Genomic DNA, 144,179 nt, shown 5'->3' on the forward strand with positions numbered 1-144,179 from the left:
GTCTTTGGTCGGTGCTTGCGGCGACGACGCCTATGGGTGTCGTTTTTCTTCTTGAAGGCGTCGCTTAGGTGCATCGGCATCTCCCCTTTTTGTTTGGGTTACTGTCTCCGGGAGAAAGCCTTGGTCTTGGACCGGCGATGGCGGCGTCTTGGCATCGTTCCTCTGTTGGGAGCATCGTGTATTTGGAGACATGGCTTGGAGATTCTATGCTGCGGCTCTTCGATGTGTGCCGCTGGTCCGAGTAGAGGTTCTTGGGCACAAAGTACGCCGATGCCGGTGTGTCCAAGACGGTGGCTTTCTCAGGGCCAACCGAGTCTCGCCATCCACTTGCCACCTCCGTTCGGCAATCAAGAGTGGTTGGTGCGTCGGCAAGGGAAGTCCAATTGAAGTTACTGCTCTTCGAGGTGATCGGTGTTGGTCGAGACGCGGCCTTTTCTCTGTTGAGGGCAGGCTCCTTTGTGTTGTGTTTATAGTGTGTGTGGAGGCTTTTCCTCGGATTAGCTCGGGTGTGGTGTTCGTACTACTCTTGCTGTTCGCCGCGAGAGGTAGTCTCTTGTAAAAAATTTTCTATCTTCTATAAAAAATATGGTACGCCGTTGTCGTACTCTCGAAAAAAGAACTTTTATCGTATACTTCTCATGAATAAGTAACAATTCATCACACAATCAAACTATGAAGCAAAAACTCTATTAAAACCAACAAGCTATGTTCTTAGTCAACTTTGCGATTCATCATATTTTTAGGAAGGGTCACGTATCGGAGCCTTTAGGCAAGTCCACATACTCAACCATCACATAGTCTTTTATGATTGCTAACACTCACCGTGTACACATGAGCAAAACGTTTCAACCGGACACATAGAAAGATAGAAACTTATAGTTTCGCCTCCCAACGTATTCACCTCAAGGGTGATGTCAACAATAATAAATCATGCTATCTACATTCAACTGGTCATACGTGCCTAGATCTTTCCTCCCCACATGATGCTTGTCAAAGGAGAAAAATAAAAAGGAATAGAAGGAAAACTTTGACTCTTTGCATAAAAGTAAATACATAAAAGTAAAAGATAGTCCCTTCGCATAGGGAAGCATATGTTGCCATGCGCTTATTTATTTGTATGCTCAACCCCTTAGTGCAAAAGAACGTCACGTTACATTGCCCCTTGTGATAGCGACCTTTATTATGCAGTCTGTCGCATTTAATCTTCCCCATCAAAAGTTCGTGCAACACTCAATTTTCTCTCACACTAAATGATCTCACACTTCTAGAAGCAATTTTTATTGCCTTTTCGCACCGATGACAACTTACTTGAGGGATCTTGCTCAATCCCTAGGTAGGTATGGTGGACACTTGAAAATAAGATTTGGGTTTAAGGGTTTTTGGATGCACAAGTAGTATCTCTACTTAGTGCGGAATTTTTGGCTAGCAAAGATAGGTGGCAAGCACCACATGTTAAAGGATCTATGACAATATGACTTCTATGTGAATATAAACAAACATAAACCAGTACGTTGTCTTCCTTGTCCAACGTCAACAATTTTGGCATATAATATTTTGATGAGGGCTCACAATCACAAAAGATTTCTAGGATGGTATATTTATATGTGAATCTTCTCTTCCCTTATTAATTCTTTTATGAGTTGCATCGTTGACTAATGCTATGTTTGTCAATCTCTAATAAAATTTTCTACATACACTTTTCCTTATGTGGTGTCATCACCTACCATAGGATTAGCACATGATATTTCCTTTATTTCTTCCCTTTCTCTTATTTATTTCCTTTCTCCTTTTATTTCTTATTTCTTTTCTTTAATTTGCAACATGAAAGAAAAGAAAGCAAAAACTCAAACTAACTTTATTATATAACTTGCACATGATTACAAGGATAGATCACTAAGCAAACTCTCAAAGAAGAAAGGATCGAACTAAACTTTTATTCATCTAAAGCAAAAATATCGAACTAAAATAAGTAAAAGCAAAAAGATAGTGTGGTGATACGATACCGAGGCACCTCCCCCAAGCTTGGCGGAAGCCAAGGGGAGTGCCCATACCCAACACTCAGTTCTCTTTTGGTGGTGAAGAAGATGATGGTGGTGATGAAGGAGAGATCTTGTCCTCGGATTTCCATGGCAGTGGTGAAAGTGCTAGTGATCGACTAGAGAGGGGTGAATAGGCGATTTTTATGAAAGTCTTCAAAACATGGAAGTTTCGAAGACAAATGATAGAAATAAACCTATTACCATGCAGCGGAAGGTAGACTACACTAAGCAAGCCATAGTCAAGTATTCAATAAAGTGAAAGCACAATGACTAATAGCAACTAGGCAGTATAGATCAGGTAGGAAGATAGTGTGAAGCCAATCAGAACAAGAAGTCACTCAGTGAAGACAAAAGATAATGCAATCATACAATGACTTCACCAGGACCAACAGTAAGTAAAGGGATGGGAAGAATGAAACCAGTGACTTGTTGAAGACAATGATTTGTTGGACCAGTTCCAGTTGCTGTGACAACTGTACGTCTGGTTAGGGAGGCTGAGATTCAACTCAGAAGACCACGTCTTCACCTTATTCCCCTTGAGCTAAGGACAGCCAGTCCTCGCCCAATCACTCTGGTAAGTCTTCAAGTTAGACTTCCAAACCTTCACAGACTTTGTTCACTGGCGATCCACAATGACTCTTGGATGCTCAGAACGCGACGCCTAACCGGCTGGAGGATTCACAGTCCTCAAGTGTAGTACGTCTTCAGATCACACAGACAGGAAGAATTAAGTGATGCCTAACACTCTTTGGCTCTGGGTGTTTAGGGCTTTATCCTCGCAAGGAATTCTCTCTCAAAGGCTTCGAGGTGGGTTGCTCTCAAACGACAAAAGCCGTGTACTAACTCTGAGCAGCCAACCGTTTATGGTTGTAGGGGTGGGCTATTTATAGCCACTAGGCAACCCGACCTGATTTGTCCGAAATGACCCTGGGTCACTAAGGAACTGACACGTGTTCCAACGGTTAGATTTCAAACATACACGGCAACTTTACTTGAGCTACAAGCAAAGCTGACTTACCCAGCGCTGGATAAGATTTGCTCTCATTGTCTTCGCTCGAAGACATATGATTTTGGTTAAGCATCACTTCTGTCATTCTGACTGGTTCACTTGGACCCCACTTAACAGTACGGCGGTTCCTATGACTCAACAAAGAAGAAAAAGAACGATGAAACAACTAAGTCTTCGCGCTCCATAGTCTTCACACGTTGTCTTCTCTTGTCATAGTCTTCAATGTGAATGTCTTTACATCCCACCTTTGACTTCAATGTCTTCATACATTTTTAGGGGTCATCTCCGATAGGAAAACCGAATCAATGAGGGACTTCTACCTGTGTTATCCTGCAATTCTCACAAACACATTAGTCCCTCAACCAGGTTTGTCGTCAATACTCCAAAACCAACTAGGGGTGGCACTAGATGCACTTACAATCTCCTCCTTTTTGGTGATTGATGACAAACTAGTTGAAGTCTTTAACGGGGAATAAAATATGTGAAATTGTAAAGGATAGGGTATTGTCTTCATAAGTTGTAAGGGATCCCCCTGAAGATGTGCATATTAGTAATTTGCTTTTGGAATGCAAATGCACATGGCAGGTTATACTTGTGGAGATCCTCTTCAGCCTATGATGAAAATTCATCATGAAAGATATGATTTAACGAAGATAATGACATGCATAATGATAAATGGACGTCTGCAAAATGATCTAAGTGCGGAATTTATCATCACACATGCGGGATTTATCATCGCATCACAGAATAGCAAATAAGTAGCAGACGACCATCGAGTTTAAGTGTTACAACTCAAAGAACCAAATGTATCGAAAACGAGAGTTGTAAGCACTTGGCAAAAGTAGCAAAAAAATAAATCAACCACCCATATTGACCCACTTGAAGACTATCAACTCATATGCTTCTCCCCCTTTTGTCAGTGAGGACCAAAAAGGTTTGAAGACATAGAGCACCTACTCATTCCCATGAGGTGCAGGCGAGGCAGCAGGGTCGTCGTTGAGATCCGGTGGTGCAGAGGAACTTGGTGCAGTGTCGACACGCGCTGAAGTTGGAGGAGGTGAAGTTGCATCATCTTGGTCATCGACGACTCTGGCATTTACGGCCGCAGCTGAGGACGAGTAGTCAGAGTCTTCAAGTGAGGGAGTCCGACGCAAGTGAGCATTTCTGGGTGGAGTTGAGTCAAACTTGAACCGTTCGGTGAAGCCATCGTCTTGCAGATCAGCTTCAGCACTAAGTAGGGTCAAACTCTTCCACGACCTCCGACAGGTTTCATGAGTGACAAAGGCATTCTTGGTGGCAAGATTGTGAATGCGGTTGACATCCACCAAGAGGCTTTGCATCTGACGCTTAAGCCAGTCGTGATGTTTGTCCTGTTTCTGATGCAGCGCAACGAGAAGCTCTCAGTCATTTAGGACACGAGACCGTCTTCGAGGCCTTTGCGCAATGGTGCTACTAGTTGCGTCAGTCTGAGCGCGAGGGGCACGTGTGTTACCAGCAAGAGGATAAACACGAGAAACTGCTAGAACTCCTTCAATAGGCTGGGTGAAGCTTTGGTGATCAACATTGTGAAGATAAATGGGATCCTTAGCCGGCTCTGGGTAAATAGCTTCAACTGACAGATCAACCTCTGGCAAGAATATGAGATGATTGCGCGCAGACGGCTGATAGTTGAAGGTAGAGTGACGCTTGATAAGACGCATTTGAAGCATAGAATTTTAACCCAAAGATGTCGGAGCTAGATGCAGCCAACTGCCTGATGAAGAAGTCTTGAGCATTGAAGCTGATGCCATTGAAGATATAGAAAACCAAAGTCTTCATTGCTCCTTCAAGCTTCACTGCAGATGAATGTCCTTTGACAGGCCATAGAGTCTTCCTGATGATATGGTAAATGGTGCGAGGCAGGTACTCTAGGTCTTCAACAAAGAACTCAGATGGGTATTCAGCGTCGTGAGGCAAAGACTTCATCATGCTCAGCATTTGACTCATGTTGGGTTTTGGCTTCTGAAAGATGCTTTCTAAGGCATTTTGGTGTTGTTGACAACCTGGTTCATAGTATTCACCAGGAGTGGGCAGGCCTGTGAGCTCCTCGAATGTGGAGAGTTGCATAGAACTGTAGCAGAAGCTCTTCATTCCAGTGCTCCTTATCTGTGACAAACTGCAACAGACCAGCATCTCTGAAGCAATCTAACGCTTCTTCAAGGCAGGGCAGGCCAACTATAGCTTCAGAGTCTAGGCGCATATATGGAAATATGCGCCCTTGATTGTATAGGATGCAGGAATAGTAGCCGCGCTGATGATAGCTCCAGAACCGATCTGAGGAAATGCGAGGTCTGGTATAAGGGTTCTTGGAGCTGTTGAAGAAGGTATTATGTGCCACGAAGCCATTCACATTGAAGACCCCAGGTGAGGTGGCAGTGCCTGGGAATCGTGGAAGTCTTGGCTTGGGCTTTTGGACTTGAGGTCTGTGCTCGACATGATACTCAAATTATGGACCCACAGCAGGTGGAGGAACCAGAACGGGCCACCGGACCATAACAGGCTGACCATGATCAAATGCCAACTCAATTGTATGAGGTCTTGGAGGGGGAACAGGAGCATTGGCATTGTCTTCAGGGACTTCAGGGGCCACATTGGTTTCAGGTGCTTCAGCATTAACTTCGGGTGCTGCAGTGGCTTCAAATGCTTGGACTTCTGGCACCGCAGTAGCTTCAGGCACCGTATTAGCGTCAGCCATGACGACGTCATTGGCTTCAACGGTGATGTTGGTGGCCGCCTCAGGGTTGTTAACCTCCACTTCAGGAGCTGGAGGGTCGGACACGTTCTTCTCGAGAACAACATCTTGGTGGGACGGGGGTGTAGCAACTCTTGCAACTCTTGGTGCTTCTTCTTCATCGGCTGATGCAGCCGGAATATCTTCAGCCATTTTGGCTTCGGATTCAGACACGTGCATAGTGGGAGTGACTTGGGGCCTTGGTCCTTTGCGAAGCCTGCGTAATGCTGGCGACGCTTGTGGAGATGGAGTGTGCTGGGCCTCAAAGTCATCGTCATCTTGCACTGGTGGGTAGCTTGTGGTTGGGGAGAGCTTGGAGTGTGTTGTCGCTGTGGGTGATCAGCCCACGATGCATCCTGAGCAGTTGGCGTCAGAGGACGACCAATGCTGATGAGTTCGCTGTGCGTGAGCACAGGCGATGATACCAACTGGTTCTCGATCCAAGGAAGGACTTCATCATCTTCAACATTGCCACGAGGACCAATGTCTTCAGCTGCGATGGGGTCAACAGCTGGACTGTCTTCAGCTTTAGGAGCCTCTGTGGAAGCAGGCTCATGAACTATCAACTGGCGCTCTCGATGTTCAGACTCAGGAAGAGCCACTGAGATTGGCTCGACATTAAGGGGCTCTGTGGGAGCAGCCCGATCTCTCTTCTTGGTTTTGCATTTCTTAGTTGGAGGAGCATCATCAGTAGTGCCCTTGGTTTTGCGTTTTCTGGCTTCAGCTTCAGCAGCCCTTGTTTTCTTCAGTTCAGAAGTCACTGTGGGGACCTTAGGCTTCGAGCCTGTCATACTAGCTGGGAAGACAATTGGATGTACTTCCTGCCTTGGTGCTTCAGGTTCTGCCACAACTGGCTTCTTCTTCTTCTTGGCCGTCATTCGGGGGTCGATCCCTGGTCGCCCCAAGGCCTTGCGCTTTTCAGCCTCATTGTATCCTTGGACACATTTAGCGGCAAGATCCTTCATGCGCTCACGAGAACCCTTGGCTTCTTCGCGTTCGGTTCGGAAAGCTTCCTTAAGCTCATGCATTATGGTCTGGAAGTTCTGAATGTCTTCAATGTTGAGCTTGGCCATGTGCTTCTTGAACCGAGCCTTTTCATAATCGATCTTATGCTTCAGTTCAACAATCTTCTGAGCTAGAGCCAGCTCAGCAGCAATGGCTCCATGGAAGGCGACGCTTAGGCCAATCGGAAGCTGAAGATCATCAAAGCTGACATTTGGGCTGTCAACCCACTCATCAATGAATGTGTTGATGATTTCAACATCAAAGAGAGGAAGGTCATTGAAGATTTCTGCCTCTTGCTTGCTCTTGATCAGCTGCTCAAGAGCATCATCGCCAAGATTGTCGTCGCTGGACAGATCAATGGCGTCATTGCGCAGAATAGCAGCAGCGGTCAGTTCTTGGCTAGTGGGTTGCAAGGGCATCTTCACTTTGGAGGGCTTGGAGATGCGTGACAAATCTTCAGACTGGACACTGTGTTCAGGAGGTGCAGTGGCCAGAGGCTTCGCTCGTGAGGCCTTTGGTGCTGGGGAAGGCTTTGAAGCTTGAGGTTTCTTCAGCTTCTTTGGCTTCGGTGGTGCAGGCGCTTCGTCAGAATCAGTGTCGTCTGCAGGCTCATCCATGGCTGTCCCTTGAACCATGATATGAGTGATGAGACCTTCTAGGTTGTACAAGGGCCCAACAAGATTGGGTTCAGCTTTGCGTGTGCCATCGGTACGAGGAGCAGAGGGGCCTGGATTGAAGTCTAATCCCCGTGACTTCTTGTTTTCTTTGTCCGAATTCTTGGCAAATTGGAAGTTGCGGTTGAACAGATTATCGTCGCGGCACCACAATAATGAAGATGGGTCTGCATCTGCAGGCTGTGGTCCACGGACCATGCAAGGATAGAAGCCTTGTTCAATGGCTTCAGCTCTGGACCTGGGTTGAAGATTTCTGTATAGAATGTCTCCCCATGGTCGTTTGATGGCATTCTTCTCAGCATACTCCTGGGTCATGAACCTGTACTTGAACCACTGTTCTGCCCAATATCTTCGAATCCATTGGATTCGAGTTTTTCGCTGATTGTAGTCCTCCTCTGGATCTGTCTTGTACAACTCATAGAGGTCAGGAGGCAAATCTCTTGAGGTGTTGCCACGACGCTGTCTGCCACCCTTCCTTGCAGATTTCTCTGGTGCCATGAAGTTTAAACTGAAAGGCTTCAAAGCTGTCAAAGTCTTCCGTCTATTGGTCAGACAAGAACTGGCTTCAGGAGAATTTCTATGATGCTGTAAGAATTCTGCAAATGAATGCAGACTATGAGAACCAAGAGATTCTCCCACGGACATGTACCTGTGACAACATTAAGGTGCGAGGGAAGGGGAAGAGGTCATATGCATTCTCAGAAGATTTTGAAGATAAATCAGTTTAGAAGACATTGACCTCATATTGCGAAGACATTCACTCATAGATAGAGAGTTGGTTCCAGATTTGTACGAATCCACGAATAAGTACAAGTGAGGAATCTAACTACTTTGTGAAGCATAAGTGAACATACTAGGCATATTATGAGATGCAGTATGAAATAGATTCAACTTGTGTGAATAGAAACTGCTTGTGGTAGAAAATGATGAATCTATAGGATCAAAGGGGCCATAAAAAGGAGGTTTTATTTACCACATGAAGAACTGCTAGACGGAGTGGAAGAGGAGGCCGAGAAGTTCGAATCTTCCATGCCCTAACTTGGCGAGGAGGACACCTACGGCGACGGCGGAGAAGACGATGTCCACGGTCGGCGTGAAGACGGCATCGGTGAGGCCGCGGCAGCCAAGCGCTTCGTCGCCGGCGTCGTCGAGGGCTAGCGGTGGCGCTAGGGTTTGTGCGAGAGTGGAAGAAGGGATAATGACTGTGGTGAGGCGTGTATTTATAAGGATAGGGACGGCACAGTGTTATTACACAGGTGCCCCTGGTGATTCACATCTGAAGGACACGTGGCTATCATGCAACACATAGGAGGTTGTTCCATGTTCCCACGCACGCCTGGATTGTCGGGTGGTCGTTCCCACTTCTCCGGGTTTCAGGTGAAAGGATTTAGCATTGAAAATGGATTAATGTTTGTCTCTGTGTGTTCTGCTGAGGATGCAGAGAAGACATTTTGACAGTGTCAATAGAATGCATATGATTTGGATAGATAGACTTAGGAAAGAAGCATAGAGGGGTTAGGGTCCGATCACATTCACTTAGTTTGAAAGATTCAGCAAGAAGCCATAGCTATAAGTGAATGCTGTAGAGGACAGAAACCAAATCAGTAAGTTGAAGATAAACAGGAGAACTTTTAACCATTGAAGACAAACAAAATGCGAAGACTTTGCAAATGTAATGCCATGAGATAGACACTTCAAAGGGAAAATGTTGGTGGTGGCGTTACCCACCGTATAGGAAATATTAGACCCAGACACGGCGCACAATTATCGTGGCGCTCCGAAGTCAAATTCCACATTAATATATTCACACTCAGAATGTAAGTCTTCATTGTTTGAAGATATACTTTACTTCGTGTGTTGCACATCTAAGTCGTCAACATGCTTAAGTGTTAGGATGTGTGCCTGATCACAGGACATTTGAGGATTCCAAGATATTTAGCTCACACCATAACTTGCAAAACCTCTTCTCATCCAAGGGCTTGGTGAAGATATCTGCCAATTGCTCTTCAGTGTTGACGTGTATGATATCAATATCTTCCTTCATAACATGATCTCTGAGAAAGTGATGACGAATTTCAATGTGCTTTGTCTTCGAGTGCTGAACTGTGTTGTTGGCAATCTTGATGGCGCTTTCGTTGTCGCAGTAGAGTGGCACTTGCTTCAGATGAATGCCATAGTCTTTGAGTGTTTGCTTCATCCATAGAAGCTGAGCGCAGCAAGATCTAGCAGCAATGTATTCAGATTCAGCAGTGGAGAGAGATACACAGTTCTGCTTCTTTGAAGACCAACATACAAGTGATCGTCCCAGAAAATGACATGTGCCTGATGTAGACTTGCGATCCACCTTGTCACCAGCATAATCAGCATCCGACAATCCAACTAGATCAAACTCTGAGCCCTTTGGATACCATAATCCTAGTGTTGGGGTGTGAGCCAAATATCTAAGAATTCGCTTCACAGCTAAGTGATGCGATTCCTTTGGTGCCGCTTGGAACCGGGCACACATGCAAACACTAAGCATGATATCTGGCGTGGATGCACATAAATAAAGCAAGGAACCAATCATGGAGCGGTATACCTTTTGATCGAACTCTTTACCATTGTCGTCGGGACCCAGATGGTGTTTGGCTGGCATTGGCGTCATGTAGCCTTTGCAGTCTTGCATTCCAAATTTCTTCAGACAATCTTTGAGGTATTTCTCTTGGGATATAAATATGTCGTTGCGTTGCTGACGTATTTGAAGACCAAGGAAGAACTTCAGCTCACCCATCATGGACATCTGATATTGCTCTTGCATCATATATCCAAACTCTTCACTGTATTTCTGATTAGTGCAGCCGAAGATAATGTCATCCACATATATTTGGCACACAAACAGTTCACCATCATATGTCTTCGTGAAGAGAGTGGGATCGAGAGAACCAGGTTTGAAGCCTTTGCTCTTCAGGAAGTCTTTGAGTGTGTCATACCAAGCCCGAGGGGCTTGTTTGAGGCCATACAGTGCCTTGTTGAGCTTGTACACCATGTCAGGATGTTTTGGATCTTCAAAGCCAGGCAGTTGTGCAACATACACTTCTTCTTCAATCTTGCCATTGAGAAAAGCGCTCTTCACATCCATTTGATACAGAAGAATGTTATGATGATTTGCATAGGCCAGCAGTATGTGTATGGCTTCTAGCCTAGCCACAGGAGCAAATGTTTCATCGAAGTCAATCCCTTCAACTTGAGTGTATCCTTGAGCAACAAGACGAGCTTTGTTTCTGACAACTTTACCATGCTCATCTTGCTTGTTGCTATATATCTATTTAGTGTGTATTATATTGTGCTTACGAGGATCAGGACGCTTAACCAGTTCCCAACATTATTCAGCTCAAACTGCTGGAGCTCTTCTTGCATGGCTTGAATCCATTCAGGTTCCATGAAGGCTTCATCAACTTTCTTGGGTAAAGATATTGAGATGAATGCGAAGTGCTCACAGAAGTTAGCTAGTTGTGTTGCCCTTGAACGAGTGAGTGGACCTGGTGCATTGATGCTATCAATTATCCTTTCAATATGTACTTCATTTGCAACACGAGGATGGACAGGACGAAGATTTTGCTCTTGCTGATCATTGTCATCGTTAGAAGGATTGTCTTCACGCTGAGCATTGTCTTCAGGTTGATCAGGTGCAGAGGTGATAAGTTCCTCTTCAGCCTGTGCTTTAGATGGTATGTTTTCTCCAGTTCCCATAAGTTTGATTGATTCACTGGATGGAACTTCATCTAGCACATTTGGCAGGTGCTCTCTTTGCGAGCCGTTAGTCTCATTGAACCGCACATCCACAGTTTCAACCACTTTATAGTGAAAGAGGTTGAAGACTCTGTAGGAGTGCGAATCCTTTCCATATCCAAGCATAAAACTTTCATGTGCTTTCAATGCAAATTTTGAAGTGTGATGTGGATCCTTGATCCAGCACCTGGCGCCAAATACTCTGAAGTAACTGACATTTGGCTTCTTGCCAGTAAGGAGCTCATAGGATGTCTTGTTCAGAAGCTTGTGAAGATAAACACGGTTGATGATATGGCATGCAGTATCAATGGCTTCAGGCCAGAACTTTCTTGGAGTCTTGTATTCATCAAGCATCGTCCGAGCCATCTCAATAAGTGTTCTGTTCTTGCGTTCCACGACGCCATTCTGCTGCGGCGTGTATGGAGCTGAGAATTCATGTGTGATGCCCAAAGTATCAAGATAAGTATCTAGGCCAGTGTTCTTGAATTCAGTGCCATTGTCACTTCTGATGTTCTTGATCTTGACGCCATAGTTGTTCATGGCTCGATTGGCGAAGCGTCTGAAGACATCCTGCACTTCAGTCTTGTAGAGGATTATATGCACCCAAGTATATCTTGAATAATCATAAACAATGACAAAGCCATAGAGACAAGCAGTAGTAGTAAGAGTTGAGTAATGAGTGGGACCGAAAAGGTCCATGTGGAGCAGTTCGAAGGGTTGAGTCGTTGTCATGATTGTCTTCGAGGGATGCTTGGCCCTCGTCATCTTTCCTGCTTCACAGGCACCACATAAGTGATCATTCTTGAACTTGACGCCCTCGATGCCTATGACATGCTTCTTCTTTGCAAGGGTGTGCAGGTTCCTCATGCCAGCATGCCCTAGCCTCCGATGCCAGAGCCAGCATTCAGAAGCTTTTGCTAGAAGACATACGGCAAGTTGTGGTCCTGCTGAGAAATCTACCACGTACAAATCATCTTTCCGATACCCTTCAAAGACTAGAGACTTGTTGGATTCCATTAGAACAAGGCAACATTATTTTCCAAACATCACAATCATGTTCAAATCGCAAAGCATAGAGACAGACATTAAGTTGAAACCAAGGGATACAACAAGCATGACTTTATCCATGTGTTGATCCCTTGAGATTGCAACTCTACCTAGACCCAATACCTTGCTTTTACCAGTGTCAGCAAATGTGATGTGACTTTTGTCAGATGGACGTATGGTTGAGTCCATGAGAAGACTTCGCTTGCCAGTCATGTGATTAGTACACCCACTATCAATAATCCACTCTGAAGCAGCTGGTGTCGTACCCTACAGTGCAGTTAGGGGGATAGGCTTCACGAAGAGAATTGTGAAGCATAAACATTTGACGAGCAAGTGGATTATGAAAGCTTAGATCGAGGTTAGGATTGATAGGGAAAGTAGCAAGCAACTCAAGAACAAAATACATAATAAGACCATTTGGGCATTTGATCTTGCGCCCTACAAGATGTTTAAGGTCCCCAGCAATAGCTTCAGACGAATTTGATTGTCGGCTGGAGACATTTCCCTGCAAAAGAGAGTTAAGCTTTCTTAGCCACCCACATCTTCAAGGGTGGCTTTGAAGCAATGAGTCTAAGTGCAACATCTGAGAATTTTGGCTTTGGAGCCCTAGCAAAAAGTCTTGCAGGTGGACAATAGTACTCATAAGAATAAGCAGAGTAGTTCTTGGTCTTATGAACATGGCGGTTTGATGAAACGCGCTCATATTTATAGGCCTGAGTATGGCTTCCCTGCAAAACATTTGCATTAGTGCGACTCAGGTGAGTCCTTTGTCTGTATGAAGCCTTTGGACCATATGAAGCCTGTGGTCTGGGGTTTGTCTTCTTCACTTGTGGTGTCATGATGACATTCACAGGAAGATTCTTCAGCAACCTTTTTGGCACCCAGATTTTCTTCACAGGTGGCCCATTCCTGCAGTTAGTACCAATATACCTGGCAAATACTTCACCATTCTGATTCTTAAACAGTTTATAGTTTGCATCAAAGGATTCATCAATAACAATGGGATTAGCACAATTGAAGCCTGACAGGGTGGATGGATCCACTGAGGGTTCCTTTGCAGCAACCCATGTGGTTTTGGGGTACTGCTCAGGTTTCCAGTAAGAGCCATCAGCATTCATTTTCCTTTCGGACCCAAGACCCTCTTTTCTAGGGTTTCGGTTCAGGATCTACCTTTTAAGGACATCACATAGTGTTTGATGCCCTTTGAGACTTTTGTACATCCCTGTTTCAAGCAATGTCTTCAACCTAGCATTTTCATCAGCAATTGCAGTGGTATCCTCAGCAGAGGGGTTAGTTACCACATCAACAGTTGAAGATATTGCAATAGTAGCAGTAGTAGAGCATCTAGCAACAGAAGTAGCGTTGTCATGCTCAATGCATTTAAGACATGGTGGTTCAAATCCTTCCTGAGTGGGACTGATCTGTTTGGCGCGAAGTGACTCGTTTTCCTTTTGAAGATCTTCATGAGCCGCTCTCAATTTCTCAAGATCTTGCTTCCTTTGAAGATAATCATAGGAAAGCTTTTCATGAGTTGTTGAGAGCGTTTCATGACGACTTTCAAGTTCCTCATACTTAACATGAAGATTTTTTATGTCTTCAATTAAGGACTGAGATCGAGTCATTTCAGCGTCTAGCAGGTCATCACTTTTGTCTAATAGTTTTTGAATATGTTCCATAGCTTTCTGTTGTTCAGTTGCAATTTTAGCAAGTGTTTTTTAGCTGGGTTTGGAACCACAATCAGAGTCATCTTCACTGGATGTTTGATAGTGAGTAGTGCATGTGTTTACCTTGGCACCGCGTGCCATGAAGCAGTAGGTGGGAGCAGAGTAGTCCTTGTCATTTGCATCGATGTCGGTGATGAAGTCATTGTCTTCAGTGTTGAAGATGGACTTGGCAACGTATGCTGTAGCCAGACTCGCAATGCCAGAATCGGACTCCTCCTCAGACTCCACCTCCGCCTCCTCAGAAGCGGACTCCTCCTCTGAATCCATTTCCTTGCCAACAAATGCACGAGCCTTGCCAGATGAGCTCTTCTTGTGTGATGAAGACTTCGAGGAAGACTTGGAAGAAGACTTTGAGTATTTCTTCTTCTTCTTGTCGTCAGAATCATATTCCTTGCTCTTCTTTTTCTCGTTGTTCTCATTGTCCCACTGCGGACACTCAGAGATGTAGTGGCCAGGTTTCTTGCACTTGTGGCATGTTCTCTTCTTGTAGTCATGAGCAGAAGCTTCATCATTCCTTGAGCTTGATCGTGAAGACTTTCTGAAGCCTTTCTTCTTGGTGAATTTTTGGAACTCCTTCACAAGCATAGCAAGCTCCTTTCCAATGTCTTCAGGATCATCAGAACTGCTGTCAGATTCTTCTTCAGATGAGGAGACAGCTTTTGCCTTCAAGGCACGAGTTTGCCCATAGTTGGGACCGTAGATGTCTATTTTCTCAGAAAGCTGAAACTCATGTGTGTTGAGCCTCTCAAGTATGTCAGACGGATCGAGTGTCTTGAAGTCAGGACGTTCTTGAATCATCAGGGCTAGGGTGTCAAATGAGCTGTCAAGTGATCTCAGGAGTGTCTTGAGGACTTCATGCTTGGTGATCTCAGTAGCGCCGAGGGCTTGAAGCTCATTTGTGATGTCAGTGAGTCGATCAAACGTGAGCTGGACATTCTCATTGTCATTTCTCTTGAAGCGGTTGAAGAGGTTGCGAAGGACACTGATTCCCTGATCTCTCTGGGTTGAGACGCCTTCGTTGACCTTGGAGAGCCAGTCCCAGACTAGCTTAGATGTTTCCAAAGCACTCACACGGCCATACTGTCCTTTGGTCAGATGACCACAGATGATGTTCTTGGCAGTGGAGTCCAGTTGAACGAACTTCTTGACATCAGCAGCGGTGACACCTTCACCAGCCTTGGGAACGCCATTCTTGACGACATACCATAGGTCGACATCAATGGCTTCAAGATGCATGCACATCTTATTCTTCCAGTAGGGATATTCAGTTCCATCGAAGACTGGGCACGCAGCGGAGACTTTGATTATCCCTGCAGTTGACATAGCTAAAACTCCAGGTGGTTAAACCGAATCACACAGAATAAGGGAGTACCTTGCTCTGATACCAATTGAAAGTGCTAGTGATCGACTAGAGGGGGGGGGTGAATAGGCGATTTTTATGAAAGTCTTCAAAACATGGAAGTTTCGAAGACAAACGATAGAAATAAACCTATTACCATGCAGCGGAAGGTAGACTACACTAAGCAAGCCATAGTCAAGTATTCAATGAAGTGAAAGCACAATGACTAATAGCAACTAGGCAGTATAGATCAGGTAGGAAGATAGTGTGCAGCCAATCAGAACAAGCAGTCACTCAGTGAAGACAAAATATAATGCAATCATACAATGACTTCACCAGGACCAACAGTAAGTAAAGGGATGGGAAGGATGAAACTAGTGACTTGTTGAAGACAATGATTTGTTGGACCAGTTCCAGTTGCTATGACAACTGTACGTCTGGTTAGGGAGGCTGAGATTCAACTCAGAAGACCACATCTTCACCTTATTCCCCTTGAGCTAAGGACACCCAGTCCTCGCCCAATCACTCTGGTAAGTCTTCAAGGTAGACTTCCAAACCTTCACACACTTCGTTCACCGGCGATCCACAATGACTCTTGGATGCTTAGAACACGACGCCTAACCAGCTGGAGGATTCACAGTCCTCAAGTGTAATAAGTCTTCAGATCACACAGACAGGAATACTTAAGTGATGCCTAATACTCTTTGGCTTTGGGTGTTTAGGGCTTTATCCTCGCAAGGAATTCTCTCTCAAAGGCTTCGAGGTGGGTTGCTCTCAAACGACAAAAGCCGTGCACTAACTCTGAGCAGCCAACCGTTTATGGTTGTAGGGGGTGGGCTATTTATAGCCACTAGGCAACCCGACCTGATTTGTCCGAAATGACCCTGGGTCACTAAGGAACTGACACGTGTTCCAACGGTCAGATTTCAAACACACACGACAACTTTACTTGAGCTACAAGCAAAGCTGGCTTACCCAGCTCTGGATAAGATTTGCTCTCATTGTCTTCGCTCGAAGACATAGGATTTTGGTTAAGCATCACTTCTGTCATTGTGACTGGTTCACTTGGACCCCACTTAACAGTACGGTGGTTCCTATGACTCAACAAAGAAGAAAAAGAACGACGAAACAACTAAGTCTTTGCGCTCCATAGTCTTCACACGTTGTCTTCTCTTGTCATAGTCTTCAATGTGAATGTCTTAACATCCCACCTTTGACTTCAATGTCTTCATACATTTTTAGGGGTCATCTCTGGTAGGAAAACCGAATCAATGAGGGACTTCTACCTGTGTTATCCTGCAATTCTCACAAACACATTAGTCCCTCAACCAGGTTTGTCGTCAATACTCCAAAACCAACTAGGGGTGGCACTAGATGCACTTACAAGTGGTCCACAATCATAAGAGGAGGATTGAGTCTCACAGGTCCTGCAACTAGCAGCCAAACTCATACCTTTAAACCTTGGCTCATATTCAAAGACTTGGTTTTGGAGATCATAGATCTGGCTTTGGTGGAAGTTGATTTGCTCGTTGAGGGTGAAGATGATGTCCTTCATGGGCTTGCCATCCACCTTGAGATCACGGGAGAGGTCCATGATCATAAGGTGATTGGCGTTGAGTCCACGCTCCACCATCCCCTTGCACCGGAAGCCATCTTGCTCCACAGCTTCGAGCCTGTCCTCCACGGTTCCTGTCCCCTTGGGACATGGCACATCGTGGAGGTGAAGCACCCCCTCATGCATTTTCATAAGCTTGGGTTCTCCATTCATCTAAAGAGCTAATATCAAATAACCTCTTTTCACCAGCAAGATTGAAATCATAATTGAGTTCTTTGATTGCCCAATATGTTTTATGTTCTAACTCAAGAGGCAAATGACAAGCTTTTCTATAAACCGTTTTATATGGAGACATACCCATAGGGTTTTTATACGATGTTCTATAAGCCCAAAGTGCATCATCTAATTTCTTAGACCAATTCTTCCTGGACCTATTAACAATCTTTTGCAAAATTAATTTTATTTCTCAATTGCTAAGTTCAATTTGACCACTAGACTGAGGATGATAGGGTGATGCAATTATATGGTTAACATCATACTTGGCAAGCATTTTACGGAAAGCACCATGAATAAAGTGTGAACCACCATCAGTCATTAAATATCTAGGGACTCCAAACCTTGGGAAAATAACTTCCTTAAGCATTTTGATAGAGGTGTTGTGATCAGCACTACTGGTTGGAATAGCTTCTACCCATTTAGTAACATAATCAACAGCAACCAAAATATGTGTATACCCATTAGAGGAAGGAAAAGGTCCCATATAATCAAATCCCCAAACATCAAATGGTTCAACAACAAGTGAGTAATCATAGGCATTTCTTGACGCTTACCGATATTACCTGTCCTTTGACATTCATCATAGGAAAAGACGAACTTACGGGCATCCTTGAAGAGAGTAGGCCAATAAAATCCAGATTGCAATACCTTGTGAGCAGTTCTATCTCTAGCATGATGTCCTCCATAAGCTTCGGAGTGACATTTCCGTAGGATTTGTCCCTGTTCATGCTCAGGTACACAACGTCTAATAATACCATTTACTCCTTCTTTATAAAAATGTGGGTCATCCCAAAAGAAATGTCTTAAATCATAGAAGAATTTTTTTTCTTTTGTTGGTATGAAAAGGTAGGTGGTAAATATTTAGCAACAATGTAATTAGCATAATCAGCATACCAAGGAGTATTATGAGCAATATTTATTGCAGCTAACTTCTCATTAGGAAAACTATCATCAATAGGTAGTGGGTCATCAGGCAAATTTTCAAGCCTAGACAAATTATCAGCTACTGGGTTCTCAGCTCCTTTTCTACCAATGATATGTAAATCAAAATTTTGTAATAAGAGAACCCATCGAATGAGTCTAGGTTTAGCATCTTTCTTTTGCATAAGATATTTAATAGCAGCATGGTCTGTGTGAACACTTACTTTGGAATCAACAATATAAGGTCTAAATTTATCACAAGCAAACACAACTGCTAAGAATTATTTTTTAGTAGTAGCATAATTTCTTTGAGCACTGTTTAGAGTTTTACTAGCATAATGAATAACATTCAGTTTCTTATCAACTCTTTGTCCTAGAACAACACCAACAGCATAATCACTAGCATCACACATAATTTCAAAAGGCAAGTTCCAATCAGGTGGTTGAACAATAGGTGCAGAAATCAAGGCTTTCATGAGTGTTTCAAAGGCTTCTGAACAATCGTCATCAAAAACAAAAGGGATATCCTTTTGCAAAAGATTCGTAAGAAGCCCAAATTTTTTAGAGAAGACTTTGATAAATCTCCTATAGAAACCAGCATGACCTAAGAAACCACGAATACCTTTTATATCTTTAGGATATGGCATTTTCTCAATTGCATCAACCTTAGCTTGGTCCACTTCAATACCTCTTTCAAAAAAATTATGACCCAAGACAATGCCTTCATTAACCATAAAGTGGCACTTCTCCCAATTCAAGACAAGATTTGTGTGCTCACATCTCTGCAAATCTCGATCAAGATTGCTTAAACAATCATCAAAATACTTCCCATACATAGAAATCATCCATGAAAACCTCAACAAACTTTTCATAAAAGTCAGAGAATATAGCAGTCATACATCTTTAAAAGGTAGCAGGTGCATTACATAAACCGAGAGGCATACGTCTATAAGCATAGGTTCCAAAGGGACAAGTAAAAGTGGTTTTTTCTTGATCAGGTTGAGAAATGGGTGTTTTTGAAAAACCAGAATATCCATCAAGGAAGCAAACGTGTGTGTGCTTAGATAATCTTTCAAGCATTTGATCAATAAAAGGCAGAGGGTAATGATCTTTTCTAGTTGCTTTGTTTAATTTTCTAAAATCAGTTATCATTCTATAGAATGTAACAATTCTTTGTGGAATAAGTTCATTATTATCATTAGTAACAATAGTTATACCTCCTTTCTTAGGGATACAATGAACAGGACTTACCCATCTACTATCAGCTATAGGATAGATTATACCTGCTTCTAGATGCTTTAAGATTTCCGTTCTTACCACTTCCTTCATCTTCGGATTTAACCAACGTTGGTGATCAACAACGGGTTTAGCATCAGGTTCCATATCAATTTTGTTGCTGACGTAGAGTGGGACTAATGCCCTTTTAATCATCAAGAGTATATCAAATAGCAGCTCGGTGCTTCCTTAGAACTTTCAATAATCTGTCTTCTTCATGTTCTGAAAGGTTAGCACTAATAATAACATGATATATCTTCTTTTCATCGAGATAAGCATATTTCAAAGTGTCTGGCAATTGTTTTAATTCAAACACAAGATCACCTTTAGGTGGAGGAGGACCTCCTAGAGTTCCAATAGGCAAGTTGTGTTTAAACAGAGGACGTTGTTCAAAGAAAATCTTATCTATTTCATTTCTTTCATGCATATGAAAATCATGTTCATGGTCTAGCAAGTATTGTTCTAAAGGATCAGTAGGTGGTACAACAATACAAGCAAGACCAATTAATTCATCCTTACTAGGCAATTCTTTTTCATGAAGGTTTCTACTAAACTTGGAAAAATTAAACTCATGATACTCATCACCAGTCTATTCTAGCACTAACGATGTTCAAGAAAAGGTCTACCAAAGATAATGGGACAAAATTCATCTTGTGGGGAACCAAGAACAAGAAAATCAGTAGGGCATTTTATTTTCCCACACAAGACTTCAACATCTCTAACAATCCCAATTGGTGATATAGTGTCTCTATTAGCAAGTTTAATAGTAACATCTATGTCTTCTATCTCTACGAGTGATATGTATTCCATAATTTCTTGATATAAGGTGTAAGGAATAGCACTCACACTAGCACCTATGTGCTACCTCTTGAGCATGTGTTGGTTTTTCCTTGAAGAGGAAAGGGTGATGCAGCAAAGTAGCATAAGTATTTCCCACAGTTTTTGAGAACCAAGGTATCAATCCAGTAGGAGATAACACGCAAGTCACCCAGTACGTGCACAAACAATCAAGAACCTCGCAACCAACGCGATAAAGGGGTTGTCAATCCCTTCACGATCACTTGCGAAAGTGAGATCTGATAAAGATAGTAAGATAAATATTTTTGGTATTTTTGTTGTATAGATTGGAAAGTAAAGATTGAAAAATAGTAGACGAGATGCGATAATAAAAAGAGATGCAATATAATAAGAAAGAGACCCGAAGGCCATAGGTTTCACTAGTGGCTTCTCTCATGATAGCATGTATTACGGTGGGTGAACAAATTACTGCCGAGCAATTGATAGAAGAGCGCATAGTTATGAGAATATCTAGGCAATGATTATGAATATAGGCATCACCTCCGTGTTAAGTAGACCGCACCGATTCTGCATCTACTACTATTACTCCACACATCGACCGCTATCCAGCATGCATCTAGAGTATTAAGTTCATAAGAACAGAGTAATGCATTAAGCAAGATGACATGATGTAGAGGGATAAACTCAAGCAATATGATATAAACCCCATCCTTTTATCCACGATGGCAACAATACAATACGTGCCTTGCTGCCTCTACTGTCACTGGGAAAGGACACCGCAAGATTGAACCCAAAGCTAAGCACTTCTCCCATTGCAAGAAAGATCAATCTAGTAGGCCAAACTAAACTGATAATTCGAAGAGACTTGCAAAGATATCAAATCATGCATATAAGAATTCAGAGAAGAACCAAATATTATTCATAGATAAACTTGATCATAAATCCACAATTCATCGGATCTCGGCAAACACACCGCAAAAAGGTATTACATCAAATAGATCTCCAAGAAAATCGAGGAGAACTTTGTATTGAGAACCAAAGAGAGAGAAGAAGCCATCTAGCTAATAACTATGGACCCAAAGGTCTGTGGTAAACTACTCACACATCATCGAAGAAGCTATGTTGTTGATGTAGAAGCCCTCCGTGATCAAATCCCCCTCTGGCAGATCGCCGGAAAAGGCCCCAGATGGGTGATACGTCCATTTTGCATCATGCTTTTATATCGATATTTATTGCATTATGGACTGTTATTTCACTTTATGTCACAATACTTATGGCTATTCTCTCTTATTTTACAAGGTTTACATAAGGAGGGAGAATGCCGGCAGCTGGAATTCTAGGCTGGAAAAGGAGCAAATATTAGAGACCTATTCTGCACAACTCTAAAAGTCCTAAAACTCCACGAAACATCTTAAAATAAATAAAGAAAAATCCTCGCAAAAGATGAAGGCCAGGGGGCCCACACCCTGCTCATGAGGGTGGGGGGCGCGCCCCCCTACCTCGTGGGCCCCCTGGTGGGTCTCCGACGTCCATCTTCTGCTATATGAAGTCTTTCGATGAGAAAACAATCAGAAGGAACCTTTCGGGACGAGACTCCGCCGCCACGAGGCGGAACCTTGGCGGAACCAATCTAGAGCTCCGACAGAGCTGTTCTGCCGGGGATACTTCCCTCCGGGAGGGGGAAATCATCACCATCGTCATCACCAACGCTCCTCTCACCGGGAGAGGGCAATCTCCATCAACATCTTCACCAGCACCATCTCATCTCCAAACCCTAGTTCATCTCTTGTATCCAATTCTTGTCTCAAAGTCCGGGATTGGTACTAGTAGGTTGCTAGTAGTGTTGATTACTCCTTGTAGTTGATGCTAGTTGGTTTATTTGGTGGAAGATCATATGTTCAGATCGTATATGCATATTATTACCCCTCTGATTATGAACATGAATATGCTTTGTGAGTAATTACGTTTGTTCCTGTGGACAAGGGAGAAGTCTTGCTATTAGTAGTCATGTGAATTTGGTATTCGTTTGATATTTTGATAAGATGTATGTTGTCTAGCCTCTAGTGGTGTTATGTGAACGTCGACTACATAACACTTCACCATTATTTGGGCCTAGAGGAAGGCATTGGGAAGTAATAAGTAGATGATGGGTTGCTAGAGTGACAGAAGCTTAAACCCTAGTTTATGCGTTGCTTCGTAAGGGGCTGATTTGGATCCACATGTTTCATGCTATGGTTAGGTTTACCTTAATACTTTTGTTGTAGTTGCGGATGCTTGCAATAGAGGTAAATCATAAGTGGGACGCTTGTTCAAGTAAGAACAGCACCCAAGCACCGGTCCACCCACATATCAAATTATCAAAGTATCGAACGCGAATCATATGAACGTGATGAAAACTAGCTTGACGATATTCCCATGTGTCCTCGGGAGCACTTTTCCTATTATAAGAGTTTGTTCTGGCTTGTCCTTTTCTATAAAAAGGATTGGGCCACCTTGCTGCACTTTATTTACTTTTGTTACTTGTTGCTCGTTACAATTTATCTTATCACAAAACTATCTGTTACCACTTATTTCAGTACTTGCAGAGAATACCTTGTTGAAAACCGCTTATCATTTCCTTCTGCTCCTCGTTGGGTTCGGCACTCTTACTTATCGAAAGGACTACGATAGATCCCCTATACTCGTGGGTCATCAAGACTCTTTTCTGGCGCCGTTGCCAGGGAGTGTAGCGCCTTTGGTAGGTGGAATTTGATAAGGAAAAATTTATATAGTGTGCTGAAATTTACTGTCACTTGCTACTATGGAAAGTAATTCTCCGAGGGGCTTGTTCGGGGTATCTTCACCCCGTCCAGTAGAGAAAAGAGTTGCTCCTCAACCTACTGAACCTATTGAAAATGAAACTCCTTTTGAATTTCCTTCGGGTATGATGGAAAAACTGCTAGCTAATCCTTTTACAGGAGATGGAACAAAGCATCCTGATGAGCACTTAATATATGTGGATGAAGTTTGTGGATTATTTAAGCTTGCAGGTATACCCGATGATGTTGCTAAGAATAAGGTCTTCCCTTTATCTTTGAAGGGAGACGCATTGATATGGTATAGGCTATGTGATGATATGAGATCATGGAACTATAAAAGATTGAAATTGGAATTTCATCAAAAGTATTACCCTATGCATCTTGTTCATCGTGATCGCAATTATATATATAATTTATGGCCTCGCGAAGGAGAAAGCATCGCTCAAGCTTGGGGGAGGCTTAAATCAATGTTATATTCATGCCCCAATCATGAGCTCTCGAGAGAAATAATTATGCAAAGTTTTTATGCTCGGCTTTCTCATAATAATCAAACCATGCTCGATACTTCTTGTGATGGCTCTTTTATGATGAAGACTATTGAATTCAGATGGAATTTATTGGATAGAATTAAACACAACTTTGAAGATTGGGACCTCGACGAAGGTAAGGAGTCAGGTATGACACCTAAGTTTGATTGTGTTAAATCTTTTATGGACACCGATATTTTCCATAAGTTTATCACTAAATATGGACTTGACTCTGAGATAGTAGCTTCTTTCTGTGAATCTTTTGCTACTTATGTTGATCTCCCTAAGGAGAAGTGGTTTAAATATCATCCTCCCATAGAAGTAAAAGTAGCCGCACCTATTAAAGTTGAAGAAAAGACTGTCATTTATAATGATCCTATTGTTCCTACTTCTTATGTTGAGAAACCACCTTTCCTTGTTAGAGTAAAGGATCATGCTAAAGCTTCAACTGTTGTTCGTAAAAGCAATATTAGAACTTATACACCTCCTGGGCAAGTTAAAGTAGAACCTAATATTGCTATTGTTAAAGATCTCTTGTCTGATAATATTGATGGGCATGTTATTCAGTTCGAAGGTGAAACTGCTAGAATTGCTAAACCTTGTGCTAAAGATAAACATAGACCTGTGGTAGGCGTGCCTGTTATTTCTTTTAAAATAGGAGATCATTGTTATCATGGCTGATGTGATATGGGTGCGAGTGCTAGTGTTATACCGCATACTTTATACGAAGAAATTAAGAATGAATTTGCACCTGCTGAGTTAGAAGGTATTGATGTCACAATTAAACTTGCCAATAGAGATACTATTTCACCAATTGGAATTGTTAGAGATGTTGAAGTCTTGTGTGGGAAAACTAAATATCCTACTGATTTTCTTGTTCTTACTTCTCCGCAAGATAGCTTTTGTCCCATTATATTTGGTAGACCCTTCTTGAACATTGTTAATGCTAGGATAGATTGCGAAAAGAATGTTGTTACTATTGGCTTGGATGACATGGTTCATGAGTTTAATTTCTCTAAATTTAGTAAACAAAATCGCGAGGAAGAATTACCTAGTAAGGATGAAATTGTTGGTCTTGCTTCTATTGCCGTACCTCCTAGTGATCCTTTAGAACACTATTTGCTAGACCATGAAAATGATATGTTCATGAATGAAAGAAGGGAAATAGATGAAGTATTCTTTAAATAGGAACCTATTCTGCAACACAATTTGCCTGTTGAAATTTTAGGGGATCCTCCTCCACCTAAGGGTGATCCCGTGTTTGAGCTTAAACCGCTGCCTGATAATCTTAAATATGCTTATCTTGATGAGAAGAAGATATATCCTGTTATTATTAGTGCTAACCTTTCAGAGCATGAAGAAGAAAGATTATTGAAAACTCTGAAGAAGCATCGTGCTACTATTGGATATACTCTTGATGATCTTTAGGGCATTAGTCCCACTCTATGTCAACATAAAATAAATTTGGAAGCAGATGCCAAACTAGTTCGTGATCCTCAACGACGTCTCAATCCTAAAATGAAAGAAGTGGTAAGAAAGGAAATACTCAAGCTTCTGGAGGCAGGTATAATTTATCCCGTTGCTGATAGTCGGTGGGTAAGTCCTGTCCATTGTGTCCCTAAGAAGGGAGGTATTACTGTTGTTCCTAATGATAAAGATGAATTGATCCCACAAAGAATTATTACATGTTATAGGATGGTAATTGACTTTCGTAAATTAAATAAGGCTACTAAGAAAGATAATTACCCCTTACCTTTTATTGATCAAATGCTAGAAAGATTATGCAAACATACACATTACTGCTTTCTAGATGGTTATTCTGGTTTCTCTCAAATACCTGTGTCGGCTAGAGATCAATCAAAGACTACTTTTACATGCCCTTTTGGTACTTTTGCTTATAGACGTATGCCTTTTGGTCAATGTAATGCACCTGCTACCTTTCAAAGATGCATGATGGCTATATTCTCTGACTTTTGTGAAAAGATTTGTGAGGTTTTCATGGACGATTTTTCCGTCTATGGTTCCTGTTTTGATGATTGCTTGAGAAATCTTCATCGAGTTTTGCAGAGATGTGAAGAAACTAATCTTGTCTTGAATTGGGAAAAGTGCCTCTTTATGGTTAATGAAGGTCTTGTCTTGGGGCAGAAAGTTTCTGAAAGAGGTATTGAAGTTGATAAAGCCAAGGTCGATTCTATTGAAAAGATGCCATGTCCCAAGGACATCAAAGGTATAAAAAGTTTCCTTGGTCACGCCGGATTTTATAGGAGGTTCATTAAGGACTTCTCAAAAATTTCTCGGCCTCTGACTAATTTATTGCAAAAAGATATACCATTTGTCTTTGATGATGATTGTGTAGAAGCATTTGAAATAGTTAAGAAAGCATTAGTCTCTGCACCTGTTGTTCAGCCACCTGATTGGAATTTACCCTTTGAAATTATGTGTGATGCTAGTGATTATGCTGTAGGTGCTGTTCTAGGGCAAAGAGTTGATAAGAAATTAAATGTTATTTATTATGCTAGTAAGACTCTAGACAATGCTCAAAGAAATTATGCTACTACTGAAAAAGAGCTTTTAGCAGTTGTATTTGCTTGCGATAAGTTCAGACCTTATATTGTTGATTCTAAAGCAACTATTCACACTGATCATGCTGCTATTAAATACCTTATGGAAAAGAAAGATGCTAAACCTAGACTTATTAGATGGGTTCTCTTGCTACAAGAATTTGATTTGCATATTGTTGATAGAAAGGGAGCTGAGAACCCTGTTGCAGACAACTTGTCTAGGTTAGAGAATGTTCTTGATGACCCACTACCTATTAATGATAGCTTTCCTGATGAACAATTAAATGTTATAAGTACTTCTCGTAGTACTCCATGGTATGCTGATTATGCTAATTATATTGTTGCTAAGTTTATACCACCTAGCTTCACATACCAGCAAAAGAAAAAGTTTTTCTATGACTTGAGACATTACTTTTGGGATGACCCACATCTTTATAAAGAAGGAGTAGATGGTGTTATTAGACGCTGTGTACCTGAGCATGAGCATGAACAGGAACAGATCCTACGCAAGTGTCATTCCCAGGCTTATGGAGGACACCACGCTGGAGATAGAACTGCAGATAAGGTATTGCAATCTGGTTTTTATTGGCCTACTCTCTTCAAGGATGCCCATAAGTTTGTCTTGTCTTGTGATGAATGACAAAGAATTGGTAATATTAGTAGACGTCAAGAAATGCCTATGAATTATTCTCTTGTTATTGAACCGTTTGATGTTTGGGGCTTTGATTATATGGGACCTTTTCCTGCCTCTAATGGATACACACATATTCTAGTGGCTGTTGATTACGTTACTAAGTGGGTAGAAGCTATTCCAACTAGTAGTGCTGATCATAACACTTCTATTAAAATGCTTAAAGAAGTTATTTTCCGAGGTTTGGAGTCCCTAGATATTTAATGACTGATGGTGGTTCACACTTTATTCATGGTGCTTTCCGTAAAATGCTTGCTAAATATGATGTTAATCATAGAATTGCATCTCCTTATCACCCACAGTCTAGTGGTCAAGTAGAATTGAGCAATACAAAGCTAAAATTAATTTTGCAAAAGACTGTTAATAGGTCTAGAAAGAATTGGTCCAAGAAACTTGATGATGCATTATGGGCTTATAGAACTGCATACAAAAATCCTATGGGTATGTCTCCGTATAAAATGGTTTATGGAAAAGCATGTCACTTACCTCTCGAACTAGAACATAAGGCATATTGGGCTATTAAAGAGCTCAACTATGATTTTAAACTTGCCGGTGAAAAGAGGTTAATTGATATTAGCTCACTTGATGAATGGAGAACCCAAGCTTATGAAAATGCCAAGTTGTTTAAAGAAAAAGTTAAAAGATGGCATGATAAAAGGATACAAAAGCGCGAGTTTAATGTAGGTGATTATGTATTGCTATACAACTCTCATTTAAGATTTTTTGCAGGAAAACTTCTCTCTAAATGGGAAGGCCCCTACGTTATCGAGGAGGTCTATCGTTCTGGTGCCATAAAAATCAACAACTTTGAAGGCACAAATCCGAAGGTGGTAAACGGTCAAAGAATAAAACATTATATCTCAAGTAATCCCATAAATGTTGAAACCAATATTATTGAAACCGTAACCCCGGAGGAATACATAAGGGACACTTTTCGGAATGTTTCAGACTCCGAAAAGGAATAGGTATGTGGTACGGTAAGTAAACTGACTCCAAAACAATTTTTAAGGCAATATTTCTCCCTTTTGGAATATTTAGAAAAATAGAAAAATAAGTAGCAGTCCGGGAAGGACACGAGGGCCCCACGAGGGTGGTGGCGCGCCCTACCCCTCTGGGCGCGCCCCCTACCTCGTGAGCACCTCGTGTGCCTTCCAGACTCCGTTTTCTTACACAATACGTATTTTGGTCGGTAAAAATTCATTATATAACCTCCCGAAGGTTTTGACTCCCGTATCACGCAAATATCCTCTGTTTTCGTTTCGAGCTGTCCCGTTGCAGATTAAATCAACATGTCTTCCCAGGATTCGGAAGGAGAAAGCTATGTGGATGATTACTTAGCAAATCCCAAGGTCTATGGAGATGTGGAACACGATCGATGGACCACGGAGGAAGAAGAGGACTATGAACCCAAGGGGAAGGAGGAAACGAGCTCAGATGAAGATGAAGCACCATTACCTCAACCTGGGGTCATGCACGTGGAGTTCAAAAAGTCAAGTCTCCCTGATAGGGTAAAGAAACCCAAGTTCGAGTTTATCCCTTTTCGTCTCTTGCAGGAAAATAAGCAGGACCTATGCAAAAAGATATTAACCCTGGAGTGGGATATTGATGATCTGAGGGATCAAAATGCCATCCTCAAGCGCAAATTAAGGGAGAAGCCTAAGCCATCAACTAAGCCAGCATCACCACCACCTTCTTCACCGACAAAGGAGATATAATCCATGGGTATGGGCACTCCCCTTGGCAACTGCCAAGCTTGGGGGAGGTGCCCCGGTATCGTATCACAATCACAACTCCTATCTTTACCATTTTTTCTTAGTTCGATCCTATTAGTAGTATCTTGATCTAGTAGAATAAAGTTTATGGAATGATCTAGTTTTTGAGTTTGCTTTATGATCTCTCTTTGTAATTGAGTCCGTGAGCTATATATAATAAAGATTAGCGTTGAGTCAAGGGATTGATTATTTTGCCATGATCTTGGGCGAATAAAAGAAAAGAGAAAAAGAATAAAAAGAAACAAAGAGTTCATATTGATCTTATTGAGAGTAATGACTTCACATAGAAAGAGTATGATGATTAAAAGTTGTTGGGAGTTGGCAGACATAGCTTTGGTCATCATTGCAATTAATAGGAAGTAATAAGGAAAGAGAGGTTTCACATATAGATATATTATCATTGACATCTTTTATGATTGGGAGCACTCATTAAAATATGACATGCTAAAGAGTTGATGTTGGACAAGGAAGACAACGTAATGAGTTATGTCTTTCTTATATCTGAGATAAAGTATGTTGTCATGGATCCTCTAACTTGTTGAGCTTGCCTTTCCCCCTCATGCTAGCCAAATTCTTAGCACCAAGTAGAAATACTACTTGTGCTTCCAAATACCCTTAAACCAGTTTTGCCATGAGAGTCCACCATATCTACCTATGGATTGAGTAAGATCCTTCAAGTAAGTTGTCATCGGTGCAAAGCAATAAAAAATGCTCTAAATATGTATGATTGATTGGTGTGGGAGAAATAAGCTTTATATGATCTTGTGATGTGGAAGTAATAAAAGCGATGGACTGCATAATAAAGGTTCATATCACAAGGGGCAATATAAAGTGACGTTCTTTCGCATTGAGATTTTGTGCATCCAACCATAAAAGCGCATGGCAACCTCTGCTTCCCTCTATGAAGGGCCTATCCTTTATTATTATCTTCTACCTTATGCAAGAGTCATGGTGATCTTCACCTTTTCTTTTTCATTTTATCCTTTGGCAAGCTCAGCATGTTGGAAAGAACATGATATATATATCTAATTGGATGTAGGGGAGCATGAACCATTATTGTTGACATTACCCATGAGGTAAAAGGTTGTGGGGCAAAACTATAAGCACCTATCTTTCTCTGTGTCCGATTAAAACTCCGTAACCACAAGTATTGCGTGAGTGTTAGCAATTATGGAGGACTAAATGATAGTTGAGTATGTGGACTTGCTTTTTAGCTCTGACATATACTCTTTCCGATGTTATGATAAATTGCAATTGCTTCAATGACTGAGATTATAGTTTGTCGGAGCCCAATAAGGTTTATGATTTATACTTTTGCATTGTGAATAGATCATCACTTGAACATAAGTAATCATATGACAAAATCTATATATGTTGCTGTTATGAGAATAATCATGATGCCTTCATGTCCGTATTTTATTTTTATTGATGCATCTACCTCTAAACATGAGGACATATTTATTGTTATCGGCTTTTCGCTTGAGGACAAGCAAGGTCTAAGCTTGGGGGAGTTGATACGTCCATTTTGCATCATGCTTTTATATTGATATTTATTGCATTATGGACTGTTATTTCACTTTATGTCACAATACTTATGACTATTCTCTCTTATTTTACAAGGTTTACATAAGGAGGGAGAATGCCGACAGCTGGAATTCTGGGCTAGAAAAGGAGCAAATATTAGAGATTTATTCTGCGCAACTCTAAAAGTCCTGAAACTCCACGGAACATCTTAAAAAAAATAAAGAAAAATCCTCGCCAAAGATGAAGGCCAGGGGGCCCACACCCTGCTCACGAGGGTGGGGGGCGCGCCCCCCTACCTCGTGGGCCCCCTGGTGGGTCTCCGACGTCCATCTTCTGCTATATGTAGTCTTTTGATGAGAAAACAATCAGAAGGAACCTTTCGGGACGAGACTCCGCCGCCACGAGGCGGAACCTTGGCGGAACCAATCTAGAACTCCGGCAGAGCTGTTCTGCTGGGGATACTTCCCTCCGGGAGGGGGAAATCATCACCATCGTCATCACCAACACTCCTCTCATTGGGAGAGGGCAATCTCCATCAACATCTTCACCAGCACCATCTCATCTCCAAACCCTAGTTCATCTCTTGTGTCCAATTCTTGTCTCAAAGTCCAGGATTGGTACTAGTAGGTTGCTAGTAGTGTTGATTACTCCTTGTAGTTGATGCTAGTTGGTTTATTTGGTGGAAGATCATATGTTCAGATCCTATATGCATATTATTACCCCTCTGATTATGAACATCAATATGCTTTGTGAGTAATTATGTTTGTTCCTGTGGACAAGGGAGAAGTCTTGCTATTAGTAGTCATGTGAATTTGGTATTCGTTTGATATTTTGATAAGATGTATGTTGTCTAGCCTCTAGTGGTGTTATGTGAACGTCGACTACATAACACTTCACCATTATTTGGTCCTAGAGGAAGGCATTGGGAAGTAATAAGTAGATGATGGGTTGGTAGAGTGACAGAAGCTTAAACCCTAGTTTATGCGTTGCTTCATAAGGGGCTGATTTGGATCCACATGTTTCATGCTATGGTTAGGTTTACCTTAATACTTTTGTTGTAGTTGCGGATGCTTGAAATAGAGGTTAATCATAAGTGGGACACTTGTTCAAGTAAGAACAGCACCCAAGCACCGGTCCACCCACATATCAAATTATCAAAGTATCGAACACGAATCATATGAACGTGATGAAAACTAGCCTGACGATATTCCCATGTGTCCTCGGGAGCGCTTTTCCTATTATAAGAGTTTGTTCCGGCTTGTCCTTTGCTATAAAAAGGATTGGGCCACCTTGCCGCACTTTATTTACTTTTGTTACTTGTTGCTCATTACAATTTATCTTATCACAAAACTATCTGTTACCACTTATTTCAGTACTTGCAGAGAATACCTTGCTGAAAACCGCTTATCATTTCCTTCTGCTCCTCGTTGGGTTCGACGCTCCTACTTATCGAAAGGACTACGATAGATCCCCTATACTTGTGGGTCATCAATGGGATCTCACGGGTACCGAAGGTTGCGGCGGTGGAAAATTGGTTTCATGCCCCCCCTGTTGTTTTTAGCGTATACGAGTATATATAGGCGAAAGAAGTACGTCGGTGGAGCTCCATGGGGCCCACGAGGGTGGGGAGCGCACCATGCTATCTCATGGCCACCTGTAACATCCCAAATTTTCAATTTGGAATGTTATACACTAGATCATCATGCATATCATATTTTCTTGCATTTTGGTCGATCCTAGAAATTTCACGCAACTCAAGGATCTTCGGAGAGAGTTGGAGATTTCGTTATTTTCATATTTGAGAGTTTTCTCGAATTTGAAAAGAGGATCATTTGATTTATTTATTTCATCTTCAATTATTTTTCCGGTGTCAAAATATATGAGAGAGGGAATAATATGAATTTCCCAAAATTGAGGAAAAATAAAGATTTAATAAATAGATCAAGTTTTGGTTTTTCCGGAGTTGTTTGCTTTTTATTTGGATAGGGAAAAATGCGTGTTTTCGAAAATTGCATTTTAGGTCCGGAGTAAAGTTCATTTTGTTCGACTCATTTTTAGGAGTCGGGGAAAATTTACTTTAGGTTTTTCGGAGTTCGTTTAGTTTCTTTTTCTTTTGTTTTCTGCGCGCGAAAACCAGTTAAAAAAAAACTCCCCGCAGGCCAGCCGGGCCAAGGCCCAGCCAGCCGGCCACCGCCCCAGCCCCCAGCCGCGCGTGTGCCAGCGCCAGCGCCAGGCGAGGCAGCCGCCGCCTCTTGCCTCTTAGCCGAGTCCTAGAAGGACTCTAGGCTAGCCCCTTTTCCTTTGTTTCGTTTTCCTTTTCCTACTCTATTTCTTGTCCCCTACCCCAAGTCTCCTCTCCCCTCCCCAATATAAATATCCCAACACCCCCCTCTAAACCCATCAAATCAAACCCCAAGCCCCAAGCCCTCCACCGCACCCCACCCCGCGCCCTACACCGCCGCCGCACCTTGCCCACGCCACCGCCGCACCTTGTCCACGCCGCCGCCGCCCTACGCCACGCCGCCGGAGCCCCTCGCCGGAGACCTCACTGGAGGTTGGCCCGCGTCTCTTTTCCTTGGATCGTTTTCTTCTAATCGTTCCGATTCTTTTCTTCTCTTCTGATTCGTTTTCCTAGATCGGTTTTTCGTTTCGATTTTCTTCTCCGAAACCCTAGATCGGATTCGTTTTCTTTTCCGATTTAGTTGCCTTTGGACCGTTCGCCGGACCGTTCGTCCTAATGAACGTGATCACCGGATTCTTCTAGGTTAACGAACGTCCGTTCGTTTAACCGTTCTTCTTTTTCTTTTCGTCGGATTTATTCCGCGATCGCGATCTCAGATCCGATCTTCGTTCTAGTTTATCTTCTCGCTCGTTTATCGGAATCAGGTGATTCAAGCGCCTGGAGTTTCGTTTCGAAACCGCCGTTCCGTCTAATAAACTTAAACAAGTTTTTGCCCCGGTAAAATTTGACCTATTTTCAACTTGCTAGAACCGAGTTGTTTTCTTCCGCCGTTTGTTTTCCGTTTCTTTGTTCGATTCGTTTTTTCTTTGCAACCAGAGTTCTTAAGTTGAACTTTCTGGTTCGATCTCTTGTTCAAGTTTTACCTGTGCATTAGATGAGTACTTATTGTGTGCTTGTTGTTTGTCTGCGATAGATTACCCGGATTGCGCCGCCTGTTACTTCGAAACCCTAGGACTCACGGATCATCAGCAAGGCAAGTAACACTTTGATCATACCTTTCTACAACCCATGTTTTATTGCATTAGATCGATCCTCACACATTGCATGATTAGGATCTAATTAAATTGTGGGATGGGAAGTAGATGAGGTAGTACCTATCACCTGTATTGTTATGAAACCTTTGGGAGTTACTTCTACGTTTGCTTATTATGCCATGCTATGCTAGTAGACGTGGATTGGGTGAGTGATATCCATGACAGATGTGAGTTGATAATTTTAATGGTTTATCTAAGGTGGCAACTTAAACACACATCTGGGTGGATTGAGGCACCTGATGTCTATCAGGACTTGCCTGTTTTTTTTGGACCGCCACCCAGGCTCAAAGGGATCATAAGATCTTTCATGCTAGAAACTTCCGTGTGCAGCCACAAGCCATTATGGGCTCTGGCATAGTTGACTAAGTTGTCCGAACTCTTACGGGGTGGACTAGCAGATGTAGGGGTTGTAGGTGGTACGGTCTACCCCACATGTAAGGTGCTAGCGCTTCTGAAAGACCGTGTCTCGGTCATCCGTTTCTCAAACACCATGTAGTGCGAGAAAACAAACAGAGGCGATCGAGTCTTGTGGGGAAAAGTGCGCAAACCTTTGCAGAGTGTACAAACTAATCATGATTAGCCGTGTCCCTGGTTATGGACAACTTGAGTATCTAGTACTTGAATATCATGTGAATCTCAACATGTTACTTCTAATTAATGTTGTTGGGTTTTAATTATTTTTAATTGGGATTGAGAATGCTGTCAACCATTCTCAATGTTTAACAACCACCATGATAGCTAAATAAACTTATTCCTTTGCAGTAGGGAAAAACTGGCTTTACGCAAAACTGTAACCATAGAGCTTTCCACCAGCCATATATGCATATAGTATAGCTATTTCATTCCATTACTCTCTATGTGTTACATTGCCAGCATATTCCATGTGCTGACCCGTTTTCGGGCTGCAACTTCTCATGTTGCAGACTTTTCAGACGACGATTGAGGTGTTTTAGGTCGTGGTCCTATACTCAGTGATGCCGTTGGAGTTGATGGACCCATTTATCTTCCGAGTCTTCCGCTGTTATGGTTACTAGATGGCCTTAAGCCATGTTTATTGTAATAAGTTCTCTTTTGAGACAACGATGTAATAAGTGTGTGATTGCCACTCTGCTATAAATCCTTCGATGTACTGTGTGGTGTCAGCATTACTGATCCAGGGATGACACCTGAGCACAGAGCGCTTGATCCATTCGGGTCGGGTCGCGACAGAGAATGGTATCAGAGCACACGCTGACTGTAGGACACGACCACTAAGTTAAAGCCATAGACCACCATTCTCTTCTCATTTTCTAACTCCTCATCTTTTCTACTATATTAGGATGACGCACGCGAAGATTAAGTATGCTCAACCGGATGAAGGCACACCATTTGGATTTCACCTGAAGGAAGTCACCAAGTACCTGAACATTGGATTACCAAGCTTCACGGGAACCTTCAACGCCACTCTGCCTGAAGAGGAGCGCTGGAAGATTCAAGCTCACGTTCCGGGAAGAACATTCGCGCCAATCACGAAGCCTATAGATAGTGTTTTCAATGCACCAACCTGGAGTCTGGGAAGGAGCATGGCAGCTCATATCACCATAGGACGCATTGGAGAAGTTTATCAAGAAGACCTCAAGGACACTATCTACCAGATTTGCGGACGCCGAGATGAACAATGGGAGTTAGTCAGCACCAAGAAGGATAGATCCATTGCATCTTTCATCCAGGAGTTAAACCAGCACATTCGACACCACAAGAACCAGATGTGCAATGATATGATAGAGTTGAAGAATGCAAAGGCAAGGATCATCGAGCTAGAAGGAGAACTAAAATCTACACGCAAGGACTACATGGACGAGATCGTAGCTCTAGCAAGACACAATGGCGATCTTAAGCAGGAGATTGAAGAACTCAAGAGGAAGTTAGCATCCAAGGAAGAAGACGAGTACGTCGCATGTCCGGACAACTACATCATCATCAACGACACCGATTCGGATCCAAGTGAACCCGACTTTGAAGACGAAGCTGGAGCAGATATCATGGAGTCTTCCACCGGTTCAAATTTCTAGATGACCACCAGATAGTAGTAGTATTCCCCCATGTAAACATTATAGTCGAGCACTTTTGCGATAGCTTTAGACCGTTTGTAAGCCCTTGTTTGATTGATTGAAGTGATTTTGTGTGCATTTGCTCATGTGCATTGGGGTAGTGTTTTCCCTTTAGACCTCACTCTATTCTCAATTCTCGTCTTTTCTAAACCCTCAGATGCCTCCGAGACGTGACAATGGATTTCCACCAGAGCTCACTCAGTTGATCCAGCAACAGAATCAATTGATGCAGATGTTAGTCCAGAACCAGCAGAACAACAACAAAAACCCACCACCACCACCACCTGTTGACCACTTAGCCCGTTTCCTTAGGCTGAATCCGCCGGTGTTTTCTAGTAGCACCGAGCCAATAGTAGCAGACGATTGGCTCCGCAAGATAGGAAGGGAGTTGACCACTGCAGGATGCACGGATGGTGAGAAAGTGAAGTTTGCCGCACATCAGCTTGACGGACCCGCGGCAGCATGGTGGGAGAATTTCACAGCCACTTACCCAGTTGACACTGTCACATGGGATCAGTTTCAGCAAGCTTTCCGCACTGCCCATGTTTCAGCAGGAGCTATGGCCATAAAGAAGCGTGAGTTTCGCAACTTACGCCAAGGAGGAAGGACAGTTGGCCAGTACGTTGACGATTTTAGCAAGTTAGCACGTTATGCCCCAGATGACGTTGCTACGGATGCAGCTAAGCAGGAGAAGTTTCTGGAAGGACTGAATGATGAACTAAGCATGCAGTTGATGGTAGCAAGTTTCAACAACTACCAGGATTTGGTAGATCGCGCCATCATGATTGAAGGGAAGCAACGGCAGGTTGAGAACCGTAAGAGGAAGTATGGACAGGGGAAGTATAACTCTAGAGCCCAGCAGAAGCCCCGGGATTTCAGTTTCAGCATACCCATGGAGGAGGTTGCTCGCACAACCATAATGGCCACAAGAATGGTAATGGGAATGGAGGAAGCAATGGACAGAACCGCAGCACCCCATCCACCCCAGCCAAAAAGGACTTGAGCCACGTCACTTGCTATAAGTGTTCGAAGCCAGGGCATTATGCAAATGAATGTCCCGAAGGCCAGAATGGAAATGGCAATGGAAGCTCTGGGAATAAGCCGAACCCTTTTAGCAGGGGACAGGTGAACCACATTAATGTGGAGGAGGTTGAAGATCAGCCCGATGCAGTAATAGGTAAGTTTTTGGTTAAGTCATTTACTGCACTCGTTCTTTTTGATACTGGTGCATCGCATTCATACATATCAAGGGGATTTGTGTAAAAGTATAGCCTGCCCACTAGGATTCTTAAAACCCCTATGCTAGTAAGCTCACCAGGAGCAGAGTACATGGCCAGACAAGGATGTTTTCAAGTGCCATTAAGTATAGGAAGGCATGTTTTCCCAACAGATTTAATTATTCTGGAATCCCAAGGTATGGATGTGATTCTTGGTATGGATTGGCTGTCGATGTATGGAGGAAACATCGATTGCGCCAGTAAGACAATTTTGCTTACCACACCAGAAGGAAGAAGGATCAAGTATGTATCCCGGCATATGCCAAACAGGACACAAGTAAACTGCCTAACAGGAGTTGTGCAAGAAGAAGTACCAGTGGTAAAGGATTTTCCTGATGTATTTCCTGAGGAATTACCAGGTATGCCACCGGATAGAGACATTGAGTATTTGATTGAGTTATTGCCAGGTACATGCCCAATATCAAAGCGACCGTACCGGATGCCAGCAAAGGATTTGGTGGAAATTAAGAATCAGATTAAGGAATTATTGGATAAAGGTTACATTCGCCCAAGTTCTTTGCCTTGGGGATCACCCGTACTTCTAGTGGAAAAGAAGGATGGATCACTAAGGATGGTTGTAGATTATTGGGGATTGAATGAAGTAACCATCAAGAACAAGTACCCACTGCCAATGATCAACGATCTGTTTGATCGGTTGCAAGGAGCTAAAGTGTTTTCCAAGATCGATTTGCGATCAGGGTACCATCAGTTGAAGATTCGAGAGCAGGATATACCTAAGACAGCATTCACCACGAGATATGGACTGTATGAGTATACCGTTATGTCATTTGGATTGACTAACGCACCTGCCTATTTTATGAACCTGATGAACAAAGTGTTTATGGAGTTTTTGGATAAGTTCATCGTGGTGTTCATTGATGACATTCTGGTTTATTCAAAGAATGAAGAGGAGCATAAGGAACATTTGCGTTTGGTTTTGGAGAAACTAAGGGAACATCAATTATACGCCAAATTCAGCAAATGTGAGTTTTGGTTGAAGGAAGTTGGATTCCTCGGACATGTTATATCCGGAGAAGGTATAGCAGTTGACCCCACAAAGGTTGAGACCGTAACCGAATGGGAAGCACCAACAACAGTTGGAGAGATCCGGAGTTTTCTTGGACTCGCAGGATACTACCGGAGATTCATTGAGAACTTTTCAAAGATTGCAAAGCCTATGACTGAATTGTTAAAGAAGGATACTAAGTTCAAATGGACTGAGGAGTGTGAGGCTAGTTTCCAGGAGTTGAAGAAACGTTTGGTTACCTCACCAGTATTGATTTTGCCAGATCAGACCAAGGATTATGAGGTGTACTGCGACGCTTCACGTCGAGGACTTGGAGCAGTGCTTATGCAGGAAGGGAGAGTTGTTTCGTATGCTTCACGGGAACTGAAGCCTCATGAGTTGAATTATGCCACGCATGATTTGGAGTTAGCAGCCGTAGTGCATGCATTGAAAACGTGGAGACATTTCCTCATCGAAAATCATTTTGAGGTGTACACGGACCACAAGAGTTCGAAGTACATTTTCACGCAGAAGGAGTTGAACCTCAGACAAAGGAGATGGTTGGAGCTCATCAAGGATTATGACATGAGATTGCATTACCATCCTGGAAAAGCTAATGTAGTAGCTGACGCATTGAGCCGTAAGAGCCATGTCAATACCCTAATGACGGGGAAAATACCCAAGGAGTTAGCAGAAAACCTTCGTGATCTATGTTTGGAAATAGTTCTGAGAGGCTATGTAGCAGCATTGGAGATTCAGTCAACATTGATGGATAAGATCAGAGAAGCTCAGAAATCTGACAAGGAGATTGCCGCTATAAAGGAGAAACTTAGCAAAGGAAAAGCTAAGGGATTTCATGAGGATGAGCACGATACCTTATGGTTTGAGGACTGTGTTTATGTGCCCAATGACCCAGAGATTAGGAAGTTGATTTTGCAAGAGGCACATGATTCACCGTATTCGATTCACCCAGGGAATACCAAGATGTATTTGGATTTGAAGGAAACATTCTGGTGGACCGGAATGAAGAAGGATATTGCAGCATATGTAGCAGTTTGTGACGTATGTCACAGAGTAAAGGCAGAGCATTAGAAGCGAGCTGGATTGTTACAACCATTGCCGATACCCGAGTGGAAGTGGGATAAGATAGGCATGGATTTTATCACAGGACTACCCAGGACGAAAGCAGGCTATGACTCGATATGGGTAGTAGTTGATCGTTTGACGAAGGTAGCACATTTCATTCCAGTTAAGACCACTTACACCAGTGCGAAGTTGGCAAAGATATACATGACTAGGATCATTTGTTTGCATGGAGTTCCGAGGAGTATCGTATCAGATAGAGGAACCCATTTTACCTCAAAGTTTTGGAATCAGTTGCATGAAACTTTAGGAACCAGACTAGAGTTCAGCACAGCTTTTCATCCGCACACAGATGGACAGACCGAGAGAGTCAATCAGATTTTGGAAGATATGCTGAGAGCTTGTGCACTAGATTATGGATCTAGTTGGGACGATAACTTGCCGTATGCGGAGTTTTCTTATAACAACAGTTACCAAACCAGTTTGAAGATGGCACCTTTCGAAGCTTTATACGGAAGGAGGTGCAGGACACCGTTGTCATGGGACGAAGTTGGAGACCGTCAATTCTTTGGACCAGATTTGATTAAGGAGTCTGAACGGAAAGTTAAGTTGATTCACGATAGGCTCAAGGTAGCCCAGTCCAGGCAGAAGAGCTACGCAAATTCTAAACGCAAGGAGACAGTTTACGAAACCCGAGACAGAGTTTACCTTCGAGTATCCCCACTTCGAGGAGTTAAGCGCTTTGGAGTTAAGGGAAAGTTAGCACCGCGTTTCGTTGGACCGTACAAGATTTTGCGACGTATGGGAGAAGTCGCTTATAAGTTGGAATTACCAGAGGGACTGTTAGGAGTTCACGTGTATTCCATGTTTCTCAGCTGAAGAGATGTCATGCCGAGATGGCAGAGATACCGCTAAGAGATACCGTGCCACTCGAAGCGATTCAGTTGAAGGATGACTTAACGTATGAGGAGAAGCCAGTCAAGATTCTCGAGTTTGCCAGTAGAGTTACTCGCAGCAAAGTTATCAAATTTTGCAAAGTTCAGTGGAACCACCACTCAGAGGATGAAGCCACCTGGGAGAGAGAAGAGATTTGCTCAAGGACCACCCTCACCTATTTTCTAGCCAACCCGAATCTCGAGGGCGAGATTCATCTTAAGGGGGGTAGGTTTGTAACATCCCAAATTTTCAATTTGGAATGTTATACACTAGATCATCATGCATATCATATTTTCTTACATTTTGGTCGATCCTAGAAATTTCACGCAACTCAAGGATCTTCGGAGAGAGTTGGAGATTTCGTTATTTTCATATTTGAGAGTTTTCTCGAATTTGAAAAGAGGATCATTTGATTTATTTATTTCATCTTCAATTATTTTTCCGGTGTCAAAATATATGAGAGAGGGAATAATATGACTTTCCCAAAATTGAGGAAAAATAAAGATTTAATAAATAGATCAAGTTTTGGTTTTTCCGGAGTTGTTTGCTTTTTATTTGGATAGGGAAAAATGCGTGTTTTCGAAAATTGCATTTTAGGTCCGGAGTAAAGTTCATTTTGTTCGACTCATTTTTAGGAGTCGGGGAAAATTTACTTTAGGTTTTTCGGAGTTCGTTTAGTTTCTTTTTCTTTTGTTTTCTGCGCGCGAAAACCAGTTAAAAAAAAACTCCCCGCAGGCCAGCCGGGCCAAGGCCCAGCCAGCCGGCACCGCCCCAGCCCCCAGCCGCGCGTGCGCCAGCGCCAGCGCCAGGCGAGGCAGCCGCCGCCTCTTGCCTCTTAGCCGAGTCCTAGAAGGACTCTAGGCTAGCCCCTTTTCCTTTGTTTCGTTTTCCTTTTCCTACTCTATTTCTTGTCCCCTACCCCAAGTCTCCTCTCCCCTCCCCAATATAAATACCCCAACACCCCCCTCTAAACCCATCAAATCAAACCCCAAGCCCCAAGCCCTCCACCGCACCCCACCCCGCGCCCTACACCGCCGCCGCACCTTGCCCACGCCACCGCCGCACCTTGTCCACGCCGCCGCCGCCCTACGCCACGCCGCCGGAGCCCCTCGCCGGAGACCTCGCCGGAGGTTGCCCCGCGTCTCTTTTCCTCAGATCATTTTCTTCTAATCGTTCTGATTCTTTTCTTCTCTTCTGATTCGTTTTCCTAGATCGGTTTTTCGTTTCGGTTTTCTGCTCCGAAACCCTAGATCGGATTCGTTTTCTTTTCCGATTTAGTTTCCTTTGGACCGTTCGCCGGACCGTTCGTCCTAACGAACGTGATCACCGGATTCTTCTAGGTTAACGAACGTCCGTTCGTTTAACCGTTCTTCTTTTTCTTTTCATCGGATTTATTCCGCGATCGCGATCTCAGATCCGATCTTCGTTCTAGTTTATCCTCTCGCTCGTTTATCGGAATCAGGTGATTCAAGCGCCTGGAGTTTCGTTTCGAAACCGCCGTTCCGTCTAATCAACTTAAACAAGTTTTTGCCCTGGTAAAATTTGACCTAGTTTGAACTTGCTAGAACCGAGTTGTTTTCTTCCGCCGTTTGTTTTCCGTTTCTTTGTTCGGTTCGTTTTTTTCTTTGCAACCGGAGTTCTTAAGTTGAACTTTCTGGTTTGATCTCTTGTTCGAGTTTTACCTGTGCATTAGATGAGTACTTATTGTGTGCTTGTTGTTTGTCTGCGATAGATTACCCGGATTGCGCCGCCTATTACTTCGAAACCCTAGGACTCGCGGATCATCAGCAAGGCAAGTAACACTTTGATCATACCTTTCTACAACCCATGTTTTATTGCATTAGATCGATCCTCACACATTGCATGATTAGGATCTAATTAAATTGTGGGATGGGAAGTAGATGAGGTAGTACCTATCACCTGTATTATTATGAAACCTTTGGGAGTTACTTCTACGTTTGCTTATTATGCCATGCTATGCTAGTAGACGTGGATTGGGTGAGTGATATCCATGACAGATGTGAGTTGATAATTTTAATGGTTTATCTAAGGTGGCAACTTAAACACACATCTGGGTGGATTGAGGCACCTGATGTCTATCAGGACTTGCCTGTTTTTTTTGGACCGCCACCCAGGCTCAAAGGGATCATAAGATCTTTCATGCTAGAAACTTCCGTGTGCAGCCACAAGCCATTATGGGCTCTGGCATAGTTGACTAAGTTGTGCGAACTCTTACAGGGTGGACTAGCAGATGTAGGGGTTGTAGGTGGTACGGTCTACCCCACATGTAAGGTGCTAGCGCTTCTGAAAGACCGTGTCTCGGTCATCCGTTTCTCAAACACCATGTAGTGCGAGAAAACAAACGGAGGCGATCGAGTCTTGTGGGGAAAAGTGCGCAAACCTCTGCAGAGTGTACAAACTAATCATGATTAGCCGTGTCCCCGGTTATGGACAAATTGAGTATCTAGTACTTGAATATCATGTGAATCTCAACACGTTACTTCTAATTAATGTTGTTGGGTTTTAATTATTTTTAATTGGGATTGAGAATGCTGTCAACCATTCTCAATGTTTAACAACCACCATGATAGCTAAATAAACTTATTCCTTTGCAGTAGGGAAAAACTGGCTTTACGCAAAACTGTAACCATAGAGCTTTCCACCAGCCATATATGCATATAGTATAGCTATTTCATTCCATTACTCTCTATGTGTTACATTGCCAGCATATTCCATGTGCTGACCCGTTTTCGGGCTGCAACTTCTCATGTTGCAGACTTTTCAGACGACGATTGAGGTGTTTTAGGTCGTGGTCCTATACTCAGTGATGCCATTGGAGTTGATGGACCCATTTATCTTCCGAGTCTTCCGCTGTTATCGTTACTAGATGGCCTTAAGCCATGTTTATTGTAATAAGTTCTCTTTTGAGACAACGATGTAATAAGTGTGTGATTGCCACTCTGCTATAAATCCTTCGATGTATTGTGTGGTGTCAGCATTACTGATCCAGGGATGACACCTGAGCACAGAGCACTTGATCCATTCGGGTCGGGTCGCGACACCGCCTTGCGGACTTCCAGACTTCCACTCCAAGTCTCCTGGTTTGCGTTTGTTCTAAGAAAGATCCTCGCGAAGGTTTTGTTCCATTTGGATTCCGTTTGATATTCCTTTTCTACACAACACTAAAATAGGTAAAAACAGAAATTGGCACTCGGCCTCCGGTTCATTGGTTAGTCCCAAAAATAATAGAAAAGAGCATATTAAAGCCCATTAAACACCCAAAGCAGATAATATAATAGCATGGAACAATCAAAAATTATAGATACATTGGAGACGTATCAAGCACCCCCAAGCTTAATTCCTGCTCGTCCTTGAGTAGGTAAATGATAAAAACAGAATTTTTTGATGTGGAATGCTTCCTAACATGATTTTCAATGTAATTTTCTTTATTGTGGCATGAATGTTCAGATCCGAAAGATTCAAGACAAAAGTTTAATATTGACATAAAGATAATAATACTTCAAGCATACTAACCAAGCAATTATGCCTTCTCAAAATAACATAGCCAAAGAAAGCTCATCCCTACAAAATCATATAGTTTGGCCATGCTTCATTTTCGTCACACAAAATGCTCCCATCATGCACAACCCCGATGACAAGCCAAGCAATTGTTTCATACTTTAGCATTCTCAAACCTTTTGAACTTTCATGCAATATATGAGCGCGAGCCATGGACATAGCACTATAGGTGGAATAGAATGGTGGTTGTGGAGAAGACAAAAAGGGGGAAGATAGTCTCACATCAACTAGGCGTATCAATGGGCTATGGAGATGCCCATCAATAGATATCAATGTGAGTGAGTAGGGATTGCCATGCAACGGATGCACTAGAGCTATAAGTGTATGAAAGCTCAACAAAAGAAACTAAGTGGGTGTGCATCCAACTTGCTTGCTCACGAAGACCTAGGGAAATTTGAGGAAGCCCATCATTGGAATATACAAGCCAAGTTCTATAATGAAAAATTCCCACTAGTATATGAAAGTGACAACATAAGAGACTCTCTATAATGAAGATCATGGTGCTACTTTGAAGCACAAGTGTGGAAAAAGGATAGTAACATTGTCCCTTCTCTCTTTTTCTTTCTTTTTTTTGTTTGGGCCTTATCTTTTTTATGGCCTCTCTTTTTCGTCTAGAGTCTCATCCCGATTTGTGGGGGAATCATAGTCTCCATCATCCTTTTCTCACACGGGACAATGCTCTAATAATGAAGATCATCACACTTTTATTTACTTACAACTCAAGAATTACAACTCGATACTTAGAACAAAATATGACTCTATGTGAATGCCTCCGGCGGTGTACCGGGATGTGCAATGAATCAAGAGTGACATGTATGAAAAATTATGAATGGTGGCCATGCCACAAACACGATGTCAACTACATGATCATGCAAAGCAATATGACTATGATGAAGCGTGTCACAATAAACGGAACAGTGGAAAGTTGCATGGCAATATATCTCAGAATGGCTATGGAAATGCCATAATAGGTAGGTATGGTGGCAGTTTTGAGGAAGGTAAATGATGGGTTTATGGCACCGGCGAAAGTTGCGCGGCACAAGAGAGGCTAGCAATGGTGGAAGGGTGAGAGTGCGTAGAATCCATGGACTCAACATTAGTCATAAAGAACTCACATACTTATTGCAAAAATCTACAAGTCATCAAAACCAAGCACTATGCGCATGCTCCTAGGAGGATAGGTTGGTAGGAAAAGACCATCGCTCGCCCCCGACCGCCACTCATAAGGAAGGCTATCAAAGAAACACCTCATGCTTCAAATTTGTCACACAACGGTTACCATACGTGCATGCTACGGGACTTGCAAACCTCAACACAAGTATTTCTCAATTTCACAATTACTCAACTAGCACGACTCTAATATCACCATCTTTATATCTCAAAACAATTATCAAGTATCAAACATCTCATAGTTTTTAATGCACGCTATATGAAAGTTTTTATTATACCCAACTTGGATGTCCATCATATTAGGAATAATTTTATAACCAAAGCAAATTACCATGCTGTTCTAAAAGACTCTCAAAATAATATAAGTGAAACATGAGAGATAAATATTTTTTATAAAATAAAACCACCACCATGCTCTAAAAATATAAAGTGAAGCACTAGAGCAAAATTATCTAGCTGAAAAGATATAAGTGAAGCACATAGAGTATTCTAATAAATTCCGATTCATGCGTGTCTCTCCCAAAAGGTGTGTACAGCAAGGATGATTGTGGTAAACTGAAAATCAAAGACTCAAATCATACAAGACGCTTCAAGCAAAACACATATCATGTGGTGAATAAAAATATAGCCTCAAGTAAAGTTACTGATAGACGAAGACGAAAGAGGGGATGCTTTCCGGGGCATCCCCAAGCTTAGGCTTTTGGTTGTCCTTGAATTTTACCTTGGGGTGCCTTGGGCATCCCTAAGTTTAGGCTCTTGCCACTCCTTGTTCCAAAATCTATCAATTCTTTACCCAAAAACTTGAAAACTTCACAACACAAAACTCAACACAAAATCTCATGAGCTCTGTTACTATAAGAAAGCAAACCACCACTTTAATGTACTGTAATTAACTCATTCTTTATTTATATTGGTGTTAAACCTACTGTATTCCAACTTCTTTATGGTTCATACCCCCCGATACTACCCATAGACTCAACAAAATCAGCAAACAACACACGAAAAACAGAATCTGTCAAAACAGAACAGTCTGTAGCAATCTGGAGGTTTCGAATACTTCTGTAACTCCAAACATTATAAAAAATTAGGACGACCAGGACAATTTGTATGATGATCTATTTCAGTTGGAATTGGTATTTTATCGCTCTCTGGTAAAAAATGAAAATTATTCTCGTGAGCGTTGATACGTTTCCAACGTATCTATAATTTTTGATTGCTCCATGCTATATTATCTACTGTTTTGGACATTATTGGGCTTTATTTTCCACTTTTATATTATTTTCAGGACTAACCTATTAACCGGAGGCCCAGCCCAGAATTGCTGTTTTTTGCCTGTTTTAGGGTTTCGAAGAAAAGGAATATCAAACGGAGTCCAAACGGAATGAAACCTTCAGGAACGTGATTTTCTCACCGAACATGATCCAGGAGACTTGGACCCCACGCCAAGACACAAAAGAGGAGGCCACGAGGTAGGGGGCGCGCCTACCCCCGCAGGCGCGCCCTCCATCCTCATGGGCCCCCTGTTGCTCCACCATGTACTCCTTCCTCTTATATATACCTACGTACCCCCAAACGATCAGATATGGAGCCAAAAACCTAATTCCACTGCCGCAACTTTATGTATCCATGAGATCCCATCTTGGGGCCTGTTCCGGAGCTCCGCCGGAGGGGGCATCGATCACGGAGGGCTTCTACATCAACACCATAGCCCCTCCGATGAAGTGTGAGTAGTTTACCTCAGACCTATGGGTCCATAGTTATTAGCTAGATGGCTTCTTCTCTCTTTTTGGATCTCAATACAACGTTCTCCCCCTCTCTTGTGGAGAACTATTCGATGTAATCTTCTTTTTGCGGTGTGTTTGTTGAGACCGATGAATTGTGGGTTTATGATCAAGTCTATCTATGAACAATATTTGAATCTTCTCTGAATTCTTTTATGTATGATTGGTTATCTTTGCAAGTCTCTTCGAATTATCAGTTTGGTTTGGCCTACTAGATTGATCTTTCTTGCAATGGGAGAAGTGCTTAGCTTTGGGTTCAATCTTGCGGTGTCCTTTCCCCGTGACAGTAGTTGCCATCGAGGATAACAAGATGGGGTTTTCATCATATTGCATGAGTTTATCCCTCTACATCATGTCATCTTGCTTAATGCGTTACTCTGTTTTTAACTTAATACTCTAGATGCATGCTGGATAGCGGTCGATGAGTGGAGTAATAGTAGATGCAGGCGGGAGTTGGTCTACTTGTCCCGGACGTGATGCCTATATACATGATCATACCTAGATATTCTCATAACTATGCTCAATTATGTCAATTTCTCAACAATAATTTGTTCACCCACCATAGAATACCTGTGCTCTCGAGAGAAGCCACTAGTGAAACCTATGGCCCCGGGTCTATCTTTATCATATTAATCTCCTACTACTTAGTTATTTCCTTTGCTCTTTACTTTGCCTTTATTTTACTTTGCACATTTATGACAAAAATACCAAAAATATTATCTTATCATATCTATCAGATCTCACTCTCGTAAGTGGCCGTGTAGGGATTGACAACCCTTATTCGCGTTGGTTGCGAGGATTTATTTGTTTTGTGCAGGTACGAGGGACTCATGCGTAGCCTCCTACTGGATTGATACCTTGGTTCTCAAAAACTGAGGGAAATACTTACACTACTTTGCTGTATCATCCCTTCCTCTTCGGGGAAAACCAACGCAGTGCTCAAGAGGTAGCAAGAAGGATTTCTGGCGCCGTTGCCGGGCAGGTCTATGCAAATGTCAACATACCAAGTACCCATCACATACCCTTATCTCCCGCATTACATTATTTTCCATTTGCCTCTCGTTTTCCTCTCCCCCACTTCACCCTTGCCGTTTTATTCGCCCTCTCTCTCAATCCTCCATCTCTTTCTCTATTTGCCTCTTTTTGCCCGCTTGCTTTTTGTTTGCTTGTGTGTTAGTTCGTTTGCTTGTCACGATGGCTCAAGATAATACTAAATTGTGTGCCTTCACCAATACCAACAACAATGATTTTATTAGCACTCCGATTGCTCCTCTTACCGATGCTGAATATTGTGAAATTAATACTGCTTTGCTGAATCTTGTCATGAAAGATCCGTTTTCCGGCCTTCCTAGTGAAGATGTCGCTACCCATCTAAATAGCTTCATTGATTTGTGTGATATGCAAAAGAAGAAAGATGTGGATAATGATATTGTTAAATTGAAGCTATTTCCTTTTTCACTTAGAGATCGTGCTAAAGCTTGGTTTTCATCTTTGCCTAAAAATAGTATTGATTCATGGAATAAGTGCAAAGATGCTTTTATCTCTAAGTATTTTCCTCCCACTAAAATCATCTCTCTTAGAAACGATATCATGAATTTAAAGCAACTTGATGATGAACATGTTGCACAAGCTTGGGAGAGAATGAAACTAATGATACGTAATTGCCCTACTCATGGTTTACATTTGTGGATGATTAGACAAAAATTTTATGCCGGATTGAATTTTGCTTCTAGAAATCTTTTAGATTCGGCCGCGGGAGGCACTTTTAGGGAAATCACTTTAGGAGAAGCTACTAAACTCCTAGATAATATTATGGTTAATTATTCTCAATGGCATACTGAAAGATCTACTAATAAAAAGGTGCATGCGATAGAAGAAATTAATGTTTTGAGTGGAAAGATGGATGAACTTATGAAATTATTTGCTAATAAGAGTGTTTCTTCTGATCCTAATGATATGCCCTTGTCTACTTTGATTGAGAATAATAATGAATCTATGGATGTGAATTTTGTTGGTAGGAACAATTTTGGTAACAACGCGTATAGAGGAAATTTTAATCATAGGCCTTATCCTAGTAATCCCTCTAATAATTATGGTAATTCCTACAACAATTCTTATGGAAATTATAATAAGAAGCCCTGTGATTTTGAATCTAATATTAAATAATTTAGTACTTCGCAAAAGAATTTTAATGCTTTGATTGAAGAAAAATTGCTTAAGATTGATGAGTTGGCTAGGAACGTTGATAGAATTTCTCTTGATGTTGATTCTTTGAAACTTAGATCTATTCCACCTAAGCATGATATCAATGAGTCTCTCAAAGCCATGAGAATTTCCATTGATGAGTGCAAAGAAAGAACCGCTAGGATGCGTGCTAAGAAAGATGCCTTTATAAGAGCGTGTTCTTCTAGTTGCTATGAAAATAAAGATGAAGATCTGAAAGTTATTGATGTGTCCCCTATTAAATCTTTGTTTTGCAATATGAATCTTGATAATGATGGGACTGAATATGATCCACCTTTACCTAGAAGTTGTTCCAAGAATTCATAATTTTTTGATCTTGATGCTAAAATTGATAAAAGTGGGATTGAAGAAATTAAAACCCTAGATGTTGCTAAACCCACTATTATGGATTTCAAGGAACTTAACTATGAAAATTTCTCTTTGATTGATTGTATTTCCTTGTTACAATCCGTGCTAAATTCTCCTCATGCTTATAGTCAAAATAAAGCGTTCACTAAACATATCGTTGATGCCTTGATGCAATCTTATGGAGAAAAACTTGAATTGGAAGTTTCTATCCCTAGAAAGCTTTATGATGAGTGGGAACCAACTATTAAAATTAATATTAAAGATCATGAATGCTATGCTTTATGTGATTTGGGTGCTAGTGTTTCCACGATTCCAAAGACTTTGTGTGATTAGTTAGGTTTCTGTGATTTTGATGATTGCTCTTTAAACTTGCACCTTGCGGATTCCACTATTAAGAAACCTATGGGAAGAATAAATGATGTTATTATTGTTTCAAATAGGAATTATGTGCCCGTAGATTTTATTGTTCTTGACATAGATTGCAATCCTTCATGTCCTATTATTCTTGGTAGACCTTTCCTTAGAACGATTGGTGCAATTATTGATATGAAGGAAGAGACATTAAATTCCAATTTCCATTAAGGAAAGGCATGGAACACTTACCTAGAAAGAAAATTAAATTACCATATGAATCTATTATGAGAGCCTCTTATGGATTGCCTACCAAAGATGGCAATACCTAGATCTATCTTTGCTTTTATGCCTAGCTAGGGGCGTTAAACGATAGCGCTTGTTGGGAGGCAACCCAATTTAATTTTTATTCCTCGCTTTTTTCTCCTGTTTAGTAATAAATAATTTATCTATCCTCTGTTTTGGTTGTGTTTTTTTGTTTAATTAGTGTTTGTGCCAAGTAGAACCGTTGGGAAGACTTGGGGAAAGTCTTGTTACACTTGCTGTAAAAAAACAGAAACTTTAGCGCTCACGAGAACTGCTGCAATTTTTATTTGGAAAGTGCTATTTAGTTAATTATTTTTGAAGATGATTAATAGACAAATTCCTCACTTCCAGAAATTTATTGTAGAATTTTTGGGGTTCCAGATCTTGCGCTACCTACAGATTACTACAGACTGTTCTGTTTTTGACAGATTCTGTTTTTCGTGTGTTGTTTGCTTATTTTGATGAATCTATGGCTAGTAAAATAGTTTATAAACCATAGAGAAGTTGGAATTAAGTAGGTATAACACCAATATAAATAAAGAATGAGTTAATTACAGTACCTTGAAGTGGTCTTTTGTTTTCTTTCGCTAACGGAGCTCACGAGATTTTCTACTTTAAGTTTTGTGTTGTGAAGTTTTCAAGTTTTGGGTAAAGATTTGATGGATTATGGAAAAATGAGTGGCAAGAGCCTAAGCATGGGGATGCCCATGGCACCCCCAAGATAATCTAAGGACACCTAAAATCCATAGCTTGGGGATGCCCCGGAAGGCATCCCCTCTTTCGTCTACTTCTATCGGTAACTTTACTTGGAGCTATATTTTTATTCGCCACATGATATGTGTTTTGCTTGGAGCGTATTGTATGATTTGAGTCTTTACTTTTTACTTTACCACAATCATACTTGCTGTACACACCTTTTAAGAGAGCCATACATGATTTGGAATTTGTTAGAATACTCTATGTGCTTCGCTTATATCTTTTGAGTTATGTAGTTTTGCTCTAGTACTTCACTTATATCTTTTAGATCACGGTGGTGGATTCGTTTTATAGAAATTATTGATCTCTCATGCTTCATTTAGATTATTTTGAGAGTCTTAAATAGCATGGTAATTTGCTTAAAATCCTAATAGGCTTGGTATACAAGATTAATAATAAAACTCTCTTATGAGTGTGTTGAATACTATGAGAAGTTCGATGCTTGATAATTGTTTTGAGATATGAAGATGGTGATATTAAAGTTGTGCTAGTAGAGTAGTTGTGAATTTGAATAATACTTGTGTTAAAGTTTGTGATTCCCGTAGCATGCATGTATGGTGAACCGTTATGTGATGAAGTCGGAGCATGATTTATTTTTTGATTGTCTTCCTTATGAGTTGCGGTCGGGGATGAGCGATGGTCTTTTCCTACCAATCTACTCCCGTAGGAGCATGCGCGTAATACTTTGCTTTGATAACTTGTAGATTATTGCAATAAGTATATGAGTTCTTTATGACTAATGTTGAGTCCATGGATTATACGCACTTTTCTCACCCTTCCATCATTGCTAGCCTCTCTAATATCGCGCACCTTTCACCGGTATCATACACCCACCATATACCTTCCTCAAAACAGCCACCATACCTACCTATTATGGCATTTCCATAGCCATTCTGAGATATATTGTCATGCAACTTTCCACCGTTCCGTTTATTATGACACACTCCATCATTGTCATATTGCTTAGCATGATCATCTAGTCGACATCGTATTTGTGGCAAAGCCACCGTTCATAATTCTTTCATGCATGTCACTCATGAGTCATTGCATATCCCGGTACACCGCCAGAGGCATTCATATAGATTCATATTTTGTTCTAAGTATCGAGTCGTAATTGTTGAGTTGTAAGAAAAATAAAAGTGTGATGATCATCATAATTAGAGCATTGTCCCAGTGAGGAAAGGATGATGGAGACTATGATCCCCCCACAAGTCGGGATGAGACTCCGGACTAAAAAAAGAGGCCATAAAAAAGAGAGAGAAAAGGCCCAAATAAAAAAATGAGAGAAAAAGAGAGAAGGGACAATGCTACTATCCTTTTGCCACACTTGTGATTCAAAGTAGCACCATGATATTCATAGTAGAGAGTCTCTCATTTCGTCACTTTCATATACAAGTGGGAATTTTTCATTATAGAACTTGGCATGTATATTCAAATGATGGGCTTCCTCAAATTTCCCTAGGTCTTCATGAGCAAGCAAGTTGGATGCACACCCACTTAGTTTCTCTTTGAGCTTTCATATACCTATAGCTCTAGTGCATGCATTGCATGGCAATCCCTACTCACTCACATTGATATCTATTGATGGGCATCTCCATAGCCCGTTGATACGCCTAGTTGATGTGAGACTATCTTCTCCCTTTTTGTCTTCTCCACAACCACCATTCTATTCCACCTACCAATGCTATGTACATGGCTCACGCTCATGTATTGCGTAAAGATTGTAAAAAGTTAGAGAACACCAAAAGTATGAAACAATTGCTTGGCTTGTCATCGGGGTTGTGCATGATTTAAATATTTTGTGTGGTGAAGATGGAGCATAGCCAGACTATATGATTTTGTAGGGATACTTTCTTTAGCCGTGTTATTTTGAGAAGACATAATTGCTTTGTTAGTATGCTTGAAGTATTATTATTTTTATGTCAATATTAAACTTTAGTCTTGAATCTTTCGGATCTGAATATTCATACCACAATTAAGAAGAATTACATTAAAATTATGCCAAGTAGCACTCCGCATCAAAAATTCTGTTTTTATCATTTACCTACTCGAGGACGAGCAGGAATTAAGCTTGGGGATGCTTGATACGTCTCCAACGTATCTATAATTTTTGATTGCTCCATGCTATATTATCTACTGTTTTGGACATTATTGCGCTTTATTTTCCACTTTTATATTATTTTTGGGACTAACCTATTAACCGGAGGCCCAGCCTAGAATTGCTGTTTTTTGCCTGTTTTGGGGTTTCAAAGAAAAGGAATATCAAACGGAGTCCAAACGGAATGAAACCTTTGGGAACGTGATTTTCTCAAAAACAAGACCCAGGAGACTTGGACCCTACGTCAAGACACAAAAGAGGAGCCCACGAGGTAGGGGGCGCGCCTACCCCCCCAGGCGCGCCCTCCACCCTTGTGGGCCCCCTGTTGCTCCACCAACGTACTCCTTCCTCCTATATATACCTACGTACCCCCAAACGATCAGATACAGAGCCAAAAACCTAATTCCACCGCTGCAACTTTCTGTATCCACGAGATCCCATCTTGGGGCCTGTTCCGGAGCTCCGCCGGAGGGGGCATCGATCACGGAGGGCTTCTACATCAACACCATAGCCCCTCCGATGAAGTGTGAGTAGTTTACCTCAGACCTACGTGTGACACCCAGATAATTAAGCTACAGCAAACCTCTGCTAAAGATGCCACGTCACTTCGATTACTGTTGCTAATCTCGCGTTAGTTCAAAACCGATCCGAATTCAAATTGGAAATCAAGCAAGCAATAAAACTTTTCAAATATTAAAACTAAAATGTTCGGAGTGAACTAATTAATTCATAGGAAATTATGGTGGAGAAAACACACTTTTATAAAGTAGTTAAATGCACAATAATAAATAAGAAAAGGTAAAACTTTTATTTGCATACTTTTAAATTAATAGACAAAAACAAACTAATTTTATTTAATGTGCCATGAATATCATAGCAGTAGTATAATTAAATATACAAGTTCAGGTACAAAGTGACAAGAGTTTTTATAAAATTAAATCTAAGGGAAAAACACAAAAGAAATAAAGTAAAAGAAAGAGAAAAGAAACCCCCCCCCCCAAATAAAATAAAAGGAGCCCCCCACTGGCCAATCGGCCCAGCTGGCCACTGGGCTAGCCAGGCCGGCCCAGCCGGCCCAGCCGGCTCACCCCACTCCCCCATATCCCCCCTCTCGGTGGAGACCTAGATCGAACCCCCACTCACCCACTCCCTCCCCACGATTTCCTCCCTCTCCCCCCGATCCAAATCAGACCGGTCCGACCTCATCGTCGTCCCTGTCGCCCGTCTCCAACCACCGCCGCCTGAGGCCCCGACGTCGGCGCCGCTCTCCCCGTCGCCCCGCCTCGCTAGACGCCACCGCCGCCTCGACGCCGCGCCCCTGCCTCGGGTCGTCGTCCACCCGTCGCCCCGACCCAGGCACCCCCGACGCCCACCTCGTCGGAGCCCCTCGCGGCCTCGCCGACATCGTCACTGAACGCTGCCGCCTCGCCTCTCCTCCTCGCCGGCGACGCGTCCTCGTCCTCCTCCTCGACCCCCACTACCTAGACCCCACGACCACCGGTGAGGCCCTGGCCTCTCCTCCCCCTGCCACATCTGCTCCTCATGCCGTCGTGCACGCGCGCGCCCGCACGGCCACAGACGCGCCCCCTCACCTATCCCGCATCACCACCGCGTCACTTGCCGCTCCGGCCGCTCGTCCTACGCGCGCGCCCGCACCCCGCGCCTCCCTCTCTCCCCTATCCACGCGCGCCTGTCGACCGCGCTCGCGCGCCCGCGCTCGCTCACGGCCTCGCCTATGATCTGCGTGCCGCTCCACTGCCGTGGCTCTGCTCCGCCAGCGCCGACCTGCTGCAGCCGCGCCCGCGCGTCGCTCTGGTCGCGCGGTGCCTCCCGCTGCCGCTAGCTGCTTCTGCCGCTGCTGACAGGTGCTGCCGGCCGGCCTCGCCCGCGTTTACGCCGCTCGCCCGCCGACGCCCGCAGCTCCAGGCGCCGTTGCTGCCGCCCCGCCTCTGCTCCCTACGCCGCCGCCAGCCTCGCCGTGGCCACGGCCGCCACTACACCCGCGTCATGGCCGCACCGGCGCCGCCCTGACCTCTGGCCTCGCCCCGCCGCTCCCTGCGGGCGAGCGCTCGCACAGGCGCCCGTAGCGCCCGCTAACCCGCAACGGCCCCCAGGGCCAATGACACATGGGGCCCAGCCCCAGAACGTTTAATAAAAATAAAGAGATTAAAAAAACTAAATAAAAATAAAAATATTAATTCATCAATTAACTTAATTAACTTAATTAATCCTAATTAGATTAGCCTAATTAACTAGTTCACCTAATTGACTGTGATTAATTAACTAACAGTGAATGACATGCGGGACCCACACGTCAGTTGACCCAGTTAACGCCCTGTTGACTACTGGCGTCATGCTGACGTCATCATGACATCAGCATGCACTATTCTGGATAATGTTGCTTTAAAATAATTAAATAAATTCTAAAAATAATTAAAACTTTAGAAAATTAATATAAAATAAACCGTAGCTCGGATGGAAAACTTTGTACATGAAAGTTGCTCAGAACGACGAGACGAATCCGGATACGCAGCCTGTTCATCCGCCACACATCCCTAGCATAGCAAACACGCAACTTTCCCCCTCCGGTTCCTCTGTCTGAAAACGCAAAACACCGGGAATACATTCCCGGATGTTTTCCCCCTTCACCGGTACCACCTCTTACCGCGTTAGGGCACCCCTAGCACCGATACTTGTCATGTCATGCATCACTATGCATCTGTTTGCTTAAATATTTATTGTTTCTTCCCCCTCTTCTCTCGCTAGACACCGAGACCGACGCCGCTGCTACCCAGTACGACTACGGTGTTGACGACCACTCTCTCTTGCCAGAGCAACCAGGCAAGCCCCCCCTTGATCACCAGATATCGCCTACTCTCCTCTATACTGCTTGCATTAGAGTAGTGTAGCATGTTACTGCTTTCCGTTAATCCTATGCTGATGCATAGCCTGTCATTGTTGCTACAACTGTTGATACCTTACCTGCAATCCTAAATGCTTAGTATAGGATGCTAGTTTATCATCAGTGGCCATACATTCTTGTCTGTCTGCCATGCTATACTATCGGGCCGTGATCACTCGGGAGTTGATCACGGGTATATACCTATACTTTATACATGATACATGTGATGACTAAAGTCGGGTTGGCTCGAGGAGTACCCGCGAGTGATTCACGGATTGGGGGCTGAAAGGACCTTTGTCCCGATGGCCCTCTGGGTGGATCTTTGTGGCGGAGCGACAGGGTAGGTTGAGACCACCTAGGAGAGAGGTGGGCCTGGCCCTGGTCGGCATTCGCGGTGTCTTCAAGATAACACGTTTAACAAGATCTTGGTATTTGATCTGAGTCTGGCTACTGGCCTATACGCACTATACATCTATGCGGGGACAGTTATGGGCACTCAACGTCGTGGTATCAGCTGAAGCCTTCGTGACATCAGCGACTGAGCGGCGCGCGCCGGATTGGAACGTAAGCCTACTCTTGTATTAAGGCGGCTAGTTCTGCTTCCGGCCGCCCTCGCAACGTGCATGTGTGCAATGGGCGATGGGCCCAGACCCCTGCGGCATAGGATTTAGACCGGCGTGCTGACCTCTCTGTTGTGCCTAGGTAGGGCTGCGACGTGTTGATCTTCCGAGGCTGGGCATGACCCAGGAAAGTGTGTCCGACCAAATGGGATTGAGCGTGTTGGGTTATGTGGTGCACCCCTGCAGGGAAGTTAATCTATTCGAATAGCCGTGATCTTCGATAACAGGACGACTTGGAGTTGTACCTTAACCTTATGACAACTAGAACCGGATACTTAATAAAACACACCCTTCCAAGTGCCAGATACAACCGGTGGTCGCTCTCTAACAGGGCGATGAGGGGAGGATCATCGGTTAGGATTATGCTATGCGATGATACTTGGAGGACTTCAGTCTATTCTTTTCTACATGCTGCAAGACGGAGGCTGCCAGAAGCGTAGTCTTCGACAGGATTAGCTATCCCCCTCTTATTCCGGCTTTCTGCAGTTCAGTCCACATATGATACCCTTATTCCATTTGATACCAATGCATACATATGTAGTGTAGCTCCTTGCTTGCGAGTACTTTGGATGAGTACTCACGGTTGCTTTTCTCCCCCTTTTCCCCTTTCCTATATCCGATTGCTGCAACCAGACGTTGGAGTCCAGGAGTCAGACGCCACCATTGATGACGACTACTACTACTCGGGAGGTGCCTACTACTACGTGCAGCCCGCTGATGACAACCAGGAGTAGTTTAGGAGGATCCCAGGCAGGAGGCCCGCGCCTCTTTCGTTCTGTATCCCAGTTTGTGCTAGGCTTCTTAAGGCAAACTTGTTTAACTTATGTCTGGACTCAGATATTGTTGCTTCCGCTGACTCATCTATGATCGAGCTCTTGTATCCGAGCCTTCGAGGCCCCTGGCTTGTAATATGATGCTTGTATGACTTATTTTATTTGTAGAGTTGTGTTGTTATATCTTCCCGTGAGTCCCTGATCTTGATCGTACACGTTTGCGTGTATGATTAGTGTACGATTAAATCGGGGGCGTCACACTACGGGTCCATAGTTATTAGCTAGATGGCTCCTCCTCTCTTTTTGGATCTCAATACAACGTTCTCCCCCTTTCTTGTGGAGAACTATTCGATGTAATCTTCTTTTTGCGGTGTGTTTGTTGAGACCGATGAATTGTGGGTTTATGATCAAGTCTATCTATGAACAATATTTGAATCTTCTCTGAATTCTTTTATGTATGATTGGTTATGTTTGCAAGTCTCTTCGAATTATCAGTTTGGTTTGGCCTACTAGATTGATCTTTCTTGCAATGGGAGAAGTGCTTAGCTTTGGGTTCAATCTTGCGGTATCCTTTCCCCGTGACAGTAGGGGTAGCAAGGCACGTATTGTATTGTTGTCATCGAGGATAACAAGCTGGGGTTTTCATCATATTGCATGAGTTTATCCCTCTACATCATGTCATCTTTCTTAAGGCGTTACTCTGTTTTTAACTTAATACTCTAGATGCATGCTGGATAGCGGTCGATGAGTGGAGCAATAGTAGTAGATGCAGGCAGGAGTCGGTCTACTTGTCTCGAACGTGATGCCTATATACATGATCGTACCAAGATATTGTCATAACTATGCTCAATTATGTCAATTGCTCAACAGTAATTTGTTCACCCACCGTAGAATACCTATCCTCTCGAGAGAAGCCACTAGTGAAACCTATGGCCCCCGGGTCTATCTTTATCATATTAATCTCCTACTACTTAGTTATTTCCTTTGCTCTTTACTTTGCCTTTATTTTACTTTGCATATTTATCACAAAAATACGAAAAATATTATCTTATCATATCTATCAGATCTCACTCTCGTAAGTGGTCGTGTAGGGATTGACAACCCCTATTTGCGTTGGTTGCGAGGATTTATTTGTTTTGTGCAGGTATGAGGGACTCACGCGTAGCCTCCTACTGGATTGATACCTTGGTTCTCAAAAACTGAGGGAAATACTTACGCTACTTTGCTGCATCATCCCTTCCTCTTCGGGGAAAACCAACGCAGTGCTCAAGAGGTAGCAAGCGTATATTTTCTGTTTTTTTTTCCAGCAAGATCAAACAACAATCACCCAAGAAGAACATAAAGGCTTTGCTTGGCACAAACACTAATTAAAACAAAAAACACAATCATAATAGAGGCTAGATAAATTATTTATTACTAAACAGGAACAAAAAGTAAAGAACAAAAATAAAATTGGGTTGCCCCCCAACAAGCGCTATCGTTTAACACCCCTAGCTAGGCATTGAGATTTCGATGATGCTCACATGAAAGACAATAATTTTAGCGCAAAGAGAGCATCATGAAACACGTGACAAACACATCTAAGTCTAACATACTTCCTATGCATAGGCATCTTATAGGCAAACAAATTATCATAGCAAGGAAAAACTAGCATATGCAAGGAAGTGGAAAGAAACAATAGCAATCTCAACATAACGTGGGGTAATTTTGTAACATGAAAATTTCTACAACCATATTTTCCTCTCTCATAATATTATATGTGGGATCATAAGAAAATTCAAAAAAATAGCTATCACATAAAATATTTTCAACATGATCCACATGCATGCGAAGTTGACACTCTTCCAAAATAGTGGGATTAAGATTAACTAAAGTCATGACCTCTCCAAACCCACTTTTCTCAAAAATTTCATAAGATTGAACATTCTACAAATATGTGGGATCTAAAGTTGACACTCTTGCAAACCCACTTTCAATAATATTGCAAACACTATTATCAATCTCGTATTGATCATGGGGTGCTTAAATAAATTTTCAAGATCATAAGAAGAGTCACCCCAATCATGATCATTGCAACAAATAGTAGTCATATCAAAACTAGCATCCCCAAGCTTAGGGTTTTGCATATTATTAGCACAATTTACATCAATATAATTTATAATAAAATTATTGCAATCATGCTTTATATTCAAAGATATATCGTGAATCACTGCATAAAGTAATTCACCACATTTTTCGGATTCATGAATTTCAAGCAAAACCTCATAAAGATAATCTAGTGCACTCAACTCACTAGCAATAGGTTCATCATAATTGGATCTCGTAAAGAGATTATCAAGTGGATGGGGATCCATAAACTTTTAGCAAGCGAAGATGCAAGCAAAAAGAAGGAGCATGGTAACACAAGCAAACAAAAGGTTGAATGGAAGAAGGGCGAAAAAACGGCAAAGGTGAAGTGGGGGAGAGGACAACGAGAGGCAAATGGAAAATAATGTAATGCGAGGGAGAAGAGTTTATGATCGGTACTTGGTATGTCTTGACTTGAGCGTAGATCTCCCCAGCAACGGCGCCAGAAATCCTTCTTGCTACCTCTTGAGCATGCGTTGGTTTTCCCTTGAAGAGGAAAGGGTGATGCAGCAAAATAGCGTAAGTATTTCCCTTAGTTTTTGAGAACCAAGGTATCAATCCAGTAGGAGATAACACGCAAGTCACCTAGTACCTGCACAAACAATCAAGAACCTCGCAACCAACACGATAAAGGGGTTGTCAATCCCTTCACGGTCACTTGCGAAAGTGAGATCTGATAAAGATAGTAAGATAAATATTTTTGGTATTTTTGTTGTATAGATTGGAAAGTAAAGATTGCAAAATAGTAAACGAGATGCGATAATAAAAAGAGATGCAATACAATAAGAAAGAGACCCCCGGGGCATAGATTTCACTAGTGCTTCTCTCATGATAGCACGTATTATGGTGGGTGAACAAATTACTGCCGAGCAATTGATAGACGAGCGCATAGTTATGAGAATATCTAAGCAATTATTATGAATATAGGCATCACCTCCGTGTTACGTAGACCAAAACGATTCTGCATCTATTACTATTAATCCACACATCGACCGCTATCCATCATGCATCTAGAGTATTAAGTTCATAAGAACAGAGTAATGCATTAAGCAAGATGACATGTTGTAGAGGGATAAACTCAAGCAATATGATACAAACCCCATCTTTTTTATCCTCGATGGCAACAATACAATACATGCCTTTCTGCCGCTACTGTCACTGGGAAAGTACACCGCAAGATTGAACCCAAAGCTAAGCACTTCTCCCATTGCAAGAAAGATCAATCTAGTAGGCCAAACTAAACTGATAATTCGAAGAGACTTGCAAAGATATCTAATCATGCATATAAGAATTAAGAGAAGAACCAAATATTATTCATAGATAAACTTGATCATAAATCCACAATTCATCGGATCTCAGCAAACACACCGCAAAAAGGTATTACATCGAATAGATCTCCAAGAACATCAAGGAGAACTTTGTATTGAGAACCAAAGAGAGAGAAGAAGCCATCTAGCTAATAACTATGGTCCCGAAGGTCTGTGGTAAACTACTCACACATCATCGTAGAGGCTATGGTGTTTATGTAGAAGCCCTCCGTGATCGAAGCCCCCTCCGGGAGATCGCCGGAAAAGGCCCCAGATGGGATCTCACGGGTACAGAAGGTTGCGGCAGTGGAAAGTGGTTTCGTGGCTGATAACCCACAAGTATAGGGGATCGCAACAGTTTTCGAGGGTAAAGTATTCAACCCAAATTTATTGATTCGACACAAGGGGAGCCAAATAATACTCTCAAGTATTAGCAGCTGAGTTGTCAATTCAACCACACCTGGAAACTTAGTATCTGCAGCAAAGTATTTAGTAGCAAAGTAATATGATAGTAGTGGTAACAGTAACAAAAGGTAACGGTAGTAAAAGTAATGTTTTTGGTATTTTGTAGTGATGATAGCAATAGCAACGGGAAAGTAAATAAGCAAAGAACAATATGTGGAAAAGCTCGTAGGCAATGGATCGGTGATGGAGAATTATGCCGGATGCGGTTCATCATGTAATAGTCATAACCTAGGGTGACACAGAACTAGCTCCAGTTCATTGATATAATGTAGGCATGTATTCCGAATATAGTCATACGTGCTTATGGAAAAGAACTTGCATCACATCTTTTGTCCTACCCTCCCGTGGCAGCGGGGTCCTTACGGAAACTAAGGGATATTAAGGCCTCCTTTTAATAGAGTACTGGAACAAAGCATTAACACATAGTGAATACATGAACTCCTCAAACTACGGTCATCACCGGTAAGTATCCCGATTATTGTCACTTCGGGGTTAACGGATCATAACACATAATAGGTGACTATAGACTTGCAAGATAGGATCAAGAACACTCATATATTGATGAAAACATAATAGGTTCAGATCTGAAATCATGGCACTCGGGTCCTCGTGACAAGCATTAAGCATAGCAAAGTCATAGCAACATCAATCTCAAAACATAGTGGATACTAGGGATCAAACCCTAACAAAACTAACTCGATTACATGATAGATCTCATCCAACCCATCACCGTCCAGCAAGCCTACGATGGAATTACTCACGCACGGCGGTGAGCATCATGAAATTGGTGATGGAGGATGGTTGATGATGACGATGGCGACGGATTGCCCTCTCCGGAGCCCCGAACGGACTCCAGATCAGCCCTCCCGAGAGGTTTTAGGGCTTGGCGGTGGCTCCGTATCGTAAAACGCGATGAGTTCTTCTCTCTGTTTTTTCTCTCCCCGAAACACAATATATAGAGTTGGAGTAGGAGGCGGAGAGGCACCAGGGGGCCCATGAGGTAGGGGGCGCGCCCTAGGGGGCAGGCGCGCCCTCCACCCTCGTGGAGAGGTGGTGGGCCCCCTGGCCTTCATCTTTTGCAGGTATTTTTTATATTTTCCAAAAAGTTGCTTCGTGAAGTTTCAGGTCATTCCGAGAACGTTTGTTTCTGCACATAAATAACACCATGGTAATTCTGCTGAAAATAGCGTCAGTCCGGGTTAGTTCCATTCAAATCATGCAAGTTAGAGTCCAAAACAAGGGCAATAGTGTTTGGAAAAGTAGGTACGACGGAGACGTATCAACTCCCCCAAGCTTAAACCTTTGCTTGTCCTCAAGCAATTCAGTTGACAAACTGAAAGTGATAAAGAAAAACTTTTACAAACTCTGTTTGCTCTTGTTGTTGTAAATATGTAAAGCCAACATTCAAGTTTTCAGCAAAGATTATAACTAACCACATTCGCAATAACGCTTAGGTCCCAAGTTTACTCATATCAATAGCATAATCAACTAGCGAGCAATAATAATAAATCTCGGACTACAACACTTTCTCAAAACAATCATAATATGATATAACAAGGTGGTATCTCGCTAGCCCTTTCCGGGACCGCAAAACATAAATGCAGAGCACCTTTAAAGACCAAGGACTGACTAGACATTGTAATTCATGGTAAAAGAGATCCAGTCAAGTCATACTCAATGTGAACTAACAATAATGAATGCAAATGACAGCGGTGCTCTCCAACTGGTGCTTTTTAATAAGAGGATGATGACTCAGCATAAAAGTAAATAGATAGGTCCTTCGCAGAGGGAAGCGGGGGTTTGTAGAGGTGCTAGAGCTCGGTTTTGAAACAAAGGTGAATAATATTTTGAGCGGTATACTTTCATTGTCAACATAACAACCAAGAGATGGCGATATCTTCCATGCTACACACATTATAGGCGGTTCCCAAACAGAATGGTAAAGTTTATACTCCCCTTCCACCAACAAGCATCAATCCATGGCTTGCTCGAAACAACGAGTGCCTCCAACTAACAAGAGTCCCAGGGGGAGTTTTGTTTGCAATTATTTTGATTTAGTTTGCATAAAGCATGGGACTGGGCATCCCGGTGACCAGCCATTTATCTCGTGAGTGAGGAGCGGAGTCCACTCCTCTTGAGAATAACCCGCCTAACATGGAAGATACAGACATCCCTAGTTGATACATGAGCTATTCGAGCATACAAAACATGATATTTATTTGAATGTTTAGAGTTTAGCACATACAAATTTACTTGGAACGACAGGTAGATACCATATATAGGTAGGTATAGTGGACTCATGTGGAATAACTTTGGGGTTTAAGGGATTGGATGCACAAGCAGTATTCCTGCTTAGTACAGGTGAAGGCTAGCAAAAGACTGGGAAGCGACCAGCTAGAGAGCGACAACAGTCATGAACATGCATTAAAATTAATCAACACCGAATGCAAGCATGAGTAGGATATAATCCACCACAAACATAAATATCGTGAAGGTTATGTTGATTTTGTTTCAACTACATGCGTGAACATGCACCAAGTCAAGTCACTTAAATCATTCAGAGGAGGATACCACCCTATCATACCACATCACAACCATTTTAATAGCATGTTGGCACGCAAGGTAAACCATTATAAGCTCCTAGCTAATCAAGCATGGCACAAGAACTATGATCTCTAGTTGTCATTGCAAACATGTTTATTCACAATAGGCTGAATCAGGAACGATGGACTAATCATATTTACAAAAACAAGAGAGGTCGAGTTCATACCAGCTTTTCTCATCTCAATAAGTTCGTCATATAATCATCATTATTGCCTTTCACTTGCACGACCGAACGATGTGGATAATAATAGTAGTGCACGTGCATTGGACTAAGCTGGAATCTGCAAGCATTCAATAAACAGGAGAAGACAAGGCAATATGGGCTCTTTTGTCAGATCAACAATAATGCATATAAGAGCTACTTCAACAATTTAATTATGGTCTTCTCCTATCGACCCCCAATGAAAAGAAAAGAAATAAAACTATTTACACGGGAGAGCTCCCAACAAGTAAAAGAAGAACATGAAATCTTTTTGGGTTTTCTTTTTTTTTGGTTTTTTCTTAAGGTTTATCAAACACACAAGAAGAAAGCATAAAAAGGAAATAAACTAACATGGATGATACAAATGAAAAAGTATGAGCACCGACATCTAGCAATGAGTGTGTGAACATAAATGTAATGTCGGTGGGAAATACGTACTCCCCCAAGCTTAGGCTTTTGGCCTAAGTTGGTCTATGTCCATGGCTGGCCTGGCGGATATCCATAATAATAGCTGGGGTCGTACTGCGATGCAGCGACTATCGCCTGCTGAGCTGCAGCATGGCGACGAGCGGCCTCCACTCGCCTCTCGTACTCATCTGCCTCCTCTTTGGTAATAGTATATCTCCCTTTCGCCTGATGATCAAAGAAGGTAGGAGCAGGGAGAGTAATATGGACAGCACGGCGTCTGTCAAAGATTAGTCGATATTGGAGAGGTGATTCATTCCTCTCGACAAACTGGTGGTGAACCATAGCATTAAAGTCTAGGTAACCAGGAGGTAATTCAATATCATCTTCGTGTATGGCTATACCAAGAAAATTAGCTATGCGGGTTGCATAAATTCCTCCAAAGAAATCTCCATTAAATCTATTAAGATGCGACCTACGTGCAACAATGGCTCCCTAATTATAAGATTTGTCTCCTAACACAGCACTCCTAAGAATACTGAGGTCAGGAACACACATATGACATGCTTCATCTTTACCATTTATGCATCTACCATTGAAGAGAGCAAAATAATGTATAGCAGGAAAGTGAATGCTCCCTATGGTGGTTTGTGTTATATCTCTAGATTCTCCCACAGTTATGCTAGCAAGAAAATCTCTAAATTCAGATTTGCGAGGATCCCTTATACTACCCCATTGTGGAAGTTTGCAAGCAGTGGTAAAATCCTCTAAGTCCATAGTATAAGAATTTTCATAAAGATCAAACAGGACAGTTGGAGAATTGCGTGAAGATGAAAATTCAAACCTCCTCACAAAGGTACTAGTGAGATTGCGATACTGACTGCACTTCTCTTCCTCGAAGCTCACAAGATCAGCGTTACACAAATATGCGTTAAATTCTTCCTTAATTCCCGCTCGATCCATAAAGTTCTCAGAAGGCCATTCACAAGGACGCACTGGAGCGTCTCTTGGTGGCTCATCATCAGCATCACGCATTGCAAGCCTGGGTCCTTGCTTCCTTGAAGAACCACCTTGGAACATTTTCCTAAGCATTTTTCTTTCTCTGAAAAATTCTGAAATTTTTTAGTAACTTCAAAATAAAAGTAAACCAAACTCAATAATATTGATAGCAACTACTCCTACAAGTGCCTAGGGCCTATACCATGCATCAAAACTACTTTTGACCATATAAATTTGACATGCAAGCTCAAGAACAGGGTCACCTAAGCAACAAAAATTTGCAATGAATAAAGCACTAGAACAAAAACTAATTGGAGCAATGGAGGAGTCACATACCAAGGAACAATCTCCCCAAGCAGTTTTGTGAGAGGTGCTTTGAGCAAGGAGATCGAAAATGGCAGGAAAATGAGCTTGGACTCGAGTTTGAGCTAGATATTCGTGTTTGGGGGAGGAAGAAGGAGTGTGTGGGTGAAAGGATAAGTGGAGGAGGGCCACCGTGGGCCCACGAGGCAGGGGGCGTGCCTAGGGGGTAGGGCGCGCCCTCCACCCTCGTGGGCAGGTGGTTGACCCCCCTGTTGTGTTCTCAGTGCCAAATATTCTCAAATATTCTAGAAAAAAATCATATTTAAATTTCAGGGCATTTGGAGAACTTTTATTTTCGGGGAATTTTTATATTGCACGGATAATCAGATAACAGACAGAAAAATATTTATTTTTATTTTATTTAAGATAAATAACATAAAGTAAAAGTGGGATACAGAAGGTTGTGCCTTCTAGTTTCATCCATCTCATGCTCATTAAAAGGAATCCACTAACAAGGTTGATCAAGTCTTGTTAACGAACTCATTCCGAATAGCATGGAACCGGAGAAATTTCGAATAACACTATGTTACCTCAACGGGGATCTGCACATCCCCAATAATAAGAATATCATATTTCTTCTTGACAGTAGGAAGAGGAAATTCAAAACCTCCAAATCTAATCGATGGAATTTTTCCAATAGAGTTGATACTATGAACTTGAGGTTGTTTCCTCGGAAAGTGTATCGTGTGCTCATTATTATTAACATGAAAAGTGACATTGCCTTTAGTGCAATCAATGACAGCCCCTGCAGTATTCAAAAAGGGTCTTCCAAGAATAATAGACATACTATCGTCCTCGGGGATATCAAGAATAACAAAGTCCGTTAAAATAGTAACGTTTGCAACTACAACAGGCACATCCTCACAAATACCGACAGGTATAGTAGTTGATTTATCAGCCATTTGCAAAGATATTTCAGTAGGTGTTAACTTATTCAAATCAAGTCTACGATATAAAGAGAGAGGCATAACACTAACACCGGCTCCAAGATCACATAAAGCAGTTTTAACATAGTTTCTTTTAATATAGCATGGTATAGTGGGTACACCGGGATCTCCAAGTTTCTTAGGTATTCCACCCTTAAAAGTATAATTAGCAAGCATGGTGGAAATTTCAGCTTCCGGTATCTTTCTTTTATTTGTAACAATTTCTTTCATATACTTGGCATAAGGATTCATTTTAAGCATATCAGTTAATCGCATAAGCAAAAATATAGGTCTAATCATTTCAGCAAAGCGCTCAAAATCCTCATCATCCTTTTTCTTGGATGGTTTGGGAGGAAAAGGCATGGGTTTCTGAACCCATGGTTCTCTTTCTTTACCATGTTTCTGAACAACAAAGTCTTTCTTATCATAACGTTGATTCTTTGATTGTGGGTTATCAAGATCAACAGCAGGTTCAATTTCTATATCCTTATCATTACTAGGTTGAGCATCATCATGAACATTATCAGTAAAATTATTACTAGTTTCAGGTTCATTACCAGATTGAGTTTCAGCATTAGAAATAGAAATATCATTTGGATTCTCGGGTGTTTCAGTAATAGGTTCACTAGAAGCATGCAAAGTCCTATCATTTTTCTTTTTCTTCCTTTTAGAAGGACTAGGTGCATCTATATTATTTCTCTGAGAATCTTGCTCAATTCTCTTAGGGTGGCCTTCAGGATACAAAGGTTCCTGATTCATTCTACCAGTTCTAGTAGCCACTCTAATAACATTATCATTATCTTTACTATTAAATTCATTGAGCAAATTATTTTGAGCTTTAAGTACTTGTTCTACTTGAGTGGTAACCATAGAAGCATGTTTACTAATGAGTTTAAGTTCACCTTTAACATTAGCCATATAATCACCCAAGTGTTCAAGCATATTTGAATTGTATTTCAATTGTCTACCAAAATAAGCATTAAAGTCTTCTTGCTTAGCCATAAATTTATCAAACTCATCTAAGCATGGGCTAGCAAACTTAGTAAATGGGATTTCAGCTTTATCATATCTATAGAGAGAATTTACCTTTACTACATGTGTCGGGTTATCAAGACCACGATTTTCTTCAATAGGTGATGGATCAAGATCATATGTTTCTTCAACAGGCGGTAAATTAAGACCGTGTATTTCTTCAATAGGAGGTAAATTCTTAACATCTTCAGCTTTAATACCTTTTTCTTTCATAGATTTCTTTGCCTCTTGCATATCTTCCGGACTGAGAAATAGAATACCCCTCTTCTTCGGAGTTGGTTTAGGAATAGGCTCAGGAATTGGCTCCAGAGGTGTCCAATTATTTTCATTTGTCAACATATTATTCAATAGAATTTCAGCTTCATCCGGTGTTCTTTCCCTGAAAACAGAACCAGCACAACTATCCAGGTAATCTCTGGAAGCATCGGTTAGTCCATTATAAAAGATATCAAGTATTTCATTTTTCTTAAGAGGATGATTAGGCAAAGCATTAAGTAATTGGAGAAGCCTCCCCCAAGCTTGTGGGAGACTCTCTTCTTCAATTTGCACAAAATTATATATATATCCCTTAAAGCAGCTTGTTTCTTATGAGCAGGGAAATATTTAGCAGAAAAGTAATAAATCATATCCTGGGGACTACGCACACAACCAGGATCAAGAGAATTAAACCATATCTTAGCATCACCCTTTAATGAGAATGGAAATATTTTAAGTATATAAAAGTAGCGAGTTCTCTCATCTTTAGTAAACAGGGTAGCTATATCATTTAATTTAGTAAGATGTGCCACAACAGTTTCAGATTCATAGCCATGAAAAGGATCAGATTCAACTAAAGTAATTATATCAGGATCAATAGAGAATTCATAATCCTTATCGGTAACACAGATAAGTGAAGTAGCAAAAGCAGGGTCAGGTTTCATTCTAGCATTTAGAGATTGCTTATTCCATTTAGCTAATAACCTCTTAAGTTTGTATCTATCTTTGCAAGCTAAAATAGCTAAAGAGGCTTCTTGATCAAAAACATAACCCTCAGGAATAAGAAGTGATTCTTCATCATCACTTTCATCAGTATTATCAGATTCAATATTTTCAATCTCTCTAGCTCTAGCAAGTTGTTCATCGAGGAATTCACCTAGTGGCACAGTAGTATCAAGCATAGAAGTAGTTTCATCATAAGTATCATGTATAGCAGAAGTAGCATCATCAATAACATGCGACATATCAGAATGAATAGCAGAAGCAGTTTTAGGTGTCGCAAGCTTACTCAAAACAGAAGGTGAATCAAGTGCAGAGCTAGATGGCAGTTCCTTACCCCCCCCCCTCATAGTTGAGGGATAAATCTTAGTTCTTGGATCTTTCAAGTTCTTCATAATGATAAGTAGATATAAATCCCAAGTGACTCAAAGAATAGAGCTATGCTCCCCGGCAACGGCGCCAGAAAATAGTCTTGATAACCCACAAGTATAGGGGATCGCAACAGTTTTCGAGGGTAAACTATTCAACCCAAATTTATTGATTCGACACAAGGGGAGCCAAAGAATACTCTCAAGTATTAGTAGCTGAGTTGTCAATTCAACCACACCTGGAAACTTAGTATCTATAGCAAATTATTTAGTAGCAAAGTAATATGATAGTAGTAGTAACGGTAACAAAAGGTAATGGTAGTAAAAGTAATGTTTTTGGTATTTTGTAGTGATGATAGCAATAGAACCAGGAAAGTAAATCAGCGAAGAACAATATGTGGAAAAGCTCGTAGGCAATGGATCAGTGATGGAGAATTATGCCGGATGCGGTTCATCATGTAACAGTCATAACCTAGGGTGACACAGAACTAGCTCCAGTTCATTGATATAATGTAGGCATGTATTCCGAATATAGTCATACATGCTTATGGAAAAGAACTTGCATGACATCTTTTGTCCTGCCCTCCCGTGGCAGCGGGGTCCTTACGGAAACTAAGGGATATTAAGGCCTCCTTTTAATGGAGTACCGGAACAAAGCATTAACACATAGTGAATACATGAACTCCTCAAACTACGGTCATCACCGGTAAGTAACCCGATTATTGTCACTTCGAGGTTAACGGATCATAACACGTAATAGGTGACTATAGACTTGCAAGGTAGGATCAAGAACACTCATATATTGATGAAAACATAATAGGTTCAGATCTGAAATCATGGCACTCGGGCCCTGGTGACAAGCATTAAGCATAGCAAAGTCATAGCAACATCAATCTCAGAACATAGTGGATACTAGGGATCAAACCCTAACAAAACTAACTCGATTACATGATAAATCTCATCCAACCCATCACCGTCTAGCAAGGCTACGTTGGAATTACTCACGCACGGCAGTGAGCATCATGAAATTGGTGATGGAGGATGGTTGATGATGACGATGGCGAGGATTCCCCTCTCCGAAGCCCCGAACGGACTCCAGATCAGCCCTCCCGAGAGGTTTTAGGGCTTGGCGGTGGCTCCGTATCGTAAAACGCGATGAATTCTTCTCTCTGATTTTTTTCTCCCTGAAACACAATATATAGAGTTGGAGTTGGAGTCGGAGAGGCACCAGGGGGCCCACGAGGTAGGGGGGCACGCCCTGCACCCTCGTGGAGAGGTGGTGGGCCCCCTGTCCTTCATCTTTTGCAGGTATTTTTATATTTTCCGAAAAGTTGCTCCGTGAAGTTTCAGGTCATTCTGAGAACGTTTGTTTCTGCACATAAATAACACCATGGTAATTCTGCTGAAAACAACGTTAGTCCGGGTTAGTTCCATTCAAATCATGCAAGTTAGAGTCCAAAAGAGGGCAAAAGTGTTTGGAAAAGTAGATACGACGGAGACGTATCAGTGGCCCCCCTGATGTTTTCAGGGTATAAGAGTATATATAGGTGAAAGAAGTACGTCGGTGGAGCTCCGTGGGGCCCACGAGGGTGGGGGCGCGCCTACCACCCCTGGGTGCGCCCCTGCTACCTCTTGAGCACTGCGTTGGTTTTCCCTTGAAGAGGAAAGGGTGATGCAGTAAAGTAGTGTAAGTATTTCCCCTAGTTTTTTAAGAACCAAGGTATCAATCCTGTAGGAGATCATGCTCAAGTCCCACGCACCTACACAAACAAATAAGAACCTCGCAACCACGCGAAAAAGGGGTTGTCAATCCCTTCACGGTCACTTACGAGAGTGAGATCTGATAGATATGATAAGATAATATTTTTGGTATTTTTATGATAAAGATAAATAAAAGATGCAAAGTAAAATAAATAGCAATAGAAATAACTAAGTATTGGAAGATTAATATGATAGAAGATAGACCCCGGGGCCATAGGTTTTACTAGTGGCTTCTCTCAAGAGCATAAGTATTACGATGGGTAAACGAATTACTGTCGAGCAATTGATAGAATTGAGCATAGTTATGAGAATATCTAGGTATGATCATGTATATAGGCATCACCTCTGAGACAAGTAGACCGAAACGATTCTGCATCTACTACTATTACTCCACACATCGACCGCTATCCAGCATGCATCTAGAGTATTAAGTTCAAGAGAACAGAGTAATGCTTTAAGGAAGATGACATGATGTAGAGGGATAAATTCATGCAATATGATATAAACCCCATCTTTTTATCCTTGATGGCAACAATAAAATACGTATCGGTTCCCTTTCTGTCACTGGGATCGAACACCGCAAGATTGAACCCAAAGCTAAGCACTTCTCCCATTGCAAGAAAGATCAATCTAGTAGGCCAGACCAAACTGATAATTCGAAGAGACTTGCAAATATAAACCAATCATACATAAAAGAATTCAGAGGAGAATGAAATATTGTTCATAGATAATCTGGATCATAAACCCACAATTCATCGGATCTCGACAAACACACCGCAAAAGAAGATTACATCAAACAGATCTCCAAGAAAATTGAGGAGAACTTTGTATTGAGATCCAAAGAGAGAGAGCAAGCCATCTAGCTAATAACTATGGACCCAAAGGTCTGAAGTAAACTACTCACACATCACCGGAGAGGCCATGGAGTTGATGTAGAGGCCCTCCGTGATCAATGCCCCCTCCGGTGGAGCTCCAGTAAAGGCCCCGGGATGGGATCTCTCGAGAGCAGAAGGTTGCGGCGGTGGAATTAGGTTTTCGTGGTGCGCCTGGATGTTTGGGGGGTACGTGGATATATATAGGAGGAAGAAGTACGTCGGTGGAGCAACGGAGGGCCCACGAGGGTGGAGGGCGCGCCTAGGGGTGTAGGCGCGACTCCTGTCTCGTGCCTTCCTCCCTTGTTTCTTGACGGCCACTCCAAGTCTCCTGGATCACGCTTGTTTAGAAAATCACGTTCTCGATGGTTTCATTCCATTTGGACTCCGTTTGATATTCCTTTTCTTCGAAACCCTAAATAGGCAAAAAAACAACAATTTGGGCTGGGCCTCCGGTTAGTAGGTTAGTCCCAAAAGTGATATAAAAGTGTAAAATAAAGCCCATTAACATCCAAAATAGATAATATAATAGCATGGAGCAATCAAAAATTATAAATACGTTGGAGACATATCAGCATCCCAAGCTTAATTCCTGCTCGTCCTCGAGTAGGTAAATGATAAAAAAGAATAATTTTTGGTGTGGAATGCTTTCTAACATGTTTCTCACTGTATTTTTTATTTATTTTGGCATGAATGTTCAGATCCATATGATTCAAGATAAAAGTTTAATATTGACATAAAAAGAATAATACTTCAAGCATACTAACTAAGCAATTATGTCTTCTCAAAATAACATGGCCAAAGAAAGTTATCCCTACAAAATCATATAGTCTGGCTATGCTCTATCTTCACCACACAAAATATTTAAATCGTGCACAACCCCGATGACAAGCCAAGAAATTGTTTCATACTTTTGATGTTCTCAAACTTTTTCAATCTTCACGCAATACATGAGCGTGTGCCATGGATATATCACTATGGTGGAATAGAATGGTGGTTGTGGAGAAGACAAAAAGGGAGAAGATAGTCTCAACTAGGCGTATCAACGGGCTATGGAGATGCCCATTAATATATATCAATGTGAGTGAGTACGGATTGCCATGCAATGGATGCACCAGAGCTATAAGTGTATGAAAGCTCAACAAAAGAAACTAAGTGGGTGTGCATCCAACTTGCTTGCTCACGAATACCTAGGGCATTTTGAGGAAGCCCATCATTGGAATATGCAAGCCATGTTCTATAATGAAAATTTCCCACTAGTATATGAAAGTGATATCATAGGAGACTCCCTATCATGAAGATCATGGTGCTACTTTGAATTACAAGTGTGGTAAAAGGATAGTATCATTGTCCCTTCTCTCTTTTTCTCTCATTTTTTATTTGGGCCTTCTTTCTTTTTTTGGCCTCTTTTCTCTTTTTTTTCATCCCGAGTCTCATCCCGACTTGTGGGGGAATCATAGTCTCCATCATCCTTTCCTCACTTGGGACAATGCTCTAATAATGATGATCATCACACTTTATTTACTTACAACTCAAAAATTGCAACTCAATACTTAGAACAAGATATGACTCTATGTGAATGCCTCCGGCGGTGTACCGAGATGTGCAATGATGCATGAGTGACATGTATGAAAGAATTATGAATGATGGCTTTGCACAAATACGATGTCAACTATGACAATGGTGAAGCGTGTCACAATAACAGAACAATGAAAAGTTGCATGGCAATATATCTCGGAAGCTATGGAAATGCCATAATAGGTAGGTATGGTGCCTGTTTTGAGGAAGGTATATGGTGGGTGTATGATACCGGCAAAAAGTGCGCGGTATTAGAGAGGCTAGCAATGGTAGAAGGGTGAGAGTGCGTATAATCCATGGACTCAACATTAGTCATAAAGAACTCATATACTTGTTGCAAAAATCTACAAGTTATCGAAACAAAGTATTACACGCATGGTCCTAGGGGGATAGATTGGTAGGAAAAGACCATCGCTCGTCCCCGACCGCTACTCATAAGGAAGACAATAAATAAATAAGTCATGCTCCGACTTCATCACATAACGGTTCACCATACGTGCATGCTACGGGAATCACAAACTTTAACACAAGTATTTCTCAAATTCACAACTACTCAACTAGCATGACTCTAATATCACCATCTCCATATCTCAAAACAATTATCAAGTATCAAACTTCTCATAGTATTGAATGCACTTGTATGAAAGTTTTTATTATTGCCATGTTGTTCTAAGGGACTCTCAAAATAATATAAGTGAATCATGAGAGAACAATAGTTTCTATAAAACAAAACCACTACCATGCTCTAAAATATATAAGTGAAGCACTAGAGCAAAAACTATATAGCTCAAAAGATATAAGTGAAGCACATAGAGTATTCTAATGAATTTCCAATCGTGTGAGTCTCTCTCAAAAGGTGTGTACAGCAAGGATGATTGTGCTAAAATAAAAAGAAAAAACTCAAATCATACAAGACGCTCCAAGAAAAACACATATCATGTGGTGAATAAAAATATAGCTCCAAGTAAAGTTACCGATAGACGAAGTCGAAAGAGGGGATGCCTTCTGGGGCATCCCAAAGCTTAGGCTTTTTGGTGTCCCTGAATTTTACCTTGGGGTGCCATGGTCATCCCCAAGCTTAGGCTCTTGCCACACCTTGTTCCATAATCCATCAAATCTTTACCCAAAACTTGAAAACTTCACAACACAAAACTCAAAATAGAAAATCTCGTGAGCTCCGTTAGCGAAAGAAAACAAAACACCACTTCAAGGTACTGTAATGAACTCATTCTTGATTTATATTGGTTTTAAACCTACTGTATTCCAACTTCTCTATGGTTTAGAAACTCTTTTACTAGCCATAGATTCATCAAAATAAGCAAACAACACAAGGAAAACAGAATCTGTCAAGAACAGAATAGTGTGTAGTAATCTGTAGCTAACGTAAGTTATGTAACCCCAAAAATTCTAAAATAAATTTCTGGACGTGAGTAATTTATCTATTAATCATATGCAAAAATAATTAACTAAATAGCACCTTTCAAATAAAAATGGCATAAATTCTCATGAGCGCTAATGTTTTTGTTTTTTACAGCAAGATCAAAAAGACTTTCCCCAAGTCTTCCCAACGGTTCTACTTGGCACAAACACTAATTAAACACAAAAAAACACAACTAAAATAGAGGCTATATAAATTATTTATTACTAAACAGGAGCAAAAAGCAAGGAATAAAAATAGAATTGGGTTGCCTCCCAACAAGCGCTATCGTTTAACGCCCCTAGCTAGGCATAAAAGCAAAGATAGATCTAGGTATTGCCATCTTTGGTAGGCAATCCATAAGAGGCTCTCATAATAGATTCATATGGTAATTTAATTTTCTTTCTAGGGAAGTGTTCCATGCCTTTCCTTAATGGAAATTGGAATTTAATGTCTCTTCCTTCATATCAATAATTGCACCAATCGTTCTAAGGAAAGGTCTACCAAGAATAATAGGACATGAAGGATTGCAATCTATGTCAAGAACAATGAAATCTACGGGCACATAGTTCCTATTTGCAACAATAAGAACATCATTAATTCTTCCCACAGGTTTCTTAATAGTGGAATCCGCAAGGTGCGAGTTTAAAGAACAATCATCAAAATCACGGAAACCAAGCAAATCACGCAAAGTTTTCGGAATCATGGAAACACTAGCACCCAAATCACACAAAGCATAACACTCATGATCTTTAATATTAATTTTTATTGTAGGTTCCCACTAATCATAAAGTTTTCTAGGGATAGAAACTTCCAACTCAAGTTTTTCTTCATAAGATTGCATCAAAGCATCAACAATATGTTTAGTAAAAGCTTTATTTTGACTATAAGCATGATGAGAATTTAACACGGATTGCAACAAGGAAATACATTTTATCAAAGAGCAATTATCATAATTAAATTCCTCGAAATCCAAGATAGTGGGTTCATTGCTATTTAAAGTTTTAATCTCTTGAATCCCACTTTTAACAATTTTTGCATCAAGATCTAAAGACTCCGAATTTTTGGAACGCCTTCTAGGTAAAGGTGGCTCATATTCAGTCCCATCATTATCAAGATTCATATTGCAAAACAAAGATTTAATAGGGGACATATCAATAACTTTTAGATCTTCATCCTTATTATCATGAAAACTAGAAGAACACGCTTTCACAAAGCAATCTTTCTTAGCATGCATCCTAGTGGTTCTTTATTTGCACTCACCAATGGAAATTCTCATGGCTTTGAGAGACTCATTGATATCATGCTTAGGAGGAATAGATCTAAGCTTTAAAGAATCAACCTCAAGAGAAATTCTATCAATGTTCCTAGCCAAATCATCAACTTTAAGCAATTTCTCTTCAAGCAAAGCATTGAAATTCTTTTGCGAATTCATAAACTCTTTAACACTACTCTCAAATTCAGAGGGCATCTTATTAAAATTTCCATAAGAGTTTTAATTTCTTCGACCCCACTTTCATCAATTTTAGCATCAAGATCTAAAAACTCTGAATTCTTGGAACGCCTTCTAGGTAAAGGTGGATCATATTCAGTCCCATCATTATTAAGATTCATATTGCAAAAAAAAAAAGATTTAATAGGGGACACATCAATAACTTTTAGATCTTCATCTTTATTTTCATAGGAACTAGAAGAACACACTCTTATAAAGGCATCTTTCTTAGCACGCATCCTTGCGGTTCTTTCTTTGCACTCATCAATGGGAATTCTCATGGCTTTGAGAGACTCATTGATATCATGCTTAGGTGGAATAGATCTAAGTTTCAAAGAATCAACATCAAGAGAAATTCTATCCATGTTCCTAGCCAACTCATCAATCTTAAGCAATTTTTCTTCAATCAAAGCATTGAAACTCTTTTGCGAAGTAATAAATTCTTTAATATTAGATTCAAAATCAGTGGGCATCTTATTATGATTTCCATAAGAATTGTTGAAGGAATTACCATAATTATTAGAGGAATTACTAGGAAACGGTCTAGAATTAAAATTACCTCTATACGCGTTATTACCAAAATTATTCCTACCAACAAAATTCACATCCATAGATTCATTATTATTCTCAATCAAGGAAGACAACGACATATCATTAGGATCAGTAGGAGCACTCTTATTAGCAAACAATTTCATAAGTTCATCCATCTTTCCACTCAAAACATTAATCTCTTCAATTGCATGCACTTTTTTACTAGTAGATCTTTCAGTGTGCCATTGAGAATAATTAACCATAATATTATCTAGGAGTTTGGTAGCTTCTCCTAAAGTGATTACCATAAAAGTGCCTCCCGCGGCCGAATCTAAAAGATTTCGAGAAGCAAAATTCAATCCGGCATAGAAATTCTGTATAATCATCCATAAATCCAAACCTTGTGTAGGGCAATTACGTATCATTAATTTCGCCCTCTCCCAAGATTGTGCAACATGTTCATGATCAAGTTGCTTAAAATTCATAACATCGTTTCTAAGAGAGATGATCTTAGCGGGAGGAAAATACTTAGAGATAAAAGCATCTTTGCACTTATTCCATGAATCAATACTATTTTTAGGCAAACACGAAAACCAAGCTTTAGCACGATCTCTAAGCGAAAACGGAAATAGCTTCAATTTAACAATATCATTATCCACATCTTTATTCTTTTGCATATCACACAAATCAACAAAGTTGTTTAGATGGGTAGTGGCATCTTCACTAGGAAGGCCAAAAAACGGATCTTTCATGACAAGATTCAGCAAAGCAGTATTAATTTCACAAGATTCAGCATCGGTAAGAGGAGCAATCGGAGTGCTACTAAAATCATTATTGTTGGTATTGGCAAACTCACACAATTTAGTATTATCTTGAGCCATCATGACAAGAAGGCAATCCAACACGCAAGCAAACAAGAAACGAGAAAAAAGGCAAATAGAAAAAGAGAAGGGGAACAAAGATAGAGAGGGAAAGAGGAAAAGAGGGCGAATAAATCGGCAAGGGTGAAGTGGGGGAGAGAAAAACGAGAGGCAAATGGCAAATAATGTAATGCGAGGGATAAGAGTTTGTGATGGGTACTTGGTATGTCTTGACTTGACGTAAATCTCCCCAGCAACGGCGCCAGAAGTCCTTCTTGCTACCTCTTGAGCACTGCGTTGGTTTTCCCTTGAAGAGGAAAGGGTGATGCAATAAAGTAGCGTAAGTATTTCCCTCAGTTTTTGAGAACCAAGGTATCAATCCAGTAGGATATCACGCTCAAGTCCCACGCACCTACACAAACAAATAAGAACCTCACAACCAACGCGAAAAAGGGGTTGTCAATCCCTTCACGGTCACTTACGAGAGTGAGATCTGATAGATATGATAAGATAATATTTTTGGTATTTTTATGATAAAGATAAATAAAAGATGAAAAGTAAAATAAATAGCAATAGAAATAACTAAGTATTGGAAGATTAATATGATCGAAGATAGACCCGGGGGCCATAGGTTTCACTAGTGGATTCTCTCAAGAGCAGTATTACGGTGGGTAAACGAATTACTGTCAAGCAATTGATAGAATTGAGCATAGTTATGAGAATATCTGTGTATGATCATGTATATAGGCATCACGTCCGAGACAAGTAGACCGAAACGATTCTGCATCTACTACTATTACTCCACACATCGACCGCTATCCAACATGCATCTAGAGTATTAAGTTCAAGAGAACAGAGTAATGCTTTAAGGAAGAGGACATGATGTAGCGGGATAAATTCATGCAATGTCATATAAACCCCATCTTTTCATCCTCGATGGAAACAATACAATACGTATCAGTTCCCTTTCTGTCACTGGGATCGAACCCCGCAAGATTGAACCCAAAGCTAAGCATTTCTCCCATTGCAAGAAAGATCAATCTAGTAGGCCAAACCAAACTGATAATTAGAAGAGACTTGCAAAGATGGACCAATTATACATAAAAGAATTCATAGGATAATCAAATATTGTTCATAGATAATCTAGATCATAAACCCACAATTCATCGAATCTCGACAAACACACCGCAAAAGAAGATTACATCTCATAGATCTCCAAGAAAATCGAGGAGAACTTTGTATTGAGATCCAAAGAGAGAGAAGAAGCCATCTAGCTAATAACTATGGACCCGAAGGTCTGAAGTAAACTACTCACACATCATCGGAGAGGCCATGGAGTTGATGTAGAGGCCCTCTGTGATCAATGCCCCCTCCGGTGGAGCTCCGGAAAAGGCCCTGAGATGGGATCTCTCGAGTACAGAAGGTTGCGGCGATGGAATTAGGTTTCGTGGTGCTCCTGGATGTTTGAGGGTACGTGGATATATATATATATATAGGAGGAAGAAGTACGTCGGTGGAGCAACGGAGGGCCCACGAGGGTGGAGGGCGCGCCCCCTGTCTCGTGCCTTCCTCCCTTGTTTGTTGATGGCCACTCCAAGTCTCCTGGATCAAGTTTGTTGAGAAAATTAAGTTCCTGAAGGTTTCATTCCGTTTGGACTGCGTTTGATATTCCTTTTCTTCGAAACCCTAAAATAGGCAAAACCAACAATTTGGGCCCGGCCTCTGGTTCGTAGGTTAGTCCCAAAAGTGATATAAAAGTGTAAAATAAATTCCATCAGCATCCAAAATAGATAATATAATAGCATGGAGCAATCAAAAATTATAGATAGGTTGGAGACGTATCAGCCCTCCTATCTCGTGGCTGCCTCGCGGACTTCCAGACTTCCACTCCAAGTCTCCTGGTTTCGTTTGTTTCAAGAAAGATCCTCGCGAAGGTTTCGTTCCATTTGGATTCCTTTGATATTCCGTTTCTACGAAACACTGAAATAGGTAAAAAAACAGAAACTGGCACTGGGCCTCCGTTAATAGGTTAGTCCCAAAAATAATATAAAATAGCATATTAAAGCCCATTAAAGATCAAAAACAGATAATAGAATAGCATGGAACAATAAAAAATTATAGATACATTGGAGACGTATCACTATGTCACATAAACCATGATAAAAGTGATCTCCATTTTAATTGAGATGACGGGCATGCCAACAACAGGTCTATGTTTATGCTTTTTATCAGGTTTGGCAATTCTAGCAGCTTCTTCACAGAAGTAAATAACATGCCCATCCATATCTTCTTCCAAGAGATCTTTAACCATAGAAATACTAGGTTCAACTTTAATTTGTTCACCAGGTTTAGGTGTTCTAATATAGCTATTGGTAACCATAGTTGAAACTTTAGCATGTTCATTTATCCTAACAGGGAAAGGTGGTTTCTCTATATAAGCATAAGGAACAACTTGATCAACATTATAAAGTATAGTCTCTGCTTTAACTGGTACCGGTTCTTTGATTTCTTCTTTAATAGGTGGGTGATATTTAAACCACTTCTCTTTAGGGAGTTCAAAATGAGTAGCAAATGATTCACAAAAGGAGGCTACTATCTCAGAGTCAAGTCCATATTTAGTGATACACTTTTGAAAAGCATTGGTATCCATAAAAGATTTAACACTATCATATTTAAGTTTAATACCTGACTCTTTACCTTCGTCGAGTTCCCAATCTTCAGAGTTGCGTTTAATTCTTTCCAAAACATCCCACCAGAATTCAATAGCCTTCTTTATAAAAGAACTAGCACAAGAAGTATCAAGCATGGTTTGATCATTACGAGAAAGCCGAGCATAAAAATTCTGGATAATAATTTCTCTTGAGAGCTCATGATTGGGGCATGAATATAACATTGACTTAAGCCTCCCCCAAGCTAGAGCGATACTTTCTCCTTCACAAGGCCAAAAATTATATATAGAATTCCGATCACGATGAACTAGATGAATAAGATAATTTTTTTGGTGGAACTCCAATTTCAGTCGATTCCAATTCCAATATCCAATATCATCGCATAGCCTATTGATGACCCACATGTATAGGGGATCTATCGTAGCCCTTTCAATAAGTAAGAGTGTCGAACCCAACGAGGAGCAGAAGGAAATGACAAGCAGTTTTTAGTAAGGTATTCTCTGGAAGCACTGAAATTATCGGTAACAGATAGTTTTGTGATAAAGTAATTTGTAACGGGTAACGAGTAACAAAAGTAAACAAGGTGCAGCAAGGTGGCCCAATCCTTTTTGTAGCAAAGGACAAGACTGGACAAACTCTTATATAAAGGAAAACACTCCCGAGGACACATGGGAATTATCATTGATAAACCACAAGTATAGGGGATCACAACAGTTTTCGAGGGTAGAGTATTCAACCCAAATTTATTGATTCGACACAAGGGGAGCCAAAGAATATTCTCAAGTATTAGCAGCTCAGTTTTCAATTCAACCACACCTGGAAACTTAATATCTGTAGCAAAGTATTTAGTAGCAAAGTAATATGATAGTAGTGGTAACGGTAGCAAAAGTAACGATAGCAGTTTTGGTTTTATAGTGATTGTAACAGTAGCAACGGAAAAGTAAATAAGCGAAGAACAATATATGGAAAGCTCGTAGGCATTGGATCGGTGATGGAGAATTATGTTGGGTGCGATCGATCATGCAACAGTTATAACCTAGGGTGACACGGAACTAGCTCCAGTTCATCAATGTAATGTAGCCATGTATTCTGAATATAGTCATACGTGCTTGTGGAAAAGAACTTGCATGACATCTTTTGTCCTACCCTCCCGTGGCAGCGGGGTCCTATTGGAAACTAAGGGATATTAAGGCCTCCTTTTAATAGAGTACCAGACCAAAGCATTAACACATAGTGAATACATGAACTCCTCAAACTACGGTCATCATCGGTAAGTATCCCGATTATTGTCACTTCGGGGTTAACGGATCGTAAAACATAATAGGTGACTATATACTTGCAAGATAGGATCAAGAACTCACATATATTCATGAAAACATAATAGGTTCAGATCTGAAATCATGGCACTCGGGCCCTAGTGACAAGCATTAAGCATAGCAAAGTCATAGCAACATCAATCTCAGAACATAGTGGATACTAGGGATCAAACCCTAACAAAACTAACTCGATTACATGATAAATCTCATCCAACCCATCACCGTCCAGCAAGCCTACGATGGAATTACTCACGCACGGCGGTGAGCATCATGAAATTGGTGATGGAGGAAGGTTGATGATGATGATGGCGACGAATTCCCCTCTCCGGAGTACCGAACTGACTCCAGACCAGCCCTCCCGAGAGAGTTTAGGGCTTGGCGGCGGCTCCGTATCGTAAAACGTGATGAATACTTCTCTCTGTTTTTTCTCCCTGAACATGAATATATGGAGTTGAAGTTGAGATCGGTGGAGCGTCAGGGGGCCCACGAGGCAGGGGGCGCGCCCAGGGGGTAGGCCCCCTGACGTGGATTCTTCTTCCAGTATTTTTAATATATTCGAAAAGTAATCTCTGTTGATTTTCAGGTCATTCCGAGAACTTTTATTTCTGCACAAAAATAACACCATGGCAATTCTGCTTAAAACAACGTTAGTCTGGGTTAGTTCCATTCAAATCATGCAAGTTAGAGCCCAAAACAAGGGCAAAAGTGTTTGGAAAAGTAGATACGACGAAGACGTATCAACTCCCCCAAGTTTAAACCTTTGGTTGTCCTCAAACAGTTCAGTTGATAAACAAATAGTGATAAATCAAAACTTTTACAAACTCAGTTTGCTCTTGTTATTGTAAATATGTAAAGCCAGCATTCAAGTTTTCAGCAAAGATTATGAACTAACCATATTCACAATAACATTTAGGTCTCATGTTTACCATATCAATGGCATAATCAACTAGCGAGCAATAATAATAAATCTTGGATGACAACACTTTCTCAAGACAATCATAATATGATATAACAAGATGGTATCTCGTTAGCCCTTTTTGAGACCGCAAAACATAAATGAAGAGCACCTTTAAGGATCAAGGACTGACTAGACAATGTAATTCATGGTAAAAGAGATCCAGTCAAGTCATACTCAATGTAAACTAATAGTAATGGATGCAAATGATATCGGTGCTCTCCAACTGGTGTTTTTTAATGAGAGGATGATGACTCAACATAAAAGTAAATACATAGGACCTTCGCAGAGGGAAGCAGGGATTTGTAGAGGTGCCAGAGCTCGGTTTTGAAATAGATATGAATAATATTTTGGGTGGTATACTTTCATTGTCAACATAACAACCTAGAGATCTCGATATCTTCCATGCTACACACATTATATGCGGTTCCCAAGCAGAATGGTAAATTTATACTCCCCCACCACCAACAAGCATCAATCCATGGCTTGCCCGAAACAACGGGTGCCTCCAACTAACAACAATCCTTGGGGAGTTTTGTTTGCAATTATTTTGATTTGATTTGAGCATGGGATTGGGCATCCCGGTGACCAGCCATTTTCTCGTGAGTGAGGAGCAAAGTCCACTCCTCTTGAGAATAACCCGCCTAGCATGGAAGATACAGACAGCCCTAGTTGATACATTGTTGGGGAACGCATTAATTTCAAAAAATTCCTACGCAAACGCAAAATCATGGTGATGCATAGCAACGAGAGGGGATAGTATCGTCTATGTTCCCTCGTAGACCGTAAGTGGAAGCGTTACGAGAACGCGGTTGATGTAGTCGTACATCTTCACGACCCGATCGATCTAAGTACCGAACGTACGGCACCTCTGAGTTCAGCACACGTTTAGCTTGATGATGTCCCATGAACTCCGATCCAGCAGAGCTTCGAGGGAGAGTTCCATCAGCACGACGGCGTGATGACGGTGATGATGATGCTACCGACGCAGGGCTTCGCCTAAGCACCGCTACGATATGACTGAGGTGGATTATGGTGGAGGGGGGCACCGCACACGGCTAAAATATCAATTGATAAACTTGTGTGTCCATGGGGTGCCCCCTCCCCCGTATATAAAGGAGTGGAGGAGGGGGAGGGCCGGCCCTCTACTATGGCGCGCCCTGGGGAGTCCTACTCCCCACGGGAGTAGGATCCCCCCTTCCATGTAGTAGGAGTAGGAGAGAAGGAAAGGGAAAAGAGAAGAGAAGGAAGGAGGGGCCACGCAGCCTCCACTCTCTCTTTCCCCTAAAGCCCAATAAGGCCCATATACTCCCCGGCGAATTCCCGTAACTCTTAGGTACTCCGAAAAATACCCGAATCACTCGGAACCTTTCCGATGTCCGAATATAGTCCTCCAATATATCGATCTTTACCTCTCGACCATTTCGAGACTCCTCGTAATGTCCCTGATCTCATCCGAGACTCCAAACTACCTTTGGTACATCAAAACACATAAACTCATATTACCGATCGTCACCGAACATTAAGCATGCGGACCCTACGGGTTCGAGAACTATGTAGACATGAACGAGACATGTCTCCGGTCAATAACCAATAGTGGAACCTGGATGCTCATATTGGCTCCTACATATTCTACGAAGATCTTCATCGGTCAAACGGCATAACAACATATGTTGTTCCCTTTGTCATCGGTATGTTACTTGCCCAAGATTCGATCGTCGGTATCTCAATACCTAGTTCAATCTCGTTGCCGGTAAGTCTCTTTACTCGTTCCGTATTGCATCATCCCGTAACTAACTCATTAGTTACATTGCTTGCAAGGCTTATAGTGATGTGCATTACCGAGAGGGCCCAGAGTACCTCTCCGACAATCGGAGTGACAAATCCTAATCTTGATCTATGCCAACTCAACAAGTACCATCGGAGACACCTGTAGAGCACCTTTATAATCACCCAGTTACGTTGTGACGTTTGGTAGCACACAAAGTGTTCCTCCGGTATTCGAGAGTTGCATAATCTCATAGTCATAGGAACATGTATATAAGTCATGAAGAAAGCAATAGCAACAAACTAAACGATCATCGTGCTAAGCTAACGGATGGGTCAAGTCAATCACATCGTTCTCTAATGATGTGATCCCATTAATCAAATGACAAATCATGTCTATGGCTAGGAAACTTAACAATCTTTGATTCAACGAGCTAGTCAAGTAAAGGCATACTAGTGACCCTCTGTTTGTCTATGTATTCACACATGTACTAAGTTTTCGGTTAATACAATTATAGCATGAATAATAAACATTTATCATGATATAAGGAAATATAAATAACAACTTTATTATTGCCTCTTGGGCATATTTCCTTCAGTCTCCCACTTGCACTAGAGTCAATAATCTAGTTCACATCGTCATCTGATTTAACACCAATAGTTCACATCTTTATGTGATTAGTTCACATCTCCATGTGACTAACAACCAAAGGGTTTACTAGAGTCGATAATCTAGTTCACATTTCTACGTGATTAAAACCTAAAGAGTGATCATGTTTTGCTTGTGAGAGAAATTTAGTCAATGGGTCTGCCACATTCAGAGCCGTATGTATTTTGCAAATTTTCTATGTCTACAATGCTTTGCACAGAGCTACTCTAGCTAATTGCTCCCACTTTCAATATGTATCGAGATCGAGACATAGAGTCATCCAGATTGGTATCAAAGCTTGCATCGACATAACTCTTTACGACGAACTCTTTGTCACCTCCATAACTGAGAAACATTTCCTTATTCCACTAAGGATATTTTTGACCGTTGTGCAGTGATCCACTCCTGGATCACTATTGTACCCTCTTGCCAAACTTATGGTGGGGTACACAATAGGTCTGGTACATAGCATGGCATACTTTATAGAACCTATGACTGAGGCATATGGAATGATTTTTCATTCTCTTTCTATTTTCTACCATGGTCGGGTTTTTGAGTCGTTACTCAACTTCACACCTTGCAACACATGCAAGAACTCCTTCTTCGACCGTTCCATTTTGAAATACTTCAAAATCTTGTGAAGGTATGTACTCATTGAAAATATATCAAGCGTCTTGATCTATCTCTATAGATCTTGATGCTCAATATGTAAGTAGCTTCACCGAGGTCTTTATTTGAAAAACTCCTTTCAAACACTCCTTTATGCTTTTTAGAAAATTCTACATTATTTCCGATCAACAATATGTCATTCACATATACTTATCAGAAATGTCGTAGTGCTCCCACTCACTTTCTTGTAAATACAGGCTTCACCGCCAGTCTGTATAGAACCATATGCTTTGATCACTTTATCCAAGCATATATTCCAACTCCGAGATGCTTGCACCAGTCCATAGATGGTTCGCTGGAGCTTGCTCACTTTGTTAGCACCTTTAGGATCGAAAAAACCTTCTGGTTGCATCATATACAACTCTTCTTTCAGAAATCCATTAAAGAATGCAGTTTTGACATCCATTTGCCAGATTTCATAAAATGTGGCAACTGCTAACATGATTCAAATAGACTTTTAAGCATCGACACGAGTGAGAAAATCTCATCGTAGTCAACACCTTGAACTTATCGAAAACATTTTGTGACAATTCGAGCTTTGTAGATAGTAACACTACTATCAGCGTCCGTCTTCCTCTTGAAGATCCATTTATTCTCTATGGTTTGCCGATCAATGGGCAAGTCAACCAAAGTCTACACTTTGTTCTCATACATGGATCCTATCTCAGATTTCATGGCCTCAAGCCATTTCGCGGAATCTGGGCTCATCATCGCTTCCTCATAGTTCGTAGGTTCCTCATGGTCAAGTAACATGACCTCCAGAACAGGATTACCGTACCACTCTGGTGCGGACCTTACTCTGGCTGACCTACGAGGTTCGGTAGTAACTTGATCTGAAGTTTTATGATCATCATCATTAGCTTCCTCACTAATTGGTGTAGGAATCACTGGAACTGATTTCTGTGATGAACTACTTTCCAATTCGGGAGCAGGTACAATTACCTCATCAAGTTCTACTTTCCTCCCACTCACTTCTTTCGAGAGAATCTCCTTCGCCAGAAAGGATCCATTCTTAGCAACGAATATTTTGCCTTCGGATCTGTGATAGAAGGTGTACCCAACAGTTTCTTTTGGGTATCCTATGAAGACGCACTACTCCGATTTGGGGTCGAGCTTATTAGTTTGAAACTTTTTCACATAAGCATCACAACTCCAAACTTTAAGAAATGACAGCTTTGGTTTCTTGCCAAACCATAGTTCATATGGTGTCATCTCAACGGATTTAGATGATGCCCTATTTAACGTGAATGCAACTGTCTCTAATGCATAACCCCAAAATGATAGCGGTAAACCAGTAAGAGATATCATAGATCGCACCATATCTAGTAAAGTGCGATTACGACGTTCTGCATTGTTTCAAATGAAGACCAAACTCGTAATTCAAATATTCTCCTCCACGATCAGATCGTAGAAACTTTATTTTCTTGTTACGATGATTTTCCACTTCACTCTAAAATTCTTTGAACTTTTCAAATGTTTCAGACTTATGTTTCATCAAGTAGATATACCCATATCTGCTCAAATCATCTGTGAAGTCAGAAAATAATGATACCTGCCGTGAGCCTCAACACTCGTCGGACCGCGTACATCAGTATGTACTATTTCCAATAAGTCAGTTGCCCGCTCCATTGTTCCGGAGAACGGAGTCTTAGTCATCTTGCCCATGAGGCATGGTTCGCAAGCATCAACTGACTCCAAAAGCCCATCAGCATGGAGTTTCTTCATGCGCTTTACACCAATATGACCTAAACGGCAGTGCCACAAATAAGTTGCACTATCATTATTAACTTTGCATCTTTTGGCTTCAATATTATAAATATGTGTATCACTACGATCGAGATTCAATAAACAATTCACCTTGGGTGTATGACCACCGAAGGTTTTATTCATGTAAACATAATAACAATGATTCTTTCACTTAAATGAATAACTGTATTGCAATAAACATGATCCAATCATATTATGCTCAACGCAAACACCAAATAACATTTATTTAGGTTTAACACTAATCCCGAAGGTAAAGGGAGTGCGCGATCGTGATCTTATCAACCTTGGAATTACTTCCAACACACATCGTCACCTCGTCCTCAACTAGTCTTTGTTTATTTTGCAACTGCCGTTTTGAGTTACTACTTTTAGCAACTGAACCAGTATCAAATACCGAGGGGTTTGCTATAAACACTAGAAAAATACACATCAATAACATGTATATCAAATATACCTTTGTTCACTTTGCCATCCTTCTTATCCACCAAGTATCTAGGGCAATTCCACTTCAAGTGACCATTTACTTTGCAGTAGAAGCACTCAGTTTCAGGCTTGGGTCTAGCTTTGGGCTTCTTCATGGGAGTGGCAACTTGCTTGCCATTATTCTTGAAGTTCCCTTTCTTACCCTTTGCCCTTTTATTTCAAACTAGTGGTCTTGTCAATCATCAACACTTGATGCTTTCCTTGATTTCTACCTTCGTCGATTTCAGCATCACGAAGAGCTTGGGAATCATTTCCATTATCCATTGCATATTATAGTTCATCACGAAGTTCTAGTAACTTGGTGATAGTGACTAGAGAACTTCGTCAATCACTATCTTATCTGGAAGATTAACTCCCACTTGATTCAAGTGATTTCAGTACTCAGACAATCTGAGCACATGCTCTCTGGTTGAGCTATTCTCCTCCATCTTGTAGGCAAAGTACTTTTCATAGGTTGATACGTCTCCAACGTATCTATAATTTTTGATTGCTCCATGCTATATTATCTACTGTTTTGGACATTATTGGGCTTTATTATCCACTTTTATATTATTTTTGGGACTAACCTATTAACTGGAGGCCCAACCCAGAATTGATGTTTTTTGCCTGTTTTAGGGTTTCGAAGAAAAGGAATATCAAACGGAGTCCAAACGGAATAAACCTTCGGGAACGTGATTTTCTCACCGAATACAACTCAGGAGACTTGGACCCTACGTCAAGCCAATTAACAGGAGGCCACGAGGTAGGGGGGCGCGCCTACCCCCCCCCCCCCCCCCCCCACAGGCGCGCCCTCCACCCTCGTGGGCACCCTGTTGCTCCACCGACGTACTTCTTCCTCCTATATATACCCACGTACCCCCAAACGATTAGATACGGAGCCAAAAACCTAATTCCACCGCCGCAACTTTATGTATCCATGAGATCCCATCTTGGGGCCAGTTCCGGAGCTCCGCCGGAGGGGGCATCAATCACGGAGGGCTTCTACATCATCATCCAAGCCCCTCCGATGAAGTGTGAGTAGTTTACTTCAGACCTACGGGTCCATAGTTAGTAGCTAGATGGCTTATTCTCTCTTTTTCGATCTCAATACAATGTTCTCCCCCTCTCTCGTGGAGATCTATTCGATATAATCTTCTTTTTGCGGTGTGTTTGTTGATACCGATGAATTGTGGGTTTATGATCCAGTCTATCTATGAATAATATTTGAATCTTCTCTGAATTCTTTTATGTATCATTGGTTATCTTTGCAAGTCTCTTCGAATTATCAGTTTGGTTTGGCCTACTGGATTGGTTTTTCTTGCCATGGGAGAAGTGCTTAGCTTTGGGTTCGATCTTGCAGTGTCCTTTCCCAGTGACATAAGGGGCAGCAAGGCACGTATTGTATTGTTGCCATCAAGGATAACAAGATGGGGTTTTTATCATATTGCATGAAACTATCCCTCTACATCATGTCATCTTGCTTAAGGTGTTACTCTATTTTTAACTTAATACTCTAGATGCATGCTGGATAGCGGTCGATGAGTGGAGTAATAGTAGTAGATGCAGGCAGGAGTCGGTCTACTTGTCTCGGACGTGATGCCTATATACATGATCATACCTATATATTCTCATAACTATGCTCAATTCTGTCAATTGCTCAACAGTAATTTGTTCACCCTTCGTAGAATACTTATGCTCTTGAGAGAAGCCACTAGTGAAACCTATGGCCCACGGGTCTCTTTCTCATCATATCAATCTCCATCACTTTATTATTGCTTTGCTTTTTTACTTTGCCTTTTACTTTTCACTTTGCATCTCTATACCAAAAATACCAAAAATATTATTTATCATCTCTATCAAATCTCACTTTCGTAAGTGACCGTGAAGGGATTGACAACCCCTAAGCGCATTGGTTGCATTGAGCTATTGTTTTTGTGTAGGTACGAGGGACTCAAGCGTAGCCTCCTACTAGATTGATACCTTGGTTCTCAAAAATTGAGGGAAATACTTACGCTACTTTGGTACATCATCCTCTCCTCTTCGAGGAAATCCAACACAGTGCTCAAGAGGTAGAAAGAAGAATTTCTAGCGCCGTTGCCGGGGAGGCTCACGCGAAGTCAAGTTAAAATTTTATCTCCCATCAACGAGCCATTTCTGGCGCCGTTGCCGGGGAGTCTGCGGAAAAGTCAACATACCAAGTACCCATCACAATCCCTATCTCCCGCATTACATTATTTGCTATTTGCCTCTCGTTTTCCTCTCCCCCACTTCACCCTTGCCATTTTATTCGCCCTCTCTCTCTATCCTCCCTCTCTTTCTCTACTTGCCTCTTTTTGCCCGTTTGCCTTTTTTTTGCTCGTTTGTTAGTTTGCTTGTTTGTCGCGATGGCTCTTCCTAGATTCGGTGATCTTCACCTTAAAAGGTTAGAGGAGATCGAAAACAACGTCAGGAAGTTTATGGTTTTGCAATTTGAGCATAATAATTTCTTTATAAATGAGCTTAAGGAACAAAAAGGTTTTATGAGTTATATGAATAAAGAGCTCCATGATATGTCTAAAGAATTTGATGGTATAAGATCCCAAATTGCTCATCTTGAAAAATTAACTGCTGAAATTTTGGATATGCAAGCTACCTTAGTCAATAAGATGGCCGCTAAACCGGATTCCTATGAAAATCAAGATGAAGATCTAAAAGTTATTGATGTGTCCCCTATTAAATCTTTGTTTTTCAATATTAATCTTGATAATGATGGAACTGAATATGATCCACCTTTACCTAGAAGGCGTTCTAAAAATTCGGAGTATTTAGATCTTGATGGTGAAATTGATAAAAGTGGGATTAAAAGAAATAAAACCCTAGATGATGCTAAACCAACTATATTGGATTTCAAGGAATTTAATTATGAAAATTTCTCTTTGATTTATTGTATTTCGTTGTTGCAATCCGTGCTAAATTCTCCTCATGCTTATAGTCCAAATAAAGCCTTTACTGAACATATCATTGATGCCTTGATGCAATCTTATGAAGAAAAACTTGAGTTGAAAGTTTCTATCTCTAGAAAACTTTATAATGAGTGGGAACCTACTATTAAAATTAAAATTATAGATTATGAGTTTTATGCTTTTTGTGATTTGGGTGCTAGTGTCTCTACTATTCCCAAAACTTTGTGTGATTTGCCAGATTTCTGTGATTTTGATGATTGCTCTCTAAACTTGCATCTTGCGGATTCCACAATTAAGAAACCTATGGGAAGAATTAATGATGTTCTTATTGTTGCAAATAGGAATTATGTGCCCGTAGATTTTATCGTTCTTGATATAGATTGCAATCCTTCTTGCCCTATTATTCTCGGTAGACCTTTCCTTAGAACGGTTGGTGCAATTATTGATATGAAGGAAGGGAATATTAGATTTCAATTTCCATTAAAAAATGGCATGGAACACTTCCCTAGAAATAAAATAAAATTACCTTATGAATCTATTATGAGAGCCACTTATGGATTGCATACCAAAGAAGGCAATACCTAGATCTATTCTTGCTTGTTATGCCTAGCTAGGGGCGTTAAATGATAGCGCTTGTTGGGAGGCAACCCAATTTTATTTTTATTCCTTGATTTTTGATCCTGCTTAGTAATAAATAAATTATTTATCCTCTGTTTTGGTTGTGTTTATTGTGTTTAATTAGTGTTTGTGCCAAGTAAAACCGTTGGGAAGACTTGGGGAAAGTCTTGTTGAACTTGCTGTAAAAAACAGAAACTTTAGCGCTCACGAGAATTGCTGTCATTTTTATTTGGAGAGTGATATTTAGTTAATTATTTTTTCAGATTATTAATATATAAATTCCTCACATCCAGAAATTTATTTTAGAAATTTTGGGGTTCCAGATCTTGCGCTAGCTACAGATTACTACAGACTGTTCTGTTTTTGACAGATTCTGTTTTTCGTGTGTTGTTTGCTTATTTTGATGAATCTATGGCTAGTAAAATAGTTTATGAACCATAGAGAAGTTGGAATACAGTAGGTATAACATCCATATAAATAAATAATGAGTTCATTACAGTACCTTGAAGTGGTCTTTTGTTCTCTTTCGCTAACGGAGCTCACGAGATTTTCTACTTTAAGTTTTGTGTTGTGAAGTTTTCAAGTTTTGGGTAAAGATTTGATGGATTATGGAACAAGGAGTGGCAAGAGCCTAAGCTTGGGGATGCCCATAGCACCCCCAAGATAATCTAAGGACACCTAAAAGCCGAAGCTTGGGGATGCCCCGGAAGGCATCCCCTCTTTCGTCTACTTCTATCGGTAACTTTACTTGGAGCTATATTTTTATTCACCACATGATATGTGTTTTGCTTGGAGCGTCTTTTATGATTTGAGTATTTGCTTGTTAATCTACCACAACCATTCCTGCTGTACACATCTTTTTGATAGAGCCATACATAATTTGGAATTTGATAGAATACTCTATGTGCTTCACTTATATGTTTTGAGCTCTATAGTTTTACTCTAGTGCTTCACTTATATCTTTTGAGTTTTATAATTTTGCTCTAGTGCTTCACTTATATCTTTTAGATCACGGTGGTGGATTTGTTTTATAGAAACTATTGATCTATCATGCTTCACTTAGATTATTTTGAGAGTCTTAATAGCATGGTAATTTGCTTAAAATCCTAATATGCTTGGTATGCAAGATTAATAATAAAACTTTCTTATGAGTGTGTTGAATACTAAAAGAAGTTTGATGCTTGATGATTGTTTTGAGACATGGAGGTAATAATATTAAAGTTGTGCTAGTTGAGTAGTTGTGAAATTGAGAAATACTTGTGTTGAGGTTTGCAAGTCCCGTAGCATGCACGTATGGTAAACGTTATGCAACAAATTTGAAACATGAGGTGTTATTTGATTGTCTTCCTTATGAGTGGCGGTCGGGGATGAGCGATGGTCTTTTCCTACCAATCTATCCCCCTAGGAGCATGCGCGTAGTACCGAGGTTTTTGATGACTTGTAGATTTTTGCAATAAGTATGTGAGTTCTTTATGACTAATGTTGAGTCCATGGATTATACGTACTCTCACCCTTCCATCCTTGCTAGCCTCTTCGATGCCGTGCATTGCCCTTTCTCGCATTGAGAGTTGGCGCAAACTTCGCCGGTGCATCCAAACCCCGTGATATGATACACTCTTTCACACATAAACCTCCTTATATCTTCCTCAAAACAGCCACCATACCTACCTATTATGGCATTTCCATAGCCATTCCGAGATATATTGCCATGAAACTTTCCATCATTCCGTTCATCATGACACATTCATCATTGTCATATTGCTTAGCATGATCATGTAGTTGACATAGTAATTGTGGCAAAGCCACTGTTCATAATTCTTTCATACATGCCACTCTTGGTTCATTGCATATCCCGGTACACCGTCGGAGGCATTCATATAGAGTCATCTTTGTTCTAGTATTGAGTTGTAATCATTGAGTTGTAAATAAATAGAAGTGTGATGATCATCATTTTCTAGAGCATTTTCCCAAGTGAGGAATATAAAAAAAGGAAAGGCCATAAAAAAGGAGAAGGCCCAAAAAAAGAGAAAGGCCATAAAAAGAGAAAAGGCCCAAAAAATGAGAGAGAAAGAGAGAAGGGACAATGTTACTATCCTTTGCCACACTTGTGCTTCAAAGTAGCACCATGGTCTTCATAGTAGAGAGTCTCTCATGTTATCACTTTCATATACTAGTGGGAATTTTTCATTATAGAACTTGGCTTGTATATTCCAACAATGGGCCTACTCAAGCGCCCTAGGTCTTCATGAACAAGCAAGTTGGATGCACACCCACTAGTTTCTTTTGTTGAGCTTTCATACATTTATAGCTCTAGTGCATCTGTTGCATGGCAATCCCTACTCCTTGCATTAACATCAATCGGTGGGCATCTCCATAGCCCATTGATTAGCCTTGTTGATGTGAGACTTCCTCGTTTTTTGTCTTCTCCACATAATCCCCTCAATATATTCTATTCCACCTATAGTGCTATGTCCATGGCTCGCGCTCATAGTAGAGAGTCTCTCATGTTATCACTTTCATATACTAGTGGGAATTTTTCATTATAGAACTTGGCTTGTATATTCCAACAATGGGCCTACTCAAGCGCCCTAGGTCTTCATGAACAAGCAAGTTGGATGCACACCCACTAGTTTCTTTTGTTGAGCTTTCATACATTTATAGCTCTAGTGCATCTGTTGCATGGCAATCCCTACTCCTTGCATTAACATCAATCGGTGGGCATCTCCATAGCCCATTGATTAGCCTTGTTGATGTGAGACTTCCTCGTTTTTTGTCTTCTCCACATAATCCCCTCAATATATTCTATTCCACCTATAGTGCTATGTCCATGGCTCACGCTCATATATTGCGTGAAAGTTTATAGGTTTGATATTACTAAAGTATGAAACAATTGCTTGGCTTGTCATCGGGGTTGTGCATGATGATAGCATTCTTGTGTGACGAAAATGAAACATGACTAAATGTAAGGACATATTTATCCCTAAGTGTTTTGGTGATTGATGACAACGCATTTGCGGACTAATCGTGTGCCATGAGTATTCCAGACACTTCTTTGCTAGGCACAAGACGATTGGGTGCCCCTCGAAGACTGACGAAGACGGCGTCTTTTCTATGTTTCTTTTTGGTGGATTTGATTCGTAGGAAAGCCGTACTATTAAGAGGGGGTCCGCATTGGAAAGGTTTGGGTGGAATCATCACGTACACGTTTCCTTCTTATCCCCTCCTTCTTCCTTGGAGCTTCCTCCGTTTTCCTGCCTCCTTTGACTGGCTGCTGTTGTTGGTTGCGGTAGTACTGCTCCTGGGTCAACGGTAGTACCGTAGGCATCCGCGGTAGTACCACGTAGTGGCGCGGTAGTACCGCTGGTGCCCACGGTAGTACCGCTCCCCTGGAGCCGCATTACCGCTGCCCACCAGGCTAGTGCCGCCCCTTTGCAGTAGTAGGAGCGGATGTAATTTTTTACATCCGCACCTACCGCGGTAGTACCGCTTTCGCCGTGCGGTAGTACCGCGCTATGCGGTCAGGCAGTAGTACCGCCCCTCGGCAGTACTACTATGTCGGGTTTTTGCTAGTTCCGTTTCTTTGCGGAAGTAGGCACGGAAGTTTCCCTTCTCCCTTGGATGGGACTTTTGCCTCACGGTAGTACCGCATGGGGGGCGCGGTAGTACCGCGCGTGCGGAAGTTCCGCCCCCAACTTCTGTTCATCGGTTCTGTGCTGGGGTCGCGGCAGTACCGTGGGTCGGTACGGTAGTACCGCACAATCGTGTGGTAGTACCGCTTGGTTGCAAGCAGTAGTACTGCGCGGCCTTGCGGTAGTACCGCTGGGCAGGCGCGGTAGTACCGCTGGCCGTGGGCTGGTTGGTGGGTAACGGTTGGATCTTTTCCACACACTATATAAGGGGTCCCCTTCTTCCCCGTTGACTCACCTCTCCCACCATTAAAGCTCCATTATTGCTCCAAGCTCCATTTTCGCCCGATCTCACTCCCTAGCCAACCAAACTCGTTGATTTGCTCGAGAGTGGTTGAGAAGGCCCCGATCTACACTTCCACCAAGAGATATTTGATTCCCCCCCACTAATCCCTTGCGGATCTTGTTACTCTTGGGTGTTTGAGCATCCTAGACGGTTGAGGTCACCGCGAAGCCATAGTCCATTGTGGTGAAGCTTCATGGTGTCGTTGGGAGCCTCCAATTGAGTTGTGGAGATTGCCCCAACCTCATTTGTAAAGGTTTGGTCGCCGCCTCCAAGGGCACCAATAGTGGAATCACGGCATCTCGCATTGTGTGAGGGCGTGAGGAGATTACGGTGGCCCTAGTGGCTTCTTGGGGAGCATTGTGCCTCCACACCGCTCCAACGGAGACGTACTTCCTCTCAAAGGGAAGGAACTTCGGCAACACATCCTCGTCTCCACCGTCTCCACTCTTGGTTATCTCGTGCCTTTACTTGTGGAAGCTTATTTGTTTCATATATCTTGCTTGCTTGTGTTCCTATTCGTGTTGCATCATATAGGTTGCTCACCTAGTTGCATATCTAGACAACCTACTTTGATGCAAAGTTTAAATTGCTAAAGAAAAGCTAAAAATTGTTAGTTGCCTATTCACTCCCCCCTCTAGTGAACCATATCGATCCTTTCAATTGGTATCAAAGCCTCGTCTCTTTATTGAGGACTTTATCGTCCAAAGAGTATGGTTGATACCGTAGACGGTGTGGAGGAACACTCCGGTGTGAATCCTATCTCGTCTACGGGCGATGGGGAAACTTCGTTCTCTCGTGAGGAGTTCAATGTGGCCTTGGAGACATTGAAAACCTCCATGACGACCGAAGTTGAGAGCATGTTTACTAAATTTCTTGAGGGGCTTAAACTATCCACCGCACCGTTGAAAGTGGGTGATCCCGCCAACAAGGTGACGGACGCTATCCCCGACAAGGGGGAAGCTAGTAGTGAAAAGGCTCCTTGTTCTAGTGGTAAAAATGGCACCGGCATCTTTGCCCATGTGGAACCACCACTTGTTTATGGTGGACCGATTCCTTCCACTCATTTGAATCATGCCGGTCCTCCTCCTAAGATTGTGAAAAATGAGGACTTTGATTCTTGGGTTTACCACTTTAAATGTCATTTAAATCATGTGAACACTAACCTTTGGAGAATCATTGAAGAAGGTTTTTATCCGCATGATCCAAGCAACTTCACTCCTCGAGAAGCCGCGGATAATCAATTCAATGAGAATGCTCTCTTCATCGTTCAAGATGCAATTCCACCAGAAGACCTACCTCATCTTCGTCCCTTCGCCTTGGCCAAAGATGCATGGCATTGTGTTGTCTCTCTCTACCGGGGAAGCGCAAGCATTCAACGCTCCAACTATGAAGTGGTATAAGATGAGGCTGATGAGTTTGCAATGAAAGAAGATGAAGAACCTCGTGAGCTTTATCGGAGAGTAACCAAACTCACGGTCTCAGTACGAGATCACGGGAGCAAGGACACGGATGACAATTGGATCAAGCGCAAATTCCTCAAGGCAATGATGCCCTATCACAAGGACATGTCCTTTGTCATTCATAAAAGACCGGACTTCCACACTTTGGCCTCAAGCGAAGTGTTGTATGAGTTTGTGGCCATGAACATTTTGGACAAGACCGCCGACAATGCGGTGCTCCGTTCTCAACGGGCAAAGAAGCCTAACCTTGCATTGAAGGCCAAGCTCACCGTGGAAGAAGAAGAAGAGGAAGAAGAGGAGAGCAACCCCGAAGATACGAAGTATGCATATCATGAACACATGGCACTTGCTTCAAGGCAATTTTGGAGCAAGAAAAACTCGAGGCCAAACTTTAGCAAAAGCAACTCGAGTGGCACAAGGGGCAAGCAACGTGTAAGGACTTGCTACAATTGCAGCAATGTGAGTCATTTCGTTGCGGAATGCCCGTATGAGAAGAGGGAAGACAATGGTGGCAAGCTCATCCGAAAGGACAAGGCCAAGTCGTTCCCCAACAAGAACAACTTCACCAAGAAGACTCCTCCCAAGGCTTTGGTTGTTCAAGAAGAGTACAATGAGGATGATGACGGTGATGAAGATGGTGAGTCGGTTGCCATGGCCTCCGTTGCCATTGCAACAACGTCACGGGTGTCTCTCTTCGACTCACCCAATGAGAGCATCACCGCCAAGTGCCTCATGGCTAAAGCCACCAACAAGGTAACCTCCAACATCAAAACTACCATCATTAATCATCCTTCCCCGACGGATAGCATTAATGAACTTGGGGGAGCTAATGTGGAGGCTAACGAGTTTGAGGCCTTTATGGGCAAACTCAAGGGAAAATCCAAGAAGCACTTTGTTGCTCTCTTGGAACAACTTGGTGAAGCCAATGACATGATCGAGGCTCACGAAGACACCATATCTAAGATGGAAGGGCATAGTCGTGACTATGCCGATGAGATTTAGGATCTTTCCAATGCTCTTGAGGAAGAGCTTGGTCTTCGTTTGGCTCTTGAGGAGTCACACAACATTGATCATGCTAAGTTAAAGAAAGATTATGATCATGTCCTCATTGTTTCTCGTGTGCTAAATTCCGAGAAGGCCAAACTCGGGGTTGATCTTGCTAGACTCAAAGAGGAGTTTGATATACTTGACAAGGCCCACAAGGCCTTGAAGGGTATTCACGCTAGTATCAAGGAGTCTCATGATCAACTCCAAGTGAAGCTAACTAAGGAGAAAGCAACTTTTCCTCATATGGTTTTAATTAATAATGCAAATGCTACTAACCCGTGTTGTGAGCATATACATCTTGTTGAGGAAAATGCAAAGTTGAAGGAGCAACTTGAGAGAGGTCTTGCAACTTGCATACAAGGCAAGAAGAACCTCAACGATCTCTTGATCAACCAAAAGGGAGGTGTGGCCAAGGAAGGGGTTGGGTACGTGCCCGACTCCAAGAACAAGAAGAAGAATGACAAGACCAAACGACCTCCTCCCCTCATGCAAACCTTTGTGAGGGAGGGAGAGAGTGCCCCCAAGGAGAAGAAGTAGAACAATGTCAAGAAGGGCAATGTCACCCCTCTCAAGAAAGCCGCGATTTTAACCCTTCTTATGTGTTATGCCATGCTAGTGATGGGCATGTTTATGCCAAATTTGTTGGTTCTCTTCATGAATACATTGAATGGTCTATTTGGGTTCCAAAAACCCTTGTTACTAACATCAAAGGACCCATTACAAAATGGGTACCTAAAACCAAGCATTGATCTCTTGTAGGTGTTTTCTTCCGGTGGGGGATCATGGTTGCTCGATAGCGGAGCTACAAATCATACGACCGGAAGCAAGGACTTGGTGGTGGACGTGCACAAGGTTCCATCTATGCCCACCAATGTCGAGTGGGGTGACGCCTCATCTTCTAAGGTATTGGGACTTGGCAAGGTGGTCATCTCTCATGATCTCACGATCGAGAAGGTCATGCTTGTTGAGTCCCTTGCATACAATTTACTTTCCTTTCGTCAACTTGCTATCATGGGCTTTGCCACTTTCTTTGATATCGATACCGTGGCCCTCTTGTGGAGCAAGACTCTTAAAGTAGCTTTTGTTGGGCATGTCGAGAACAGTCTATATGTGATTAACTTTTCGGAGCGACCCACTAAGACCGCGACATGCCTAATGGCTAAAGTTGATGTGGGATGGCTTTGGCATCGCCGTTTAGCCCATGTCAATATGAGATCTTTGCAAAGTCTCCTCAAGGGGGACCATGTCCGTGGACTAACGAATGTTAGTTTTGCTAAAGATCGTGCTTGCAGTGCCTGTATTGAAGGAAAGCTACATGAGAAGGCTCACCCTCCCATGACTATCATTTATTCAAAGAGGCCTTTGGAGCTCCTTCACATGGATCTCTTTGGGCCTCCATCCTTCGATAGTCTTGGACGTAGGAAGTATTGCTTGGTGATTGTGGATGACTACTCAAGGTACACGTGGGTGTATTTCTTCAAGAGGAAGAGCAAGACCCAACAAACCGTCATTGACTTTGCAAATGAAGCACAACATCAACACAATGCAAAGATCTTGACAATAAGAAGTGACAACAGCACCGAGTTCAAGAACTACACCTTGGATGAGTTTCTTAGTGACAAGGGAATCAAGCATCAATATTCCGCACCCTACACCCCTCAACAAAACGGTGTTGCGGAGAGGAAGAACCGGACGTTGATGGATGCGGCAAGGACCATGATGGCGGAGTTCAAATCTCCGTACAACTTTTGGGCCGAAGCCATCAACACCGCATGTCATGCATCAAATCGGCTCTATCTCCGCAAGGGCTTGAACAAGACTGCATATGAGATACTCACCGGTAACAAGCCCAACCTCAAGTACTTCCGGGTATTCGGGTGTAAGTGTTTCATTCTCAAGAAAGGTGTTCGGTTGTCTAAATTTGAGGCTAGAGCTTATGAGGGCATATTTGTTGGTTATGCTACAAACTCTCATGCTTACCGTGTCCTCAATAAATCCACGGGACTTATTGAGGAGACGTGTAACGTGGAGTTTGATGAGAATAACGGCTCCCAAGTGGAGCAAAGTGGCACTTGTGATGTAGGTGATGAAATTCCTCCTCAAGCCATAAGAAGAATGGGTGTTGGTTTTATCCTACCCATTGAGGAACCCCTTGTGGCCGAAGGAGAAGGACAATGCTCCACTCAAGTGGAGCCATCACCAACCCAAGGCCCACACGCTTCCGAAGAACAAAGTGAAGGCCCTCAACCTCATGAACAAGACCAAGGGCAAGATCATACTCAAGACGGTGTGGACACACCAAGTGATGCCCAAGGTCAAGTTCTCTCCCCTGAGCAAGTTCAAGATCAAGAACAAGTTCATGACGACGCTCAAGATGATCAAGTAACCGCTCCTCAACTCACCACCGAGGAGGAATTAGAGCGTCGTGCCGCCAAGGTTGCTTCCAAGCTCTCCACCAAGGATCATCTCATGACGAATGTGCTTGGAAGCTTAAGAAAGGGGGTAAGCACTCGTAGACAATTAGCAAATTATTGTCAGCATCACACGTTTGTCTCTTGTGTGGAACCCCACAAGGTCTATGAGGCGCTAGAAGATCCGGATTGGCTAAATGCCATGAATGAAGAACTCAACAACTTCGAGCGCAACAAAGTGTGGAGATTGGTGCCAAGACCGACCGGGAATCACAATGTCATAGGAACCAAGTGGATATTTAAGAACAAGCAAGGTGCCCATGGGATCATCATTCGCAACAAGGCTCGTTTGGTAGCACAAGGCTACTCCCAAGTCGAGGGTATCGACTACGGTGAAACCTTTGCTCCCGTTGCTCGTCTTGAATCCATTCGCATGTTGATTGCATATGCTTCTCATCATAACTTTAAGTTACAACAAATGGATGTGAAGAGTGCTTTTCTTAATGGTCCCATTAATGAATTGGTTTACGTCAAGCAACCCCCCGGGTTCGAGGATCCCCACTTTCCCGATCATGTGTATCAACTCGATAAGGCACTCTATGGCCTTAAACAAGCCCCACGTGCGTGGTATGACCACCTTACCGAGTTGTTACAAGATCGTGGTTTTGAAGTTGGGCTAATCGACACCACTCTTTTTACTAAGAAGGTCAAAGGGGAGTTGTTTGTGTACCAATTATATGTTGATGATATTATCTTTGGTTCTCCTAACAAAGCTTTCAATGAGGAATTTGCCGCTCTCATGACCTCAAAGTTCGAGATGTCCTCCATGGGAGAGTTGAAGTTCTTTCTAGGGTTCGAAGTGAAGCAAAGAAGAGAAGGAACCTTCATCAATCAATCCAAATACACTCAAGACATGCTCAAGAGATTCAAGCTAAGTGACGTCAAGCCGGCTTCCACTCCAATGCCCACCAAGTGCCAACTTGACTTAGATCCCAATGGTAAAGTGGTGGATCAAAAGGTATATCGTTCCATGATTGGATCCTTGCTTTACCTTTGTGCATCTAGACCGGACATCATGTTGAGTGTGGGAATTTGTGCACGGTTTCAAGCCGCACCTAAGGAAAGTCACTATGTGGTGGTCAAACGAATCTTTCGATATTTGGCTCATACCCCAAACTTTGGCTTATGGTACCCAAGAGGATCAAACTTCAAGCTTGTAGGGTACTCGGATTCCGATTGGGCGGGAGACAAAGTGGATAGTAAGTCCACTTCCGGAGGGTGCCAATTCCTTGGTTGCTCTTTGGTAAGTTGGTCTTCCAAAAAGCAAAGTTGTGTGTCTCCCTCATCCACCGAAGCGGAGTATGTGGCGGCCGGTAGTTGTTGTGCACAACTCTTATGGATGAGGCAAACTTTAAAGGATTACGGTGTCACTTGTGACAAAGTGCCTCTTTGGTGTGACAATGAAAGTGCCATCAAGATCTCTCTCAACCCGGTGCAACACTTCAAGACGAAGCATATTGAGATCCGGTATCACTTCATCCGGGATCACATTAGACGAGGAGATATCGACTCAACTACGTCAACACTCATGATAACCTTGCAGATATCTTCACGAAGCCCTTGGATGAAGCAAGATTTCGCGAGTTAAGGCATGAGCTAAATATCATCGATTCGAGCAATGTTGCTTGAACCCTTGCACACCCCACCATACTCAATGTGTTGTCCTATTTAGATGTAGGCATGGACATAGGGGGAGTGATGTTCTCTCAATGAACTCTCCCTCCCCCCATAATGCATAAATCAACCAAGTCTTTCACATTAGCCATGTTTGATGGTACTTGTGCTTCAAAGACGAGTTTTGGTCATGGACCCAAGGATAATTCTTCGCGGTCCATACCATTTGACTCAAACATAGGTGGCTACGGCCACCGCCTCTCTTTTGTAGAGGTGGTGTCTCGTGGTTGGTTCGTTTGTCGTGTGCCTTTCTGGTTTTGTGTGTTGCGTGATCTTGTGGTGTCGTGTTGGCTCGGAGTGTTTTGTGCAAAGATCCAGTTTCGTGCGCTCGAAATGTGCATCTTCTTGAGCCCACAGTACTACCACGTCTGGGCGCGGTACTACCACTTTGGGAGGCACGGTACTAGCGCGCCACAGCACGGCACTACCGCTCTGGTGCGGTACTTTGGAAGTACCGCGCCGGGCGGTACTACCGTGTCTGGGCACGGTACTACCGCGCCGTCAAGGGCGCGTGGGGGTTATGACTCAGGCAGGGGAGTTCCAACTCCCCATACCCATTCATTGTCTCTCTCTCCATGTCTCTCCCTCTCAAGAACGGCGCCGGAGGCCCTCGCCGGGTCTCCGTCTCTGGCCACTCTCCTTGGATTCCGACCGGTGGGATCGTTCCCCACCACTTCCTCTTGCCATGGACCAAGGTTTTTCCCCAAATCCCTCTTTTTCTTGGTTGTTCTCTTGCTTCTAGGTTTTTGGGGAGAAACTTGTCATTCTTGAGATTTTAGGCCAAATCTATGCAAGAGTAGGATGTAGGAGAGTCGTGATGCGTAGGAAACATACTTAATATGCTGTCTTGTGGTAGCTTTGTCCCACCGTAGTACCGCCGTGGTTTCGCGGGCTTTTTCAGATTTGAACCTGTTCAGATCTGACGTGGTGCGGTACTACCGTGCCCGATGTGCGGTACTACCGCTCGTGCGGTACTACCGCCTGTCAGGTGCGGTACTACCGTACCGTGCGGTACTACCGCTCTACAGACGCGGTACTACCGCGCCGGCCATGGCGCTAAGGTCGTACTACCGCTCCTACACCCGGTACTACCGTGATCTTGCACGGTACTACCGCGTCTAAGAGCCTTACTACTATCTTAGCTCCGCAGCACTTGGCAGTACTACCGTATGGATCAAATCTCTCTCTAGGCATTTATCATGTGTGCTTTCTGCTTGTTTCACTTGCTTTGTTGTGGTCTTTGCATTAATCTCTCTTGGCTGTTGTGGGTGTTTTTGCGTTCTGTGTCTCAGGTGGTGGCTCTCGCCATTCCAATCCCAGTCATGACACTGGCTCCAAGCGTCTGCGCAACCCCCAAGATGAAGCCCAGAGGGCTCCAATGCCCCCAAGCGCAATGTCAAGACCACTGCCAGCAAGCAAAAGGAACCTACTAAGGGCATGGACGAGATTTCAATCACTGAGTATGTCGAGCGCCGGAAGATCAATCCCTATGTGAATCCTCGGGCTATCCTCAGAAGCACCAAGTTGTTCTGGACCAAGCAACAGGCTCTCATCTATCTGGATGTGATCAAGAACAAGCAGAATACCTACGTGGATGTCAAGTGGATAGACATGCATCACCTGCGGAAGGAAAAGTTTCGTGACTATTTTGGAGAGGCTCTGGACTTGGTGGAGCAGTTTGCTATTGAGCCGGTGATCTCTTTTCACCTTGAATATGACCCTGAGCTCATCTGTCAGTTCTTTGCCTCAGTGTTCTTTCATCCCAGGGAGGAGCGGAGGATGACTTGGATGACCAATGGCCGTCAGCTGTCTGCTACATGGAAAGAGTTCATGGATCTGCTGCACATTCCTGATGACGGGCTTCACACCCCCGTTGGCGTTCGCCCCCATGCCAACTCTGAGTCTGCCACCAAGAACCTGCTTCAGCCCTTCCTTGTTGACAAGGTACTCCCCAATGGCAAGTCATCTTGGGTGTTAAACTCCTTTCTGGATATCATGCATCGCATCTTCCGCAACACTCTGTTCCCACGCATTGGCGACAAGGACAAGGTACATGCATATCTAGTGGACATGTTGCTCTTGTGTGCAGAGGCACGTTCTTCTCAGACTCAGCCACTTGATGTCTCACACATCATGTGGTGTGAGCTTCGGTTTGCGGTGTTCACTCGCAAGGTACCTATCTATGGACCGTACATGTTTCTGCTGCTCTCCACCACTTGGGGGAGAAGATGTACCCAGGTGATGAGTTCCTTGCTCTAGACTGGATTCGCCATGAGTCCATCAGCCTCCGCGTCAAGCCCAACTAGGCCAACACCACTACCCATGCTGAGGCCTCTTCTGCTAGGAGGGCTGCTAGTGAGGGGGAGGCTGCTGTTGTTGAGAATGTTGCTGAGGACCGTGCTGCTAGGTCCACCACTTCTTCCTCTGAGCCGTCATGGGCCAAGAAGCTAAAGGACAAGATGAAGACTCTCTTCTGCATGTAGGCGAAGGGACAGTACAGGGCTCACGTGGCTGACAAGGAGAGTCGCCACCGTGACAAGAAGGTTATGAGGCTCTTTGGAGCGGATGTGTCTGGCGGATCTGAGGACGTCATCACACCTGAGGCTGCCTGGATGTCAAAGCAGGGATACAAGTGGACCAGTTCAGAGGATGACCTCGAGGAGACTATCCCCGCCGCTGAGTCTGACGAGGAGCACGAGGAGCAGTGCGACGACTTCTCTGCCTGAACCACCCCGTGTGTCTAGGTGTCCTCTCTGCCTTTTTGGCGTCTCAATGCCAAAGGGGGAGAGAGTGTAGGGATTTGCATTGTGTCGTGCTTGGCGTGTTTGTTTGCTTTGTTGTTTGGACCTCGTTTGCCTCATTTGCTTTTGTTTGGTTTGTGCCTTCGAGACCTATCCTTCATATGGTGTAAGACATATGCACTCGATCTATCTTAGTTCTCTTATGTTTGTACTATCTTGTCTAGTGATAGATATGCCTTGTCTCTATAATACAGGGGGAGCTCTGTTCCTAGTATTCGTGTGCCATACAGTCCATAGCACTCATCTAGGTGGCACACATTTAGGGGGAGCCCGTCTATATTATAGAGAGGAGGGGTTTGCATTTACTTAATAGTATTTTCTTCGTGAAAATCCCGTTTTGTCATCAATCCACCAAAAAGGGGTAGATTGTAAGGACATATTTATCCCTAAGTGTTTTGGTGATTGATGACAACGCATTTGCGGACTAATCGTGTGCCATGAGTATTCCAGACACTTCTTTGCTAGGCACAAGACGATTGGGTGCCCCTCGAAGACTGACGAAGACGGCGTCTTTTCTACGTTTCTTTTTGGTGGATTTGAGTCGTAGGAAAGCCGTACTATTAAGAGGGGGTCCGCGTTGGAAAGGTTTGGGTGGAATCATCACGTACACGTCTCCTTCTTATCCCCTCCTTCCTTGGAGCTTCCTCTGTTTTCCTGCCTCCTTTGACTGGCTGCTGTTGTTGGTTGCGGTAGTACTGCTCCTGGGTCAACGGTAGTACCGTAGGCATCCGCGGTAGTACCGCGCAGTGGCGCGGTAGTACCGCTGGTGCCCACGGTAGTACCGCTCCCCTGGAGCTGCACTACCGCTGCCCACCAAGCTAGTGCCGCCCCTTTGCGGTAGTAGGAGCGGACGTAATTTTTTACATCCGCACCTACCGCGGTACTACCGCTTTCGCCGTGCCGTAGTACCGCGCTATGCGGTCAGGCAGTAGTACCGCCCCTCGGCAGTACTACTATGTCGGGTTTTTGCTACTTCCGTTTCTTTGCGGAAGTAGGCACGGAAGTTTCCCTTCTCCCTTGGATGGGACTTTTGCCTCGCGGTAGTACCGCATGGGGGGCGCGGTAGTACCGCGCGTGCGGAAGTTCCGCCCCCAGCTTCTGTTCATCGGCTCTGTGCTGGGGTCGCGGCAGTACCGTGGGTCGGTACGGTAGTACCGCACAGCCGTGCGGTAGTACCACTTGGTCGCAAGCAGTAGTACCGCGCGGCCTTGCGGTAGTACCGCTGGCCAGGCGCGGCAGTACCGCTGGCCGTGGGCTGGTTGGTGGGTAACGGTTGGATCTTTTCCACACACTATATAAGGGGTCCCCTTCTTCCCCATTGACTCACCTCTCCCACCATTAAAGCTCCATTATTGCTCCAAGCTCCATTTTCGCCCGATCTCACTCCCTAGCCAACCAAACTTGTTGATTTGCTCGGGAGTGGTTGAGAAGGCCCCGATCTACACTTCCACCAAGAGATATTTGATTCCCCCCACTATTCCCTTGCGGATCTTTTTACTCTTGGGTGTTTGAGCATCCTAGACGGTTGAGGTCACCGCGAAGCCATAGTCCATTGTGGTGAAGCTTCGTGGTGTCGTTGGGAGCCTCCAATTGAGTTGTGGAGATTGCCCCAACCTCGTTTGTAAAGGTTCGGTCGCCGCCTCCAAGGGCACCAATAGTGGAATCACGGCATCTCGCATTGTGTGAGGGCGTGAGGAGATTACGGTGGCCCTAGTGGCTTCTTGGGGAGCATTGTGCCTCCACACCGCTCCAACGGAGACGTACTTCCTCTCAAAGGGAAGGAACTTCGGCAACACATCCTCGTCTCCACCGTCTCCACTCTTGGTTATCTCGTGCCTTTACTTGTGGAAGCTTATTTGTTTCATATATCTTGCTTGCTTGTGTTCCTATTCGTGTTGCATCATATAGGTTGCTCACCTAGTTGCATATCTAGACAACCTACTTTGATGCAAAGTTTAAATTGCTAAAGAAAAGCTAAAAATTGTTAGTTGCCTATCCCCCCCCTCTAGTCAACCATATCGATCCTTTCACTAAACCATATGATTTGTAGGGATGAACCTTCTTTGGCCATGTTATTTTGAGAAGACATAATTGCTTAGTTAGTATGCTTGAAGTATTATCATTTTTATGTCAATATGAACTTTTGTCTTGAATCTTTCGGATCTGAATATTCATACCACAATTAAGAAGAATTACATTAAAATTATGCCAAGTAGCACTCCGCATCACAAATTCTGTTTTTATCATTTACCTACTCGAGGACAAGCAGGAATTAAGCTTGGGGATGCTTGATACGTCTCCAACGTATCTATAATTTTTGATTGCTCCATGCTATATTATCTACTGTTTTGGACATTATTGGGCTTTATTATCCACTTTTATATTATTTTTGGGAATAACCTATTAACCGGAGCCCCAGCCCAGAATTGTTGTTTTTTGCCTGTTTTAGGGTTTCGAAGAAAAGGAATATCAAACAGAGTCCAAACGGAATGAAACCTTCGAGAATGTGATTTTCTCACTGAATACAACTCAGGAGACTTGGACCCTACGTCAAGCCAATTAACAGGAGGCCACGAGGTAGGGGGCGCGCCTGCCCCCCCCCCAAGGCGCGCCCTCCACCCTCGTGGGCCCCCTGTTGCTCCATCGATGTACTTCTTCCTCCTATATATACCCACGTACCCCCAAATGATCAGATACGGAGCCAAAAACCTAATTCCACCGCCGCAACTTTCTGTATCCACGAGATCCCATCTTGGGGCCTGTTCCGGAGCTCCGGCGGAGGGGGCATCGATCATGGAGGGCTTCTACATCATCATCCAAGCCCCTCCGATGAAGTGTGAGTAGTTTACTTCAGACTACGGGTCCATAGTTAGTAGCTAGATGCCTTCTTCTCTCTTTTTGGATCTCAATACAATGTTCTCCCCCTCTCTCGTGGAGATCTATTCGATGTAATCTTCTTTTTGCGGTGTGTTTGTTGAGACCGATGAATTGTGGGTTTATGATCCAGTCTATCTATGAATAATATTTGAATCTTCTCTGAATTCTTTTATGTATGATTGGTTATCTTTGCAAGTCTCTTCGAATTATCAGTTTGGTTTTGCCTACTAGATTGGTTTTTCTTGCCATGGGAGAAGTGCTTAGCTTTGGGTTCGATCTTGCGGTGTCCTTTCCCAGTGACAGAAGGGGCAGCAAGGCACGTATTGTATTGTTGCCATCGAGGATAACAAGATGGTTTTTTATCATATTGCATGAAACTATCCCTCTACATCATGTCATCTTGCTTAAGGCGTTACTCTGTTTTTAACTTAATACTCTAGATGCATGCTGGATAGCAGTCGATGAGTGGAGTAATAGTAGTAGATGCAGGCAGGAGTCGGTCTACTTGTCTCGAACGTGATGCCTATATACATGATCATACCTAGATATTCTCATAACTATGCTCAATTCTGTCAATTGCTCAACAGTAATTTGTTCACCCTCCGTAGAATACTTATGCTCTTGAGAGAAGCCACTAGTGAAACCTATGGCCCCCGGGTCTCTTTCTCATCATATCAATCTCCATCACTTTATTATTGCTTTGCTTTTTACTCGCCTTTTACTTTTCACTTTGCATCTCTATACCAAAAATACCAAAAATATTATTTATCATCTCTATCAGATCTCACTTTCGTAAGTGACCGTGAAGGGATTGACAACCCCTAAGCGCATTGGTTGCATTGAGCTATTGTTTTTGTGTAGGTATGAGGAACTCGCGTGTAGCCTCCTACTGGATTGATACCTTGGTTCTCAAAAACTGAGGGAAATACTTACGCTACTTCGCTGCATCATCCTCTCCTCTTCAGGAAAATCCAATGCAGTGCTCAAGAGGTAGCAGAGGTCTCATACCTATCGACTCGGGCATGAGTCTGAAATACCAATTTCAGCTCTTGGAACATCTTACATGCTCCGTGGCGTTCAAAAATATTTTTGACGTCCCGGTTCTAAGCCGTAAAGCATGGTGCACTAAACTATCAAGTAGTCATCATACCGAGCTTTGTTAAACATTCATAACATCTGTATCTGCTCCTGCAATAGGTCTGTCACCTAGCGGTGCATCAAGGACATAATACTTTTGTGCAGCAATGAGGATAACCCTCAGATCACGGAGCTAGTCCGCATCATTTCTACTAACATATTTCAACTTATTTTTCTCTAGGAACATATCAAAAATAAACGGGGAGCTAGATCGCAAGGTATTGATCTACAGCATAGATATGCAAATACTATCAGGACTAAGTTCATGATAAATTAAAGTTTAGTTAATCATATTACTTAAGAAATCCCACTTAGATAGACATCCCTCTTGTCATCTAAATGATCACGTGATCCACATCAACTAAACCATGTCCGATCATCACATGAGATGGAGTAGTTTTCAATGGTGAACATCACTATGTTGATCATATCTACTATATGATTCACGCTCGACCTTTCGGTCTCCAGTGTTCCGAGGCCATATCTGCATATGCTATACTCGTCAAGTTTAACCCAAGTATTCCGCATGTGCAAAACTGGCTTGCACCCGTTGTATGTGAACGTAGAGCTTATCACACCCGATCATCATGTGGTGTCTCGGCACGAACAACTGTCGCAATGGTGCATACTCAGGGAGAACAATTATACCTTGAAATTTAGTGAGAGATCATCTTATAATGCTACCGCCGAACTAAGCAAAATAAGATGCATAAAGGATAAACATCACATGCAATCAAAATATGTGACTTGATATGACCATCATCATCTTGTGCCTTTGATCTCCATCTCCAAAACACCATCATGATCTCCATTGTCACCGGCATGAAACCATGATCTCCATCATCTTGATCGCTATCAACGTGTCGTCATATGGTCGTCTCACCAACTATTGCTTTTGCAACTATTGCTATCGCCTTGCGATAAAGTAAAGCAATTATATGGTGCTTGCATCTTATGCAATAAAGAGACAACCATAAGGCTTCTGCCAGTTGCCGATAACTTTAACAAAACATGATCATCTCATACAACAATTTATATCTCATCACGTCTTGACCATATCACATCACAACATGCCCTGCAAAAACAAGTTAGATGTCCTCTACTTTGTTGTTGCAAGTTTTACGTGGCTGCTACGGGCTGAGCAAGAACTGTTCTTACCTACGCATCAAAACGCACAACGCGGTATAGTGATTGCTTTTTGATCTTCAAAAAGAACCCTATTCATTGAATCCGATTCAACTAAAGTTGGAGAAACAAACACCCACTAGCCACCTATGTGCGAAGCATGTCAGTAGAACCAGTCTCGCGTAAGTGTACGCGTAATGTCGGTCTGAGCCGCTTCATCCAACAATGCCGATGAATCAAGAATCAACTAGTGACGGCAAGCAATATGTATATACCCACGCCACAACTCCTTTGTGTTCTACTCGTGCATATAACAGCTACGCATAAATCTGGCTCTGATACCACTGTTTGGGGAACGCAGTAATTTCAAAAATTTCCTACGCACTCGCAAGATCATGGTGATGCGCATAGCAACGAGAGGGGAGAGTATCGTCTACGTACCCTCATAGACCATAAGCGGAAGCATTATGAGAATGCGGTTGATGTATTCGTACGTCTTCACGATCCGACCGATCCAAGTACCGAACGTACGGCACCTCCGAGTTCAGCACACGTTCAACTTGGTGATGTCCCACGAACTCCGATCCAGCGGAGCTTCGAGAGAGAGTTCCGTCAGCACGACGGCGTGATGACGGTGATGATGATGCTACCAACGCAGGGCTTTGCCTAAGCACCGCTACGATATGACCGAGGTGGATTATGATGGAGGGGGGCACCGCACACGGCTAAAAGATCAACTGATCAACTTGTGTGTCCATGGGGTGCCCCCTCCCCCGTATATAAAGGAGTGGAGGGGGGAGGGTCGGCCCTCTACTATGGCGCGCCCTGGGGAGTCCTACTCCCCCCGGGAGTAGGATTCCCCCCCCCTTTCCATGTAGTAGGAGTATGAAAGAATGAAAGGGAAAAGAGGATAGAAGGAAGGAGGGGGCGCAGCCCCTCCCCCTAGTCCAATTCGGACTAAGACTTGGGGGGCGCGCAGCCTCCCCTCTCTCTTTCCCCTAAAGCCCAATAAGGCCCATATACTCCCCGGCGAATTCCCGTAACTCTCCGGTACTCTGAAAATTACCTGAATCACTCAGAACCTTTCCGATGTCCGAATATAGTCATCCAATATATCGATATTTACGTCTCGACCATTTCGAGACTTCTCGTCATGTCCCTGATCTCATGCGGGACTCCGATCTACCTTGAGTACATCAAAACACATAAACTCATATTACCGATCGTCACCTAACGTTAAGCGTGCGGACCCTACGGGTTCGAGAACTATGTAGACATGACTGAGACAAGTCTCCGGTCAATAACCAATAGTGGAACCTGGATACTCATATTGGCTCCTACATATTCTACGAAGATCTTTATCGGTCAAACCGCGTAACAACATATGTTGTTCCCTTTGTCATTGGTATGTTACTTGCCTGAGATTCGATCGTCGTTATCTCAATACCTAGCTCAATCTCGTTACCGGTAAGTCTCTTTACTTGTTCTGTAATGCATCATCCCATAACTAACTCATTAGTTACATTGCTTGCAAGGCTTATAGTGATGTGCATTGCCGAGAGGGCCCGGAGATACCTCTCCGACAATCGGAGTGACAAATCCTAATCTTGATCTATGACAACTCAACAAGTACCATCGGAGACACCTGTAGAGCACCTTTATAATCACCCAGTTACGTTGTCACGTTTGGTAGCACACAAAGTGTTCCTCCTGTATTCGGGAGTTGCATAATCTCATAGTCATAGGAACATGTATAAGTAGGAAACTTAACCATCTTTGATTCAACAAGCTAGTCAAGTAGAGGCATACTAGTGACACTTTGTTTGTCTATGTATTCACACATGTTCTAAGTTTCCGGTTAATACAATTCTAGCATGAATAATAAACATTTATCATGACATAAGGAAATATAAATAACAACTTTATTATTGCCTCTAGGGCATATTTCCTTCAGTCTCCCACTTGCACTAGAGTCAATAATCTAGTGCACATCATCATGTGATTTAACACCAATAGTTCGCATCTTTATGTGATTAGTTCACATCTCCATGTGACTAACACCCAAAGGGTTTACTAGAGTCGATAATCTAGTTCACATCGCTATGTGATTAACACCCAAAGAGTGATCATGTTTTGCTTGTGAGAGAAATTTAGTCAATGGGTCTGCCACATTCAGAGCCGTATGTATTTTGCAAATTTTCTATGTCTACAATGCTTTGCATAGAGCTACTCTAGCTAATTGCTCCCACTTTCAATATGTATCTAGATCGAGACATAGAGTCATCCAGATTTGTATCACAGCTTGCATCGACATAACTCTTTACGACGAACTCCTTGTCACCTCCATAACCGAGAAACATTTCCTTTTTCCACTAAGGATATTTTTGACCGTTGTCCAGTGATCCACTCCTGGATCAGTATTGTACCCTCTTGCCAAACTTATGGTGGGGTACACAATAGGTCTGGTACACAGCATGGCATACTTTATAGAACCTATGACAGAGGCATAGGGAATGATTTTTCATTCTATTTCTATTTTCTACCATGGTCGGGTTTTTGAGTCGTTACTCAACTTCACACTGATGGAGTCCTGGATTAGGGGGTGTTCGGGTAGCCAGACTATACCTTCAGCCGAACTCCAGGACTATGAAGATACAAGATTGAAGACTCCGTCTCGTGTCCGAATGGGACTTTCCTTGGCGTGGAAGGCAAGCTTGGCGATGCAGATATTCAAGATCTCCTACCATTGTAACCGACTTTGTGTAACCCTAACCCACTCCGGTGTCTATATAAACCGGAGGGTTTTAGTCCGTAGGACAACTTCATCATACAACAATCATACCATAGGCTAGCTTCTAGGGTTTAGCCTCCTTAATCTCGTGGTAGATCTACTCTTGTACTACCCATATCATCAATATTAATCAAGCAGGACGTAGGGTTTTACCTCCATCAAGAGGGCCCGAACCTGGGTAAAACATTGTGTCCCTTGTCTCCTGTTACCATCTGGCCTAGACGCACAGTTCGGGACCCCCTACCCGAGATCCACCGGTTTTGACACCGACATTGGTGCTTTCATTGAGAGTTCCTCTGTGTCGTCGCTTTTAGGCCCGATGGCTCCTTCGATCATCAACCACGATGCAGTCCAGGGTGAGGCTTTCCTCCCCGGACAGATCTTCGTCTTTGGCGGCTTTGCACTGCGGGCCAACTCGCTTGGTCACCTTGAGCAGATCGAAAATTACGCCCCTGGCCATCAGGTCAGGTTTGGAAGCCTAAACTACACGGCTGACATCCGCGGGAACTTGATCTTCGATGGATTCGAGCCACAGCCAAGCGTGCCGCACTATCTCGATGGGCATGATATAGCTCTACCGCTGAACAGCGCCTTGGAGGCCGCACACGCATCGGTTCCGACCATTGATTCGGAGCCCACTACGCCCATCGATGATCAGCGGTTGGACGCTGCCTCAGGGGCTGCGATCTCAGAGGCGATCGAGCCGAACTCCAGCCCCGCACTCCGCATGGCCTGTGACTCCGAGGAGCCGGATTCCTCTCCGAACTCCGAGCCCCCCGCGCCCCCGCCGATCGAATCCGATTGGGCGCTGATAATGGAGTTCACCGCCGCGGACATCTTTCAGCACTCGCCCTTCAGCGACATTCTGAATTCTCTAAAGTCTCTCTCTTTATCAGGAGAGCCCTGGCCGGACTACGGTCAGCAAGGTTGGGATACGGACGATGAAGAAATTCAAAACCCACCCACCACCCACTTCGTAGCCACTGTCGACGACTTAACCGACATGCTTGACTTCGACTCCGAAGACATCGACGGCATGGACGACGATGTAGGAGACGAACAATAACCAGCACCTGTAGGGCATTGGAAGGCCACCTCGTCATATGACATATATATGGTGGACACTCCAAAGGATGGAGATGGTGATGGAACAGCGGTGGACGATACCTCTAAGAAACAGCCCAAGTGCCGGCGTCAGCGGCACCGCTCTAAATCCCGCCAAAGCAAAAATGGTGATTCCGGCACGGGAGATAATACTACTCCGGATAGCGCCGAAGAACACCCCCTCCAGCAAAATTCGGCACAGGAGGATAGAGAAGCCAGCCCTCACGAGAGGGCGTCGGACCAAGAGGTTAAGGACGATAATTATACGCCTCCCTCCGAAGACGAGGCAAGCCTCGACGACGACGAGTTCGTCGTGCCAGAGGATCTTGCCGAACAAGAGCGTTTTAAACGCAGGCTCATGGCCACGGCAAGCAGCCTCAAGAAAAAGCGGCAACAGCTTAGAGCTGATCAGGATTTGCTAGCTGACAGATGGACTGAAGTCCTTGCGGCCGAAGAGTATGAACTCGAACGCCCCTCCAAGAGTTACCCAAAGCACAGGCTGCTACCCCGACTAGAGGAGGAAGCACCTACATCACCAGGGCATGACATGGCCGACCGACCACCTCGTGGCCGCGACAGAGAGGCCTCTTGGCCCTCCACTCAAGCCATGCCCCGGCACCGCGTCAAGCATACTAAGGCGCGGGAAAATGCGCCCGACCTGCGCGACATCCTGGAGGACAAGGCAAGGCAAACAAGATCGATCTACGGATCGCGCAGGCGCCCCACGGCACGTGACGGTGATCATCACTCCGGACGCAATGAATCCGGCCGGGCCAAACTCAATAGACAAAGCTCCTTCGAGTTGCGTCGTGATATAGCCCAATACAGAGGCGCCGCACACCCACTATGCTTCACAAATGAAGTAATGGATCATAAAATCCCTGAGGGCTTCAAACCCGTAAACATCGAATCGTACGATGGCACAACAGATCCTGCGGTATGGATCGAGGATTATCTCCTTCATATCCACATGGCCCACAGCGATGATCTACACGCCATCAAATACCTCCCACTCAAACTTAAGGGACCGGCCCGGCATTGGCTTAACAGCTTGCCAGCAAACTCAATCGGTTCTTGGGAGGACCTGGAAACCGCATTCCTTGACAACTTCCAGGGAACTTATGTGCGACCACCGGACGCCGATGACCTAAGCCACATAATTCAGCAGCCAGAAGAATCGGCCAGGCAATTCTGGACACGGTTCCTAACAAAGAAAAACCAGATAGTCGACTGTCCGGACGCAGAGGCCTTAGCGGCCTTCAAGCATAATATCTGTGACGAGTGGCTGGCCCGGCAGCTGGGACAGGAAAAGCCGAAATCTATGGCAGCCCTCACGACACTCATGACCCGCTTTTGCGCGGGAGAAGACAGCTGGCTAGCTCGCAGTAACAACTTAACCAAGAACACTGGTAATTCGAATACCAATGACAAAAGTGACAGGTCGCGTCGAAACAAACAAAAGCGCCGCGTTAACAGCGACAGCAATGAGGATACGACAGTTAATGCCGGATTCCGAGGCTACAAATCCGGTCAACGGAAACAGCCATTCAAAAGAAAAACTCAGGGCCCGTCCAGTTTGGACCAAATACTCGACCGCTTGTGCCAGATACATGGCACCCCCGAAAAGCCAGCCAATCACACCAACAGGGATTGTTGGGTGTTCAAGCAGGCAGGCAAGTTAAGAGCCGAAAACAAAGACAAGGGGCTGCATAAGCGACGACGAGGAGGAGCCCAGGCCGCCGAACAACAGTGGACAGAAGGGATTTCCCCCGCAAGTGCGGACGGTGAACATGATATATGCAACCCACATCCCCAAGAAGGAGCGGAAACATGCGTTACGGTACGTATATGCGATGGAGCCGGTCGCCCCAAAGTTCAACCCATGGATACAGTGCGAAAGATGGGCATAGATCCCTCGAGGATCAAGCCCACCAAAACGACCTTTAAAGGCGTCATACCAGGTGTAGAAGCCAACTATACAGGCTCAGTTACACTGGAAGTGGTCTTCGGATCTCCGGATAACTTCCGAAGCGAGGAGTTAATCTTCGACATAGTCCCGTTCCGTAGTGGCTATCACGCACTGCTCGGGCGAACCGCATTCGCAAAATTCAATGCGGTACCGCACTATGCATACCTCAAGCTCAAGATGCCAGGCCCTAGAGGAGTAATCACGGTCAATGGGAACACTGAATGCTCCCTCCGAACGGAGGAGCACACGGCAGCGCTCGCAACAGAAGTACAAAGCAGCCTCTCTAGGCAGTTCTCCAGTTTGGCCTTCAAAAAGCCGAACACTGTCAAGCGCGCCCGGAGTACCCTACAACAAGACCGCCTGGCACGTTCCGAGCTAGCGTAGCAATGTGGCCCCAACCCTAGCCCTCGCGATATAGCGAAACCAGTGCTTCACGTACATAACTACGCTCTTGAAATACCATGGGCACAGGGGAAGGGGCACTATCATGGCACGCCCGAAATACGGCTTAAACCACACCAGGGGCTGCCGGATTCCTTCTTTTTTTCTCTTACTCTCAGGACTCCATACTTCGGACGACCTGTTCGGCAATTCAACTACCGCACAACCGATGCAAGATCCAAGGAAGCAGACAAGCCACGCCGCATTATGGAACTCCCAGGTGGTCTCTATTGCGAGCAGTATACCTGTTTTTTAATACAATTCCGCGGCCTGCCCCTGGCCAGGACATGTTAAATAGTCCAATTTATTTTTCTTATCGCACTATTTGTATCGTTCCGCTTTCATAGCAGCCTTTCTATAAACAATGCATAGCTTTTTGTCTATTTTTTGCATTACCCTCTTTTCATATATATGTTTATTAATAACATGCTGCATCCGTACACTGTGGTACGGCAAAATACGCCAGGGGCTTCAGTACCCATCAATATGGCGTGAGAAGTCCGTCCACTTTCACAAGTGCGACACCCCGAACTTATAGCACTATATGCATCGGCTCCGAATCATGATTTGGGTCAATAGTTGGGTTTTCCCGGCTCCTATGTTTTGGTGCCTTACGTTCCACTATATCGGCTAAGGTAGCACTAGGAGAACCACTGCGATTGTGCCCCAGTTGAGCTGGGCCGAGCACCTCAGTGGAGAAAGCTAAAACTGACTGTCATGATGAGGCGAGAGACTGGTCGTTGTTCGAGAGGTTTTTCGAGTCCTTAAAGGCTTATGCCGCTTCGAGCGAGGAACCGGCTTTGTCCGGCCAAGGCGTGGATAGCGCCCCGAACTCGGTCTTCCGAATACTAGGGGCTTCGCCGAAATTTAAAATTATAGAGTTCTATGGCTAAGTGAGAGTGTTCAAGCATTATAGTCCGATTGCCTTGTTCGTTGTGCTGACCGCCTCCCTCGACGGACCCAGTCATGGGAAAAAGAGCGCTTAGATTTATCCCGAACACCCCAGCACTAGTGGCATGGGGGCAGAAGCCGACAACTGGCCATCTCTCAATTTTTTGATAAAACGGCCGCACAGAAAGTAATATTTTAAATTCAAGCATTGCTTAGCGCATATGAACAAGTTTTCAGCGCACAGGATAACACGAGCGAGTTCATTCAAAAATTACATCCTTAGTACATTCATCCGCCACAAGGCGGGCACCAGCAAGAACATCCTTGTAATAGTTCTCGGGCTTGCGATGCTCCTTCCCCGGCGGCGGCCCGTCCTTCACAAGCTTCTCACCGTCCAGCTTACCCCAGTGCACCTTTGCACGGGCAAGGGCCCTACGGGCACCTTTGATGCAGACGGAGCACTTGATGACCTCGAGCCTTGGACAAGCCTCCACCAGCCGCCGCACCAGTCTGAAGTAGCTCCCAGGCAGGGCCTCTCCAGGCCACAGCCGAACTATGAAGCCCTTCAGGGCCTGTTCGGCCGCCTTGTGGTGCTCGACCAACTGCTTCAGCTGGTCGCTCAAGGGCACAGGGTGTCTGGCCCCAGCGTACTGAGACCAGAACACCTTCTCCGTCGAGCTGCCTTCCTCGGCTCGTGCGAATGCCCCTGGAGAGCTCCGGATTCGGGTAAGTAACAAGTAGTTTACTTTTATATGTCTGATTTGCATATAGAATGCCTTACCCGTCGCTATCTTCTTCACCGCATCCAATTCCTGGAGGGCCTTCTGGGCTTCGGCCTTGGCAGATTTGGCGGTTTTAAGGGCCACAGCAAGCTCGGACGCTCGCGTCTTCGAGTCAAGCTCCAAACTCTCATGTTTTTGCATGAGAACCTGAAGCTCTTGCCGCACCTCGCCGACCTGCGCCTCAAATTTCTCCCGCTCGGCGTGCTCCGTGGCCGCTTTCTTCTCGGCCTCGGACAGTGCCTGCTTGAGGGTCGCCACCTCAGTTGTGGCCCCTACAATAAGCAGTATACTCCTGTCGTATATTGACTCCTTTTTAGTTAGACTCCTGCGATATTTAATAGATCCTCTATTCGTCTTTTCTTTCCGAACGCCAAACAGAGCATCAGGGGCTACTGTCTATACGGTAATATTTTTACATATTTTTACTTACCTCGAAGCCTGTTAGAAGGCTAGCACAAGCTTCAGTCAGTCCGCTTTTGGCGGACCGAACCTTCTGGGCCACCGTACTCATGATGGCACGGTGCTCCTCATCGATGGAGGCGCCCTTAAGCTCCTCCAGCAGATTGTCCGGCGCCTCTGGTTGGACGGAGGACGCTGGCTCAGTGGGCTTGCTCCTCCTGGCAGGAGTTCGCCTACCGCGGTCCGGAACCGTTGATGATTCCGGCGCAGTGTCCGGCTTAAAGCCGGACTTGGAGCCCAGGGGGGTCTTGTCCCCTTCACTCCTGGAGTCCGGGAGGTCGCCTCGCGGCTCCTCCCGGACCACCTCCTCTCGCCCCGGAGCTTGTCACGACGCCACTTCAGTGTCATCCGCAGCACAGGGGGAAGCAGCGGCCGGAACTGAATTCACGTCCGATGAATCCAGGGAGCCGCTCGACGACTCGTCGAGCCCGTCCTTGGGCGGACTGCATGATTATATCCGACATTAGGGAAAGCTGTGCAACAAAAGGAATATCACGAGTTACTCTGGTATCCGAACACTTATGATCTCGCCGGACGCTCGGCCCTATCCGGCCACTCCTCTTCGTCCTCGTCGGCGTCGGGGACGTAGTCCGGCGGAGGGGTCTTCCTCTTCTTGGACCCCTCGGCCTCCCCTACTGGGGTGGCCTCCCCCTTCTTTCCTCCCCCCGCTGGAGTGGGAGAGGTTTCTTCTTCCTCCTCCTCGCCTTCACGGGAGGAGTGCGTCTCGGACTCGTCGGACGATGAGTCCGACACCACCATATGCCGGGAACTCTTTCGAGTCCCCGTGGCCTTCTTCTTCTTGGCCTTCTTCTCCGGCACCACATAAGGTGCCGGAACCAGCAGCTTCTCTAGGAGAGCAGGGGCTGGGTCTTCGGGCAAGGGAGCCGGACAGTTAATATGTCCGGACTTCTCCCGCCAATCCTGTCAAAGGTGAGGGAGTTTAGATCCCGCATAGAGTCAAACTATGAAAAAACTTAACATCCTGTAAAAGATGGAAATATCTTACCTCGCCAGCAGGACGCTGCGAGCTGAATCCGCGGTCTTCGGAGGCGGATGTGGGAGCCTCGGCCCCTTTGGTTAGCCCCCTCCAGACATCTTCGTACATCGTGTCGAAGAGCCTGCTTAGAGTTCGGTGCTGCGCTGGGTTGAACTCCCACAAATTGAAGTCCCGTTCTTGACACGGAAGGATCCGGTGGACGAGCATGACCTGGATTACGTTGACAAGCTTGAGCTGCTTGTTCACCAGGGACTGGATGCATTTTTGTAGTCCGGTCAACTCTTCTTCGTCGCCCCATGACAAGCTCATCTCCTTCCAGGACGTGAGCCGCGTAGGGGGTCCGGATCGGAATTCAGGGGCTACGATCCACTTCGGATCGCGTGGATCGGTGATGTAAAACCACCCTGACTGCCACCCCTTCAAGGTCTCCACAAAGGAGCCCCCGAGCCATAGGACGTTGGCAATTTTGCCCGCCATGGCACCTCCGCACTCCGCCTGGTTGCCGCGCACCACCTTTGGCTTGACGTTGAAGGTCTTGAGCCAGAGGCCGAAATGGGGGCGAATGCAGAGGAAAGCCTCGCACACGACGATAAACGCCGAGATATTGAGGATGAAGTTCGGGGCCAGATCATGGAAATCTAGGCCATAGTAGAACATGAGCCCGCGGACAAATGGGTGGAGAGGAAAACCCAGTCCGCAGAGGAAGTGGGGAAGAAATACTACCCTCTCATGGGGCCTTGGGGTGGGGAGAAGCTGCCCCTCCTCAGGAAGCCGGTGCGCGATGTCTTTGGACAAGTATCCTGCCTTCCTTAACCTTTTGACATGGCCCTCCGTGACGGAGGAGACCATCCACTTGCCTCCCGCTCTGGACATTGTTGGAGAGGGTGGAGGTAGGAAGTGCGGGCTTGGGCGCTGGAGCTCGGGTGCGCAGAAGATGGGTAGGCAAAGGAGGAAGAAGGCGTAGGTAAAAAGGTGGATCCTTATCCCCTTATATGGGCGGATGCGACTATGCGTCCCCACCAGCCTAGTAAAACTCGCTTGCCTCCCAAGCGCCGTGATAAGTGGCGCGGTTGGGTTACCCACGTCCGTATTAACGAGAATCCCGTAAACAAAGGGGACACGATCTCTGCTTTGACAAGACGTGCCAAGGAAACCGCCTCGCAAAACACGCTGAGGTGGAGAAGTGAAAACGATTCGAATAAAGGCTTGGCCGTAGTGTGATGTCACACTGCGGAATACGTCAGCAGATTAGATTTGTGTTAATATTATTCTCTCTATGGCAATACGTGGAAGCTTATTTTGGAGAGCCGGACACTACTCTTGGTGTTTACAAACTTTTATGAAGAATTTGGAGGAGGAACCCGCCTTGCAATGCCGAAGACAATCTGCGCGCCGGACTCGTCGTCATTGAAGCCTGGTTCAGGGGCTACTGAGGGAGTCCTGGATTAGGGGGTGTTCGGGTAGCCGGACTATACCTTCAGCCGAACTCCAGGACTATGAAGATACAAGATTGAAGACTCCATCCCATGTCCGGATGGGACTTTCCTTGGCGTGGAAGGCAAGCTTGGCAATGCGGATATTCAAGATCTCCTACCATTGTAACCGACTTTGTGTAACCCTAAACCACTCCGGTGTCTATATAAACCGGAGGGTTTTAGTCCGTAGGACAACTTCATCATACAACAATCATACCATAGGCTAGCTTCTAGGGTTTAGCCTCCTTGATCTCGTGGTAGATCTACTCTTGTACTACCCATATCATCAATATTAATCAAGCAGGACGTAGGGTTTTACCTCCATCAAGAGGGCCTGAACCTGGGTAAAACATTGTGTCCCTTCTCTCCTGTTACCATCTGGACTAGACGCACAGTTCGGGACCCCCTACCCGAGATCCGCCGGTTTTGACACCGACACACACCTTGCAACACAGGCAAGAACTCCTTCTTTGACCGTTCCATTTTGAAATACTTCAAAATCTTGTCAAGGTATGTACTCATTGAAAATATATCAAGCGTCTTGATCTATCTCTATAGATCTTGATGCTCAATATGTAAGTAGCTTCACTGAGGTCTTTCTTTGAAAAACTCCTTTCAAACACTCCTTTATGCTTTTCAGAAAATTCTACATTATTTCTGATCAACAATATGTCATTCACATATACTTATCAGAAATTTTGTAGTGCTCCCACTCACTTTCTTGTAAATACAGGCTTCACCACAAGTCTGTATAAAGCCATATGCTTTGATCACTTTATCAAAGCATATATTCCAACTCCGAGATGCTTGCACCAGACCATAGATGGTTCGCTGGAGCTTGCTCACTTTGTTACCACCTTTAGGATCGAAAAAACCTTCCGGTTGCATCATATACAACCCTTCTTTGAGAAATCCATTAAGGAATGCAGTTTTGACATCCATTTGCCAGATTTCATAAAATGTGGCAACTACTAACATGATTCGGACAGACTTTTAAGCATCGATACAAGTGAGAAAATCTCATCATAGTCAACTCCTTGAACTTGTCAAAAACATTTTGCGACAATTCGAGCTTTGTAGATAGTAACACTACTATCAGCGTCCGTCTTCCTCTTGAAGATCCATTTATTCTCAATGGTTTGCCGATCAACGGGCAAGTCAACCAAAGTCTACACTTTGTTCTCATACATGGATCCTATCTCAGATTTCATGGCCTCAAGCCATTTCGTGGAATCTGGGCTCATCATCGCTTCCTCGTAGTTTGTAGGTTCGTCATGGTCAAGTAACATGACCTCCAGAACAGGATTACCGTACCACTCTGGTGCGGACCTTACTCTGGCTGACCTACGAGGTTCGGTAGTAACTTGATCTGAAGTTTTATGATCATCATCATTAGCTTCCTCACTAATTGGTGTAGGAATCACTGGAACTGATTTCTATGATGAACTACTTTCCAATTCGGGAGCAGGTACAATTACCTCATCAAGTTCTACTTTCCTCCCACTCACTTCTTTCGAGAGAATCTCCTTCGCCAGAAAGGATCCATTCTTAGCAACGAATATTTTGCCTTCGGATCTGTGATAGAAGGTGTACCCAACAGTTTCTTTTGGGTATCCTATGAAGACGCACTACTCCGATTTGGGTTCGAGCTTATTAGTTTGAAACTTTTTCACATAAGCATCGCAACTCCAAACTTTAAGAAATGACAGCTTTGGTTTCTTGCCAAACCATAGTTCATATGGTGTCATCTCAATGGATTTAGATGATGCCCTATTTAACGTGAATGCAACTGTCTCTAATGCATAACCCCAAAATGATAGCGGTAAACCAGTAAGAGATATCATAGATCGCACCATATCTAGTAAAGTGCGATTACGACGTTCGGACACACCATTACGTTGTGGTGTTCCAGGTGGCGTGAGTTGCGAAACTATTCTGCATTGTTTCAAATGAAGACCAAACTCGTAACTCAAATATTCTCCTCCATGATCACATCATAGAAACTTTGTTTTCTTGTTATGATGATTTTCCACTTCACTCTAAAATTCTTTGAACTTTTCAAATGTTTCAGACTTATGTTTCGTCAAGTAGATATACCCATATCTGCTCAAATCATCTGTGAAGGTCAGAAAATAATGATACCTGCCGCGAGCCTCAACACTCATCGGACCGCATACATCAGTATGTATTATTTCCAATAAGTTAGTTGCTCGCTCCATTGTTCCAGAGAACAGAGTCTTAGTCATCCTGCCCATGAGGCATGGTTCGCAAGCATCAAGTGATTCCAAAAGCCCATCAGCATGGAGTTTCTTCATGCGCTTTACACCAATATGACCTAAACGGCGGTGCCACAAATAAGTTGCACTATCATTATTAAATCTGCATCTTTTGGCTTCAATATTATAAATATGTGTATCACTATGATCGAGATTCAATAAACCATTCACCTTGGGTGTATGACGACATAAGGTTTCATTCATGTAAACAGAATAACAATTATTCTTTGACTTAAATGAATAACCGTATTGCAATAAACATGATCCAATCATATTATGCTCAATGCAAACACCAAATAACATTTATTTTAGGTTTAACACTAATCCCGAAGGTAAAGGGAGTGTGAGATGGTGATCTTATCAACCTTGGAATTACTTCCAACACACATCGTCATCTCGTCCTCAACTAGTCTTTGTTTATTTTGCAACTCCCGTTTCGAGTTACTACTTTTAGCAACTGAACCAGTATCAAATACCGAGGGGTTTGCTATAAACATTAGAAAAATACACATCAATAACATGTATATCAAATATACCTTTGTTCACTTTGCATCCTTCTTATCCGCCAACTAATTTTTTTGGTTTTTCTTAAGGTTTATGAAACACACAAGAAGAAAGCTTAAAAAGAAAATAAACTAGTCATGGATGATACAATGAAAAAGTATGAGCACCGACAATTGGCATGAGTGTGTGAACATGAATGTAATGTCGGTGAGAGATAGTACTCCCCCAAGCTTAGGCTTTTGGCCTAAGTTGGACTATGCCCATGGATGGCCTTGTGGATATCCGAAGTTGAAGCTGGGGTTGTACTGAGATGCGTCAGCTACTGCCCGAAGGGCTGCAGCTTGGAGGCAGGCTGCCTCCGTCCTCCTCTCGTACTCGTTCGCCTCCTCCCTGGTTATAACATATCTCCCTTTTTCCTGAAAGTCAAAGAAAGTAGGAGTGGGGAGAACGACGTGATAGGTGCGTCGTCTGTCAAAGATTAGTTTGTACTGGAGGAACTGATCGTTCCTCTCAACAAACTGATGAAGAACCATAGCATCGTAATCTAAATAAGCAGGAGGAAACTCAATATCATATCCATGTATGGGTGCCTCAAGAAAATTAGCTAAACGGGTTGCGTAAATTCCACCGAACAAATCTCCATTAATACTGTTATTATGCAACCTACGTGCAACAATGGCCCCCAAGTTATATTGTCTATCTCCTAATACAGCACTCTTGAGAACACTAAGATCAGGAACACACATGTGACATGCCTCATCCTTACCATTAATGCATCTACCTATGAAGAGAGCAAAATAATGTATAGTAGGAAAATGAATGCTCCCCTATGGTAGCTTGCCTTAATTTCCCTAGATTCCCCCACAGTGATACTAGCAAGAAAATCCTTATATTCGGATTTACGAGGTTCACTAACATTACCCCACTGCAGGAGTTTACAAGCAGTATTAAAATCTTCTAAGTCCATGGTATACGATTTATCATAAAGATCAAACAGGACAGTTTGAGAATTGCGTGATGATGTAAATTCAAACCTTCTCACAAAGGAATCAGTGAGGTAGTAGTACTGACAACACTTATATCCCTCAAAGCTCTCAAGATCAGCGTTACACACATATGCGTCAAATTCCTCCTTGATTCCTGCTTGAACCATGAAGTCCTCTGACGGCCATTCACAAGGCCGCACTTGAGCCTCCCTTGGTAGTTCATTGTCCGGCTCACGTATTGCGGGCCTTGGGCCTTGCTTCCTTGAGGAACCACCTTGGTACATTTTCCTAAACATATTTCTTCCTATGAAATATTTCTGAAATTTTTAGTAACTTAAAATAAAAGTGAACCAAACTCAACAAGATTGATAGCAACTACTCGTACAAGTGCCTAGAGGCTATAGCATGCATTAAAACTACTTTTGACCAGATAAATTTGACATGCAAGCTCAAGAACAGGGTCACCGAAGAAGCAAAAATTTGCCATAAACAAAGCACTAGAACAAAAACTAATTGGGCCATTGGAGGAGTCACATACCAAAGAACAATCCCCAAGGCAGTTTTGTGAATGGAGCTTTGAGCAAGGAGATCGAAAATGGTAGCAAGATGAGCTAGAACTCGTGCTTGAGCTGGTTGATGATTTTTTGGGAGGAAGAAGGAGTGTGTGGTGGCCGGAATAAGTGGAGGGGTCCACCAGGAGCCCACTATGCATGGATAATTCAAAAACAAACAGAAAATACTATTTTTGCTTTATTTAATATAAATAACAGAAAGTAAAAAGAGGGTATAGAGAGTTGTGTTTTCTAAATTCATCCATCTCATTCTCATCAAAAGGAATCCACTAACAAGGTTGATCAAGTCTTGTTAACAAACTCTTTTCGAATAGTATGAAACCGGAGAATTTTCGAATAGCACTAGGTTACCTCAACGGGGATATGCATGTCCCCAACAATAAGGATATCATATTTCTTCTTGACAGTAGGAAGAGGAAATTCAAAACCTCCAATAGTAGTAGTTGGGATTTTCCCAATAGAATTGATATTGTGGACTTGAGGTTGTTTCCTCGGAAAGTGTACCGTATGCTCATTACCATTAACATGAAAAGTGACATTGCCTTTGTTGCAATCAATAACAACCCCTGCAGTATTCAAAAAGGGTCTTCCAAGAATAATAGACATACTATCGACCTCGGGAATATCAAGAATAACAAAGTCTGTTAAAATAGTAACATTTGCAACCACAACAGGCACATCCTCACAAATACCGACAGGTATAGTAGTTGATTTATCAGCCATTTGCAAAGATATTTCAGTAGGTGCCAACTTATTCAAATCAAGTCTACGATATAAAGAGGGAGGCATAACACTAACACTGGCTCCAAGATCACATAAAGCAGTTTTAACATAGTTTCTTTTAATGGAGCATGGTATAGTTGGTACTCCTGGATCTCCAAGTTTCTTTGGTATTCCACCCTTAAAAGTATAATTAGCAAGCATGGTGGAAATTTCAGCTTCTGGTATATTTCTCTTATTAGTAACAATATCCTTCATGTATTTAGCATAAGGATTCATTTTAAGCATATCAGTCAAACGCATACGCAAAAAGATAGGTCTAATCATTTTAGCAAAGCGCTCAAAATCCTCATCATCCTTTTTCTTGGATGGTTTAGGAGGAAAGGGCATGGGTTTCTGAACCCATGGTTCTCTTTCTTTACCGTGCTTCCTAGCAACAAAGTCTCTCTTATCATAGCGTTGATTATTTGATTGCGGGTTATCAAGATCAACAGTAGGTTCAATTTCTACATCATTATCATTGCTAGGTTGAGCATCAACATGAACATCATTAGCATTATCACTAGGTTCATGTTCATTACCAGATTGTGTTTCAGCATCAGAAATAGAAATATCATTGGGATTCTCAAATGTGTCAACAACAGGTTCACTAGAAGCATGCAAAGCCCTATCATTTTTCTTTTTCTTCCTCTTAGAAGGACTAGGTGCATCAACATTAGTTCTCTGAGAATCTTGCTCAATTCTCTTAGGGTGGGCTCAGGATATAAAGGTTCCTGAGTCATTTTACCCCCTCTAGTCATAACTCTAACAACATTATCATTTCTCTTATTATTTAATTCATTGAGCAAATCATTCTGAGCCTTAAGTACTTGTTCTACTTGAGTGGTAACCATAGAAGCATGTTTACTAATAAGTTTAAGTTCACCCTTAACACTAGCCATATAATCACTCAAGTGTTCAATCATATAAGCATTATGTTTCAATTGTCTCCCAACATAAGCATTGAAATCTTCTTGTTTAACCATAAAATTATCAAACTCATCTAATCATTGGCTAGCAAACTTAACATGCGGGATTTCAGCTTTATCATATCTATAGAGAGAATTTACCTTCACTACCTGTGTCGGGTTATCAAGACCATGTATTTCTTCAATAGGTGGTAAATTCTTAACATCTTCGGCTTTAATACCTTTTTCTTTCATATATTTCTTTGCCTCTTGCATATCTTCAGGACTGAGAAATAGAATACCCCTTTTCTTTGGAGTTGGATTAGGAGTTGGTTCAGGAAGTGTCCAATTATTTTCATTAGTTAGCATATTATTCAATAGCAATTCAGCTTGATCAACAGTTCTTTCCCTGAAAACACAACCAGCACAACTATCCAGGTAGTCTCTGCAAGCATCGGTTAGTCCATTATAAAAGATATCAAGTATTTCATTTTTCTTGAGAGTATGATCAGGCAAAGCATTAAGTAATCGGAGAAGCCTCCCCCAAGCTTGTGGGAGATTCTCTTCTTCAATTTGAAAAAAATATATATTTCGCTTAAAGCAGCTTGTTTCTTATGAGCGGGGAAATATTTAGCAGAGAAGTAATAAATCATATCCTGGGGACTACGCACACAACCAGGATCAAGAGAATTAAACCATGTTTTAGCATCACCCTTTAATGAGAACGGAAATACCTTAAGGATATAATAATAGCGAGTTTTCTCATCATTAATAAACATGGTGGCTATATCATTTAATTTAGTGAGATGTGCCACAACAGTTTCAGATTCATAGCCATAAAAAGGATCAGATTCAACGAAAGTAATTATCTCAGGGTCGACAGAGAAATCATAATCCTTATCAGTAATAAAGATAGGTGAAGTAGCAAAAGCAGGGTCATATTTCATTCTAGCATTCAAAGACTTTTCTTTAAGCTTAGCTAATAATTTCTTAAGATCAGATCCATCATTGCAAGCTAAGAAGTCTCTAGCAGTTTCTTCATCCATAACATAACCCTCAGGCACAACAGGCAATTCATATCTAGGGGGAGAATCTTCATCATCACTTTCATCAATATTATCAGTTTGAATAATTCCATTCTCTCTAGCCCTAGCAAGTTGTTCATCAAGAAATTCACCTAGTGGCACAGTATTATCAAGCATAGAAGTAGTTTCATCATAAGTATCAAGCAAAACAGAAGTTGGATCATCAATAACATGCGACCTATCAGAATCAATAGCATGTGTAGGTGTCGCAAGTTTACTCAAGAAAGAAGGTGATTCAAGTGTAGAGCTAGATGGCAGTTCCTTACCTCCCCTCATAGTTGAGGGAAAAATCTTGGTTCTTTGATCTTTCAAGTTCTTCATAGTGATCAGCAGATATAAATCCCAAGTGACTCAAAGAATAGAGCTATGCTCCCCGGCAACGGCGCCAGAAAATAGTCTTGATAACCCACAAGTATAGGGGATCGCAACAGTTTCCGAGGGTAGAGTATTCAACCAAATTTATTGATTCGACACAAGGGGAGCCAAAGAATATTCTCAAGTATTAGCAGCTGAGTTGTCAATTCAACCACACCTGGAAACTTAATATTTGCATCAAAGTATTTAGTAGCAAAGTAATATGATAGTAGTGGTAATGGTAGCAAAAGTAACGATAGCAGTTTCGGTTTTATGGTGATTGTAACAGTAGCAACGGAAAAGTAAATAAGCGAAGAACAATATATGGAAAGCTCGTAGGCATTGGATTAGTGATGGAGAATTATGTCGGGTGCGATCGATCATGCAAAAGTTATAACCTAGGGTGACACAGAACTAACTCCAGTTCATCAATGTAATGTAGGCATGTATTCCGAATATAGTCATACGTGCTTATGGAAAAGAACTTGCATGACATCTTTTGTCCTACCTGGGGTCCTATTGGAAACTAAGGGATATTAAAGCCTCCTTTTAATAGAGTACCGAACCAAAGCATTAACACATAGTGAATACATGAACTCCTCAAACTACGGTCATCACCGGTAAGTATCCCTATTATTGTCACTTCGGGGTTAATAGATCATAACCCATAATAGGTGACTATAGACTTGCAAGATAGGATCAAGAACTCACATATATTCATGAAAACATAATAGGTTCAGATCTGAAATCATGGCACTCGAGCCCTAGTGACAAGCATTAAGCATAGCAAAGTCATAGCAACATCAATCTCATAACATAGTGGATACTAGGGATCAAACCCTAACAAAACTAACTCGATTACATGATAAATCTCATCCAACCAATCACCGTCCAACAAGCCTATGATGGAATTAATCACACACGGTGGTGAGCATCATGAAATTGGTGATCGAGGAAGGTTAATAACGACGATGGTGATGGGTTCCCCTCTCCGGAGCCCCGAACGGACTCCAGATCAGCCCTCCCGAGAGAGTTTAGGGCTTGGCGGTGGCTCCGTATCGTAAAACGCAATGAATCCTTCTCTCTGATTTTCCTCCCCGAACACGAATATATGGAGTTGGAGTTGAGGTCGGTGGAGCGTCAGGTGGCCCACGAGGCAGGGGGGCGTGCCCCCACCCTTGTGGACAGGGTGTGGGTCCCCTGACGTGGATTCTTCTTCCAGTATTTTTAATATATTCCAAAAATAATCTCCGTTGATTTTTAGGTCATTCTAAGAACTTTTATTTCCGCACAAAAATAACACCATGGCAATTCTGCTGAAAACAGCGTCAGTCCGGGTTAGTTCCATTCAAATCATGGAAATTAGAGTCCAAAACAAGGGCAAAAGTGTTTGGAAAAGTAGATACGACGGAGACTTCTCAATCATCAAGCTAGTTTTCATCATGCTCATATGATTCGCGTTCATTACTTTGATAATTTGATATGTGGGTGGACCGGTGCTTGGGTACTGCCCTTCCTTGGACAAGCATCCTACTTATGATTAACCCCTCTCGCAAGCATCCGCAACTACGAAAGAAGAATTCAGGTAAACCTAACCATAGCATGAAACATATGGATCCAAATCAGCCCCTTACGAAGCAACACATAAACTAGGGTTTAAGCTTTTGTCACTCTAGCAACCCATCATCTACTTATTACTTCCCAATGACTTCCCCTAGGCCCAAACAATGGTGAAGTGTCATTTAGTCGACGTTCACATAACACCACTAGAGGAAAGACAACATACATCTCATCAAAATATCGAACGAATACCAAATTCACATGACTACTTATAGCAAGACTTCTCCCATGTCCTCGGGAACAAACGTAACAACTCACAAATCATATTCATGTTCATAATCAGAGGGGTATTAATACGCATAAAGGATCTGAACATATAATCTTCCACCGAATAAACCAACTAGCATCAACTACAAGGAGTAATCAACACTACTAGCAACCCATAGGTACCAATCTGAGGTTTTGAGACAAAGATCGGATACAAGAGATGAACTAGGGTTTGAGAGGAGATGGTGCTGGTGAAGATGTTGATGGAGATTGACCCCCTCTCGATGAGAGGATCGATGGTGATGACGATGGTGATGATTTCCCCCTCCCGGGGGGATGTTTCCCCGGCAGAACAGCTCCGCCCGAGCCCTAGATTGGTCCTGCTAAGGTTCCGCCTCGAGATAGCGGCGCTTCGTCCCGAAAGCTTCCTCCTGATTTTTTTCAGGGTGAAAGACTTCATATAGCAAAAGATGGGCACCAGAGGCCTGCCAGGGGGCCCACGAGGCAGGGGCGCGCCTAGGGGGTAGGGTGCGCCCCTACCCTCGTGGACGGTGGGTGGCCCCCCTCTGGTGTTTTCTTCACCCAATATTTTTTATATATTCCAAAACTGACTTTCGTGGAGTTTCAGGACTTTTGGAGTTGTGCAGAATAGGTCTCTAATATTTGCTACTTTTCCAGCCCAAAATTCCAGCTGCCGGCATTCTCTCTCTTCGTGTAAACCTTGTAAAATAAGAGAGAATAGGCATAAGTATTGTGACATAATGTGTAATAACAACCCCTAATGCAATAAATATCGATATAAAAGCATGATGCAAAATGGACGTATCAACTCCCCCAAGCTTAGACCTCGCTTGTCCTCAAGCGGAAGCCGATATCCAAAAATGTGTCCACATGTTTAGAGATAGAGGTGTCGATAAGATAAAATACGGACATGAGGGCATCATGATCATTCTTAGAACAACAACATATATATATATATATATTATTGTCATATGATTTCTTATGCTAAAGTAACAATCTATTCATAATGTAAAGTATGAATCAGAAACTTCATTGAAAACTAACAAACTATAATCTCATTCATTGAAGCAATTGCCATTTATCATAACATCGAAAAGAGTCAATATAAGAGCTTTTCAGCAAGTCCACATACTCAACTATCATTTAGTATTTCACAATTGCTAACACTCACGCAATACTTATGGGTATGAAGCTTTAATCGGGCACAGAGAAAGATAGGGGCTTATAGTTTTGCCTCCCAACATCTTACCTCAAGGGTAATGTCAACAATAATAGTTTATGAAAAACCATATCCAATTAGCTATATATATCAAGATCTTTCCAACACACAGTGCTTGCCAAAGGATAAAATGTAAAAAGGGAAGGTGAAGATCACCATGACTCTTGTATAAAGTATAAGACAAAAGTAAAAGATAGGCCCTTCGTAGAGGGAAGCAGAGGTTGTCATGTGTTTTTACGGTTGGATGCACGAAATCTTAATGCAAAAGAACGTCACTTTATATTGCCACTTGTGATATGGACCTTTATTATGCAGTTTGTCGCTTTTATTTCTTCCACATCAGAAGATCGTATAAAGCTTATTTTATCCACACTAATAGATCATACATATTTAGAGAGCAATTTTTATTGCTTGCAACAATGACAACTTACTTGAAGGATCTTACTCAGTCCATAGGCAGATATGATGGACTCTCATGGCAAAACTGGGTTTAAGGATATTTGGAAGCACAAGTAGTGGGCTCAAAGGAATGGGAAGATTTTCAGGAATGAGCAACCTTCTTTTAGAGCTTGGAGGAGAAACTTCATTCATGATATTTCTCTTCTCTCTCATAGAATTAGATGTAAATATAAAGATAGCTTACTGTCTTGGATAGCTAACTTTTCATAATTTTTTTGTAAGTTCCCCTTCTCTTTCCTTGTACATTTGTATATTTGTAAACTTGTAATTTCCTGTTCTTATTAATAAAGGACTATGAGGCTGTTGCCTTGCAGTATATAGTCAAAAAAGGTAGTATCTCTACTTGGTGCAAAGAATTTGACTAGCATGATGGGGAAAGGCAAGCTCAACATGTTGGATGATCCATGACAATATAATTTATTTCGGATGTAAGAAAACAAAACCCATTACGTTGTCTTCCTTGTCCAACATCAACTTTTTAGCGTGTCATATTTTAATGAGTGCTCACAATCATAAAAGATGTTCAATATAGTATATTTATATGTAAAAACCTGTCTTTCTTTATTACTTCCTATTAATTGCAACGATGACTAAAACTATGTTTGTCAACTCTCAACAACTTTTATTTATCATACTCTTTATATGTGAAGTCATTACTCTCCATAAGATCAATATGATCTTTTTATTTCTTTTTATTCTTTCTTTTATTCCCCCGAGATCATAGCAAGATAGCAAAGCCCTTGACTCAAAACTAATCTTTATTATATATAGCTCACAGACTCGATTACATAGAAGGATCATAAAGCAAAACTCAAAAGTAGATCATACTAAAACTTTATTCTACTAGATCAAGATATTACCAAAAGGATCGAACTAAGAAAAACGGTAAAGATAAAAGTGTGATGGTGATACGATACCGGGGCACTCCCCCAAGCTTGGCAGTTGCCAAGGGAAGTGCCCATACCCGATACTCAATTCTCCTTTGGTGGTAGTGATGATGGAGTTGTTGATGATGTAGGCTTGTCGTCCATCTTCCAAGGCATAGGCTCACCATCATAGAAGGATGATCGAGTCTCTGGGATCCTCAAATCTGCAGCCAAACTCATCCTCTTGAATCTATATTCATACACACAGTTTTGGTTTTGCAGGTCATAGATCTGGGCTTGGAGGTGCTCGATTTTCTCGTGAAGCTAGAAGATGGTCTCCCCAATGTTCTTGGCATCCAGCTTGTGATTGTTGGTGAACTCCACGATCATCATGTGGTTGGCATCGAGTCCGCGTTCCACCATCCCCTGGCACTTGAAAACTTGTTGCTCCATTGCTTTGAGTCTTGTCTCCACGCTTCCGGTCCTCCTTGGTCCCTCAACATCGCGGATGTGCAGCACCCCCTGACGCAACTCAATGGTTTGAGGGTGTTGCAGCACCTCCACGAGGTAGGGGTTGATGAACCTCTCGAAAAACTTGTCCTTGGGGGCGCTTGAAGGCGTCATGGTGATCTAGATCTGTCAGAAAAACAGCTCGAAACAAAAACAGGAGATATTTGCGTGGTACGGTGGTCAAAACCTTTGGGAGATTATATAATGATTTTTTACCGACCAAAAGAAGTATTGCGCAAGAAAACGGAGTCCGGAGGGCACACGAGGTGCCCATGAGGCCGGGGGCACGCCCAGGGGGGTAGGGCGCGCCCTCCACCCTCGTGGATGCCTTGTGTCCTTTCCGGACTACTTCTTATTTTTCCTATTTCTTAAATATTCTAATACGGAGAAAAAATGCTATTAGAACTATTTTGGAGTCGGTTTGCTTACCGTACCACATACCTATTCCTTTTCGGAGTCTGAAACATTCTGGAAAGTGTCCCTTATATACTCCTCCGGGGTTACGGTGTGAATAACATTAGTTTCAACATTTATGGGATTAGCTGAGATATAATGTTTTATTCTTTGACTGTTCACCACCCTCGGATTTGTACCTTCGAAGTTATTGATTTTTATGGCACCAGAACGATAGACCTCCTCGATAATGTAAGGACCTTCCCATTTAGAGAGGATTTTTCCTGCAAAAAATCTTAAACGAGAGTTGTATAACAGAACATAATCACCTATATTAAACTCACGTTTTTGTATCCTTTTGTCATGCCATCTTTTAACTTTTTCTTTAAACAGTTTGGAATTCTCATAGGCCTGGGTTCTCCACTCATCAAGTGAGCTAATGTCAAATAATCTCTTATCACCAGCAAGTTTGAAATCGTAATTGAGCTCTTTAATGGCCCAATATGCCTTATGTTCTAGTTCGAGAGGTAAGTGACATGCTTTTCCATAAACCATTTTATATGGAGACATACCCATAGGATTTTTATATGCAGTTCTATAGGCCCATAATGCATCATCAAGTTTCTTGGACCAATTCTTCCTAGATCTATTAACAGTCTTTTGCAAAATTAATTTAAGCTCTCTATTACTCAGTTCTACTTGGCCACTAGACTGTGGGTGATATGGAGATGCAATTCTATGATTAACATCATACTTAGCAAGCATTTTACGAAAGGCGGCATGAATAAAATGTGAACCACCATCAGTCATTAAGTATCTAGGGACTCCAAACCTCGGAAAATAACTTCTTTAAGCATCTTAATAGAGGTGTTATGATCAGCACTACTAGTTGGAATAGTTTCTACCCACTTAGTAACGTAATAAACAGCAACTAAAATATGTGTATACCCATTAGAGGAAGGAAACGGTCCCATATAATCAAAGCCCCAAACATCAAATGGTTCAATAACAAGTGAATAATTCATAGGCATTTCTTGACGTCTACTAATATTACCAATTCTTTGACATTCATCACAAGACAAGACAAACTTACGGGCATCCTTGAAGAGAATAGGCCAATAAAATCCGGATTGCAATACCTTATGTGCAGTTCTGTCTCCAGCATGGTGTCCTCCATAAGCCTCGGAGTGACACTTGCGTAGGATCTGTTCCTATTCATGCTCAGCTACACAACGTCTAATAACACCATCTACTCCTTTATAAAGGTGTGGGTCATCCCAGAAATAATGTCTTAAATCATAGAATTTTTTTTCTTTTGCCGGTATGTGAAACTAGGTGGTATAAATTTAGCAACAATGTAATTAGCATAATCAACATACCATGGAGCAGTACGAGAAGCATTTATGACAGCTGATTGTTCATCAGGAAAGCTATCATCAATAGGTAGTGGGTCATCAAGAACATTCTCTGACCTAGATAAGTTGTCTGCAACGGGGTTCTCAGCTCCCTTTCTATCAATAATATGCAAATCAGATTCCTGTAGTAGGAGAACCCATCTACTAAGTCTAGGTTTAGCATCTTTATTTTCCATAAGATATTTAATAGCAGCATGATCAGAGTGAACAGTAACTTTAGAATCAACAATATAAGGTCTGAACTTATCACAAGCAAATACAACTGCTAAAAATTCTTTTTCAGTAGTAGCATAATTTCTCTAGGCACTGTCTAGAGTTTTACTAGCATATTGGATAACATTTAATTTCTTATCAACTCTTTGTCCTAAAACAGTACCTACAACATAATCGCTAGCATCACACATAATTTCAAAGGGTAAATTCCAATCAGGAGGCTGAACAATAGGTGCAGAAATCAAGGCTTTCTTAAGTATTTCAAATGCTTCTACACAATCATCATCAAAGACAAAAGGAACATCTTTTTGTAAAAGATTAGTCAGTGGCCTAGAAATTTTTTAGAAGTCTTTAATGAACCTCCTATAAAATTGGCGTGACCAAGGAAATTTCTTATACCTTTAATGTCCTTAGGACATGGCATCTTTTCAATAGCATCAACTTTAGCTTTATCAACTTCAATACCTCTTTCAGAAATGTTATGCCCCAATACAATACCTTCATTAACTATAAAGTGGCACTTCTCCCAATTCAAGACAAGATTAGTTTCCTCACATCTCTGCAACACTCGATCAAGGTTGCTTAAGAAATCATCAAAAGAAGTTCCATATACAGAAAAATTATCGATGAAAACCTCAACAATCTTTTCACAAAAGTCAGAGAATATAGCAGACATACATCTTTGAAAGTTAGCAGGTGCATTACATAAACCAAAAGGCATATGTCTATAAGAAAAGGTACCGAATGGGCAAGTAAAAGTGGTCTTTTCCTGATCCTCTTTTGACACAGGTATTTGAGAGAAACCAGGATAACCGTCTAGAAACCAAAAATGTGTATGTTTGGATAATCTTTCTAGCATTTGATCAATAAAAGGTAAAGGGTAATGATCTTTTTAGTAGCTTTATTTAGTTTGCAGAAATCAATTACCATTCTGTAACCTGTAACAATTCTTTGTGGGCTCAATTCATCTTTATCATTAGGAACAACAGTAATACCTCCCTTGTTAGGGACACAATGGACATGACTTATCCAGTAACTATGAGCAACAGGATAAATTATACATGCCTCCAAAAGCTTTAGTATTTCTTTTCTTACCACTTCTTTCATCTTGGGATTTAACTGTCGTTGGTGATCAACAACCGGTTTAGCATATTTCTCCAATTTTATTTTGTGCCGGAATAGAGTGGGACTAATGCCCTTAAGATCATCAAGAGTATATCCAATAGCAGCACGGTGCTTCTTCAGAGTTTTCAATAATCTCTCTTCTTCCTGCTCTGAAAGGTTAGCACTAGTAATAACAGGATATATCTTTGTTTCATCAAGATAAGCATATTTAAGAGTATCAGGTAATGGTTTAAGCTCACACACGGGATCACCCTTGGGTGGAGGAGGACCCCTAGAATTTCAACATGCAAATTGTGTTTCAAAATAGGTCCCTACTTACAGAATACTTCATCTATTTCCCTTCTTTCATTCATAAACATATCATTTTCATGGTCTAGCAAATATTGTTCTAAAGGATCATTAGGAGGCATGGCAATAGAAGCAAGACCAATAATTTCATCTTTACTAGGCAATTCTTTATCATGGGGTTGTCTATGAACAAAATTAAAATCATGAGACATATCCCCTAAACCAATTGTAACAACATCCTTTTTGCAATCTATCTTAGCATTAACAGTGTTCAAGAAGGGTCTACCAAATATAATGGGACAAAAGTCATCTTGTGGGGAAGCAAGAACAAGAAAATCAGTAGGATATTTAATTTTCCCACACAAGACTTCAACATCTCTAACAATCCCAACTGGTGAAATAGTATCTCTATTGACAAGCTTAATAGTGACATCAATATCTTCTATCTCAGCAGGTGCAATATCATGCATAATTTCTTTATATAAAGAATGAGGTATAGCACTCGCACTAGCACCCATATCACATAAGCCATGATAACAGTGATCTCCTATTTTAACAGAAATAACTAGCATGCCTACAACAGGTCTATGTTTATTTTTAGTATCGGGTCTAGCAATTCTAGCAGCTTCATCATAGAAGTAAATAACATGCCCGTCAATATTATCGACCAAGAGATCTTTAAACATAGAAATACTAGGTTCAACTTTAATTTGCTCAGGGGGTGTAAGTGGTCTAGTATTACTCTTATGAACCACAGTTCAAGCTTTAGCATGATCCTTTATTCTAGCAGGGAAAGGTGGTTTCTCAATATAAGTGGTAGGAACAATAGGGTCAACATTATAAGTGATAGTATTTTCTTAAACTTTAATAGGTTCAACTACTTTTACTTCAATGGGAGGATGATATTTAAGCCACTTCTCCGTAGGGAGATCAACATGAGTAGCAAATGATTCACAAAAAGAAGCTACTATCTCAAAGTCAAGTCCATATTTAGTGCTAAATTCACGAAAAGCATCGGTATCCATAAAAGATTTAACACAATCAAACTTAGGTGTTATAGCTGACTCCTTACCTTCATCTAGTTCCCAATCTTTAGAGTTGCGTTTAATTCTTCCCAATAAATCCCATCTGAATTCAATAGTCTTCATCATAAAAGAACCAGTACAAGAAGTATCGAGCATGGAGCGATTATTGAGAGAAAGCCGAGCATAAAATTTTTGAATAATAATTTCTATTGAGAGCTTATGATTGCGCCATGAATATAACTTTGACTTAAGCCTCCCCCAAGCTTGAGCGATGCTTTCTCCTTCACGAGGCCAAAAATTATATATATAATTACGATCACGATGAACCAGATGCATAGGATAAAACTTCTGATGAAATTCCAATTTCAATCGGTTGTAGTTCCATGATCCAATATCATCGCATAGCCTAAACCATGTCAATGCCTTTCCCTTCAAAGATAAAGGAAAGACCTTCTTCTTGATAACATCCTCGGGCATACCTGCAAGCTTAAATAATCCACAAACTTCATCCACATAGATTAGGTGCAAATCGGGATGTAATGTTCCATCTCCTGTAAAAGGATTAGCTAGCAGTTTCTCTATCATACCCGAAGGAATTTCAAAGTAAACATTTTCAGTAGGTTCAGTAGGTTGAGGAGAAACTCTTTGCACTACTGGTCGGGGTGAAGATACCCCGAACAAGCCTCTGAAAGGATTGTTTTCCATAGTAACAAGTGACAGTAAATTTCAGCACACTATATAAATTTTTCCTTACCAAAGACGCTTCACTCCCCAGCAACGGCGCCAGAAAAGAGTCTTGATGACCCACAAGTATAGGGGATCTACCGTAGTCCTCTCGATAAGTAAGAGTGTCGAACCCAACGAGGATCAGAAGGAAATGACAAGCAGTTTTCAGTAAGGTATTCTCTGCAAGCACTGAAATTATCAGTAACAGATAGTTTTGTGATAATGTAATTTGTAACGGGTAACGAGTAACAAATGTAAACAAGGTGCAGCAAGGTGGTCCAATCTTTTTTGTAGCAAAGGACAAGCCTAGACAAACTCTTATATAAAGAAAAGCGCTCCCGAGGACACATGGGAATTATCGTCAAGCTAGTTTTCATCATGCTCATATGATTGGCGTTCGTTACTTTGATAATTTGATATGTGGGTGGACCGGTGCTTGGGTACTGCCCTTCCTTGGACAAGCATCCCACTTATGAGGAACCCCTCTCGCAAGCATCCGCAACTATGAAAGAAGAATTAAGGTAAACCTAACCATAACATGAAACATATGGATCCAAATCAGCTCCTTACGAAGAACCACATAAACTAGGGTTAAAGCTTATGTCACTCTAGCAACCCATCATCTACTTATTAGCGTTCCCCTAGGCCCAGACAATGGTGAAGTGTCATGTAGTCGACGTTCACATAACACCACTAGAGGAAAGACAACATACATCTCATCAAAATATCGAACGAATACCAAATTCACATGACTACTTATAGCAAGACTTCTCCCATGTCCTCAGGAACAAAAGTAACTACTCACAAATCATATTCATGTTCATAATCAGAGGGGTATTAATATGCATAAAGTATCTGAACATATAATCTTCCACCGAATAAACCAACTAGCATCAACTACAAGGAGTAATCAACACTACTAGCAACCCACAAGTACCAATCTGAGGTTTTGAGACAAAGATTGGATACAAGAGATGAACTAGGGTTTGAGAGGAGATGGTGCTGGTGAAGATGTTGATGGAGATTGACTCCCTCCCTGTCGGTGTCAAAACCGGCGGATCTCGGGTAGGGGGTCCCGAACTGTTCGTCTAAGGCGGATGGTAACAGGAGGCAGGGGACACGATGTTTTACCCAGGTTCGGGCCGTCTTGATGGAGGTAAAACCCTACGTCCTCCTTGATTATTCTTGATAATATGAGTAGTACAAGAGTTGATCTACCATGAGATCGGAGAGGCTAAACCCTAGAAGCTAGCCTATGGTATGATTGTATGTTGTCCTACGGGCTAAAACCCTCCGGTTTATATAGACACCGGAGGGGGCTAGGGTTACACAAGGTCGGTTACAAAGGAGGAGATATACATATCCGTATTGCCTAGCTTGCCTTCCATGCCAAGTAGAGTCCCATACGGACACGGGACGAAGTCTTCAATCTTGTATCTTCATAGTTCAACAGTCCGGCCAAAGAATATAATCCGGCTGTCAGGATACCCCCTAATCCAGGACTCCCTCAGTAGCCCCCAAACCAGGCTTCAATGACGATGAGTCCGGCGCGCAGTGTTGTCTTCAGCATTGCAAGGCGGGTTCTTCTCCAAATTTCGAACGTTTGTTAAGCAGTGTCCGGCCCCATAAATGTTGGACCTCTTGGATTAATAAGGGCTATCTTCCACACGTCGAATGAATACGAGGCGCCATGGCATTTTTACATTCGCCCCCTAGCCAGATAAATAAATTGTCTATTAAATGGATGGGGATTCTTAGATCCAATCCATATCATCCTCCCCCGGCGAGAATCCATCGGAGCGTGCTTCGGAAAAATCCACTCCAACATGGCCGACCTCCGCAGCTCCTCCTCCCGCCCCGTAGCCCTAAGCCCGGTGATTGGGAGAGGTGTTCAGTCCCACACAGTCGATTAGTCGAACTGCAGACTAAGGGATTTCTCCCTCCAGCATATATGGTTCCCGTCCGAGCCGGGCTCACCACCTACGATGGCGGGGAGCAAGCGGAGAGCTTCCCCAGCCCCTCTACGGGGGAGCGGGTATGCCTTGTTCCTTACTTATTAAGGGGACTTGGATTTCCAATTCATCCGTTCCTCCGCGGGCTCCTGGAGTTTTATGGCCTCCAACTGCATAATTTCACCCCTGCTTCCATATTACACATCGCCGGGTATGTTGCCCTCTGCGAGTTGTTCCTGGGCTGCGAGGCTCATTTCGAGCTGTGGAAAAGGTTATTTTGTCTCGTCCCCCGCACACAGAAGGGGTCACTTTATCAAGTGGGCGGAGCCAAAATATGGCGCATCGCCGAAACCGGATACCTGTCCGGTACTCCGAAGAAGACGTCCGAAGACTGGCCTTCGGAATGGTTTTATATGGAGGACGTCCCCCTTCCGGACCCTGTTCGGCGGGGTCTTCCTGAGTTCAACAATGCTCCTCTGAAGAAACGCCAAAGTTGGCGCCCACGGAGCCCCCAAGAGGAAGACAATGGAGAAGTCATTTACCTGATGAACCGGATTAAAACGTTGGCTCAATCAGGATTGACAATAATCGAGGTTATGTCAATATGCATAATGCGGGGAGTGCAGCCACTTCAATATCGAGGGCACCCCCTGTGGTGTTTTAACGGGGAAGATGATGCCACCCGTTGCAGGCGTAAGGGTCCGGACAACACTGCTGCTTTAGCCAAAATTATGTCCGAGTTGTTCAAGGGAGAAGGGGATGAGTTCATCCGCATCAATCCACGGGATGGATTCTCCATGTACAACCCTCCAAGCTGGGTGAGTTATACCTCCTTACTCCCATTCTTCCCGCATTCTTTGTCTTAGGTACTCACCTTGCCATTTTGCGGCAGGAACTGCGAAAAGCCATAACGAAGGTCAACAGCCCATCTCCACAACCAGAGGACCCTGACCGGGCCCTCGGTCCCGGACTCGAAGAAGATCCGGACATATTCGTGGAGCTGATAGACCGACAGTTCTATCAATTAAGCTATGATGACGCCATGGTGCCCATTACAGCCGACTATCCCGGACTGCTTCCTGCGTCGCACGTAAGAAAAAACAAAAATCCCAACTCCAAAAACTAGGATCCCCTTTTAGACACTTCACCTACCATATACATATGGTGTTTTACAGGGAAGGCATTCGGGACACCGTGCCAAACCCGCAGCAACTCGCCAACAAGAGGCACCGAGGCCGGGCAGGCCAAAAAGGAAGGCGGTCAGGACAGAGACGCCGGCGCAGAGGTATGACAAAAAGACCCCGCTCCGTCGTTGTCGTCTTTCTCAAAATGTAATGACGTCCATGTTTCTCTAATAGAAAAAACGCTCACCGGAATATGTCCGGCGAGGTTGCCGATCATGCTTCCACCAGTCGGGCTCCAGGGCTGGACATAGAGGTGGAAGCCGACATGGGGCGGATGCCGGATACTCCTCCTATAGAGGATGCGAATAGAATGTCCGCTACAAATTCAGAAGTGGAGAGCGCCATGAATCATAGGCGTCGCTGGGCCGTACTCTGTGACGCTTGCTTCTCATCGGAGGCATTTGATGCCTTCAATTCTGAAGATGCGTACCTCCGTGTTGCTCGAAATGGTCTAGCCAGAGCCACGGACCACTATGTAAGGGATGTACGGGTAAGCAAATCTGATGATTATATGTATCAGTAGCCCCTGAGACTTGAAACAGTTAGCAGAACTGATTTAAGGATCATCTATTGTGCAGGTTCTTACAGAGAAGAATACTCGGCTGTCACAGGAGCTGGAGGAATGCAAGACCCAACTTCGGGCCGCCGTTGCCGCATTGAAGGAACCTAAAAAGTCCCCAGTAGGTAACATTTGTTTCAAAGAATGATAGGTGCCATATAGCGTGCGGCGTGGCTGGAGATCTAATAATAGATATTGCAGATGAATTCGGAGAGAATCCGGAGGACCAGCATGCCGTACGACAGCTAAAGGCTGGCGAACGCGTGCTGACTGAGGTTAGGCGGGAGAAAAACAATCTCCAAGACGCCAATACCAAGCTGAGCGTGGAACTAAAAGATGTTCGAGCCCAGCTTGCGGACTCCAAGAAGGAGAATAAGCGGCTTCGACGCAGCATTTTCAGTAAGTGCTTGAACGAACCCTTAAAAAGGGGACGGCGGAGAATTCGGCTAACAGAGTTATGTCTGCAGGTATGCTGATGGGTCATCCCGCGGAGGAGATGCCCGGGTCTGCGGGTGATCTTCTATCCGAGCTCTCACAACTGCACGAACAAGTTTGGCAGGTGATGCAAGGTATTGCCCAGGCCTTGTGGCCATCAGTCTCCCTGCCAGAAGGCATTGGAGAGCTTGCGGAGAAGCTCAAGGGAGCACGGAGGTGCTTCCGATTATGGAAGATATCGGCATGCCGTCAAGGTGCCAGGGAAGCCTGGGCTATGGTGAAGACGCGGTATACCAAGGCTGACCCAAACCACATGGCCGAGGTCGGACCTGTGGGGCCCGATGGGAAAGAGATCCCCGTTAGCTTAGTCTATGGGCAAGTAGAATTAGCCACAAAGTATTCCCAATAGGATTGTAGGCTAGACCGCCTGTTGGATGGTATAGAAGAGAAATTTAGTCAGTCTACATGACTATGTAATTAAAGTGACATGTATAATGCCTTCTAGCCGGATTGTAAATCATTTGTCATGGCAGACCTTTTCGCTTCAACCTCGGGACCCGATAGTCCGGAGTGTGTCCGAATACCCGCTCAGTTATATAAGAACCGGGGTATGCGTGGAAACCAGGCGTAGGGGTCATTAGTGCTTGAACAGACAAGTACCCAACTAGTTATGTTATATTACACGGGTAGTAAGAAACATCTTCCAGGGAGAATAGTTCCGTTAGGGGTTCCTTTCCCTGGGCACACATGCCCTAAAGTGCATGTCCAGACTGCAAGCGGAGTCGCAGGCAAAAACATCTGGGGGCATATATGGAAAATAAATAAAAATCAACTTTTGTTCGCTGACCAAATATTCCCTTAAGAACGCTAGATTTCGACTTCACCCAGTCTGAGGTACACATCCGGCTGACCCGGCAGTAACAATCGCAGAGGTGCTCCCCTTATGCCCTAGCCGAATTAACGGGAGCGTAGGGCATAAATACAAGAACCAGGCAACCCAGCTTGGCCAAAACTTAAGTCATATCGATGCATATAGTGGCGAAGAAAAGGTACATGCGGAAGAATAACACATGTGCGGGGCATGAAGCCCAGATAGATAATTAAGCTTCTGTGTAAGAAGCCCCCAGGTATAATGAGTGCGGTTAGCGCGTCTATGGTGTGCAAGTGAGGCACAAGTTGGCCCTTGAAGGCCTTGAGAAAGAATAAAAGAAAGAAAGAGAAAAAAGACAGATAATGTATATGCAAAAAATGGACAGAGGAAGGGGATGAACAGAGAGTCCGGCGCTAGGCGTAGAATCTTCGGAGCCTGGCTGCGTTCCATGGGTTCGGCTCAAGTCAATTATTCGATGCATCCCACAGACGGTATGCTCCACCGGTCAGGACTTGGTCAATAATGAAGGGGCCTTCCCATTTGGGCTCGAGCTTGGTCTTTTTCTTCTCCGGCAAGTGTAGAACTAACTCGCCAACGTTATAAGTTTTGGCCCGTACTTCTTTTCTTTGGTATCTGCGAGCCTGTTGCTGATAGAATGTGGAACGGGCTTTTGGCACGTCGCGCTCCTCCTCCGTGGTGTCCAGACTATCATGCCGATCGAGCTCGGCTTCTCTTTCTTCGTACATGCGCACTCGAGGTGAGTCATGAATTATGTCGCAGGGCAGAACTGCCTCTGCGCCGTACACCATAAAGAAGGGTGTATATCCGGTAGTACGATTCGGCGTGGTCCGCAGCCCCCAGAGTACGGAGTCGAGCTCCTCTACCCAGTGCGTGTTAGACTCCTTTAAGGACAGCACTAATCTGGGTTTAATGCCGCTCATGATAAGACCATTTGCTCGCTCAACTTGGCCGTTGGTTTGTGGGTGATAGACGGAAGCATAATCGAGCTTGATGCCCATGTTGCTGCACCAGAGTTTTACCTCGTCGGCCGTGAAGTTTGTGCCGTTGACAGTGATGATGCTGTGGGGGACGCCATAATGGTGTACAACCCCGGATATGAAGTCTATCACCAGTCCAGATTCGGCTGTTTTAACAGGTTTGGCTTCTATCCATTTGGTGAATTTATCCACCATGACCAGTAAGTATTTTTTTCTTATGGGTTCCCCCTTTAAGGGGTCCAACCATGTCAAGCCCCCAGACCGCGAAGGGCCAAGTAGTGGGGATTGTTTGGAGGGCGGTGGGTGGCATGTGGCTTTGGTTTGCAAAAATCTGGCAGCCGGCGCAGCGTTGGACCAAGTCATATGCGTTTGCCCGGGCCGTCGGCCAATAAAACCCTGTACGGAAGGC

This window comes from Triticum urartu, chromosome 6A (assembly GCF_056163025.1).
Source record: "Triticum urartu cultivar PI428250 chromosome 6A, HENAU_Tu73, whole genome shotgun sequence".
Taxonomy (NCBI): Eukaryota; Viridiplantae; Streptophyta; class Magnoliopsida; order Poales; family Poaceae; genus Triticum; species Triticum urartu.